Source organism: Haliotis rufescens, unplaced genomic scaffold (assembly GCF_023055435.1).
Source record: "Haliotis rufescens isolate VD_foot unplaced genomic scaffold, xgHalRufe1.0.p SCAF_13, whole genome shotgun sequence".
NCBI classification, from domain to species: Eukaryota; Metazoa; Mollusca; class Gastropoda; order Lepetellida; family Haliotidae; genus Haliotis; species Haliotis rufescens.
In genome coordinates this window covers 4338357-4450189 of record NW_025963813.1, presented here as the reverse complement: position 1 = coordinate 4450189, position 111833 = coordinate 4338357, and the positions used below count along the sequence as shown (strand labels likewise).

At 41.7% G+C, this 111833-nt stretch overlaps 2 protein-coding genes across 8 annotated transcripts; one reads left to right on the top strand and one right to left on the bottom strand.

The window, feature by feature from the left end:
* The first annotated feature begins 3431 nt into the window (after positions 1-3431).
* On the top strand, positions 3432-43924 carry LOC124152340 (polyamine-transporting ATPase 13A3-like). 2 transcript variants are annotated; one of them, XM_048394101.1, is made up of 32 exons: positions 3510-3620; positions 6743-6828; positions 11283-11450; positions 12589-12629; positions 13082-13151; positions 13432-13517; positions 14901-14975; positions 15765-15834; positions 16090-16224; positions 16764-16830; positions 18266-18397; positions 19234-19407; positions 19933-20078; positions 20283-20483; positions 21009-21070; positions 21830-21974; positions 29039-29125; positions 29590-29746; positions 30118-30238; positions 34645-34769; positions 35039-35110; positions 35771-35931; positions 36398-36499; positions 37471-37550; positions 38499-38651; positions 39569-39665; positions 40343-40415; positions 40820-40970; positions 41154-41299; positions 41900-41988; positions 42421-42504; positions 42916-43924. In XM_048394101.1, exons 2-32 carry the CDS (start codon positions 6757-6759, stop codon positions 43435-43437), a joined length of 3864 nt encoding a protein of 1287 aa, XP_048250058.1. In that variant the 5' UTR covers positions 3510-3620; positions 6743-6756; the 3' UTR covers positions 43438-43924. The 2 variants fall into 2 exon arrangements, with proteins under 2 accessions (XP_048250060.1, XP_048250058.1); XM_048394103.1 differs by lacking the exons at positions 3510-3620; positions 35039-35110 and adding an exon at positions 3432-3509 and having other exon boundaries at positions 42916-43918.
* A 10281-nt stretch (positions 43925-54205) lies between these two features.
* LOC124152338 (polyamine-transporting ATPase 13A3-like) lies at positions 54206-102009 on the bottom strand. 6 transcript variants are annotated; one of them, XM_048394095.1, is made up of 31 exons: positions 101870-102009; positions 92080-92165; positions 83461-83628; positions 82531-82592; positions 77450-77522; positions 76428-76513; positions 75396-75470; positions 74779-74848; positions 73094-73228; positions 72245-72311; positions 71517-71648; positions 70733-70909; positions 69573-69718; positions 68403-68603; positions 67669-67730; positions 65500-65644; positions 64768-64878; positions 64482-64638; positions 63355-63475; positions 62764-63032; positions 62298-62470; positions 61822-61932; positions 61612-61691; positions 60318-60470; positions 60133-60229; positions 59961-60033; positions 59610-59760; positions 58170-58315; positions 57880-57968; positions 57673-57756; positions 54206-57404 (listed from the first exon to the last, which is right to left on the bottom strand). In XM_048394095.1, the coding sequence occupies exons 1-31, from the start codon at positions 101886-101888 to the stop codon at positions 56952-56954; spliced, it is 3972 nt and encodes a 1323-aa protein (XP_048250052.1). In that variant the 5' UTR covers positions 101889-102009; the 3' UTR covers positions 54206-56951. The 6 variants fall into 6 exon arrangements, with proteins under 6 accessions (XP_048250052.1, XP_048250053.1, XP_046381197.1 ...); XM_048394096.1 differs by having other exon boundaries at positions 62836-63032; positions 101870-102008; XM_046525241.2 differs by having other exon boundaries at positions 62908-63032; positions 101870-102006.
* Positions 102010-111833: the final 9824 nt, after the last annotated feature.

The window sequence follows — 111833 nt, the reverse complement described above, 5'->3', positions numbered from 1 at the left end:
GCCATCTTCATCCAGGCAGTACAGATGAACACTAGACAACAGCATAGAATATATAACTCCTCTCCTGCAACACCACCACCCAATATTACCTCCTTTCATCTATCCAATTCTCTAAAATCATGTCGGTCAGTTACAGTGTTGCGGTCGAGGCAGACATCCGCACATCAGACTCTCAAACACCACAACGCTCACACCACAACGAAACCAAAGTTACATACCATAATGGGGACCAAAATCCAACACCGATGGAATCCCACAACACATCCATCCGCACCAAGGAATCTCTTACCCCCGCAAGTTAATGACAAAACACCACACCAAAACAGACAAAACACCACACCAAAACAGACAAAACACCACACCAAAACAGACAAAACAAACCCCAACATTCACGCAGGCAAACATCACCAAACAAAACAAAAATTCCCTTTTCAAATATTAAATTCAAAACAAAGGGTTTCAGGTAATCTTCTCCATCAAAGAGGCATTTAATTCCACCAAATCCATTCGACAAATGCGAATATGCTTGTCGTAATAGGCGACTAACGGGATCGGGCTCGCTGACTTGGTTGATGCATGTCACCGTATCCTAATTGCGTGGATCGATGCTCATGATGTCAATCACAGGATTGTCTGGTCCAGACTCGATTATTTACAGACCGCCGTCATATAGCTGGAATATAAACAACAAACACTCGACAAATCTTTAAACACAATGTTTGATGTGACCGGCCAAATTGGCAAAAATACACCCGTGGTGTAATTCATGTAAACACCACGACGACCTCCCACTATTTTCCAGGGAGGCAATCGCAGACCGCGACATTTTTCACAGCCATGAATTGTAAGTACCTCACGCATAAACTGAACACGAAAAATCCCATCCTACCCCCACGTAACGCCTCGAAACACCCCGAAACACCCCAATAACCCAACATCTCATACGGCGTAAACCCGTAAAGCAATGCTCTAAATGTCTAAAATACCACCGCATAGCCTCCTTGTGTAAATCTACTGTAAGTAAATGTAACAAATGCACTCAACCAAACTGCACCATGCACCCCCTGGTGCATACACTGTAAAACAACACACACCTCACTTGCAAACCACTTACACAAAGACATCAACACAGCTAAACTCCAAACTATAAAAAAACATGCACCGCTTACAACAAAACCACCACATGCAAAAGCTCAAGGAAAACCACAAGACAGGTTCCAGTTACAAATTCGGTATGGCAGGTTTTCTTCTCTGAGTTCTCAAACATCAACAACACGGTTACGCAAAACAGCCCTTAACAAGAAAACCTGCATACACCCACAAGCAAACGTCACCTAGCTCCAGTACAAAAACATTCCAAATGGTGGCTCACAAACTAAAACTAACTACACTCTCCTTCCCAATGTTCAACAACCAATTATTCCAAATCTTACAATAAAACCCACACAAACAAATAAGGAAAACCAAAAAAAATAACTCTAAATCTTGCATTACCTCCCCATTTTATATAATGGCGGGACTGCATATTCTACAATGGAACGCACATGGCTCGATCTGACCATCTGCACCCCGGACCTCGCCCAATGCACTCAGTGGGAGGTACATGAAGATCCTTGGGGCAGCGATCATTTCCCTTTTCAAATTACGATTGGAGACATTAGCAACCCAAGTAATTCACAAGAAATCAAATTCTTTTACAAGGCTGTCTGGGAAAACTTAAAAAAATCACACTAAAATAACCTCAAAATAAACCACCCTTATACAATGGAGGAACTGCTTCTTGTACTTAATAATTGCAAAAGGGAACAGTCTCCGGGCTTGATCTCACCTCTTACCAAATAATCAAACAACGTCCCCCAAAACTTCTAAGAACCTTATTAAAGCTATGTAATTTAGATTAACGAAACGGCCAGGTTCCTTCATCACGGAACCAGGCCTTGGTCATCCTAATATCAGAGCCAAATTAACCGGCTGATGAAACAAACTTTTATCGACCAATCTCCCTTATCTCTCTTCTATGCAAAACAATGGAAGCCATGGTTAAAAACCGGCTCAGGCACTATCTAGGCAAAAATAAACTAATAAACCAGGAACAGAGCGGCTTCACCAGGTCGCTCTACACTGGACAACCTCACCAGCCTTGAGCAGGATATGAAAGCGGACCAGGTGTACCGCCACTATACAAAACGGGCTTATCCAAAAACGCTTAAAACTCAGGCCTCTGGACTAATAATTAATTACAACCATTACATTCCTCTCATACCCTAAAATAACCCTGGCACGCAACATGGTAGCATTCTAAGCCCCGCTCTTTTCAATATAATTGTACATGACCTCTTGAGGGAATCTCCCCCAAAGTAAAAACCTCAAAATGTACATATTATAAACACGCCAAAAAGCCACACAAAAGCATAAACATGTGGAAAAAACTACTCCAGCAGGCACTAAATGAAGTCCAAACATGGGCTCATTAATGTGTTTCTTTCTCTAAATGCCGAAAAAAACATTGGCTTAGTATTCAAACATAAAATAACCTGCGCCCAATTGCCTACTTAATTTACCAACAAAATAATCCCATCAAATTACAAACCAAATTCCTAGTACTTATCTTCGATGAGCATCTCACCTGGGATGTCCACACTAGAAATGTAATAAATAGGTGCACGAAGGACCAAAATACCCTCCGCTGCTTGGCAGGCTCAAATTGGGGGGCCTCAAAGGAGACCCTTTCATCCCTCTACACATCACATAAACCAAATATTGAAAAGCACACAACAACTCACTACCCAAGGAAAACAAGTAGAATTCCTTTGAATCCCTGCCCACGTCGGACTGTTTGGCTGGCCAAGCAGCCAAAGCGGCCCTAAAGCTACCAGAAATAAGCTTAAATTTTACACCTACCGATATCTAAAAGTGAAACAAAAATCTCTCAACAAAATATTTGCCAACAGTGGCAATCTAGTTACCAAAACGCAAGTTGTAAAACAGATACTTCAAAAACCACTCAAAAAACTAAAAATCTACCATAAATCTGAAATATAGACTGGGCAGGCGTGAAATACAAACAGGCCACACAACACTACACTCTTTCCTACGTAAAAGTAAGAAACCCCAAACGGGCAAATGCCCACACCGCGACCAAACAAAAACACCTGAACACGTCCTATAACACTATAAAAAATAAATCACACCCTCTCCTCCTCGAATTTTCGTGCAGCACTGTTTGGAAAACATACACTTCATTTTGAAGAACATTGTAATTTGAACACTGAAAAAAGAACTGTAAATCATATTTGGTATGATATCCCCCCCCCCCCCCCCCCCCCACCTTCAAGTTCTTTGATATGCATCATGTCGGAAAGCGCACGTAAATTGTTAGTGAGTTAGTTAGTTCTTGTTAGTTTTATGTTTAGCCAGTTCAGGTTTGACATGTTTGTTGTAAATGTAGGTCACGTCTGTTATCGCCACAGCTCCGTGTACATGTTACCGTGAGGCGTCCTCCACACCAGGTAGGTTGGGAGACATTTCTATTATGTAATACTTTTGTTTATCGCTGTCTATGTGAATCCAGCTCTATCAGGATGCAGTTCTGGATTTTATATTGTGAAGATCTGTTTTTGGTGAGAATTGGATTTGTTCCTCAGAGAAACATTGACGAGAACTCTTAGAACTCTTGTGATCGGGACAGGGTCATGGAGTCATTCGAACATATATCATAGAGAAAGATGTTTAATTTATATTATGGCCTACAACTGTCAATGATTGTCCACCGTGAAGATCCGGGTTAGAATCATCTTCAGCAACCAATGCTTGTTGTAAGAGGCGACTAACGGAATCGGGTGGTCAGGCTAACTGCCTCTGTTGATGCATGTCATCGTATCCAAATTGCGTAGATGCACATGATGTCAGTCACTGGATTGTCTGGCCCAGACTCGATTATTTACAAACCGCCGTCATTTAGCTGAAATATTGTTGCGTGTGGCGTTAAACAAGAAACAAACAAATAATTGTAATTGGTCTGGTTCAGCCATACCGTGACCCACAGTGTTTGAGAGTGTATATCCCAGCTCGGCCAGGGCGCGATACTGCTACTGTTTATATGGTTTGACAGGAATATATAAAAGCATATTAGCATTTCTGTCAGTGAACGAAATTTGACCTCTTCCATTAGTGGCCGTGAACATACAAATCTTGATGATGATGATGATGATGCACACTGAAGACACAATGGAGACAGCATGGACAACCCGAGGCGCGTTGTTGTAAATCATCAAATTAATGTCTGCAAACACAGACCTGTGAAGATCCGTGGTAGAATAGCAAGTCTTCAGTAACCCATGTTTGTCGTAAGAGGCGACTAACAGGATCGGGTGATCAGGCTCGCTGACTTGGTTGATGCATGTCATCGATCGATGGATCGATGTTCATGATGTCAATCACTAGATTGTCTGGTCCAGACTCGATTATATACAGACATTTATGATGATGAGACCACATTCATTGAAAACGAGTGAATTAGTGAGTGAGTTAGGTTTTGCGCCGCTTTTAGCAATATTCCAGCAATATCGCGGCAGGAGACACACACACCGTACCCATGTCGGGAATCGAACCCGGGTCTCCTCCCCAATCAAGCTGACATGTCATGGTATACCCCAGCTTCATACTCCAACTTGTCAAGAAATAATTAAACATTTATTGAAATATTTTTTAAACCAGTGTGCAGATAGCATTATCTCCAGAAAAGGAGATTTACGCAACATGAGTACAGATTTTACTTTATACACCCCAAAACGTTAAAAATAAAAAAGTCAACAATAATAACTTCACAAACTGCTTATTTAACCAATAACGCAAAACATGTAGACAACGATACGGAATCAGCACAATAATAAAACACAAGCCCTGTCCACTCTCAAGGAAACAGTAATCGTGGCCAAAGTTTTATTCGTTTTTAAATAATACCAAGCTTTGAAACAAAACACATTCCTGCTCAGCTCGAACAGCTAATCCAGACAAGGCACGGGGCGGTGACGTAGTCCGGTGGTGAATGCGTTCGCTCGTCACGCCGAAGGCTTGGGTTCGATTCCCGACATGGGTACAATGTGTGAAGCCCATTTCTGGTGTACCCCGACCTGATATTGAGGAATATTGCTAAAAGCGGTGCAATACTTACTCACTCACATACTCACGCCTTCTGCGCATCTCTTTAAACTGTACAGTTAACCAAGGCTAGACCGAGTGAGTAAAAGACATTTAGCGCCGCTCTGGACAGGATTTTATTTATATAACGCATAATGTGGGAGAATATTTCAATGGTCTTAGACGTTTACTACTTTGGTAACAAGCACGGTTATGATGCAAACATACCAAGAAGTATAATCAGAGCGAATTTGGGATTCGCAACCACTGCAGTCGGATTCTGGCACGACCAAGGGAGGCAACTGCAGACATGTATGAAGTTGTACTTTTAATCTCTATACAAATATGTGCTTGTGTCCAAATCTTGGGTTCTGAACAGTCGATTCTTGTTTTGTCGAAATCAGGAGAAGTTGGCTGAGACGTTGTAGCGAACAATACAGAAGCTGTTTAATATAAGTTGTCTTATGTCTACCCCTACTTCAGCAACACTCCAGCTGTAACCTTGCATCATTGCAGCCTGTTGTAAACATGAGTTTGATCCCCGCCGCTGTGGTGTGATGGTATCAGGTCTGCCGGGTCCGACATTGTGACCACCCGATTCCCCATTTAGGGAAGTCTTTGCGAAATGCATGGGATACACGGGACGTAAACTCTCCGTCGTTCACAGATAATTGCACTGACATGGGGACGTGCATGCACGTGTTTGTGTTTAGCTGCTTGTACTAGTCTGGACTAATGCCGGTTTTCTACTGCTAGCTACCATGTCGGTGTTTAACATGGGTATCCCACTCAGACACAGTATACTGACTCTGAGCCGACCAAGCCTCGTTTTATCACCTTAATCCCGAGTGACAGACAGTGTAACAACAAGTTACATCTTTGAACGTCTTTTTGGTATGACGCGGCCGGAGATCGAACCCCGGATCTTCCGCTCTCCGGTCAGATGCTCTACCCACTGGACCAAGAAGGCGGTGTGTAGTGGCAATAGGGACTCCGGCAATGACTGTGCTCAGTTCAGTAAAGATGGAAACCGAATAGACTCTTTCACCACCACGTTAACCAGCAGCTCATCCGGAGGTTGTGTGTGTGTCCTGGTGGTCCAGTTGTGTTTCGGGTTCATTAGGCCTTCCAGAAACCTTTGATCGAGGGCTCTATCATAGATTCGCCCTCATTATGTTTCTAGGTTTGTCGGTAGAATGCCCGTGCTCGTTTCACCAAAGTTGTGAACGCGTAGGTCCTGCATCACTTTTCCTCCCACATCATATTGACTCGCCATGGTATAAATGACACACTGTTCAAAACGGCGTAAAACCCAACTCACTCACTCACTCTTTAGCCAGTCAATACACCCACTCCATGAATGGACATTATTTAACTGTTCGGTTATGGCAATACTATGGGGTTTTTTAAATGTGTCTTTTGTGTTTCCCTTCACCCCATCCACCCCCACCCCCACCCTCACCCCCACCCCTATGCCCCACCCCTTCTTTTCCCGTAGACGTTAGTGTTTTCCATCCATCTTCTTTTGCCTTCCGTGACTTTCGTAAACAAATATATGTTTGTGGTTCGTTTTTATTGTCCTGCCTCCGTTTCGTCGTTTCAGGGTCGGCGTTGACGATGGCACAGACGGGGCCGCCGCCTATGAAGGCTGGGAGACTCTATGTCAACCCCGAGGAGGAGGATCAGATGGTAACACATTCATGTCAAGAGCACTTCAATGTTAATGTCAAGGACTCTTCAATGTTAATCTTTGGTTGAAAAAATAATTTATCCACGTTTATAATCTGTTTTATGTTCAGTTAGACGTGGGGGTGGGGTTGGGGATGTCAAACCGGTTCTTTTCGTTTCGCGCAAGTTTCAAAGGGAACTCTGATGCCTGTTGTCATTTCCGAGTGACTAATCACTAAGCTTGTGAAATGTTATTGCGCACATCCCAAGAAAACTTGCAATTTATAGATACAGTTTATCCTGTATTTGGAATAAACACTCAGGTGAGAAACCTACTGTGGTTTGAAATTTGAGGTCGCCAAACTACAGAATCGACGCCTCCTATTTTTTAACTTGGAAACGAGCGCTTTCGCGCTCAGTCAATCAATTAGAAAATTGAATAGATACCCCATTTTAACCAATCTGACTCAAGCATTCTTCAATGCCAAGATTCGTTACATACAAAGTTTATTCCTTTATACAACATATGTACCATCCCAAAACACACTAGCATGATAACTTAATACACTGCTTGTCAAAAGCAAGTATACACTTTCATTGAAAGTGCACACTTTACTCTGCTCATTACTGTGTTCTGTACAATTGCGACCCTTGAGATGACATATGCACGTTACCTGAGATTGATTTTGATGCATGTAATATCTTTCGTTTGCCACCATCAAACGTGTGTGTATTTTCTTTTGACTGTTTGTTCAGATAGCATAGTGTATCCTGTATTATGGAGGGCGTTATATGTTTACCATCTCAGAGTGGCCTACTTTTGCCGTAACATGCCAACAACACCAGCACTCTGTTAAAAATAAGTAGCTGCAGTTTATTGCCGAACCCCACAGTGCACAAGTGTTGTCCCAAGAAGACGCCAGTTATTTATATCTTACACTCAGCTCACCACAGTGGTAGAAGGTTTATCTCGACCAACATGGTGGGAATCCATTTTGAACAGGATTCACCAGAAACTATCATATTACACAACAGAACCTTGCGGCGACCGTCACCCTTGTTGATTGATATCGAACTGCATTTTACCGTATTTCTATTAAAATTAGTTTTTTTCTCAAATCGACCGTGATGTACGAACTATATATTTGCGGAGATTGATCGGTATGCGGTTTACAGTAAATCTTTCAATATCACTACGCCATTGCTGCCCGAGGTATTATATAGGTAACGGAATAAGCCGAGTGCAGCCGGAGGCTTGCTCACATTGTTCAATACGTTATCTTTGGCTGTGCCCCTTCCTTACGTGAGGTCAGAGACAGTGGTGACATGCTCGTAATCCACCTAACCTTGTTTTCAGCGAGATGTAGTCATATGTTTAATGTGTCTCAGTCTATGAGTTTCACACACAACAGGATTCTGTTGACACGAAATGTTAATGATCGTCCTAAGGAAACTGTATTTTACCGCATTTTATATTAACAATAACATTTGTCTCAAATCGGCCGTGATGTTGTACGAACTAATATTCGCGGAAGGATCGATTGGTATGCGGTTTACAGGAAATCCAGCAATACCACAACGACATTGCCGCGTTAAACCCAGATCACTCACTCTCTTATATGAAGGATATTGGTCACATGTTGTCAAATCCTGTCAAAGAAATTGTCAAAGAATATATTTTTACCAATTCAAAGCGTATTCTTCATGAAAACTGGTTGCAAATTCTCTTAAACCATCGACAATTTGGTAACGACACCACTTTGTTCAAGGAAACCATGCTATTATCCCATGACGTTATACGTTTGATAATTGTCGTTTGCATTTATTTCACAATACAAGTGAATAACAAAGTTATTTCACGAACAAATCAGTCGTTCTAAATCCGAGTTACATTTTATTCATCGCAATTAGTGTGTTCTGATAGTAGTTAATTCCTCTGCAAACAGAAATTTTATTTCATTACCGCTTTAATCTTGGCATGGGCGAAATATGTGAAGCCCATTTCTGGTGTCCCCCGCCATGATATTGCTGGAATATTGCTAAAAGCGGCGTAAAACAATACTCAATCACTCACTCACTCTTTAATCTTGGAGAATTTCTGCAAACCAGTCCCAGGCTCAGTGACAGACAGCGTAGGAACTGCCCAAATAAGGAAGTGAAGCTTCAGGAAGTAAGTGTCCCTTCCTCCTATGATGACACCTACCATGCTTGTTGGCAATACAATTTTACTGAATCATGTCAACGAAAACATTTTTAGGAATGTTCATACTCAACAACAAAAGTTCCTGTGACACCAATATTTTAATGTATTTTTCAAACAAGTAAAGTTTGGATTTTAATATTGTCGTACATGTATGGAATCAAGTCACAAAAACGCAACTGCTACAGAAAGCATGTATTCCATGCAAAAGTTGACTTTTATGCAAGCCCCATACATTTCACTACCCAGGAATGGGTATAAAAACATGTGCGTTAACGGGATTCCATGTGCATTGTTTAGCATCGTGCTTACAACAACCACACAGAAAAACAACAAAATTACGCAATTATTCAACATTACGAAATGACACGCCTGACCGAAAATAAGCGTATGCGAGCCATTGGTATGCTTGAAGCAGGATCGAGTCAACGTGATGTTGCAAGACAATTTAACGTCCACAGAAACACCATTTGGTGTTTATGGCAACGTTAGCAACAGACGAACTCAGTCAGAGACCATCCTCGGAATGGCAGGCCACGCGTAACCAATAATCGACAAGACAACTGGATTCGAACAACACACCTATGAAATCGATTCCAGCCAGCAACAGTGACTGCAAAAAGCATCCCTGGCCTTCGACAAATATCTTCACAAACCGTACGTCGTCGCCTGCAGGGATTGTCGCCAGAAGACCCGCCAGACGTCCCATTTTGACAGGAAACCACCGTCAAGCACCGTCAAGCACGTCTACAGCGTCTACGCTTGACGGCCAGTTCTATTCACTGACGAGTCTCGTTTTCACCTCAGCCACAGCGATGGACGGATTCGAGTGTACCGACGTTGAGAAGAACGTTACGTCGTCATGGCCCAGGCATTACCTTTCAACATGACAACGCCCGGCCTCATATTGCTCGACTTGTTCGGGATTCTCTTCAACGCAATAACGTAAACGTCATCCCCTGGCCGGCTCGCTCCCCTGATCTTCACCAATCGAGCGCATGTGGAATGAGACGGATCGGCGCCTTCGACGTCAACCACGTGTTCCAGAGACCCTCCAGGAACTTCGAAACATGCTCCAGCAGATATGGACAGATATCCCACAGGACTTTGTGCGACGCCTGGTCCATTCCATGAGACGAAGATGTGTTGCTTGCATCACAACCAAAGGTGGACATACACGCTACTGATTTATAAATTGACATTTTGGCATGTTCATGTTTTTTATGAAGTCAGTATGGCAAATTAAACCATTAGAACACTCACATGAGTCTTTTATCTGTTGCAAACCGAAATTGTTTCAGATTTGGTAAAAAACATAACTTTGCATGAAATCTTATTCAATGTCACAGGAACTTTTGTTGTTCAGTATATAAAGAAAACAAAAACTTGCAATTTGAATGTACATAGGACGTTCTAAGTCCTTTTTATGAGAATAAAATATGTTTAAACTAAACCTAAGGTTTTTTTCAGTCCTTGATTTGCAGACTTTGGAACATGCTTCTGCAGACACAAACTATTGATATCGGCCCAGCACAGGACGCCCTTGGCCAACAACACAATGTTCGATTAATCTGAAACCGGGCTTTAAGAAATCGAGACCAAACAGCCAATCACTTGCACCAGGCCACCGGAATTCAAGTCACTGACCAGACAATAAGAAATTGTCTGCATACAGCTAAAATGCCCGCTTGGCGACCACGGTTTGCACCACTGTTAACACATCGACACATTCCAGCCAGACGCCAATAGTGTTCAGAGCGTGAAAGCTGGAAATCGCCGTAATGTTTTTAGATGAGTCCAGATTCATTCTTGGCATTTTGCACAGGCACAGACGTGTCTGGAGGCGCCCTAACGCACGTCATGCGAACCTCAAGTAAGGTAACATGGCAGATTCAGGGGGGGTTGTGTAATGCTGTGGGTCGGGATCACAGAAGCCGCTGGACGGGTCACTTGACAGTGCCGTCGAGATAACATACTGGCGCCAATAGTTGTTTTGCTTGTGCCCACCGTGCATGTCTCGTAACTGATTACCTCCAGCAGCACAACATCACCAGAATGCAATGACCAGCCATGAGTCATGACCTTTTCCCACGAGAGCAAGTCTGTGACATCATCGGGGGACTCGTACGCCGACGTCAAAGGCCTCATGGTAAAGCCGTTCGCTTGTCTCGTCGACGGTCAAGGTTAGGGAACAATGTGTGTCGTACATGTTGGGTACCTCCGACCCTCAGTTCTTTCTGTGGTGTAAAATTAACTCACTCATTCACTGTTACAGGAAATCTCCGGGTTTAGGCCCCAAACACTGAAAACAGCTGTCGTGTGGTTCTTCATCATCATCACGGTCGGGCTGCTGCGACTCTTCTTCTACTGGCTGCCACATCTGTTTATAAAGGCCACCCACTCCAGATGCTCACTGGCCGAGGCTACAACAGTGTTACTGAAGGTAAGGCCACCCACTCCAGGTGCTCACTGGCCGAGGCTACAACAGTGTTACTGAAGGTAAGGCCACCCACTCCAGGTGCTCACTGGCCGAGGCTACAACAGTGTTACTGAAGGTAAGGCCACCCACTCCAGGTGCTTACTGGCCGAGGCTACAACAGTGTTACTGAAGGTAAGGCCAACCACTCCAGGTGCTCACTGGCCGAGGCTACAACAGTGTTACTGAAGGTAAGGCCACCCACTCCAGGTGCTCACTGGCTGAGGCTACAACAGTGTTACTGAAGGTAAGGCCACCCACTCCAGGTGCTCACTGGCCAAGGCTACAACAGTGTTACTGAAGGTAAGGCCACCCACTCCAGGTGCTCACTGGCTGAGGCTACAACAGTGTTACTGAAGGTAAGGTCACCCATTACAGGTTCTCACTGGCCGAGGCTACAACAGTGTTACTGAAGGTAAGGCCACCCACTCCAGGTGCTCACTGGCCGAGGCTACAACAGTGTCACTGAAGGTAAGGCCACCCACTCCAGGTGCTCACTGGCTGAGGCTACAACAGTGTTACTGAAGGTAAGGCCACCCACTCCAGGTGCTCACTGGCTGAGGCTACAACAGTGTTACTGAAGGTAAGGTCACCCATTACAGGTTCTCACTGGCCGAGGCTATAACAGTGTTACTGAAGGTAAGGTCAGCCATTACAGGTGCTCACTGACCGTGGCTACAACAGTGTTACTGAAGGTAAGGCCACCCACTCCAGGTGCTCACTGGCCGAGGCTACAACAGTGTCACTGAAGGTAAGGCCACCCACTCCAGGTGCTCACTGGCTGAGGCTACAACAGTGTTACTGAAGGTAAGGCCACCCACTCCAGGTGCTCACTGGCTGAGGCTACAACAGTGTTACTGAAGGTAAGGCCACCCACTCCAGATGCTCACTGGCCGAGGCTACAACAGTGTTACTGAAGGTAAGGCCACCCACTCCAGATGCTCACTGACCGTGGCTACAACAGTGTTACTGAAGGCAAAGCAAATCCCCTAGACAGCTTTTGGACAGATATCGTTACTTAGTGTATGTACATCTTGTGAAGGTTACGTTTAGTAATATATAATTGAGGCGTTGTAAAGTCTTTAATTTTGTCCTTTTCTTTCAGGACCAGTGGAAGCAATGGTTCAACTCCACAGTGAAAACCCAGTGAGTGTCACAGCTTACAATGGTCATACATGATTCAAAACCACAATATCATGTTCTCAGATCACACATTCGAATTAATAGCACTTAAAATAACGTCTTAAAAATCCACATTTTTTGTTTGTATTGTATATTTGGCCCGGAACGTGCATTTCATTACCCCAGTCGCCAAAGAGCGAGATGCACGTGCCAAACGCACAGGGACATATTTCACGTGCATCACCCAGGGGCGACTCACGCAGCGTCCCAGTCAGTTTCTGAATATCTTTTTTAAATACGGATATCATAACACTGTTGTAGAAACATTGTAGGTGCTCCCACATTGGTATGGCAATACAGCTTCAATTCACGTCTCTTGTCGACCTCAGCATACGGCAAATGCGTCAAATGAATGATCCGTAATTCTTTCAAACGTGTTCAAATGTGTGAATGAAGTCATGTACACTATCCACCAGAGAGCAGACTGTGCCATTCAAGAACTCACAGACCGTGCACCAATCACAAACCTCCAACGAATCTGCCAAGGTGAGATGTGACTACTTGTGATTTATCCAGAGTGTTATAACGAATTCTATGGACCGATTTAGCATCAACTATAGCCTCGAAAAGACAAAAACATTTGAAAATGCAACACGAATTTCCTTTTCGTAATACGATCTATATGTACGATATCGTATGGTCCCAAACTTGAGCCAATATATACAACTCAATTGAAGTTAAAGAACATATGAAGTTTTCATAGGACTACGGTTCTTTATGAGTTCTACTTTGGGCGCCCACTGTGACTTTCCTGTTTCCCTTTCAGCAGAGAGATGGTCTGATACGGTACTTTATTTGTAAGAAAATCAAGTACATATGGGACAAAGAAATGAAAGAATTTACCCGACTGAGGTGAGATGTTTTTCACATTGACTCTATATCGAAAACTACATCGAATAAAACCTTGGAGCAATGGAATGTATAGCATCATAATCAACCTTTTCTTTATTCAATGTTATTCTGAAAAAAACATCATGTCTGTGGTTGCCGGAGGATGTGTACTATGTACGCAGCCACAGGGTCGTGCCCTGGCTGAGCTAGCGTTGTTTCCTTTTCATACACGACCCGTGAAGATCCGGGTTACAATTGGTCTTCAGCAACTAATGCTTGTCGTCAGCGGCGATTAACGGGCTCGAGTGGTTGTGCAGGCTGACTTGTTTGATGCATGTCATCGTATCCCAACTGCATAGATCGATGTTTTATGATGTCAATTACTGGATTGTCTGTTCCAGACACGATTATTTACAGACCGAAATCATGTAGCCGGAATATTGCTGAGTGTGGCGTTAAACACGTTTATTCAATGTCTTTTGTGTCAAAACAGTATTTCTGTTTTGGCCTACCCATACTCTCAAAACTGTCGGTCATGGTATGGCTAAACCAAACCAAATACTATTATATCTTCTGATCTTACGTCCCGAATCTCACGGTGCAGATTGTGTTGTCAGGATCCGCTTGTCGTGGGTTCGATTCCCAGATTATGACCCTTGGTCTGTCAGCTCCATACCCGTTTGTTCTCAATTTGAGCGGCCGCGTCATACCAAAAGACGTTAAAAGATGGTATTTGTTGTTACCCTGTCTGGCGCTCGGCATTAAAGGGCTAAAACAAGGACTGGTCGGCTCGGAGTCAGTATACTGTGTCTGAGTGGGGTATCCATGTTAAACTGCGGCATGATATCTCAGTGTGCTAGCACTATAAATCGGCATCAGTCCGGACTAGTACAAGCAGCCACACACACACATACACGTGCATGCACGTCGCTATATAAGCGCAATAATTTTGGACGCGACGTTAAACCCAATTTCACCTCACCTCACCTCACCTCACCTCACCACAATTTGAGGGGTATATATATGATCTGATGTTCAAAGCAGTGTTAGTAAATCATTCATTCAGTTTTCATAGCTTGTTTGAATTGTTTGCCTAAATCCAACTCATGCCTGTCACTCATACAGCGCCTGTCCGTGGGGATCCGGGTTAGAATTGGTCCCCAGCAACCTACTTGTGTCATAAGAGGCGACTAATGGATCGGTGATTTGGATGATTGCGTGTCATCGTACCCGACGGCGTGGGACGTGCTCACTTTATCAATCACCGGTTTGTCTGGGGCAGATTCGAGGAGTTACAGGCCGCTGTCGTGTGGCTGGAATATTGCTCAATACAGCGTTAATTAACAAACAAACAAACAAACCCGCACTAGCTGCTATAAGCTTGACTCGCTCCTCTTGTTACAGGGGGTTTGACAAGGACAGGGCTTGTTCGTTCTTCTATCATCAAACAGGCCTGGCGTATGATGAGCAAAAAAAGAGGTATGCTAATTTCAAACATGAAACCTCAAAATCGTTTTATATCAGATCTAACTGTCATTCATTATAATCTCGATATGATCTAAGTCTATCCATTCGAAAATCTCCAACACATATTTTTGCCCATCAATCTGTGCTCCACACGACACTACGACGCTTGCAGTAATTGTTATGTGTACATACTGAAGCAGAGGAGTATCGCCACATGTATTCTGCAGATAGGTTTGTGACCAAAAGACCATCATTGCCAGCGAAACGGGTGGCCAAGTAGTTTGAGACGCCGCAATTTTCTGTGCAGAGTTGCGTTCCTTTAGCACGCCAGAAAGGTGACGAATGATCGTGGGTTGGACTCCCGGTTCGCCCCGATTATATTTTTAGGTTTGTCAGCACCATGCCCAACTGCCACGCCGTGATATAACTTGAATACTGTTCAAAGTGGCTTTAAACCAAACTCACTCACTCATTGTCAATTTCCCAACCGAATCCACGTATCCGTATGACGCTTATATTTAAACTCAATTCTCCATGCTGATCCCTGCCCTTCGGCGTAACGATGGAACCTTGAGCCACACCTCCCTACACTGCAACAAGAACATTGGGCAATGTGTTCCTTGAAAATGAATGAAAAATTGCTGGAAAAAAGTATCAAGTATCATCTTTGAACGTATTTTGGGATGACGCGGTCGGGGATCGAATCATTTATCTTGCGCTCTATCCAGTGCGTTGTTGTTTGTTATGATACACTAAGTACTTTCGCCTTTATGTTGAACGAATGTGTGTGGGGGTTTTCAGACAAGTTCTATATGGGATCAACTCTATTCGAGTCCACGTGGCACCGATTATCAAGATCTTGTTCAAAGAGGTAAGTCAGCGTCCATGGTGACAAGACCACGTCGGTTATTTCATTATCCAAACCACATCTTCCTCGACATCGTTACTGTCAGTATTATCGGAACCAGCAACACTAGGAGCAGTATCGCCGTCATCATTTCATTATCAGCATCTTCATCTCCGTCTCTATCACCAGTAACACCAGCGACGTTGTCACTGCCATCATTACCGTTGTCGTCGTGTCATTAGTATCCTAATCTACAACCTCTACCCTCCACCGACACAGGTGTTGTCCCCCTTCTACGTGTTCCAAGTGTTCAGTGTCTCTGTGTGGTTCGCTGACGATTACACCATCTACGCTAGCTGCATTGTCTTCATCTCCAGCCTCTCTATCATCATCACCATCTACCAGACGAGGAAGGTAAGCACTCTTCACGTCGTTATCATCGTCGTCAACATCTTCATCGTCGTCGTCGTCGAGGCGCTAAAGGTAAACATGGAGTTTGAAGCGCCCGTTTAAAATCACGGCAAAAAAACGACCTGGGTAGTATAGTGTGTCCTGGTAACCCCGATGTTCTTGTTATTGAGCACTGGTTCGTCTGCTCGAAGACTGGTTAAACTGTTTGGCGTGGTGTAGCTGTACCATTGCTACCTAGGACATGATCGCGGGTTCGAATCCCTGCTCGCCCTGATTACGTTTCTAGGTGTGTCAGTCTCACATACCTGTACTCTGGCCTACAACAAAGTGGAAAACGTATGAGACCTCCATCACTTCCGGCTTTCCTCCCACAATAAGCTGACACGTCGTTATATTATTCAAACACTGTTGAAAGCGGCGTTAAGCCAAACTCACTTACTCACTTACTATTGGGTTGCAGGGGCTGGGGATGGGGCAGAGCCAAGTGCTGGAATATTGCTAAAAGCGGTGTAAAACTATATTCACTCACTGTTGTGTTCCAGATGCAGAGGGCGCTCCGCAGTACCATCACTTCCTCCACCATCGTCACCGTGTGTCGTGGCGGGGACGGTAAGTACAATCAGCGCTACCTATCGTCAGCTCCGGACATTATCAGTTCAAAGACATGTCTGACATCAGGTCCTTGTACCAAACTTCGATATCAATATGTTTATGCCAAGGGACTAGATTAGAATGTCAGGAAAATTCACATTGAGAACTGAACATTCTAACCTCTGTTATAAGTGACTTAGATATGGATACACCACCTGAAATTCTGTATCTACCTATCTATCTACAAAAAATGACTGTACGTTCTCACGTTTATCATTTGTACTGGGCTTACTTGTTTAGTTTATACTTGACCGCCTCCGTGGTCTAGTGGTAGAGCGTCCGCCCGGAGAGCGGAAGGTCCGGGGCTAGATCCCCGGCCGCGTCATACCAAAAGACGTGAAAAGACGGTACTTGTTGTTACCCTGTCTGGCGCTCAGGATTAAGGGGCTAAAACAAGGACTGGTCGTCTCGGAGTCAGTATACTGTGTCTGAGTAGGGTATTCATGTTAAACTGCGGCATGGTATCTCAGTGTGCAAGCACTATAAATCGGCATCCGTCCGGACAAGTACAAGCAGCCACACAAACACACGTACATGCACGTCGCTATATAAGTGCAATAATCTTGGACGTGACGTTAAACCCCATTTCACCTCACCTTTAGTTTAAACTTTGATCACACTCTCCCATAGATGAAAAAGTATGCTTGTTGACATTTAATACATCAAATTATATAAAAATATGAGAAATAAAGATACGTATTTTGCTTAATACTTCATTGAATATAGTCTACTCCAAACAAGTTCAAGGACATCCGTTTGTTCATATGACGAGTTATCACAGGTTTCTTTGCATTGGTTTGGTAGAGGTATATTATTCATAAGCACGAAGTCAGCATTACCTTAATACAGGATCTTTCATATTCAACGATAGTTTGGGTATCATTTCGTTTCTAATCAAAATATAATCATTTAGAACTTTTGAAAAATAAATCACGATTTTAGGCACTATCCCCATGCCTTAAGTTTGCATATAGAATGTTAAGGTGAGGTGAAATGGGGTTTAACGTCGCGTCCAGGGCTATTGCACGTATATAGGGACGCGCATGGACGTGTTTCGGTGTGACTGCTCCTATTATAGTGCTATCCCACTGAGATACTATGCCGCAATTTAACATAAATTCCCCACTCCGAGCCGAGCAGTCCTTGTTTCAGCCCCTTAACGACGAGCACCAGGCAGGGTAACAACAAGTATCATATTTTAACGCCTTTTGGTACGACGCGGTCGGGGATCGAACCCCGGACCTTCCCCTCTCCGGGCGGACGCTGGACCACTAGACACTACAGACTATAAATGAGAATGAGAATAAATGTAGCCATGTAGATTTATATCTTTTTAAAATTATTATTATTCGAGAAAAGGGTTCAATAATATTAGATCAAACTGTTGTTTCAGTGTACGATGACATATCATCAGATGACCTCGTGCCCGGTGACGTCATAGAGGTGCCCCGGCACGGCTGCATGATGCAGTGTGACGCCGTCCTCGTCAGCGGCAACTGCATCGTCAATGAGAGCATGCTGACAGGTAGTATACAGAAACTGCTGTAAGACAGTAACAGTACTGTTACATGTTACAGGCCACAGTGTCACAGGTGCAAAGATAAGGGGCACATTGTTACAGCTTCCAGAGAAGTGTTCCAGCTTCCAGAGTAGGGGACACAGTGTAACATGTAACATCGTAGAGGCATTGTTACATGTAACATAGTTAGGGGCACAGTGTAACATGTAACAGGTTAAGGGACAGTGTTACAGCTTCCGGAGTAGGGGACACAGTGTTACAGCTTCCAGAGCAGGGGACACAGTGTTACATGTAACAGGGTAAAGGACAGTGCTACATGTAACAGGGTAGAGGACACAGTGTTACAGCTTCCAGAGTTGGGGACGGTGTTTAAGCTACTAGAGTAGGGGACACAGTGTTACATGTAACACGGTGGGGGACACGTTGTTACAGGTTACAGTGTTTCGGGACACAGTGTCAGGTTACGGGGTACAGTGGGTTTGGTGGAACGGTTTTTCCAGAGTATTTCAGTTATGTCACGGCGTGTCAGTTTGATGTGGGTGCAAAGACATGTAGGAAGTAGACATCTAACACTTTGATGAAACCCACGAGCACGGGAGTGGCGCTGACAAACCAAGAAGTATAGTTGAGCCGAATATGGGATTCGAACAACCTCGCTAGTATGAATCTTTGTGCGAATCCTTTACCCCGATTACCCACTGTCCAGATGAATATTTTTTATACGGTCTGTACTAGTTCTGTAATATTCTGTGATTCGTTAATACGGAAATGTGTCGGTCACATGATTTCATCGGGTACGATATTGTCCTCTCAGCCCCCATGTTTCTGTGATTTGTGCCCAGGCGAGAGTGTGCCCGTGACCAAGACGCCCCTCCCCAACCCCCTGCACGCCTCAAGCCAGGAAGCCATGTTTGACATCAAGAAGCACTCCCGACATATCCTCTTCTGTGGTACTCACGTCATCCAGACTCGCTACTACGGCAGCCATAAAGTCAACGCCGTCGTCCTCAGAAGCGGTAAGAATAGAACCAAATACTTGTGAATAGGGCAAGAAACGATGTTACAAAGGCGTATCTTTATATGAAATGAGGGGACACGGGTGGCCCAGTCGTCTGAGGCGCCGCGATTCGCTGTGCAGAGTTGCGTCCCATGAGCACGCAAGAAACCTATGATTGTGGGTTCGAATCCCGGTTCGCCCCGATTATGTTTATAGGTTTGTCAGCACCATACCCGGGCTCGTTGGTTTCACTGAAATGATAAACGTGTAACACCTGCATCACTTCGGGCTGACACGCCGTGATATAACTGGAATAATGCTTAAAAAGGTGGTGTTAAAACCCAACACACATGGTCACGGAAAGTTAGATCATATCCGTTTCTGTACGCATATTCGGTCATTGTGTTTCCTACTCAATTTACGTTTTTTTCAAACATCCCAGCTTTTGGTCCTGTGCTGCATGCCTGTTAGACATGAACTTTTACAATTGAGTTACGCAAGACTTGCTTTAAAAAAATGCACGAGTTCTGTCCCTGTGTTTAAGGCTTCCTAACAGCGAAGGGCGAGTTGGTTCGCTCTATCATGTTCCCAAAGCCAGTGGACTTCAAGTTCAACAGAGACACCTATTGGTTCATCGGTATCCTTGCCTTCCTCGCATCACTTGGCGTCATATATACAGTAATATTGATGGTGAGTGTAATTATTTTTTTTGGTAATTTCTTTATGAAAACCCATTTCAACCATGTCCAGCGAAAAAACATGTATTCGTATTAAGTATTTTTAATATATATGTTACCTGTGGACACAGAATTGGGGCACCTTAGACCACTTGACCACCCGTGCTACCCAATCCTCACAAAACGGTCATGTGAAAGTGTGTGTGTGTTGTCGTAGGTGAGGAACGGCGACACCGTGAGCAACATCATCAAAATGACGCTAGTTCTCGTGACGATAACGGTTCCCCCAGCCCTTCCTGCAGCCCTCGGCGTTGGCATCGTATTCGCCCAGCAGCGGCTGAAGAAGGCCGGCATCTTCTGCATCAGCCCTCGTGGCATCAACATCTGCGGCACCGTCAACGTTGTCTGCTTCGACAAGGTCAGTGTTTATTGAACAGCGTGCTTGGTATTGATCCTTCATTTTAATATATGCATATCAATATTCAAAATTGCAGTTCACATGTTATTGTCCCATCCTGCGGTGCATTTTGTGATTTTACTCCGCTCGAATATATTTTCCTGTTGTAATAAAACAATATAAAAGTCAAGGATGGGCCCTTCATTTAATATCCATGTATGCTGGGTCTGAGTGGGGTATCCATGTAAAATTGGATGGCATAGAACCTCGATGGGTGAGCACTATAAAAACCGACTTCAGAACAAAACACACTCATGCATATCGCTATATAAATGCAATAATCTCGAACGCGACCTTAACCCCATTTCACATGTGAGTGCGTGAGAGTGATTAAACAAAATTTCAGCAATATCGTGGAAGAGACACCAGAAATCGGCTACACTTACGTTGGGACTCGAACCCGGGACTACGGCGTGTCGAACGAACGCTTTACCCATTTGGCTAGTCTGGGATACTTGCCACTGTTATTTTGATGTTTGTTTTCAGACTGGGACCTTGACGGAGGGCGGGATGAAAATGATGGCCGTGGCACCTTCCCCTAAAGGAGTGTAAGCAGTGAATTGGACATCATCTGACGCCGTGGACCCACTGGGATTCCGGGCAAGAATAGGTCCCCATCACCCAATGTTTGTCACAAGAGACGACTGAAATGAGGATCGGATGGTTACAATATGTGACTGGTCCTACCCCAATCGGGGGGCACGGGTGGCCCAGACATCTAAGGCGCCGCAATTCGCTGTGCAGAGTTGCGTCCCTTGGGCACGCCAGAAACCTATGATTGCGGGTTCGAATCCTGGTTCGCCCCTATTATGTTTCTGGGCATAAGGGTCTAAAACAAGGACTGATCGGCTCGGAGTCAGTATACTGCGGCATGGTATCTCAGTGAGCTTGCACTATAAATCGGCATCAGTCCGCGCGCGCACGCACGCAGCACGCAGCACGCAGCACGCATTTTCCTTCTTACATGAACTTTTGGACTTCTGACATACCAAATATTTAATATTTAAGTGCGGCTAAAATGCGTGCGTTGGGGTGGTGGAGGTGGCTTCAAACCGTTGAAATCCTATTGAAAATGCCTGCTACAAAATTTTACATTGTTGCAAGGCGAATTTCGACGATAAGGATGTCAATCACTGGATTGTCAGGTCAAGACTTATTTACAGACCGCCGTCACATAGTTGGACAATTGCGGGGTGCGGGGTAGTACAACAAACAAGGTAACTGTCAGTACACATGTCCCCAATTTGCTTCTACTAATACAGCTTAAACTGCAGGAGTTTAATACCCACACGTGTCCCTTTCCACAGGTTCGAAGACGAAATCCGTAATATGAACAAGTTACACAATCAGCTGATCATCAGTGCCATGGCAACATGCCACTCCCTCACCATTATAGACGGTCACGTGACTGGGGACCCCCTGGATCTCATCATGTTTGAGGCTGTTGATTGGGTGAGTTCCTCCCACGGTGCCAACAGGTTTCTGCATTACCAGGAGACATCCTTGGGTTTGATGAAAGTGACTTGTTGGGGATTTTAGGAATGCTTCAAACAATTGCTGTTTTGTGACCCACGATTACTCCCCTTGTGTTGTATTGGCCATCCATATTGTGAGTGGCTGAGGGTTATCAAAACTTTTAACAGGATTTCAAATATACTATGTGTGCTTGAGAGCGTGCTGAGGGCGTGGTGACTTCCTCATCCATACACACCCGCACATACTCACACACCAACATCCACATACAACATCATCCACACACACCATCATCCACATACACCATCATCCACACACACCAACATCCACACACACCATCATCCACACACACACCATCATCCACACACACCATCATCCATACACACACCATCATCCACACACACCATCATCCACACACACCATCATCCACACACAATATCATCCACACACAACATCATCCACACACACATCATCCACACACACCATCATCCACACACACTCATCATCCACACACACCATCATCCACACACACTCATCATCCACACACACTCACACTCATCATCCACACACACTCATCATCCACACACACTCATCATCCACAAACACCATCATCCACACACACCATCATCCACACATCATCATCCACACACTCATCATCCACACACACCATCATCCACACACACTCATCCACACACACACACATCCACACACACACACATCCACACACACCATCATCCACACACTCATCCACACACACTCATCATTCACACACACCATCATCCACACACTCATCATCCACACACTCATCATCATCCACACACTCATCATCCACACACTCATCATCCACACACACTCATCATCCACACACACCATCATCCACACACCATCATCCACACACTCATCATCCACACACTCATCATCCACACACACCATCATCCACACACTCACCATCCACACACACCATCATCAACACACACCATCATCCACACACACACCATCATCCACACACACCATCATCCACACACACACATCATCCACACACTCACCATCATCCACACACACATCATCCATACACACCACCATCCACACACACTCATCATCATCCACACACACCATCATCCACACACTCATCATCCACACACACCATCATCCACACACTCATCATCCACACACACCATCATCCACACACACTCATCATCCACACACACCATCATCCACACACACTCATCCACACACACCATCATCCACACACACTCATCATCCACACACACCATCATCCACACACACATCATCCACACACACATCATCCACACACTCATCATCCACACACACCATCATCCACACACTCATCATCCACACACACCATCATCCACACACACTCATCATCCACACACACCATCATCCACACACACTCATCATCCACACACACCATCATCCACACACACCATCATCCACACACACCATCATCCACACACTCATCATCCACACACTCATCATCCACACACACCATCATCCACACACACTCATCATCCACACACACCATCATCCACACACACTCATCATCCACACACACCATCATCCACACACACCATCATCCACACACACTCATCATCCACACACACATCATCCACACACACCATCATCCACACACACCATCATCCACACACTCATCATCCACACACACAATCATCCACACACACATCATCCACAAACACGATCATCCACACACACCATCATCCACACTCATCCACACACACCATCATCCACACACACCATCATCCACATACACGATCATCCACACACACGATCATCCACACACACCACCATCCACACACCTATCCACACAAACACTCAACCACACACACGATCATCCACACACTCATCATCCACACACACCATTCCACACACACACACACACTCATCCACACACACTCCTCCACACACACTCATGCACACACACACACTCATCCACACACACACATCCAGAAACACGATCATCCACACACACACCATTCCACACACACACACACTCATCCACACACACCACCATCCACACACACCACCATCCACACACTCATCATCCACACACACACATCCACACACACCCATCCACACACACCATCATCCAAACACACACTCAGACATCATCCACACACTCACTCATCCAAACACACACTCATACACACAGACACTTATACACACACACACCTATCCACACACACACACTCATCCACACACACACTCATCCAGAAACATGATCATCCACACACACCATTCCACACACACACACACACTCATCCACACACACCGCCATCACACACACACACACACCCATCCACACACACCCATCCACACACACCATCATCCACACACTCATCATCCACACACACCATCATCCACACACACCATCATCCACACGCACACTCATCCACACACACACTCATCCACACACACCATCATCCACACTCATACATCATCCACACACACACTCATCGACACACACGCACACTCATCCACAAACACCTTCATCCACACTCATACATCATCCACACACACACTCATCCACACACACCATCATCCACACACACACTCATACATCATCCACACACTCACTCATCCACACACACACTCATCCACACAAAAACCCATCATCCACACACACACACCCATCATCCACACACACATACCATCATCCACACACACACACACTTATCCACACACACACACACTCATCCACACACACCATCATCCACACACACAGTCAGACATCATCCACACACTCACTGATCCACACACACCATCATCCACACACCCATCATCCACACACACACACCATCATCCACACACACACAGCCATCCACACACAAACTCATCCACACACACCATCATCCACACACACACTCATCCACACACACACACCATCATCCACACACACTCATCCACACGCACACAGCCATCCACACACACACACTCATCCACACACACACACTCATCCACGCACACACACTCATCCACGCACACACACTCATCCACACACACTCATCCACACACACACACCATCATCCACACACACCATCATCCACACACACCATCATCCACACACCCATCATCCACACACCATCATCCACACACACCATCATCCACACACACACACACCATCATCCACACACCCATCATCCACACACACACACACCATCATCCACACACCCATCATCCACACACACACCATTATCCACACACACTCATCCAGACACACACACTCATCCACACACACACACACACACCATCATCCACACACCAATCATCCACACACACACACCATCATCCACACACACTCATCCACACACACACACTCATCCACACACACACACTCATCCACACACACACTCATCCACACACACCATCATCCACACACACACACCATCATCCACACACCCATCATCCACACACACACACCATCATCCACACACACACACCATCATCCAGACACACACACCATCATCCACACACCCATCATCCACACAAACACACACCATCATCCACACACACTCATCCACACACCCATCATCCACACACACACACACCATCATCCACACACACACACCATCATCCACACACCCATCATCCACACAAACACACCCATCATCCACACACACACACCCATCATCCACACACACACACCATCATCCACACACACACACACACACCATCATCCACACACACAGCCATCCACACACACACTCATACATCATCCACATACACTCATCCACACACTGACTCTTCATCCACACACACACACACACACACACCATCATCCACACACAAACACACATACATCATCCCACAAACACTCATACTTCATCCACTCATCCACACACTCACTCATCCACACACACACTCATCCACACACACACTCATACATCATCCACACACTCACTCATCCACACTCATACATCATCCACACACACACTCATACATCATCCACTCATCCACACACACACTCATCCACACACACATCATCCACACACACACCATCATCCACACACACTCATCCACACACCCATCATCCACACACACACACACCATCATCCACACACCCATCATCCACACACACACACACACCATCATCCACACACACTCATCCACACACCCATCATCCACACACACACACACCATCATCCACACACCCATCATCCACACACACACACCATCATCCACACACCCATCATCCACACACACACATCCACACACACACACACCATCATCCACACACCCACACCATCATCCACACACACACACCATCATCCACACACACCATCATCCACACACACTCATCCACACACCCATCATCCACACACCCACACCATCATCCACACACACACACCATCATCCACACACCCATCATCCACACAAACACACACCATCATCCACACACACTCATCCACACACCCATCATCCACACACACACACACCATCATCCACACACACACACCATCATCCACACACCCATCATCCACACAAACACACCCATCATCCACACACACACACCCATCATCCACACACACACACCATCATCCACACACACACACACCATCATCCACACACACAGCCATCCACACACACACTCATACATCATCCACATACACTCATCCACACACTGACTCTTCATCCACACACACACACACACACACCATCATCCACACACAAACACACATACATCATCCCACAAACACTCATACTTCATCCACTCATCCACACACTCACTCATCCACACACACACTCATCCACACACACACTCATACATCATCCACACACTCACTCATCCACACTCATACATCATCCACACACACACTCATACATCATCCACTCATCCACACACACACTCATCCACACACACCATCATCCACACACCCATCATCCACACACACACCATCATCCACACACCCATCATCCACACACACACAGCCATCCACACACACACACACCATCATCCACACAAACACCATCATCCACACACCCATCATCCACACACACACAGCCATCCACACACACCATCATCCACACACACACACCATCATCCACACACCCATCATCCACACACACACCATCATCCACACACCCATCATCCACACACACACCATCATCCACACACCCATCATCCACACACACACAGCCATCCACACACACACACACCATCATCCACACAAACACCATCATCCACACACCCATCATCCACACACACACAGCCATCCACACACACACACTCATCCACACACCCATCATCCACACACACACACTCATCCACACACCCATCATCCACACACACACACACCATCATCCACACAAACACCATCATCCACACACCCATCATCCACACACACACAGCCATCCACACACACACACTCATCCACACACCATCATCCACACACACACACTCATCCACACACCCATCATCCACACACACACACACCATCATCCACACAAACACCATCATCCACACACCCATCATCAACACACACACAGCCATCCACACACACCATCATCCACACACACACACACAGCCATCCACACACACACTCATCCACACACACACTCATACATCAACATACACTCATCACCACACTGACTCTTCATCCACACACACACACACACAATCATCCACACACACTCATCCACACACACACTCATACATCAACATACACTCATCACCACACTGACTCTTCATCCACACACACACACACACCATCATCCACACACACTCATCCACACACACACTCATACATCAACATACACTCATCACCACACTGACTCTTCATCCACACACACACACAATCATCCACACACACTCATCCACACACACACTCATACATCAACATACACTCATCACCACACTGACTCTTCATCCACACACACACACCATCATCCACACACACTCATCCACACACACACTCATACATCAACATACACTCATCACCACACTGACTCTTCATCCACACACACACACCATCATCCACACACACTCATCCACACACACACTCATACATCAACATACACTCATCACCACACTGACTCTTCATCCACACACACACACACACACCATCATCCACACACACTCATCCACACACACACTCATACATCAACATACACTCATCACCACACTGACTCTTCATCCACACACACACACACACCATCATCCACACACACTCATCCACACACACACTCATACATCAACATACACTCATCACCACACTGACTCTTCATCCACACACACACACACACCATCATCCACACACACTCATCCACACACACACTCATACATCAACATACACTCATCACCACACTGACTCTTCATCCACACACACACACACACCATCATCCACACACACTCATCCACACACACACTCATACATCAACATACACTCATCACCACACTGACTCTTCATCCACACACACACACCATCATCCACACACAATCATCCACACACAATCATCCACACACTGACTCTTCATCCACACACACACACACACACACCATCATCCACACACACACTCATACATCATCCACATACACTCATCCACACACTGACTCTTCATCCACACACACACACACACCATCATCCACACACAAACACACATACATCATCCCACAAACACTCATACATCATCCACTCATCCACACACTCACTCATCCACACACACACTCATCCACACACTCACTCATCCACACTCATACATCATCCACACACACACTCATACATCATCCACTCATCCACACACTCACTCATCCACACACACACTCATCCACACACACTCATACATCATCCACATACACTCATCCACACACTGACTCTTCATCCACACACACACACACACACACCATCATCCACACACAAACATCATCCCACAAACACTCATCCACACACTCATCAACACACACACACACACACACACACCATCATCCACACACAAACATCATCCCACAAACACTCATCCACACACTCATCAACACACTCGCCCATCCACCTACTCACTCCATGTTGCAGGTGTTGGAGGAGCCGGGTGAGGAGGAGACAAGGGTCGACATGATGGCGCCGACTATTGTACATCCTCGCGTAAGGGGAGGTAATCAGGTAAGTTGGTTCAACGTTCAGTGTACATTCACCCATGATCCAAGACCGACCTGGGAGCACAGTCTTGAGGATAATAATCTTCATTTTCTTTTTTTTTATGTTTCCCTTCCTCGGGCGTTTCAAGTGTCAATTTTTAATCCATGTTGTTCACCTCACTAAAGCCAGAAATCTTCAAACAACAATATTTAACTAAGAGTGATGTTATTAGTCATGAAAAAAATATATCGAGGGAAATGTGAGTGTTTCTATAAAAAAAACTACCTTAAAACATGTTTCTGAACAATTGATATACTGATGGACAAAACTAAAAGTAAAGTGTGGGTGTTGGGTGTGCCATGACATTGCCCATACATATCCACTCGTTTTTGGCTTACTAATGGTAGGTTGTCTCAAGCACATATTACACTTTGTATCTGTATCTGTCCCCTTATTTCTTCCCATCAGTATATATTGAACTATTTCAGCCAATGGGAGAGGACATCGGTGTGGTGAGACAGTTCACCTTCTCCTCCAGCCTGCAGAGAATGTCGGTCATCACACGCAACCTGGGTGCCAACAATTTTGACCTGTTTGTGAAGGGAGCACCCGAGATGATCACAAGTCTATCCAAGGCTGAAACGGGTACAGGGGTGGGATAATTTTGTTTAATTAAAATTCGGAAAAATATAAATGCAAGAGTTTGTCATATAGATCTTCTGACAAATTCTTGTTAAAAGTTGTCTTAAAGATTAATTAATTTTGATATTTCCTGACATACTGACAAAGAAATTTATAGCGCATTTATCCATTTAGTTCTAGGTAAGCTGAAAACTATTCCATTTCGAAAACATTTATAGGATTAAATTTGATTCATTTTACTAAAACATGTCTACAATCATGAAATACTTTCTTTCTGTCGCACACTTAAGCTAACCTAGCACAAAGACAGTTGCGTGAAGAGACTAATCTGACAATATTTGCGCTAAGACAGCCTCGCCTGTATTTTGTTTCAGTACCAGCGAACTTCCATGATGTACTGATGGCGTACACACAGCATGGCTACCGGGTCATCGCTCTGGCCTGGAAGGCCCTGCCACAGAAACTCAACTATGCCAAACTCCAGAGAATAACACGGTAGTAACTTCAACCTATCATATAATTGCTTGTGACCCGCCCCTCTGAACTGCTAAGTATTTCAAATAATTAAAAACAAAAAAAACAATATCACTCAGGGTTATTTGTCAACAACCGTGGGCAGACCTGCCAAATTTCCAGCATATGGGTTGAAATTATCAAGATATTGAACTAATATGCTCTGACGTCATGATTAATTAATCGCAAGCCAAATCCAAACTTTACATCGTGAAAGACGATGTGCTGGTCGGTAGAAGTGCGGTTTGTGGTCAAAGGGAGGTAATCCTGGTTTACAAGAGTTAACTCCCTTGTCTTAACTCCTCACAGTGTCTCGGTCAAAACTTCACACACGGCGTGTGCTCTCAATCAAAGGGAGCTAACCGTGTACAACAAATCAACAGTTATGTCCCTTGTCATAAAGGGAGGTAATGCTGTTTGGCAAATTGTAAATGGTATTCACAGTTACTTCCCTTTGACCATCATCGGCGCGGCACCTCAAATCCAGTGCGTTGTATCAATGTTGTCTGTAGTTTACAGAATAAGCCTAGCACGTGAGTCCGAATGAAACTGAAAGCGTTAGCGGGGGCTCTGTGATCACACGCTTGTCCACTCAACATGTTTTCTTCTCACAACAAATACAAAGATGTGTGCGTGAAACTGTTGATTGAGTTGTCTCCCTTTGACCGTTAACGGAACAAAGCTCCTTCTCAGCGCGGCATCTTCATTTCTCTTCCGTTATCATCGCTGCAGCTCAGCTAAGTTAGGTACGTAAATTGAAACTCAACTTGCACGTTAGGATATTCTTCCTAAATGGATCTGGCAGAGAGAAAAAATAAACATCACAAAGGGCCACGTAGATCTAGTAGTCTGGGGTGGTTTTGTTTATGGTCAAAGGGAGGCAATCGTGTTTTTTACAGCAGTTAACTCCCTTGCCTTGACTCCACACAGTGTCTCGTTTAAAACTTCACACACGGCGTGTGTTCTCAATCAAAGGGAGCTAACCGCGTACAACAAATCAAGAGCTATGTCCCTTGTCCCGAAGGGAGGTAAGTCTGTTCGGGAAATGGTAAATAGGATTAAGAGTTACTTCCCTTTGACCATAAACGGCACAGAACCTCAAAATAAGTGAGTCGTATCAATATAGTTTGTTGGTTACGGAATAAGCCGAATTCGTGAGCCCGAATGTAACCGAAATCGTCAGTGGGTGGCCCCTGTAATCACACTCGTGATGGCATTGTTAACAACAAAACACACAGATGAGTGCGTAAAACCGTTGAATGAGTTGTCTCCCTTTGACCGTTAACGGAACAAGCCATTCGTGAACATCACGTGTTATTCCGGAACAAGTCGAAAAGCGACTCGTGCCCCCTCGTGGCCATTTTTGCGACTGGGTTAAAAAAATTGTCAACTCGTTGTGTATCCCGCATAATGCCGAATACATGTGTATTTTCTTCTGACGCACATTTCCCTAAGGTCTGAAAAGTTAAGGCATGTACCTTCGGCGATATAATTACGCAGAGATGTAGAATATTAAATTTCCTTTCTAATGGTGTAAATTCTACGGCAAATGTTAAACCGGTTTGAAAAAAAAGACACTGCTAAGTGTTGTCCGAGAATGTAATCTGTGTTGAAAAACAGCAAACTTCTCCGCTTTTTATCCTACACCGATAAAAGTACTGTGCGACGATTCTTTCATGAAGCAGCTTTTCGGAAACTGTGAGCGAACAAAATACTGCCTAATATCTGAACGACATAAATGTATATCAAATGGATTTATACATTTATGTATAACGTTATACATCCCATCCACAAAATAGCCTGCCGTAAATGACGAAAACTGATTTTTCTCGATGACGTCTAAAGAGAGGTTTCACACATGCACATGAAATGGGTTGTAACTCCGCTATTCTTAGCCCCAGGTTATTGTAACTCAGGTCACTGGGTGAGAAGTAGCTGTGGATAAGGATAATTTATATTCGTGGTGTTTTGTTCACGAAGAAACAAATTATTCCAACACAAATATCGATATTGAAAATGCATACGTTTAGGTTTTAAAAAAACAAACTATAAGAAATGATGAAATCATACTTCATATAAAAGGAAGTAATAGCGAAATGGATGGCCCTATCTAACCTACTAAATAGTCCTAAGATTCCAACATTTTCCCGATTGTGCAATTGTAATTTGTCTAATATTGCACCATTCCATTAAAAATGGAGCACTAGCCTTTTCATCAAATGTAATGAATTACTGAAAAAAATGACACCATTTTATTTGACGTCGTGACTGGTTTTATGTCTATGACAACGTCGGAGAAAGACGACCATGAGAATGATATAGACAGATGATAGATAAACCATTAGATAGTTTACAGTGTATCTTATTACAATATTGACTATTACACTCCAAAGGAATAAGTACATGTCGCAGTTTCATCTTCTGACACTTGACTAAAGGAAAGAAATATCGAATACCACACTATAAACATTTCTCATGTAAACAATGTTCAAACAAACAGTGGATTTTCAAAGGTTCATACATTTTGTGGCCTATATCTCCGTATATCATATTGAACATTGATAAATATCCATAGTGTAATTAATTGTGTGTAAAAATGTACAAAAAAAATATACAAAATCTACATTCTACAGCAGGATACAATGATCGTGTGTACTTTCTTTCAAGGGTCTGCACCTCAAAGAAATTACCAAATATGTACAACAAAGTTGACGTATGATATCACTAGAAACATAAATGTGACATCTAAGTAATCAGAATCATTCTGAAAATCTGTGTACTGTTATTTGATGTTATGTTTTTAACTGAAACCAAGAGAAATAGTCAGAGATTCCGATAAATACCGCTGTCGTTGTTCGTGATTTTCCGACAGTCATGGCGTCACGGTGGACAATTTCTGTTGAATTTACCAAATCATTGCAATGTATCTTTTTTTTAATTCCCTTATTCTTCCTTCGACTGTCTCCCCATGCATATTCTGAAAATATTGAGCCAGTGTATGCAACGAATAGACAAATGGATAGCTCAAAATAGGTGAAAATGCTGTAAAATATTAATTTTGCTTGTTTACATTTCCAACAAGTGCAGTTTTCCAACCTCTGCGTTCGTTTTCACACCTAATATTTATAGTGCATGGTTTCATCTAGACACTTTTTAAAGTGACAAAGACCATTTGTCATTTAATTCGAAACTGTATGAGGAACTCGAGGATGAATGTATCACAGCTGAGTTTGAAATATATACGTGATGTCATAGGCATCTCATTACCGGCATATATTATGTGAAACGTGATTATGTACAAACGCCTTCCTATATGTCGGAAGTTCACTTCGGCGTTCGTGTTTGCGTATTTCCAAAACATTCTATACGATTCTGGGGTTACCGGCGACGTTTTGGAATGATCCCTGGTGATTTGATAAAAGACAGATACCCGTGATCACTAGGTATCGCTAGATCTATTTCTCCGAGTAAACATCCGAAACTTAGATTTCGAAACATTCTGTAAATAACGCTGTGAATGGTGATTTAGTAATGTGTAGACGATGGCGACATTTACGATGTACCTAATTTTCAAAGGTCATTTTCAGTTATTTTGCTTTGCCTCATTCCAGCGGATGATATCACAGAACAGAGCATTTCCCACAGAATTCAAAACTGTGAACTGTATTTGTGTGCGTGATGTATGTTGAATTTTATGTGACTTCAAAGTGAGGGTTGAAGAGGAGGGACATATAGTCCCTCTGGCTTCCAGGGGGATAGTCCCCAAATTTATCGTATATATATATTCCAGATGCTATTGAGAACACATTGTAACTTATTAACAGCATTATACAGTATGATTGAATACATTTAACTGCATCTTGGGTATATGTTTAAATGCAAGCTCTATGTGAAATCAAAAAAATTTCCTGAGGGATTCTTTGACCAAAGTACTTGAAGTCATACGCGCATGCTGATAGGTTTGTGGTATTTTTGCACATAACATTCATCGATAGGGGGACATCGAGTCTTCTTGCAGGTTACGGAAAGGGGCGAGTGGTGGCGAATGGGAACAAGCTCCTTTCCAGCGTGTGACATCTTTGTTTGTCTTCCAATTTCATCACTGCCACTAAGGCTAAAGATGTATTTGTCGTATGAGGTTTTACATAAATCTTTCCGAGGTAGATCTGAGTATGTAGACACCGTTCAGACACCGTTCACCATTTATTCCGCAAGACGTTCCTTTCGGATGAAGATGGCAACCTCGCACTCGATAATATTTCTGATGGTTTAACACAAACTGCAATGGATTTTATACAAAGTAATGAACACTGAGTTCCAAATGCAGTAATACAGGGGACATGAGATCGCAGGCTGTTTCATCGCGGAGAGTTGTCTTCTCCTTGTAGGGAGCAGGTGGAGAAGGATCTCAACTTCCTGGGGCTGCTGGTGATGGAGAACTGCCTGAAGCCAGAGACCACCCCTGTCATCCAGACGCTCCGGGAGGCTGCTATCAGAAACATCATGGTCACAGGTAGATTCAGCCAGATGAACCCTGTCATCCAGACGCTCCAGGATGCAGCCATCAGAAACATCATGGTCACAGGTAGGTGCAGCCAGACCACCCCTGTCATCCAGACGCTCCAGGAGGCGGCCATCAGAAATGCACGGTAATGCACGGAACATGAGATCGCAGGCTGTTTCACCGCGGAGAGTTGTCTTCTCCTTGTAGGGAGCCGGTGGAGAAGGATCTCAACTTCCTGGGGCTCCTGGTGATGGAGAACTGCCTGAAGCCAGAGACAGGTAGGTGCAGCCAGATGAACCCTGTCATCCAGACGCTCCGGGAGGCGGCCATCAGAAACATCATGGTCACAGGTAGGTGCAGCCAGACCACCCCTGTCATCCAGACCACCCCTGTCATCCAGACCACCCCTGTCATCCAGACACTACTTTGGGCGCCATCAGAAACATCATGGTCACAGGTAGGTGCAGCCAAACCACCCCTATCATCCAGACCACCCTGTCATCCAGACCACCCCTGTCATCCAGACACTCCGGGAGGCGGCCATCAGAAACATCATGGTCACAGGTAGGTGCAGCCAGACCACCCCTGTCATCCAGACCACCCCTGTCATCCAGACCACCCCTGTCATCCAGACACTCCGGGAGGCGGCCATCAGAAACATCACGGTCACAGGTAGGTGCAGCCAGACCACCCCTGTCATCCAGACGCTACCGGAGCCCGCCATCAAAGCCTAGTGTGTCTTTGTACCCACATCCATACAGGAGAAAGTCCGATCAATAGTCCAATTTTTTCAAGTGTGGACAGATGCAGTGAGGTGAAAGATTATTGCACTCATCTGGCGACGTGGGGCAGATGCCAGGGCTTATTCTGACTTATATCACGCCTCTACTTTTAGACTTTGATAACAACAAAATATTTTTAATTCATTTATTTTTTTTAGATCAGAATAGTATTGAAACCGTTTGCACATATCATCTTTTTTAAAGAAATTACATTGGCGTTTTCTGCAGGTGACAACATGTTGACCGCCCTGAGTGTGGCCCGGGAGTGTTGTATGGTGGACCGCACAGACCGTATCGTCCTTGTCCAAGCCTACCCGCCGCAGGACGACAACACTAGTCCAGAAATTGAGTTTGTTTTCGCTGATGAGACGGAAAAGAAATACAGCAAGGTCATTTTGGAAACAGTATTGTAATTGATTCAAAATCTGAATTATTTTGCATGTACATGTATTTTACATCCACATTTCTTTAAGATTCCAGGTGCAATAGATAGCCTTGTGGGTAAAGCGTTCGCTGATCACGCTAAAGCACCCGTTCGATTCCATTGCATGGGTATAAAGTGTGACTAGGAGTAAGCTGTCCTAGGTTAGCACCACACCACACCACACCACACCACACCACACCACACCACACCACACCACAACACACCACAACACAACACAACACAACACAACACACTTTTCTCTTACCTTTCTCAAGCACCTGGTTACTAAGGTCTGTGTTTTCCTGTGTAGTGAGCGAGTGAGTTGGTTTTCATGGCTCTCATTCACATTGTCTCCCTTCCGCCGTGATGCAGCTGGAATATTGCTGACTACGGCGTTAAACAACATTCACTCACTTACTGTCCACTTACAGGATTCCATAGCCCTGCAGCTGGACAACGACAGGTTCCACTTCGCTTTGACGGGGAAGTCCTGGGCTGTCATCAGACAGCATTTCCCCGACCTCATGTCCAAGGTAGGACAAGTTTGTTTCTATTCCTCAGTTCTCCATCAGGGCGGACTGTCAATAGAGGCTGGTCCAGGAGCACCAGTGATTATACTGTCCGCATCCTCCCATGCCGCCAGGGTATGATGACAGGCAATCCAGCTAGTCACCGAGCCTGGTTCAATGTAGGCGCCTTGTACAGACAATCAAGGTTCACGCAGGCTTGAAAGGCCTTAACAATCACCAAACTAGCTTGAAAAGCCTTGAATGTGTACAGAATGGCATATAAATGTTTATAAAGTATTAAAATTCATGACTGTCTTAATTTAATTTGTTTTGTTGGTTGTGAAAAAAGATCTACTTGGAAAATAAGTGATTTTCATACTGTGTTTTAGGTCTTCGTACTGATATAGCATGCTGCATTTCAAAAGCATGTTGACAGACTAAACGACTTGAAAATGAGTGTTGAAAGCCTTGAAACGCTTTGAATTTTAGTCTTCCATAATTGTTTGCACTTTGACATGTGAATTAGGTACATTTCTGTCAGGAAAATCTATTTGACACATCCTTCCACAGTTTAAGAAATCAACACGTGGGCTTTGTAAACAGCGATCAACGAGCATGCAGATCATAAAACTCGAAAGTAGAGAATTTTAATTTTTTTCATTTGTGCATAGGCATTGTCTAATAACGATAAGACATTGGGATGAACAACTTCTTTATTACAATCAGGAGCTGCGTTTCGGTGAAGGTTCTTACACTGTCATCAAGCAAGTGATGTGCACAGTATGGTTGACAAGTATATATACACACAGGTAGGGGGCATAGTTATACAGTAGAGTAGATTGGGATGTAGTTATATGGGAGTGGAGAAGCCTGTTTTAGCCTGTCCATTCTCTGCACATCACTTGCCTGATAACAGTGAATCTCTTACTGGTTAACCTCTGAAGAAACTAAACGTTATAAACTGTTCATACTGTGAAAATCTATGGATTATTCAGATCGTTGTCAAGGGAACGGTCTTTGCACGCATGGGCCCAGAACAAAAGGCGCAGTTGGTGGAGAGCTTGCAGGCATTAGAGTGAGCGGTTTTTGTTGTTGTTTTTTTGGTTGTTTTTTTATCTTTGTTCCGTCTTTCTTTCTGTCTTTCTTGTTTAACGCTGCACTCAGCAATATTCCAGGTATATGACGGGGGCGTGTAAACTATCAAAGATTGCCCAGGTAAAACAATGATTGGTAATATCAGCAACAATCCACGCCATCAGGGTTCGGTGACAAGCAATCAACCAAGTCACCGTGCCTGACCATCCAATCCATATGTTCGCCTCTTACAACCTGCATAGGTTTGTGGGGACCATTTGTAACCTGGAATCCCTACGGGGCGAGCGTCTGTAATGTCTTTCCTTCAACTCAGTGCAGTGTTCAGTTGGGTCGATAGGGTAGCCTAGTGGGTAAAGTGTTCACTCATCACGCCAAAGGTCTGAGGTTGATTCCCCACATTGGTACAACGTGTAAAGCCAATTTCTGGTGTCCCCGCAATGATATTGCTGGAATAATGTAAAAAGAGGTTTAAAACCACTCACTCACTCACTCACTCACTCGACCCGTGAAGATACTGGGTAGAATAGGTCTTCAGCATCCCATGCTTGTCGTAAAAGGCGACTTAAATGCTTGTAGTAAGAGGTGACTAACGGGATTGGGTGGTCAGGCATGTCATCGATCCCAATTGCGTGGATTGATACTCATGATATCAATCACTGGATTGTCTGGTCCAGACTCGATTATTTACAGACCGCCGTCATATAGCTGGAATATTGCTGGGTGTGGCGTAAAACAACAACCAACCAACACTTAGCAGTTACTATGTAAGTGAGGGCAGTTATATTGCGTAGACGTAAAAAAAACTTTCGAAATATTCCAACTTATATTTAAGTGGTTAAAATATACTACTTTATAGGTGGATGTTATAAAGCTTACACATTAAAACATGTGAAGTATTCTACATATTTTAAAACCTATATTTTTCTAGTTACTTTGTGGGAATGTGCGGTGACGGGGCGAACGACTGTGGAGCACTGAAAACAGCCCATGCCGGCATCTCTCTGTCGGAGGCTGAGGCTTCCGTGGCCTCCCCTTTCACATCCAAGAAGCCCACCATTGAGTGTGTCCCAAATGTCATCAGGTGGGAAGCCTACATGCCACATGTTCTAATGCATCAATGATACGTGTGTCTGTGACGTTGGATCTATACTTCTTCAAATATACAATGTACCTATCCATGTTTGAGCATATTGTTTTGAAGGATCTGTTTGGGCACTCCTCACATTATGCCACTTGAGTATTTGTTTTCATGTCAGTGAGGTGTTGCATCAGTCTAGACTTTCAACTGCCAGTGTTACCACAAAACCATGTTCCTTGGTTATTTTGTTTGTGTGGTGTATATTCGGGTTTTCCACGGATCTGCGTGTGTCTTTAGTCCAGAATTGAAAGCAAACGGAGAAGTTGAAGTCTTAAGAACCAGTGGCAATTTGTTCCAAAATACTTCTGCAGAGGAAGAAAAGGATTTGTGTCCAAGCGATCTCTGGACTTTTTTTTACAGTCAATTGATACCTGAATGCTCAAATGTATTATGGGGGCACGGGTGGCCCAGTCGTCTAATGCGCCGCGATTCGCTGTGCAGAGTTGCGTCCCTTGGGCACGCCAGAAACCAATGAGTGTGGGTTCGAATCCCGGGTTAGCCCCGATTATGTTTCTAGGTTTGTCAGCACCATACCCGTGCTTGTGGGTTTCACCGAAGTGGTAAACGTCTGAGACCTGCATCACTTCGGGCTTTCCTCCCACATTAAGCTGACACGCCGCGATATAACTGTAATACTGTTAAAAGCGGCGTTAAACCCGACTCACTCACTCACTCAAATGTATTATTGATCCTAACTTGTTTTAATGCACAACTTATGCATGCATGATCTGTAATGCATGATTTAAACTGCATGCACTATTTCTGCTTGAATTCGCTTCATCCATTATCCCTGCACGACTGTAATGCACCAGTCACCCCTGCATGAATGTGCCACACCACATATTGCTGCATGGTTTCAGGCAGGGCCGAGCCGCACTGGTGACGTCCTTCGGGATCTTCAAGTTCATGGCGTGTTACAGTCTGACACAGTTCATCTCTGTCCTTCTTCTTTACTGGGTCAGCAAGTTGACAGTGTACTTTTCGGACATTGCTCATCCATTTATGTTAAGTTCATATATCCACCGAAGTGAAACTTGGCAGTGGTACTTGTACACTCGGCATAACGGGTAAAATATGGACTGGACTTCTCGGAGTCAGTATAAATTGTATGAGTGTTGCATTCTCACATGACGCAGACCACATTATTCGGTAAATTCATGAAAATCCAATCCAGTTGACAAGCAGGGGTTGCTGAAGACCTTATCTAACTCGGATTACCTTGACAGTAATTTTAGCCTCGTGGTTGAGGTGTTGACTTGTCCAGCCGAAGACCAGGGTTCGATTCCCCTCCCGTTATTTTGCTGGAATTATTGTTCATAAAATCATAATAATTTCATCTTTCTGGCAAAGTTCAGTTATTAACTAATACGTTAGTGTGAACACAATCATAAGAGGGCGGTCGGGTAGCCTAGTGGTTAAAGCGTTCGCTCGTCACGCCGAAGACCCGGGTTCGATTCCCGACATGGGTACAATGTGTGAAGCCGTGATATTGCTGGAACATTGCTAAAAGTGGCGTAAAATCAAACTCACTCACACTCACAATCATAAGAGGGAAAGTAATACACTTGATCAACGCTTTAAAATCTCAGCCTGGTAGTATACTGTAACTTTAATCTGTACTTCTCGTCCACCAGATCGGAGCGAATCTCACAGACCCCGAGTTCCTCTTCATCGACTTGTTCATCGTCACAACCCTCAGTATCACATGTAGGTGAATCATGATAATTGTCATCGTCACAACCCCCACTATCACATGTGGGTATCCATGGTATCACTTGTCGACACAACCATCAATATCATGCGTGGGTAACCATGGTAACTCTTGTTGGCACAACCATCTATATCACATGTAGGTTACGATGGTAACACAACCATCTATTTCATGTGTGGGTAACCATGGTAACACTGTCGAGAGCACAACCATCAATATGTGGGTAATCATGGCATAGCTAACAATGGCATGGTACCCAAGAAGTGGATGCGGGACGGAATTGGTCCCCACATACTGTTTTATTCTTGTAGGAGACAAACTGATTGTTGATCAGGCGGTTTCAATGGTTGACATAGCCCCGGGTATACTGTCACTCCTTTAATTGCGTCCTTTGTTTCAGTCGGTCGCACTGGTCCTTGTGAAGAACTGGTGAAGGAGCTCCCGCCATTCAGTCTGATAGCTGCTGCACCCATCATGTCCATACTGGCACAGATGGCGATACAACTCGCCACACAGGTGTACTGCTTCCTCCATGTTCTGAGACAACCCTGGTAGGTACCACCACCATCCTCGATTGTCCAGGGCAGTATATTCCATTCCATAAGGATACATACCCTGAACTTTTAATTTCCAGGCTCTGTCCTACTGATGTCATTGGTGCCAAGTATGAATCTGATACTTTATATACTAATCTGTTTGTCATCACTGTTGCATGTCTGTTGTCACTGTTGCAGGTTTGTACCCTACATAGACAACGAGGACGACTACTATGCGAGCTATGAGAACTCTGCTGTCTTTCTGATTTCCTCGTATCAATATATCACTCTAGCCATCGCCTTTTCCAAGGGAGCACCATTTAGGAAGCCTATGTTTTCAAACAGTAAGCGCCGCTTAGGAACGCAATATTAGGAAGGCATAACTGGTAAAATGAAGAATAGCTGGAATCTTCAGAACAGAAGACCGCTTTATTTTGCTGTGGCAGAGATAATGGCCTGTGAGATACACATGACAGTTTACCTGTGCATGATTGGATAGGAAAATGTGATAGTTTTCACAATTTACAGAATTCTTCCCAAATTTTGTTTTCTTACTTTGAAACAGATGTTAATATTTTTAATATATTTGAAATAATAACAAATGACAACATACCGGAATTCATTGACATTCTTTCATCAACAAGGGTGGGGGGAGGTTCCATCCTCGTGACTCAATTTGTAAGAGGTGGCATGAGTTCTGACGTACTGGCTGGAGAGAAGTCTGCATACATAAATAGTTTGGCTAGTTATTTTAACGCAATATAACCTGCATGTTTATACAATGGGCATAGCCCAAACCGCAATATTGCTGAAATATTGCTAAAAGCGAAACAAAACCATCCTTAGTCACTCACTCTACATGTTGAAGAACACCCATGAGGTGAATATTCAGTGTTACTCCGGATTCCTGAAGCTGAGATAAGAGTTATTATGATTGGTTCCAGACTTGTTCCTCATGAACCTCGCCATCTGTCTTGTCGGCTGCTTGTGGGTGACGATCCAGCCCCCACAGGGGCTAGCGGACATCATTGAGGTAGGTCCCGGGGTCAGGCTTTAGATAACTCTCACTTGTCGTGAGAAGCGACTAAGATGGTTAAGGAGACATGCTTGAACGCTGTCATCGTACTGGGTGTTTCTAATATTTTCAATCACTGGTTTGTCTCGTAATATACTGAATAAAATGTGACTTGGTTCCTCCTGACTCGGGATTTTATAACATGTGGGACTGTGCGATCTAATCTGATCTGGTTGAATACCGTTGTTGAAATGGATTTGGAACTCGAAAATATTTTGTAAACCTCCAGCTACCGGCATTGGCTCCCACAAGTATTTCCAGGCACACATACACAATAACCGCAACTCTGAAAATGTTTAATGTTTATGGCATATCTGTATATTTAGAGACAATGAATGTGCTAATTGCTGTTTTTTCTTGATTACATTGTTTGTGTCTCTGATGTTGTAGTTGCTGGTGTTCCCATCCATACCCTACGCCATGGTGCACGTCGGCATTGCCCTCTTCAACTGCCTGCTTTCTATCCTGGTTGAGGTGAGTAGTCGATGTGAGGGACAGAATTTTGTACAGTATTTCAGTAAAACAGAGCGTGTCAGCTTAATGTGTGAGGAAATCCTGAAGCGATGCAGGGCTTATACCTCTTTGGTCTGTTTGTTTGCTACACACAGCGATATTACATCTCTATGACGGCATCTATCCACGAAATCGGGATAAGATGGCATGCATCAACCAAGTGAGCCTGACCGCCCGATCCATTTGGTCACCCCTTATGACCAGCGTAGGTTGCTGGGAATCTGTTCCTACTCGGAATCCCCACTGGGTTCATAAAAAATAACATATACTCCTCAGCATGTGGCCTGCATTCCAACTTTGTCAGGTCAATCGATGAGATAAACAGTTTAGGTGACAACATAAGTGATATATCCTCTATTTCCTTTTGAACAGACCTACGCGGTGGACAACACTTCTCTCTGGGAAAGCTGTCAAAATTTCTTCAAAAACTATCTCCCTTCCGCGCAGACCAAATACGCTGCCATTGAAGAAGACATAGCAGGAAATCCCTCATGGCCGCCAGTCAGTCAGTCAGCCGTCAGTCTAGCAGAGGTCTTCCAGAGATTGGACAGTGCTCACCACGTCCCGAAAGATCTCAACACTGCTCCCGGGAAAGAGATTCTAGAGGATCTCATCGAAGACTCGGACGCAGAGACGCGGAGTATCAAATATCTCGGCCAAGTGACGCCCGACTCCGAGCGTATGAAATCGCTCAGCGGGGAGACCCCGGATCATACCAAGAATTCAACAGCTGGTTACACCCAGCGACAGTTATCGACAGAGGGTGGGCATCACAACATGGAGCAGTTTGAAACTCCGCTTCTGTCTGATGGCGCTGCAAATTCCAGTGGTGGGATAGATAATCAGGTGGTGACAAGTTTTGATGACAACGGCAGGTACACCACATCCTTGTGACCCGTCGTGACCTTGACCCCTGACATTTGCTCACATGGACCATAATCCTCAAAGTCAAACTTTTTTGCAGAAACACAGATCTATAACAAGACGTCACTGACATTATTATCTCATTGAACATTACTCAGAGCATAAACGTTGTAGTCAAGTTGTATGAATTACGGACGTATATACTAGAAGATGAACTTCACATGGTATTTCAGTGTCCCAAGTAAGCAGATTAGTAGATGATTTTATAAATAGCCTTAAACATTTCGAAATTGTGTATCCTTAATATATATAATAACTTAAATATGTTTCGTACATAAAAACAAACCAGGGTTATTCTAGATATCTGAACAGTATATATAAAATAGAATAATCAACCAACACTCACCTTTGTAGCTGATAATGGTTATAAATTAATATGCAACATCAGGAACTGTGATATTTTTTTATTCTGTTAAACTCCATGTGACATCATCTCCCTGTCCCCGACCTTGGTACACCATCCCCCTGTCCCCAACCACAGTACATCATCCCCCTGTCCCCGACCACAGTACATCATCCCCCTGTCCCCGACCTTGGTACACCATCCCCCTGTCCCCAACCACAGTACATCATCTCCCTGTCCCCAACCACTGTACACCATCCCCCTGTCCCCAACCACAGTACATCATCTCCCTGTCCCCGACCACAGTACATCATCTCCCTGTCCCCGACCACGGTACACCATCCCCCTGTCCCCGACCACGGTACACCATCTCCCTGTCCCCAACCACAGTACATCATCTCCCTGTCCCCAACCACTGCACATCATGACCCTGTCCCCAACCACTGTACACCATCCCCCTGTCCCCAACCACAGTACATCATCTCCCTGTCCCCGACCACAGTACATCATCTCCCTGTCCCCGACCACGGTACACCATCCCCCTGTCCCCGACCACAGTACATCATCCCCCTGTCCCCGACCTTGGTACACCATCCCCCTGTCCCCAACCACAGTACATCATCTCCCTGTCCCCAACCACTGTACACCATCCCCCTGTCCCCAACCACAGTACATCATCTCCCTGTCCCCGACCACAGTACATCATCTCCCTGTCCCCGACCACGGTACACCATCCCCCTGTCCCCGACCACGGTACACCATCTCCCTGTCCCCAACCACAGTACATCATCTCCCTGTCCCCAACCACTGCACATCATGACCCTGTCCCCAACCACTGTACACCATCCCCCTGTCCCCAACCACAGTACATCATCTCCCTGTCCCCGACCACAGTACATCATCCCCCTGTCCCCGACCACAGTACATCATCCCCCTGTCCCCGACCTTGGTACACCATCCCCCTGTCCCCAACCACAGTACATCATCTCCCTGTCCCCAACCACTGTACACCATCCCCCTGTCCCCAACCACAGTACATCATCTCCCTGTCCCCGACCACAGTACATCATCTCCCTGTCCCCGACCACGGTACACCATCCCCCTGTCCCCGACCACGGTACACCATCTCCCTGTCCCCAACCACAGTACATCATCTCCCTGTCCCCAACCACTGCACATCATGACCCTGTCCCCAACCACTGTACACCATCCCCCTGTCCCCAACCACAGTACATCATCTCCCTGTCCCCGACCACAGTACATCATCTCCCTGTCCCCGACCACGGTACACCATCCCCCTGTCCCCGACCACGGTACACCATCTCCCTGTCCCCAACCACAGTACATCATCTCCCTGTCCCCGACCACTGCACATCATGACCCTGTCCCCAACCACTGTACATCATTTCACTGTCCCCGTTCACGGTACATCATCTCCCTGTCCCCGACCACGGTGCATCATCTCCCTGTCCCCAACCACAGTACATCATCTCCCTGTCCCCGACCACGATACATCATGACCCTGTCCCCGACCACGGTACATCATCTCCCTGTCCCCAACCACAGTACATCATCTCCCTGTCCCCGACCACGATACATCATGACCCTGTCCCCGACCACAGTACATCATCTCCCTGTCCCCGACCACTGTACATCATCTCCCTGTCCCCGACCACTGTACATCATCTCCCTGTCCCCGACCACGGTACATCATCTCCCTGTCCCCGACCACGGTACATCATCTCCCTGTCCCCGACCACGGTACATCATCTCCCTGTCCACGACCACGGTACATCATCTCCCTGTCCACGACCACAGTACATCATCTCCCTGTCCCCGACCACAGTACATCATCTCCCTGTCCACGACCACAGTACATCATCTCCCAGTCCCCGACCACAGTACATCATCTCCCTGTCCCCGACCACGGTACATCATCTCCCTGTCCATGACCACAGTACATCATCTCCCTGTCCCCGACCACAGTACATCATCTCCCTGTCCCCGACCACAGTACATCATCTCCCTGTCCATGACCACAGTACATCATCTCCCAGTCCCCGACCACAGTACATCATCTCCCTGTCCCCGACCACGGTACATCATCTCCCTGTCCCCGACCACGGTACACCATCCCCCTGTCCCCGACCACGGTACACCATCTCCCTGTCCCCAACCACAGTACATCATCTCCCTGTCCACGACCACGGTACATCATCTCCCTGTCCCCGACCACAGTACATCATCTCCCAGTCCCCGACCACAGTACATCATCTCCCTGTCCCCGACCACGGTACATCATCTCCCTGTCCCCGACCACGGTACACCATCCCCCTGTCCCCGACCACGGTACACCATCTCCCTGTCCCCAACCACAGTACATCATCTCCCTGTCCCCGACCACAGTACATCATCTCCCTGTCCATGACCACAGTACATCATCTCCCTGTCCCCGACCACGGTACATCATCTCCCTGTCCCCGACCACGGTACATCATCTCCCTGTCCCCGACAACTGTACATCATCCCCCTGTCCCCGACCACTGAACATCATCCCCCTGTCCCCGACCACAGTACATCATCCCCCTGTCCACGACCACGGTACATCATCTCCCTGTCCACGACCACTGCACATCATGACCCTGTCCCCAACCACTGTATATCATCCCCCTGTCCCCGACCACTGTACATCATTTCACTGTCCCCGACCACTGCACATCATGACCCTGTCCCCAACCACTGTATATCATTTCACTGTCCACGACCACGGTACATCATCCCCCTGTCCACGACCACAGTACATCATCTCCCTGTCCCCGACCACTGCACATCATGACCCTGTCCCCAACCACTGTATATCATCCCCCTGTCCCCGACCACTGTACATCATTTCACTGTCCCCGATCACTGTACACCATCTCGCCGTCCCCGACCATAGTATCATCTCCCTATCCCCGACCACAGTACATCATTTCCCTGTCCCCAACCACAGTACATCATCTCCCTGTCCCCGACCACTGTACATCATCCCCCTGTCCCCGACCACGGTACATCATCTTTCTGTCCCCGACCACTGTACACCATCTCGCTGTGCCCGACGACGGCACATCATTTCCCTTCAACCGACTGCAGTATATTATATCCGTCCCCGACCACGGTACACCATCTCCCTGTCACCAACTACGGATACACCGATAAGATCTTCGGAAAAGGTCTTCAGGAACTCATGATTGTCGTTTGTGGCGACTAACGGGATCGGGTGGTCAGGCTCGCTGACTTGGATTATGCATGTCATCTTATTGCGTGCTCATGATATCAATCACTGGATTGCCTGGTCCAGACTCGAATATTTACATACCGCCGTCATATAGCTGGAATATTGCTAAGTTCAGCGTTAAACACCAACAAACAAACAAATCTTATCCCAATTGCGTGGATTGATGCTCGTAATGATAAAAACTGGATTGGCTGGTCCAGACTCAATTATTTACAGTGAGTGCAGCGTCGTACAACAAACGGTACATCCTATCTTAGTCCTCTCAACAATTATCTACTGGTAATCAACATATCCCGATTTTGTTTGTAAAATAGTTGTATTGTTGTCGAATGAGTTAATACAAATAAAAGGTAGATGGCAGTTATACCGAACTAAGTACCTTCAGCCTGAGAAATTTGATGAATGTTTGTAAATGTTAACTGTCATTAATGTTAAAATGAAAATATTAAACTATTTACTTGTCGTAAGTCTAAGCTAATGTTTGGGAGTTACGATCACCTCAGCCCTCCGATCGCTTTGTCCAACGGCACAATGATCTTCAAGGTGGTTAAATTGGGTCGAATAGCTGTGCTGTATGACTGCTGAATGTGGTCGTTAAAGCGTTCGCTCGTCACGCCGAAGACCCGGGTTCGATTCCCGACATGGTTACAATGTATGAAGCCCATTTCTGGTGTCCACCGCCGTGATATTGATGGAATTGCTGAAATCGGCGTAAAACCATACTCAGTCAGTCAGTCGTGTCCCAATGGCTTTTCAATCACTGGTTTGCCTGGTCCAGATCCGATTATTTACAGAACGCTGTGATTACTGACTTGAGCGATGAGCAAATAACATTCATTCAGTCATTTAAAGTTATATATAGAGACAACTGTGACATTACTGAACGTGCTGTTTAGAAATCGATATTTGTTAGATGTATTTGATGACAAATGAAACAGGATACACTTGAAATTTATTGAAAGGAATACATTATTTCCTCTAATATTTTACAATGTCAGTCAAACATAAATCTTTTAGCGTCATAAACTCGATTACCCCAGAACCGAAGCTCGCATCGCTTTATCTGTTAGAGGGGTTATATTCTCTTTGGCTGGAACTTGGGTCCAGATTGGCAATTTTATATCTGAAGGATAAACCCCAACCCGAGTTTATATATTTTCGATCAAAACCGAGAAGGTGTTTATCCAACTTAAAAACGGCATAAATGAAAAAAAAGTGATGTGTAAATACCAGAAACAATTATAAACATTGGAAAGCGTTACAGTGAAACAATAGAGGAAACGCGGTATAAGATGAAAATGCGATCTGTCACATGATCACGAGAAAGCGAAAGCGCACGTGCAGCATGCATACGACAAAATCATAAGTGACACGTCTGTTATTGGTGATGGAAGAATGTTTTTGGATATGGCAAGACGAACGTTCAATGAATGAAAGCCACCTTCGTAAATATTTTTTTGAAGTTCGTTGTGTTCGAGGCGAGAAAACAGGAAAATAGTGTCTACCCTTCATTCCCCTCAGCGTAAGAGAAACAGGATTATTTGCCGACTAATTCGCATAACCTCCTGGACGCCGTCATGACAGGTCCGCTTGAGGTCTTCGTGCTGTATCACGGAAAGTACCAGTTTCGCTAACTGTGAAAGTATCTTGTGGGTGGGACAGAGGAGTGGGAGATCGACACAGGATTATACTAAACTGGTGAGTTTTATGTAATATACTACACACAAAAAGTTAGTGATCTTGAAATAATGAATTGTGGAAAAGGACAGTATTCCTCGAAACTTTATCTGTTTTAAACACATCGAAAGGATTTACCCTTCCAAATGTACGAATACTTTTTTCATATCATGTGTTTACTGTGCCTAAAACCTCAGCACCTTTGTATTAACATTGCAATATCTGACTGAATTGTGAGTTAAACACCACTGGGCAATGACAACGTCTTTTTAAGTCCCTCTAATTGTCCTTGAAATGTAAATATCACAAAGAAAACGTGGGTCACCGGGACATGGAAGAATTAACAAGGACATATTATAATTTACTAATATCAAGACGAATAGTTCATCCTTTTATGAACCGGTATATTACTTTGTGCTTTAAACGTGGGTGTAGTTTGGTATCTTGTCGTTAAAATTACTCTTTTCTTGATCAGGGCTATGATTCTTCATGCATGGTCCATCAACATGGGCAAGGATATATATGTGATTGATGAATGTGCTCGGGTTAGCCCCGATGTATTGTCATCAACTTATAAATGGTAGATTAGAATAAATTACCTAAATAAGGACTGTATTTTTCAATACAAGAATATTTTGGCTTTGAATCTTGTGTAAAACACATTGATATAGTAAGATATAGAAATACTCTTATACATGTACAATGTTTTTGCTCTAGCCATTCACTTTTGTTAGAAGGGGGCACGGGTGGCCCAGTCGTCTAAGGCGCCGCAATTCGCTGTGCAGAGTTGCGTCCCTTGGGCACGCCAGAAACCTATGAACCTATCCCAGTTCGCCCCGATTATGTTTCTAGGTTTGTCAGCACCATACCCGTGCTCGTGGGTTTCACCGAAGTGGTAAACGTCTGAGACCTGCATCACTTCGGGCTTTCTTCCCACATTAAGCTGACACGCCGCGATATAACTGGAACACTGTTAAAAGCGGCGTTAAATCCAACTCACTCACTCACTCACTCGGGTTGGTCCAATATGAATTGTATACATAACCCCAGTCGCCAAAAGAGATTCACGTGCCTGATGCACAGTGAACATATTTTCCAGTTTCATAAAAGAATCCAATCAATGTGATATTAGCATACACATGTTCATTAACCTATTGACGCTTGTTGGCATATGTTTATGTTTGACACCCTAAATACCAAGGTGCCCCTTCAATAATTAGGCGAGTGTTTATTTGAAGCAAAAGATTTACCTGCACTGTCTAAAGCTAAAGTATGGGGACTTCCTCCCGTCCCTGACATTGAAACAGTCCATGATCGTTATTGTCTAAACGGTTCTCAATTTTAGTCTAAGGCGCCGCGATTCGCTGTGCAGAGCTGCGTCCCTTTGGCACGCCAGAAACCTATGATTGTGGGTTCGAATCCCGGTTCGCCCCGATTATGTTTCTAGTTTTGTCAGCACCATACCCGTACTCGTGGGTTTCACCGAAGTGATAAACGTCTGAGACCTGCATCACTTCGGGCTTTCCTTCCTCATTAAGCTGACACGCCGCGATATAAGTGTAATACTGTTAAAAGCGGCGTTAAACCCAACTCACTCACACTCTCATTTATAGTAACTCGCTGAATTGTAAACTGGGTTTCTATTAAGATTGTACACTATGTACAATGAAAAGATCATAAAGTGTTGGTTGAAAGGCAGTTGTCAATATTTAAGCGCAGAGACTGGTAAACAATGTTGAACCTCTAATGCTAAATTAAATGCCAGTTATTGTAGTAATGCAGGCTAAGTGTACAAATATCAAAAAGTATCTAGGATTTAACTAGCGTTCGATGGTGTTTGTCTGCAGCAAGCTATTTGGAATAATATAGTACTTGTTTCTATTTTAAGCAGCGATGTATTGTCATCAACTTATAAATGGTAGATTAGAATAAATTACCTAAATAAGGACTGTATTTTTCAATACAAGAATATTTTGGCTTTGAATCTTGTGTAAAACACATTGATATAGTAAGATTTAGAAATACTCTTATACATGTACAATGTTTTTGCTCTAGCCATTCACTTTTGTTAGAAGGGGGCCCGGGTGGCCCAGTCGTCTAAAGCGCCGCGATTCGCTGTGCAGAGTTGCGTCCCTTCGGACACGCCAGAAACCTATGATTGTGGGTTCGTATCCCGATTCGACCCGATTATGTTTCTAGGTTTGTCAGCACCATACCCGTGCTCGTGGGTTTCACCGAAGTGGTAAACGTCTGAGACCTGCATCACTTCGGGCTTTCCTCCCACATTAAGCTTACACGCCGCGATATAAGTGTAATACTGTTAAAAGCGGCGTTAAACCCAACTCACTCACTCACTCACTCACATTTGTTAGAAAGTGGAAGAATATATGATATACCAGGGAGTACCGGTATACGGCTGTGCCCATTTTGAATTGTACCACAAATGGAAACGGAATATAATGTTTGCTCATAATGCCCCTTCTATCTCAGAGACCTGTGAATATTACGGGGTAGAATAGGTCTTCAGCAACCCTTGCTTGCCGTAAAAGGTGACTATGCTTGTCGTAAAAGGTGACTAACGGGATCGGGTAGTCAGGCTCGCTGACTTGGTTGATGCATGTCATCGTATCCCAATTGCGTGGATCGATGCTCATGATTTCAATCACTGGATTGTCTTGTCCAGACTGGATTATTTACAGACTGTCGTCATATAGCTATGTAAGCGACAACAAACCATCCATCCAACCATCCTTCTATCTCAGACGGAGTATTATTCCGTTATATTATTGTGAATTCTCTTGCCATGAAAAGTAACTCCCCCCAACTAAAATATGTTGCAAAGTATATATTTCACCACATTTGTAGGGGACTTACTGGTCCTTATACCTATGTATAGGATAGCTACGGGTCAATCGCAAAGAACGAAGAGTGGTTTATTATAGACTTCAGTGTGAAAGACTGAGTTTTCCCGAAGTTGAGAAAAGTGATAATGTCATTGCAGTGAACATCACACTTGATATTTCTCTGCAGTGAACATAAAGCATTTTTTATAAATTGTATCCCTTTATCGTTAATGTCGAGCCCCGACACAAACTGTTGACTTGCTTTTCAGGTTAGTTCCACATTGACGAGGCAAAATAATGACAGATGGACAATTAAACGGGGACCATGTTATCTCTGCCATGTTGAGGACGTTATCTCCGCTATTTTGGGGATGACGTTAATTCCACTATGTTGGGGACCACGTTAGTTTGGGACAACGATATAGCTGCTATGTTGAGGACATAGAGATTACTACGAATTGCAAGATAAATGGTATCTGACACACATGTAGAAATCTGTTTCTTACACACCCTAATATAGCACCAAATTAGGATCGAATAGATGCTCATTTAGTTTGTTATCTCCGCTATGTCGAGAACGACGTTATCTCACCTATGTCGAGGATGACGTTAATTCCGCTTATAGGGACGACGTTATCTCCGCAATGGCGAGGACGACTCCACTATGACGAGGCGGACTCAACTATGACGAGGCGGACTCAACTATGACGAGGCGACGTTATTCCCGTCTTGTTGAGGGCGTCATCTCGGCTTGTTGGGGTTGACATAATATCTGCTATGTTGAGACGATGTAATCTCTGTTGGGGATGACTCCGATATGGCGAGGGCGACTCCGCTATGTTGAGGACAACATTATCTCCTTTATGTCGAGGACGGCGTTATCTCCAATATGTTAGGAACGACGTCATCTCCGCTATGTAAGGGACGATGTTATCTCCGCTATGTAAGGGACGATGTTATCTCCGCTATGTAAGGGACGATGTTATCTCCGCTATGTAAGGGACGATGTTATCTCCGCTATGTAAGGGACGATGTTATCTCCGCTATGTAAGGGACGACGTCATCTCCGCTATGTAAGGGACGACGTCATCTCCGCTATGTCAGGGACGACGTTATCTCCGCTATGTAAGGGACGATGTTATCTCCGCTATGTAAGGGACGACGTCATCTCCGCTATGTAAGGGACGACGTCATCTCCGCTATGTCAGGGACGATGTTATCTCCGCTATGTAAGGGACGACGTCATCTCCGCTATGTCAGGGACGATGTTATCTCCGCTATGTCAGGAACGACGTTATCTCCGCTTTGTCAGGGACGACGTTACTGTTGAGGACGCTATTTTGTGACAGCGTTACGCTATGTTTGGGACCACTAAACTAAATGTATGCGACGACGTTGAGGACGACTCCTTTATTTTAGGGACGGCATTATCTTCGCTATGTTTAGGACGACTGAACTGAACTTTGTAGGGGATGACGTTATGTCCGCTGTGTCGAGGACGACTCTATGTTGAGGCGACTTTATCTTTATCTCAGCTATGTTGGGGATGACATAATCTTGTTAAGGACGGTGTTGTGGGCAACATTGTATACGCTATGTTGGAGACGACCTTATCCTGCTATGTTGAGGGCGCGTAATCTCCGCAATGTTGGGGACAGCGTTATCTTCTCTTTGCCACATTATCTCTGCTATGATTTGGATGACTGAACTGAACTTTATTTCACTTCGCTGTGTTATTTTAAGGAAACAAAGTATAGCTAGCGGTATTTTAAATTCTTTGTGATCTGTGCTGTATTTAATATATTTCTAATTTCATATTTGATAGTTGCCCCCCTAGATTTTTCCTAGAAAACAGTTTCATTTGAATCAAGTTGGTGACAAGTGAAACTAGTGCAAATATTTGTGCAAATAACCGCGCTAAATTTAACATTTGAAACCTCACGCTGCGCGTCCGGTTCCAAATTCAATTTAGCGCGGTTGAATCTACAGGTAACCTAGCTCTACATTGAAAACAAAGTATGTTTATCTCCTAATTTAAAAGTCATTCTGCCATGAATTTGGAATTTACTCGATTCTGATTGGTCAATAAACAATAAACCCCCTCTGATTGAAACAGCTGGTTTGACGACCGCATCACTGCGGAAGCTAATATTCATAGAATAGTACTATTTTCAGTCACTGTCGGTAGGCATATTTAAATAATTATATCTACAATTACAGGTTACAAAATGCACAGATACAGTTACTACAATATTCAAAGGATGTGTGGCAATACATTTCATGCAGAAAACACGATAGAAATCAACAAAGGGAATGTATTTACGTTTTGGAGACAACATAGAGCTTGTAATTTTGGCGATATGAATCGTTATCAATCACTGGATTGTCAAGACCGCTGGAATATTGCTAAGTGGGGCCTAAACAACCGACAAAACTGGCAAATAAATCTAGATGTGGTTTTGTTTTCATGTTCATGTATTCCTGGTCATGTCTGGTGGATTTAATGGATCTGGTCCTCGGGATCAGTGTCATGGTACCCCAACAGTGTGGGCCGTTGCTGGAGTATTGAGGATTGGACATAAAACAAATCATATTTAATATATCTCATATTTTTATTTTTGCTGGTCAGTAGGTAACAGTAACAAAGTCAAGATCTGTTCACTAGTTAGAACACAATTCTGTGAGTGACAGGCAGAATTAGCTGTGAAGAGAACCTAAAACATGGAAGTTGATCTGTAAACATAATCAATTCTGTCATCTCTTGGAGAGGTATAAAATAGTAGTAAAGTATGCTTCAAATGAGAATTACTATTCACTATTTGCAGTAGATGGATTTCTTTAAAAAAATTATTAATAGTAATTTTAAGTCTCTTGTCATGAAACTTGTTACATGAGCTTGTTATTCAGGTAGTCAAATCCCCATCACCAATTACACGTCATTATTAATGACACTCAACATGGAGAGACATCGCAAATTGGCTAGCTCCTGAATATATTGTTACAGCTTGATAGACGTGAATTATTCAGATTACCATATTTCTGATGAGATACTTCAGAATCAGAAAGTAACAAGACAAACACTACAAACTAAAATAATCAATGCTGGTTGCAAACATTGGCTAGGCGGCTAATCATATATTATTCTAGATGGGTGGGGCCAAAGGCACACACAAATATATAAAAATCAGACCCAAATTGTTTCCTCCAAAATAATGAAGACAAACACTACTTCCAGAAAAAGAAAATGAGGTGTAAGTATTAGGATAATCAATAAACAATATCTGCTTATCTATTTGCGCACCACAGAAATATTACAATACAAATGTCATTTCAGTGGAAGCAAAATCTAGGCTCTGGAAGCACAAACACTGGAATTTCCAAGCTCGATTGAAGCACCTTCATATAAAAAACATGCACATCATGTAAATCAACAACAGACATTTTGCAAATCAACCAAAATCTGCACCTTGAAATCCATGTTTACAAACCGAATGTCTTGTTTGTAACTATGCATGTTTGTCCAGCAAGTGTAGATTCCAACATCTTTTACTTGTCAAGACATTATGATTGGTAAGTAATATTTTCAGGGATTAAAGGTTACCATAACTAAAAAAAAGGTCAAAGGTTCACTTTTAATTACCAATGACAATGTTAAAAAAAAATCTGCACTACAATCATCACATATGCTTTGGTACTAATGGTGATTATTGACATAAATCTCTGTATATATATATACATATATAGACTTGCAATAAAAGTGTTATGCTTCCGCATCTGTGAGCCATCAGCTGCATCAATATTATATAAAATAAATATGATCTTGGTAAATAAGTACAAGTAACTAATAAATATGTAATTGAAATGTAAAGAATGAATGATAAAACTCAGATTCAAATAAAGTGTAATAAAATAATCATAAAATGCTTTACTTGAGAATCAACAGTATTGTAATAATATGATATGAAACTGGAATATGTACCATACTGATATCTATATTACATAACTGTTGGAGATTTAATCCTCAGAATAAACCGACTTAATACAATAAAATACATTCAAGGTCACATTTGTGTATTAATTGGCAGTTCCAGCCTAAAACTTTACAGAAAATGGGCACCATGTATTTAACTGAAGATACCCTTTTCATATTCACATAATGTCTGCAGTTCTTAAATATATACCATTCCCCCACCCAAACAGATAATAGTTGGTCCCATAATTTGTCTTGTGACACCAATGTTGTTTCGGTGCTACCAATTTTCTATAACCCCAAACTATGCATTTTATGTAATAAGCACCATGTTGTGGAGCATTGTAGATGACATTTTGGATTTTTGTTTATGATCTAACGAGAATGGCAGAATCATAGGATTCATTCTGGTGACATTGGGACAGAAATAAAATATTAACTGGAGCATCGCTGAAAATTCTATGTAAATACGTCAATTATATGCTCAACCTTTGTGTTGATCCTAAGTATAAATAAATGTACATGATTATGCTGACAAATCAAGGTGAGATTGATCTTCGGACATATTTTGCAGACCACCCTATCCACCCCCGAAAACATGTTACCTGTAATTAATGACCATTCCCTAAATAATATTGTTATAAATTGAGTCAATTTGTCGTCATGATCAGAACGAAAAATATTATGCTTTCCATAACATCCTGGCTGGAAAGTTTATCTGTGGAAGAACCATGGCTGAGTACATTTCTTTTCAGGAAGACAATTTGTTGAATGTTAGCTGTCAACAATACAGTGGCATGTAACTAAAAGGGTGCCGAGTATCAACATACATCTTTTCAGGAAGACAATTTGTTGAGTAATAGATTGCAACAATACAGAGGATTGAAGTATCACAATTTGAAGCTTGATCATATATTGGATATCTCAGACTAAAATTTAACCTTGCTAAACAGTGGCACAATATAATAACAGTACCCAATACATGTACAAATGATATACCTCCCCATCGTTGTAGTCCATGGTGGTGAGATTACATTCATGAATGAATCAGAGCGCCTGTTAATAATAAAGGGACACCACTTTGTAAGCAACTCATGTAACAAATATTTACATATTCAAGAATTCATAATTGTGTTGAAAATCACAGATGAAACAATACCATTTTTAATGGTGTGATTGTTAACAAGTACAAAATATAATGTAAAAATCACCCTCAAAATTGGAAAAATTATGATGTAAGATGTACTTTTGACAGGACAGAGGTCTGCCATATTGGTAACTCCCTCTCTATTCTGTGACAAGTATGTGTCATGAATATCCAAGCAGTACTCCCCACAAAGTCATTTTATGAAACATACTCCCACGAATCTGTTGTCATAATGCAGTTATGAATTTGCCATTATCATCTAAACTGGTCTCTCCTTTTCGGAACCTGACATCCGAGTCAGATTTCAGAAGCGGTGTCTCAAACTGCTCCGTGTAATAACCCCCACCCTCTGCTGTAGCATTCTGGGTACGACCCAGTCCAGCGAGGGTCCCGCCGCTGAGAGATTGGATACTCTTTGCCTCCATGTCAGAGTCTTCAATGAGTTCATCCAGAACGTCCTTCCCGGTGCCCGTGTTGAGATCCTTCGGGACGTGGTGAGCACTGTCCAATCTCTGGAAGGCTAAGGCTAGATTGACTGTTGATGGACTGACTGGTGGCCATGATGGATTCTCAGCAATCTCTTGTTCAATGGCAGCATATTTGAACTGCGATGATGGAAGACAGTGTTTGACCTTTTCTCGACACTTCTCTCTCACTGAGGTGTTGTCGATCAAAAACATCTGCAGAAGAAAAACATTCTCTCATATTTATATACAGTATTTGTTGTCATATAATTGTGATGCCATAGTTTAATGTATAACAATAATTACATCATTTTCAACACTAGGTCATTCTGTCACACATCCCAATTTGAAGCATCGAAGAAAACTGCATACCATGGCACATTCTACTGACGGTATTCGAGCACCAGGCAAGTACTATTTAGTATGACACTTCAGGCATGTTAAAAATGACCAGAATGGGACACTTCGATAATGCTAAGCATACCTCTAGCATGACAGACAGGAGGAAGTTGATGATGGCTATGCCTAAGTACACCAGCGAGTAGGGCACGGACGGGAATGTCATCACCTGCAACAATCAATATTCAGTTGGTTGTCGTTGACCATCATGATATGAAATGCTGCCGAAGGAAGTGCTAGATGTACATGCAACATTTTGCGGCCTATAGTACAGCAAGTGTAAGAAGGTTACCTCCATGAGGTCAGCTAGCCCCTGGGGTGGGTAGACAGTGATCCAGACTGCACCAGCAGTACAGACAACCAAGTTGATCAGGAACAAATCTGAAACAAATACACATGGATATAGGGGAGTAACCTATAATTTGTAGGTACAGTGGATTGGGTTGGTCAGTTTGATTAATGATGATTAAAGCTTTTTAGTCCAAATTGCAAACATTTATATAAAATATATTGAAAACCTAAACAGCAACATATATGACGGATCCCCTGCCAAAGAAAACTGCTGAGAATGAAATTACTCACAGTTGGAGAAGATGGTCTTCCTGAAGGGCGCACCCTTTGAGAAGGCTACAGCCAGAGTGATATACTGGAAAGAGGATATGTAGAACACGGCCGAGTTTTCATAGCTCATGTAATCTTCGTCATCATGGTCGATAAACTTGTGAAACCTGAAACAGAACAAAATAAAAACAATTATGACAAACCTAGAAAGTAGTAGAGAGTTGGGCTGCAACAAATACACTATGAGGCGAATGCGATTCATATCATGAATATAGGGTAATGAATACGAATATTCATTCATGAATACAATAACAAGTCGATTTGTTATAGGTAGGAGAAAATAAGCTCAGCCAAATGCATGCATGCGCACCGGAACCTGAATTGGTGAAGTACTCTGTAGCAAGGTCTCTGAGGAAGTTATGGAAAAATTGCCGTGAAGTGAGGGCTAAGGGGGGGTGGGGGGGGTGGGTGTGTCCAATCCCGTTGCTCTGTATGCTCTGAGAATAACAGCTCTCATCCAAAATAAGATAGTTGTTCTCTCTGTGTGTATTTAATAAAGTGAGTGTGGCTCACTAATACCGCCTAGTGTAGTTTCAAATTAAATAGCAAGGATAGGGTTAGGGTTTGAAAAATTCATTAAAAAATGGAAAATTAATAAAAACAATGTTTTTCTTTAAATGCACCCTTCCACATGACACAGATTATATGTACTAAGTTTGAGATGAATCCACTGAATAGTTTAAATCATGCGGACAAAGTTTTCGGACGGGGGTATAATAAATGCACCTTAGTGCACCGAGGACGGAGGAAAGAGCCTGGTAAGAAATGAACAAATGTAATTGAAGTCTGCCGTAACTAATAGAAATTGGGTTTTCTGTGTCATGTGTTCAAAGGTTCATATGCATCACTGGTAGCGGCCAAATAAGAGCCATAGGTAATCTGCAACTTGTGGTAGAGTAGCTTTGGCTGCAGAAAATCCCTTGGAACTGGTCAAAACTTTTCCATTTATTTATTCCTTGTTGATCAGACAAAAGTAGACAGATTTCCCACCTCTAGTTGTACGAGCACTTTTTGAATGCCCGTGAAATGACTTTTAATTTGGTTTTCTGTATAGATTGCATATCTGTATGGCAATGTACCTTGTGTAAAAAAGGAAGGCTGCATGAATCTTGGCGTTTGTTGATTAGTAATAGGCTGACGGGGATTGCGTAAATTCATGACTGGGTTTATGTGGACGTAATTGTCTGTACGCAGGTTTTCTTCTGACCAGTACGGGTGCGTTTAGGCGAGCTGTTTTCTCTGTTCTCTTGGAACAGTACATGATAAAATTGATTGGTCTTTGTATATATATTAATGATCAGTGTCAAAATAAATATAAAAGTGTTGTCTTTCAAGAAATCTATGCATATCGTATGTTATGGATGAATCGTAACGGCCCTCATGCTGAGTATCTGCACCTACCACGGCTGTCGCTGTACGTCCAGGAAGCAGTAAACCTGGGCGGCAGTCTGTATGGCTGTCTGCAGGATGATAGATAGGATGGGGCCTGGGGCAAGGAGGGTGATGGGGGGAGGCTCCTTCACCAACTCAGCGTAAGCCTCTGTTCGCCCAACTGAAATGAATAAGTATGACAGTACAGAATGTTGAAACACAGCAAAATTGATGATTGCTAGCTTGAAATTGCTTTTGCAGTCTTTCATCACATACGATGTCTTCTCAGCAATATTCCAGCTATGCCGACCTTTTCGTGAGGGTTCATTTAATCACTGAATTGTCTGGTGTCAATCATCCTGTAAATACTGCAATACTCACATGTGACGCTGAGTGTGGTGAGGGTGAAGAGATCTATGAACAGGAACTCGGGGTCTGTCATATTGGCACCAATCTGAAATCATGTTATGTTATTAACGATCTAAATAAAGGGCAGCAGGCTGCAGATGCTTAGGTTTATTATTTTCTCTTTTAAGACACTGTTGCAACTTACCCAGTACAGAAGCAAGACTGTCACAAACTGGGTGAGACTGTAACAAGCCATATACTTGAAGATTCCAAAGGACGTCACCAGTGCAGCACGGCCTTCTCTGCAATACAGGCATACAAAGATCCAGGTTATTGTTTGATGAGTCTCAAGAATGGTGGATCGTTGTGCAGATGATGTAGCCTTCTCACCTGATGACAGTCGGAACACACTCAATGGTGGGCTTCTTTGATGTGAAGGGAGAGGCTACAGATGCTTCTGCTTCAGACAGTGAGATCCCCGTATGCGCTGTTTTCAAAGCTCCGCAGTCATTCGCCCCATCTCCGCACATTCCAACGTAGTAACTGAACATTATTTGGTATGTTTTAAATATGGCCCAATAATGATTTTTTTGTAAAATATAAATATTTTATAATACTTTTGACAGATAAAGTTCTCTAACGTTTGTCTACTATCATGTTTTCTTTATTCCCACCATTCGTTCCTCTTTTTTTCCATCACTTAGATGTTGAGCGCAACAGCCTGAATCTCTCATTCTACCATGACATTGATGAATGCTTGATTCCGATAGGTTAAATTTAAAAAAAAAAATATATCCTGGAGTAACAATAACATTTTATTATATCCCTTGCTTGTGCACAAATGGCAAAGATTTCTTATGCATATATTTTGGCATTAGAAGCGACAAGATGTCATTTAACACAAAAAGATGGAAATATATTTGTAAAGTTGCTTGACATGTTCGATGAGAACCCGTAGTCGAAATGTGTTCAAGAGTTTTAATTTCAATAAGATTGTAGTAAATAGTGAATAATTTAGTGAAGTGGAATATATATTTCAGACATTGTGACATATCATTCATTAAATCTGACAGGTACCGTGGGTTAATAAAATTTATACTATTTTGGCCGGTCTACCAGCCTGCGATGTCTGGCTACTCGTGGCTTCTTGGCCGTTTCTGGAAGAGTTAAACTGGCATTGACAAGCTTTGATGGATCCCAGCGAGTTAAGATCGGCGGTAATAAAAACAAGAGTCATCAGAAAGATGACATATCCCCCCGGCAGCTGTCTGTAAAGTAACGAGTTGAATGTTCTTTAAGAAGCATACATTGTTTACCCACTGAATGGTTTTCGAATTCTGGCCCGTTCCCCAATGGAGTCTAGGTCCAACTTCTTTCCATAAAAATTCGTAAATAAAATCAAAAGGCACCACTTTAGTATGTGCCTGATAGCTTTGCCAAGTTTTGATCAAATGCACTGAATGGTTTTCGAATTCTGCCCCGGAAAAGGAAATGATTACGGACGGACAGACAGACTGGCTCATCGCTCTATATCCCCCCGCATTATATGCCGGGTAAAAGGAGTAATAAGTATTTATATTTTTTTCAACATATGGACTTTTAAAGAGCGGCGCATCCGTAAACCAAGTAATAAAAGAAATGTCGCCTCATGGGCCACTAATTCTGCCATCTACTTTTTACTTACCCCAGAGTCTGCAGGCATTCCACTAATTGAGCCTTTTGGTCTGGTCCCATCCGGGCAAATATTGTTCCCCTCACAACAATCTGAAGAAAAAACACAGAACACTATCCTTCTGAACACCCAATCCCCACCTTACATATAAGCATGAGAAAATGCACATCTTAAAAATACTAAATGTTTCTAAAATAAAACATTCTCATGTTGGAGATTCACCTTTGCGAGCATGTCCGGGAAGAACTGCCTGATGACCGACCATGACCTGCCAGTCACAGCAAAGTGGAACCGCTGGTTGTCCATGTCAATCTGGATGTTGTACTGTCCGTCCTGCACGTAATGAATCTCAAATGTTCAAAATGCAACTTGAAATTCATAGCACGAAGAAATTCACAAACCCACAAAAAAGAACACATCCCAGAAACATGGGGGAAATCAGTAGAACGAAAACAAAGGCCACACCAATTTCATTTCCTGATGAGCTTTCTTTATCAATATAGCAAAACAAGAGCCTGAGTACCGGTGGTACAGCAACTCACCGTTATTCTGCTGAAACTACCAACAGTATGTTTTCCTTGATAACTTTGGATACATATGACATATCACAGTGCAAAATATACGAAAATGACAGAGGTGGGCCTGAAATAATAAAAGTAAAATGTTAGTTGAACAAAACACAAATTTTTCAAACTCACAACTGACATAACCTCCTCAACTTTCTTCTCCCTCTCATCTGCATAAACAAACTCCACTTGCGGTCCAGCCTTGCCGTCCTGTGGTGGGTATGCCTGCACCAAGATGATCCTGTCAGTGCGGTCCACCATGCAACATTCCCGGGCCACACTCAGCGCAGTCAACATGTTGTCACCTGTAGAACACACAAGCATAATAACTTGATGAATGTGGCAAAACTGGACTAATCCTGAAACCACCTTTATTGCTCCAAGTATATTTTCTTTGATGATGATGTTTCTGATGGCACCTCCCGGTGCATCTGGATGACAGGGTTCATCTGGCTTCACCTACCTGTGACCGTGATGGCCGCCTCCCGGAGTGTCTGGATGACAGGGGTGGTCTGGCTGCACCTACCTGTGACCATGATGTTTCTGATGGCCGCCTCCCGGAGTGTCTGGATGACAGTGGTCGTCTGGCTGCACCTACCTGTGACCATGATGTTTCTGATGGCCGCCTCCCGGAGTGTCTGGATGACAGGGGTGGTCTGGCTGCACCTACCTGTGACCATGATGTTTCTGATGGCCGCCTCCCGGAGTGTCTGGATGACAGGGGTGGTCTGGCTGCACCTACCTGTGACCATGATGTTTCTGATGGCCGCCTCCCGGAGCGTCTGGATGACAGGGGTACTCTCTGGCTTCAGGCAGTTCTCCATCACCAGCAGACCCAGGAAGTTGAGATCCTTCTCCACCTGCTCCCTACACGGGAGAGACAAATCTTGATTAAATTTCAAAATCAAATTCCAGGGGATACAAACTGAAAATGGATATATATCACAGAATTTCAGTGAGAAGGAAATATCATTACTGACATTTACTGACATTTTGGTGCAATGCTGCTTTAACAGTATTTCATCCATAATACAGTCAGAAAAAACTTTAGTGGATCAAGTACAACAATGGAACACTTTTTATGCCGCTGTCAACAATGGCTAAAAGCATTAGCAACAATCACCATCATTGGGCTGCTGTGACATACAATCACATGTTTCTCAGTAGTTGGCACCCGTGGGGGAATTACCTGCTGATTCGCTGTACCTTGACGTAGTTCAGTTTCTGTGGCAGGGGTTTCCAGGCCAGGGCTATGACTCTGTAGCCATGTTGGGTGTACGCCATCAGCACCTCCTGGAAGTCCGCAGGAACTGAAATAAAAAACAAGAAAGCTTGGGGGTCACTTTACCAATTTCGATGATGATAATCTGATCTGGGTCCACTTGCACAAAGCGATCTTAGCGCTAAGATGATCTTAACTCCCATACTTTAACATAGGCTTACAATAGTCTAAGCGCTAAGATCGCTTTGTGCAAGTGGGCCCTGGACAGTCCAAACTATTAATGATTAGTGATACATTATATACAGATATATAAGCCATTCACACCATGTCTGCATCGTTCTATAAGTGGCATTTGCAAGAAGATTTATTCCCAACAATTTCATTTGGGGTGAAATACAAAGGTCATGTTTTTCTAAGTAAGAATATTTAAAATTTATGAAAATATCTTGAATGTTAGAATCTGAACCCGAAACAAATAATTTCGTTTGTTACTGATTCAGCGTTGGCAGCTGGAGTGTGGGAGTCTTACAACACAAGGACCTATACTGCTCAGATGTTAGGTGGTGAAATGTGTTTAAACATTGTTCAACATTATTACCCCATGGCCAGACTTGTCCGATTTGATCAAGTGTAAACCAGACATTGAAAAATGTGCCAACCCGATATTTTCGTAAAAGCATTTGCAGGACATTACAACCTGAGACGGGGTATTATTACAAGGATTGACTGGTTATGTCACATTACAGACAAAGGAGAAAATTAATCTCACCTTGGACCCAACCAATTTGCTTGAAAAAGTATGTGACCTAGCAAAGTATGGGGACGAGAGTATTTCATGGGTAGGTAGCCAACAAAAATGGATTAGAACAATAAGTGAAAGCGTTTTTTCGAAACAAAACCCCACATTAACACGCAAATGAGATGCAGATTAATTATCTAAACAGTAGGTGAGTGAGTATGGTCTTATGCCACTTTTAGCAATATTCCAGCAATATCACGTCTTCGGCGTGGCGAGCGAATGCTTTAACCACTAGGCTACCCGACCACCCCATGACCGAATCAGAGTACAGAAGTTTTAGAATTGATTCAAGTACCTGTTTCAGCCTTAGATAGACTTGTGATCATCTCGGGCGCTCCCTTCACAAACAGGTCAAAGTTGTTGGCACCCAGGTTGCGTGTGATGACCGACATTCTCTGCAGGCTGGAGGAGAAGGTGAACTGTCTCACCACACCGATGTCCTCTCCCATTGGCTGAAATATGAATATATACTGATGGGAAGAAGTAAGGTAACAGCATTAATGTAGACTGGAGAAGACCTTGGACTCAAATTGTTGCTTCCATAAAGAAATGTTACAGTTTTCTAGTTTTGTTGTGCCCACCTGACTGTCGTCTCCTAGGATGGAGTTGAGATTGTTCCTGGTTCGGGGATGTACAATAGTTGGCACCATCATGTCGAACCTCGTCTCCTCCTCACCCGGCTCCTCCAACACCTGAAACATGGAGTGAGTGTTTGTTAAATGACACACTTGGGAGCCTGTCAATCGGCCAGAAAAACCAGTGATTGATATCATGAGCAAAATCCAACGTCATCAGTAAGTTTGGTTTAACACAGCTTAGAACTGCACAAGTACAGTTATAGTGCTGACAAACCTCGAAACATTATCGGTTGAACATAAAAGAAAGAAATCTTTGATGTGAGGCTCCCCCACTTAAATTCTTAATAAAATTAGAAATATCAAAATATTTTTTACATTTGTATACTTCTCCTCAGTGCATTTCACTGTTTACCTTACAACAACAAAGACAGTGCTCAGTGATGGTCTTTGGTGAAAAAAAGTTGTTTCTATTTTCTATAAAGAATGGGATACATGGACTCTCACGCACATTAACACTGAATAGCACTGAGTAAAAGTTTTTATGGGGACATTTATTTTATGCTCAGTGTGACTCAATTTGTACACTACCAAAATAGTCCCCACATCAACTGTATTTATCTGAAATATTTATTTTACAGCAATGGTTTTAAAATTACAGGCCTTTTCAAGGCAGACTGCCAAATTCAATGATTTTTCTCAAGTCAGAGCTTTGCCCAAACTCCTGCAGCCACCTACCCAGTCAACAGCCTCAAACATGATGAGATCCAGTGGGTCCCCTGTGACGATGCCATCGATGATTGTGAGAGAGTGGCACGTTGCCATGCCGTAGATGAGCAGGTTGTGTTTCAGCTTGGTCATGTCACTCACTTCTTCTTCGAATCTGAGAGAAGGAGCAATCAGCAATGTGACAATGATTGGGTGGTTGGTTTGTTGTTCAACGCCGCACTCACCAATATTCCAGCTATATGACAGCGGTCTGTAAATAATCGAGTCTGGACCAGACAATCCAGTGATTGATATCATAAGTATCAATCCATGCAATTGGGATCAATGACATGCATCAACCAAGTCAGCGAGCCTGACCACCCGATCCCGTTAGTCGCCTTTTACGACAAGCATGGGTTGCTGAAGACCTCTTCTTCCCCAGAATCTTCACGGGTCAATGTGAACATGAATCAGCCTGGGCCTTGTATACACAATTGTCTTAAGTTAATGATTAATGTATACTACTCAAAAGAAGATTCTTTAATATCACTATACATATTTTATTGTATGACATAACTATGTTCATATAAAAGAAGGAGGGGATGTCAAGGTTCATACGGATAAGGAACACCAAAATTCAAGGCTTTCAACCGTCATGTTTAATCAATCATACTATATTTTAGACGCAAGGTCTAAGAAGTACTATGTACATCACAAATATTTCAAGATATTTAATTTCACAACTAAGAAACAAAAAAAATGAAAATTTTAAGACTTTCATTCGTTATTTTGTAAGGTTTTTCAAGACTGTACGAACCTTCGGTAGTACATATTTTCACTCGTCCAAAAAAATGATCGGCTACAGATTTACCATCGAATGTAAAAAATTTAGTCCACATGGAAATGTCACTTGTCTTCCTGAAAAACTAGTCTCTGACCAGCATATTTGTGATTTGCTTAGATTTTTTAAGAGAATTAGTCCCCGGTCACATTTTAAGACTTAACAAGTCATCTATATCCTTCGCCCATTTTAACACGTTATGGTCCCAAACCAGGTAACTGACCCAACATTTCTCTTAGCCCATGTCAAAATAGCTGCAATGGAAATTCTAAAAATAAACATTTCTAAAACTCCTTAATATCAAATGGCACTAGTTCAGCATGCGCTTTATATATAGACATGCAATGTTTGGCAAGGAAATATTTAACAGTTTATTTGTTATACTCCATAAGTGAACCCACCCTATAATAGAACCTAAGTCCAACTTGTTGTCATGGAAACATAAACAATACAAATTTCTAAAAGTGCTAAATATCAAAAGGCACCAGTTCAGTATGTGCCTGGTAGATATGCAAAGTTTTGTAAGAAAGTATTTAACGGTTTTTGAGTTACGCTCTGGAAACGAACACCACCCCTGTAGAACCTAAGTCCAACTTATTGCCATGGAAATGTGAAAAATAAAAATTTCTAAAATTCCTAAATAGCAAGAGGCACCAGTATGTGTCTGGTAAACATGCAAAGTTTTTGTTGGAAAGTATTGAATGGGTTTTGAGTTATGATCCGGAAACGAACTCTACCCTATAGAACCTAAGTCCAACTTGTTGCCATGGAAACGTAAAACATAAAAATTTATAAAACTCCTAAATAGAAAAAGGCACCAGTTCAGTATGTGTCTGGTAAACATGCAAAGTTTTGTAAGAAATTATTTAACGGTTTTTGAGTTTTGCTCCGGAAACGAACAGCACCCTCATAGAACCTAAGTCCAACTTGTTGCCATGGAAACGTAAAAAATAAAAATTTATAACATTCCTAAATATATAAAAGGCACCAGTTCAGCATGAGTCTGATAGACATGCAAAGTTTCGTAGAGAAATATTTAATGGTTTCTGAGTTATGCTCCGGAAACGATTTCGGCACGCACGCACGCACGCACGCACGCAACCCTTTGTTGGGTCAGGGGATAAAAAATAAACCAATATTCATGAAGGAAAAGCTCTTTCGCTTGTCTTTCACAAATACCCACCCAACAACTTGTTTTCACTTATTTTATTTTACCCACATTACATCCAAATAACTTTGTACAAAATATTATATCTTGCAAAGGTTTAAACTTCTATTTTAAACAAGGATTGTGTTTCATATGAAAATATATCCAATTAACTAAAAATCATATGTTGAAATCTATAAACCTAACTGACCTGTTGTTGGGTGATGGTACCACGCTCTGCATCTTCATCCCATCTTCTGTCAGAGTACCAGTCTGTAATTGTGGCAACACAGGATTATTTTTTGTATTTGCTGTTGATTTCTTTCTTTTATTTGCATTGCAATATTCCACCAATATATTTGAGAACTGAAATACTCGAGTAAACCAGTAACTGATGGCTCTCCACTTGGCTGTGTTCAAAGTCTTGTGGTCTTTGTTAGAATTGGGGGCAGTGGGTAGCGTAGTGGTTAAAGCATTCGCTTGCCACACTGAAGGCCCGGGTTCGATTCCCAACATGGGTACAATGTGTAAAGCCCATTTCTGGAGTACTAGCCATGGGCTTGCTGGAATATTGCTAAAATCAGCATGACAGCAAACTCACACGTTTTAAGCGTTGAAACTCAGAGATTGAGGGCGTTTCTAGATACAAAAACTACAGCAACAAACTCACTCGTTTTAAGCATTGAAAGTCAAAGATGGACAGGGTTCCTCGATACAAGCACTACAGCAGCAATCCTCAAGGATCTCAGGACCCCCATTAATTGTTAACATTGGGCACATTATAGAGGTGAACCATCCATATGCTTCACACACGACATCACAGCTAATATCAGATTAATCATTACTGTAACATAACTAAATTTTGAGTGAAAACAAGTTGACCTGCGAAATGTTTGCTTCCTTGTGCTTATTGACAAATGTCTAACCTGCAAGACTGACACTAACCTTGTCAAAGCAGACAACATTGAGGGTCCCACAGATGTTGATGCCACGAGGGCTGATGCAGAAGATGTCTCCCTTCTTGAGTCTGTGCTGGGCAAAGACGATGCCGACAGTGAGGGCAGCCGGGAGAGCAGGGGGGACGGTGATGGTGATCAGATCTAGTGCTCGGAGAACAATATCCCCCGCTTTCTCCCCATCCTGGACCTGACAACAGTCAACAACAGTTTCAGGTTTTGTTTAAATGGTTGAGGTGAAATGGGGTTTAACGTCGCGTCCAAGATTATTGCACTTATATAGCGACGTGCATGCACATGTGTGTGTGTGTGGCTGCTTGTACTAGTCCGGACTGATGCCGATTTATAGTGCTAGCTCACTGAGATACCATGCCGCAGTTTAACATGAATACCCCACTCAGACACAGTATACTGACTCCGAGCCGACTGGTCCTTGTTTTAGCCCCTTAATGCCGAGCGCCAGACAGGGTAACAACAAGTACCAGCTTTTAACGTCTTTGGTATGACGCGGTTGGGGATCGAACCCCGAACCTTCCACTCTCCAGGCGGACGCTCTACCACTATACTACAGAGGCGGTTTTGTTTAATATAGTGCCATGGCACAGCAGCTCACTGGATATATAGTCAACAGTCTGAAAAGCAAACTGAATAAAAGTTGCAGTCACCACTGACATTCAAATATTTCCTGCAGAAATATTAACCACTAACACGGATACAATAAGTTGGCAGAGATACACATGTGATCGGGTAGTGTAAGTTTACCGTGCACGGGAGCAGGTCATTAACCCAGTTGTTGGTTGCTAACCATAGGGATGCTGGTGTGTGTTTGGGTGATTGTTTTTGTTTCAGAAGCTGGAAACATGGTTCAAGAACATTTCCACATATGATCGAAGGTAGGATAAGTTTAACAGGAAAACAATGTCATCACTATCCCCCTGCCATAGGACTAATATAAATTTTGTTTGTTCATATAGTAGTAAATATATACTATGAAAAAAAGAGTCCTATAAAGATTGAAGAAGAGATTGGCACTTGGGGTGCTTTGTCATCCTGTACCCCCCGTCCCACTTCATGGTGGGGGACAAAATGTTTTCATTTATTAGATTAACATGGTTAACATGGACAATCATGTTTCATAGTCAAGACAATCGTTTTTTACCATTAAGATAACGGTGTAGATGAAGCCCAGTGATGCTATAAAGGCCAGGACACCCACAAAATAGTATGTGTCACGGTTGAACTTGAAGTCCACTGGTTTGGGGTATAGGATAGCTCGGACAAGCTCACCCTTGGCAGTCATGAACCCTGAAACATAGACAGGCAGGTGATGACAACACTTGCATTGACAACAAAGTACTTACCATGCATCAGTTCTTGCTCCCATTGTCATGCTACTGCTACTCTTTAATTACAATGAAAATATCCTTTTCATGAGATTTACAGTGAGAGAGAGAGCTGACCTCTGTTAAGAGAATCAGGTTAATTTGTGAAGGAAAACGTAAACTCAGGCCTACCAATGTCTGCATTAGACAAGAAATCCACATCATAAAGCCTGTTTAAAATTTCCTAAAAATAATTGAATGTAAGATTTCACACAAATCAGGCAGCCAGATTTTGAACCGTCCAAATGCCCTGGCTGTGGTCTCTTTTGTAACAAATGGTGCAAGTAAAACATCTTGAATAAAGATTGCAGCATGTGGCAACTCAACTTCCTCTCAGGACAGTACGTAACATTTTAAAATTCCAAATATGAATAAAATGTCCATCTGTCCATCAATTTTTCTATATGTTAATGTTATAATTAACTTCACATATAACACATCATTCTTTACTTCACTCCTATATTGACTATTAAAGGATGTGAAAAAACTTTCAATCTACTACCAGCGGACATCCTTAAGAAACATGACTACAGATACTGACAGCGGAGCGATCATAATCAAGCAATTCAAACAAGCAGCCAAGGGATGCAGCTCTGCTCTGTTGATGATACAAGCATTCTAACATGTTTTTTAACTATATAACTATACTTATTTATTCATGTATAATATGCACTCGTGTGTTATATGCACCCTTAATTAGGGGCAATTAAATTTTGAAAATATATATCTGTTGTATATAAACATTTCAGGCTGTCAGCATAAACCACAAAATTTACGATCTTTCAACTCTGTTTTTTTCACCAAAATAATATTCTAATAAGAGCCCCCTATTTATAATTTTGCGGTATTACGTCGAACAGGGTATTCCTTTCAATATCACAGAACTCTACAGAAATATTTTAAAACATATTTTTACATCACTATTATTTATTCTTACCAGTTCTGACTACAACAGCCTTCACCTTCTGGTTTCCATAGAAACGAGTCTGGATCACATGTGTGCCACAAAACAAAACATGTCTTGAATGTTGTTTGATGTCAAACATGTTTTCTTTCTGATCTTTGGCAAGTTGTGGATTTGGAAGAGGTGTTTTAGTGATTGGTACGCTCTCGCCTGAAAAAAGAGGGTTTACTGTTAATACAAATAAGGCTGTAAATAGCAATGTCCTTCTGAAAGATATTCAAAGATATTTTAAGAGTAGTCATTATCACTGAGAGACTTGCGTCTTAGGCCAAAAAAAATATTAGTCTTGGTTCTCAGGCACCGCCCGCATCATCATAAATTCTGTGCACGTTTAGTTTTTATTTCAATTTGAAAAAACCCAAACCTTATACATTCAATATATTTTGGTTACATACTAGCTTGAACAACCAAAAAACAATACACTGCCCACCCACCCAGACATAAGTTTCGAAAGCCATTGCCTGAGAACCAATTCTTTAAAAAAAATTAAGCCTTAATGTCATTATGAACATTGTTTTAGTCAGCTTTATGTGGGGAGAAGTGTCAGAGGACATTTACCACAGGGTGAACCCCATGAGCACAGGCATGATGATGTCACACCAAATTCTTACTCAAAATACCCATCACTGGATTGTCTGGTCCAAAACTGATATTTACAGGCCGCCATCATTCAGCAGGAAAATTGCTGAGTGCAGCGATAAAACAAACAAGTTGAGTGGGACCGACTTGACCCAGTTATTGTGAGTAAACCCCTCACCTGTAAGCATGCTCTCATTGACGATACAGTTGCCACTGATGAGTACAGCATCACACTGCATAAAACAGCCACGTCGAGGAACCTCAATAACATCCCCTGGCACCAAGTCCTCTGATGAAATGTCATCGTATTCTGTAATGCAGGAAACATGAATGTCTAGTACTTTTTCAATGACATGTTAAAAAAATACATAGAGGTGGAAAAAAAATAAAAAATTCTAGCAAATAATTACTCTTTTGGCAAAATTTTGGGCAAAATAAAATTTATTCATTATTTTCATGTACAAATTATTTTTTAAAAACAACAACAAAAACAGGACCCCCATAATATCAAAAGGACAAATATATTTTAACTATATCACATCAGTTTGAACGATGAGGAGCTTGTGCTAAGCAAACAAGCATTTTGATTACAAAACAGACAATCAGCCAGGTCACACACGTTTCTGTCTATTCTGCCCCAGAATCCCAAATGGAAGACATCCATGGGTTGGGGAGACACAAAAGAAGTAACAGGAACCTAGTCTTTCATGGAATATCCAGGGGAATACATTCATGTGTACTGGGCACCTATTCTTCCCAGGAATATACACAGGAAGACACAGGTGTACTTGGGACCTATTCTCCACAGGGAGACATGCACTTATATCATCTGTCCAGGAATCTCCACATTAAAACATGTGGATACTAGGAAGCTTTTCATCCATGGATGGATCATGGATCACTCACCTTCATTACCACGACACACAGTGACAATGGTGGACCCTGAGATGGTGTTACGTAATGCTCGCTGCATCTGTGATGGTCATAAATGATAAAGTATGTATTCAAACAGTGATCAATCATCATTAATATACAAGTGCTAATAATGTTCATATTTTTTAGTTGCCTCATGTCAATCATGTAAAAGAACTGTTATAATGTTAAAAAATTAAGAACCTTTGTGAGTCAGTTTCATTTTATGCAGCTTTTAGCAATATTCTAGAAAAATCAGGGCAGGGGACACCAGAAAATGGCCTTCACACATTGTACCATGTGGGGAATCCAACCTGGGCATTGCTGAGTGCCACGTAAAACAACAAACCAACCAACCATCAGCGTGAGGAGAACATTTCAACCACTGGGCATTTTTGCACAATGCATATTATTACAGAAGACCTCAAGGGTACATTATTCATTTTATTTTCAAATCCATGTAACACAACTGTTTTCATCAAATATTCACTTGTTCATGACTAGTTACATTATACTTATCATTTTGTCAACAAACGCTTCAGATGAAAAATGATGCAATCTCAATATTTAACTTTAATCTGGCATAGAAAGGATACAAAATAGTCAGTCAATAAACTGTTCTAGTAAGGCTAGACATTTCAATTATTATTATATTTTGTGTGTGAAAATTCCTGATAGCAGGTGGACAAAACAATATAACAAACACACATACATCTTGTTGCTAAACCTAATGCATACATAATTCTTTGATGTGAACACATACATCTGCATTTTGAGGTGGGGGAAATTGTGCTTTTAAGATTTTTATTCTTTCAACCTATTCTAAAACATATGAATTCATACCTTTCTTGTCTGGTAGATGGTGACGATGATGGAGACAGCGGAGATGAAGACGATGCAGCTGGCGTACAGCTCGTAGGCATCAGCGTACCACACACACATACTGAACACTTGGAAGACATAGAATGGAGAAAGAACCTGGCAAAAAGCAAAAGCAAGACATTTTGTTGAACGCCACTTTGAACAGTATTTCAATGAACATTATTGGGAGGCAGCTTGACGTGGAGGAAAACTAAAGGGGATACATCTCTTACACGTTCACCACTTTGGTGACAAGCTGAGGCTGATGCCAGTATTTATAGTGCTAGCCATGCCGCAACTTAACATGTATACCCCACTAAGACACATTATATTGAACAGTTCCTTTAATGTCAAACACCAGACAGGGTAACAAAAACAAGAAAACAGAGTTATCACTATCCCCTACCATGAGGCACATTAGAAGTTTGTTTGTTCACATGGTTCATATAACCCCTATAACCCCTATAACGCCTAAAGAAGAGATAGGCATTGGGCCGCTTTTTGTCATTTGAAAAAATTATTAAATGTGAAATTAATGCACACAAAAGGCCCTTTCTCTGGAAAAAACTCAAGTCTTAATAAGTATCTCTTTGATAAGCTAACTTCAGTTGTTTCTGAGAAAACTTGCCGCCATTGCACAAATAACATGGATGGAAGGCCTTAATTCTGTAAAAAATTAATTGACGGGACCAATTTCCAAACTCAGTCTTAACAAATAACTCTTAGATAAGCATGCAAACCTTCATTCTTTTAGCCTCAGTAGTTTCGGAGAATACCTGTCCCCATTGCACACACTATGCGCAAAGTTTAAAAACATGGGGCAAGGGCCATAACTCTGTAAAAACATATTTGACAGGACCAATTTTCGAAAAAAGTTTTGACAAGTATCTCTTTGATAAGCATGCAAACTTTCCTTCACCTTACTTCAATAGTTTCTGCACACACTACACACAAAGTAAAATAACATGGGTCACAGGCCGTAACTCTGAAAACAAATAATTAACAGGACCAATTTGTGAACTCAGTCTTGACAAGTATCTCTTAGATAAGCATGCCAAGTGTCATTCATGTAACTTCAGTAGTTTTTGTGAAAACTTGTCCCTATTCATAAGTTGAAAATCACGGTGCAAGGGACATAACTCTGTGGAAATTGAATTTACGACATCCATTTTCAAACAAAGTTGAGATAATGACCAGTAACACAAGTGTGCAAAATTTCGTTTCCCTGACTTGAACAGTTTTAGAGCAAATTTGTCCCCTTTCAGAACCAGACGGAAGTTCCAGTATCCAATATAATTACCATCTAATAACATGTCTTGGTATGACAAGGCCAGGAGAGCGAAACACCGACCTTCCGCCCTATCCATTATACCACTTAGAAGGTCCCCGACCAAATGATCTTATCCCCAAGTGATTGTGTAATATAAACAATCATGTATCGTAGCTTCGTATAGTGTGCATCCCCCATCACCCATTTTGCTGAATACTTAACATACATTGTCCACAAGACCAGGCAGTTTGGGGATTGCCAATTAGATACTGATCCTAAAGGTTTCCTTAGTGGCCTTGTAATTCATCACAAATACACAATTTGTAACTGTTTAGGCAGTCACTAAATTGTCAATAACCTAACTTACATCAACTCATCAAACATAATTCTTACTCACCTCTCGGAAGAATATTTGGATTATAGGCGTCACATGAACTCGGATTGAATTGAGGCCATACAGGCCATGTCTGTCAAGAAACAAACAGGCACACATTATTTTACAATCTTCCATCAATAATGGATGTTATGTCATCACTAATCCTAATGATAAAGAAGGAGGGACATTTTCTTAAGAATACAGCACAGAAATCTCTTATTAATTAAGAAAACTTATTGAAGACAGTTCTTACATGTCTTTTAATTGAATAAAAAACTAATAACTTCACAGACTGTCAGAGTAATTAACACAAACAAATGTAAATGTGAAATCAGTGACATCATTCAGCACAAGAATGCAACACAAGCCCCGCCCATTCTATTGCCCCGCCCATTCTATTATCAGCCAATCAGGAAACAGTAGTCCATTAGTAGGGGTGCCACTGTCGTGGGTCAACAAGTGAGGCACAATCGTTGGAATGGAAAAGACCAGACTAAAGGACAGGTGGCCAGTGGATACTGGCATTGAGAGAGCACTGTAGAGTTGAGCTTATACAATCATGTTCTTCAAGACATTATCTTTCCCCGACCATTACTTTCAATCCCTAAATGTGACACATCAAGACAGTATCTACAAACCGTCTTTGTTGGTCCTCGTAGGAGAGCCCCTTCAACTGGTAGAAGTAGGAGCATGGGTTATCTTTCTCCAGACCCCTGCAGTAAACAAAGGAACTTTACACTGAACACAATCCTTGTATTACACTCAGGCCCATGGTCCCATAAATTTGTTCAGATATTTATCTAGGATTCTAACCTAAATGCCCTTTGCAGGCAAATTGGGAAACAATTGTCATATTCTTCAAAACTTGATTATTATTTTCCATGTTTTGTTTTTTTTAAATCCTCGGGAATTTCTGAAATGTTAACTTCACATTGGGTTTTTTAACTCATTTGCTCCCGACTTTGGGCCTCTGAACCAGTCGTCAAGATAAATCCCTTTTGAGTGTTTGTGTTTAACACTGCATTCAGCTATATACGGCAGCCTGTAATAATCAATTTTGGAACAGACAATCCAGTGATTGATATTACGACCAACTATCTACATGTTGGGTATTTGCTGTAAACTTTAATCTAACCAAAACACATACTTCCATCTAACCAGACACAAACATAGCTGTGTAGGCAATTAAGTCCAGGGTATATAGGATATTTGAATAGTTTTATGATACACTGGCTCATCAATCAAGTATGAAGCAATGGTTTGTTTGTTGTTTAATCCAGCAATCAGCAACATTCCAGTATATATCAGTGGTCTGTAATTGAGTGATTGATATCAGGGGCACTGATCTACACAATTGGGATACGATGAGATGCATCAGCCTAGTCAGTAGGATAACTGGTATACTGCAATACGCTTTTCAAACGATAAGTATTGCAATATTTGTTAAGTGTTCCAGTACATAGGACAAAAAATACATTACAATTTTCGTTATTACTTGTTTAGTCTAACCCAAAATCAACACAGAAATTTATTCAGTATATTGCAATACAATTTTTGTCCAAAACACAACTCTACTAGTCAGTAAGTCTGACCAGCAGATGCCGCTTATGACAAGCATGGGTTGCTGATTGAACCAGTGGTAGAATATGTCTTTCTGATGTTTGACTTACTTGAGTCGGATGAACTCATCACGTTCTGGGTCCCAGATGTATTTAACCTTCTTCGAGATGAAATAGCGAATCTTGTTCTCATCACGCTGAAAATACATGGAAGGTTATTCAATGTTTCTGCAATTCAATCTGGGCTAGACAGAATGAGTTAAGTCCACTGTCAATAGTTTTACTTGGGGCTGATAGAATATGACTACATTTGGGAAGAAAACATGCAGTCCTTCCAGTTTCACTAAAAAGATACTTCTACAATAACATACAATCCTAAAGTCCAGTATTCCAGACCATACGTGTTTGGAATGTCTACCTGTTTCTAAGGGGACATTACTACACAGTGGATGTGTTTGACCCTGCTAATGTGTCCTATATTACCAGAATATTGAATCTGACATTGCTTCAAACAATAGTGCCTCATGGAATCAATGATTTCTTAAAGCCTCACACTGGACCCCTGTTCTTATAATGTATTGTATCACAAATTAGTCATTTTCTAATCTTTCAATGGAGAAAAAAACAATGACAAAGACAAATCAATGAAGACATACTCATATCACCAGACAAAACCGCCATTTTCAGTCTAAGTCAAAGACATTGCCCTGGAATCTCGCAAAATAATTTTTTTAAACTACATGTATCAAAAGGCACCAGTTCACCACTAGACCTATCTATGTGCCAAGTTATCTCTACTGATTTTTGAGTTCTGCTCTGGAAATGAAACGTGACATTCCTATATCCCCCTTCCACTACATGGCGGGAATAATAATGATGAGCAGGTTAGCCAGTACAAGCAATTGTAAGTCCTTCAGAAACTCACAAATGTCCATGAAAATACAGACTGTTTGTTTGTTTGTTGTGACATCATGAGCATCAATGGATTCAATTGGGATACGATGACATGGCTCAAGCAAGTCAGCGAGCCTGACCACCCGATCCCGTTAGTCGCCTCTTACGACAAGCATAGTCGCCTTTAACAGCAAGCATGGGTTACACTGAAGACCTATTCTAGGGTCGAAAATACATACTGTAGCTTGTAGATTTGATTCCTGATGTGAGGTGTTGTATGATATAGCCTTGTCTGGTGCCTTTGGATCAGGTCTATAACAGAAGAATACAATCAACAGCAAGAGCAACATACTGTTGGTCAGCAGTGCTCAAAATTATGGGAGGTCCTGGGGTCCTTGGGTCCTGAGGTATTCAAATTCCATAAATCTTCATCTTTTGACATCAGGATTAAGACAAGGACCCTTTGGCTTGCCTGCTTATTTCTGAACACCAGTTAGGTGTGACAGTCACAAAAAGAATTAAGATTCGGGGGCTGACTCAGTGTTGGAAAGGTAACTTACGCTGCTGGTAAGTAGTGTAAAAAGGCAGCCCTGCGGGTTGCATAAGTAAATTTGAAATATATATGAAAATGACTTAGAACCCTGCGGGTTGATCTAAAATGATAAAATGGAAATATGTAGAAAGGGTGATACCCTGCGGGTTTGAGTGAAAATGAAAATACTTTGGGGGCCGCAAGCCATATGATAGTTTACAGAATGATTGGCTGCAAGCCCAAAACGAGGTGAAGAACCGAGAGCCCCCAAAGTGATAAGAAAGTATAAAATGAGTGATGAGTGAAGATGATAATGTTAAATATATACAAATGAGAATTAAATACTGAATCCAATGAGTTATAACATCGAAGTAATGTCACAGAACTAGCACTGATGAGTGTTAGTAGCACCGATAGGAATAACAGTTCAGTCATGTGGGTTGCACACCCTTTTGAAGGGATCTGTTTGGAAGCTTTAAGGTTAGGATGCACTTATGTTGTGTCTGTTCAAATTGCACATCACTCGCTGTTAGATGTACATCTGGATCAAACGACGAGGCACACGTAAATTCTCCACGACAGAGAAATCCAAAATAGGCAGTTATGCACATACATTGCATAGCCAGATTGTTGAAATATCCAAACACGCCTACTTGTAACAGAGCCACTAGTTTACATAAAACACTGTAAGTTATAGGCAAGAGCTACTTTGTAGATATTGATTGCATTTCTTGTAACCTCCTAATAAAAAGTCTGTAGTCTGTGTACAGCTCCTGAAGATACATCATCAAAAAGGGTCTTGATACCAGCTTGGAGGTACATGAACTCGATACCGGCCAGATAAATCCACGGTGTCATGTTTCAGTTTTAGCACTCCAAAAAAACAATTGGCTACGAAATATATAGTCTCACTTATTGGTGAGAGGGTGGACTGGATTCACAGGTTGCTGACCATGCTGAATTTCAACAGAAAAATTACATAGCACATGGAGCCTGTAGTGTATGCAGATTTAGTACCCTGACTGATAGCTGCTGCCACATGATGTCCGAGCTGGTGGGCACTGTTGAGGAAGTACATCTGCCTGCGGCACCACTCTGCGGATTTCACCATGTGGAACGGAGATAGAGAATCAGCAAGTTCGTTGTGTATTCCGGGAACATGTTGAGCTAACACAACAAAATTATTCTAGCTGCCGTCCAAGTCAGCGTTCTCATCAAAGCCATAATCTTCCTGCTTTGTTGATTGACCTTTAATAATTAACACGGTGGCCTGGTTGTCGCAATGAAATAGCACTCGTCTCTGTGTCCACTAATGTCCACAAGTTTAGCAGCAACCATGATCGGATACAGCTCCATGAATGCCCTGGATTCGTGCTCCAGGAATTGTTACGTCTGATGGCCATTCTCTGCAAACCAGGCCCTATTGAATATGTTGAAGTATCCACCATGGCCAACCGTTGCAGCAGCGTCAGTATATCGGTTCAAGTGTGAGGCAGATGTCACTTCAACGTCATGAAATACTGCTATGCCGTTCCACTGTGAGAGGAAAGGGTTCCACATGCGCAAGTCGATTCGAAGGTCTGAGACAGCTGAATATGATGATGCAGTTGGCTACTTTGGTTGATAAGTCAGTAAGGTAGGATACAAAGGATCTTCAGGGGGATCACACGACAAGCAAATTTTAAGGATAGGTGTTCCCTGCGGGTATGGAATTGGAAAATGGTGGCTGCGCCGGACCAGGGCCCTGCCGGCCTGCGAGAATAGGGATACCCTGCGGGTATAGGGGTGGAAAGGGAGCAGATTATTACGGAATTGAAGGAGAGGTGTACCCTGCGGGTATGGAATTGGAAACTGGTGGCTGCGCCAGACCAGGGCCTACCGGCCTGCGAGAATAGGGATACCCTGCGGGTATAGGGGTGTAAAGGGATCAGATTATTATGGAAGTACCCTGCCGGTATGGAATGGAAACTGGTGGCTGCGCCAGACCAGGGCCTACCGACCTGCGAGAATAGGGATACCCTGCGGGTATAGGGGTGTAAAGGGATCAGATTATTATGGAAGTACCCTGCCGGTAGTGAATGGAAACTGGTGGCTGCGCCAGACCAGGGCCTACCGGCCTGCGAGAATAGGGATACCCTGTAGGTATAGGGGTGTAAAGGGATCAGATTATTATGGAAGTACCCTGCCGGTATGGAATGGAAACTGGTGGCTGCGCTGGACCAGGACAGTGTCGGCCTGTGAGAATAGGGATACCCTGCGGGTATAGGGAGCAGAGTATTATGGAAGTACCCTGCGGGTATGGAATGGAAACTGGTGGCTGCGCCGGACCAGGGCCGTGTCAGCCTGTGAGAATGGGGATACCCTGCGGGTATAGGGAGCAGAGTATTATGGAAGTACCCTGCGGGTATGGAATGGAAACTGGTGGCTGCACTGGACCAGGGCCGTGTCAGCCTGTGAGAATGGGGATACCCTGCGGGTATAGGGGTGTAAAGGGATCAGATTATTATGGAAGTACCCTGCGGGTATGGAATGGAAACTGGTGGCTGCGCCGGACCAGGGCCGTGTCAGCCTGTGAGAATGGGGATACCCTGCGGGTATAGGGGTGGAAAGGGAGTAGATTATTATGGAATTGAAGGAGAGGTGTACCCTGCGGGTATGGAATTGGAAACTGTTGGCTGCGCCGAACCAGGACAGTGTCGGCCTGTGAGAATAGGGATACCTTGCGGGTATAGGGAGCAGATTATTATGGAAGTACCCTGCGGGTATGGAATGGAAACTGGTGGCTGCGCCGGACCAGGGCCGTGTCGGCCTGTGAGAATAGGGATACCCTGCGGGTATAGGGAGCAGATTATTATGGAAGTACCCTGCGGGTATGGAATGGAAACTGGTGGCTGCGCCGAACCAGGACAGTGTCGGCCTGTGAGAATAGGGATACCTTGCGGGTATAGGAAGCAGATTATTATGGAAGTACCCTGCGGGTATAGGAAGCAGATTATTATGGAAGTACCCTGCGGGTATGGAATGGAAACTGGTGGCTGCGCCGGACCAAGGCCATGTCGGCCTGTGAGAATAGGGATACCTTGCGGGTATAGGGAGCAGATTTTTATGGAAGTTCCCTGCGGGTATGGAATGGAAACTGGTGGCTGCGCCGGACCAGGGCCGTGTCGGCCTGTGAGAATAGGGATACCTTGCGGGTATAGGGAGCAGATTTTTATGGAAGTACCCTGCGGGTATGGAATTGGAAACTGGTGGCTGCGCCAGACCAGGGCCGTGCGGTGCCTTCCTCAGAAAAGGCTTTTCATCACATAAGTTGAAAGTCTGTCAAAATCTGACACTGTGTCTAAATTCCTGATTGGCAGAAGAAGCAAAGCTAGATTGACATATTACCTTGTATCTCATTTAAGAGTGGATGAAATGTGTGTATGTGTGGCCGTGAATCCGAGGGTACATCCCTGTTTAGCTGTTTGGGAAAATCTCTACTTGCTCCTGTGGCTTGTCTTGACTCCTCTCTGGGTTGTCGTTGTCACTGGTGGTGGTAAATGTACTTGTAGGAGGTTGTAATTGTTGTCCCAAGTTCATGACGATAGACTTCAGTTCAGCGATCTCTTGTAATGAAAACACTGTCACTGTGTTTTCTGTAACACTAGCAGAATTATCAGAGCAAAATCCTGTGAATTGTCTCCCTGTAGCGGCACATCACTGCCTTGATCTTGACTGACTGGAGCGGTTTGAGGGATCGTAGTGGTGGCGACCGTGCTGTTGGTGCCTGTCATCACCCTCATATTTCAATTAGGCTGCATTAATGTCCGTCTGGACCAGAAAGTGGGCACATTGACACCCATGTCTGGCAGCCGTTGTCGATTATCAGCAGCTGTCAAAAGGGAGAGCTTCTGTTACATTCCTGTGAGAGGAAACAGGGCTAGACGCTTCGCCACGATCATCGCCATTGTTGTTTTCATGCAGGTCAGAGGTCGTATCCTGGTTAACCCTTCGTGTTGATTGCGATCTGGCTTAAAATGTCGTCTGTCAGCCATTGTTACAATAGCAACAAACAGTTGTACTGCATACACAACAGGATGGCAAAGGATTGTGTAGATTTTTTTTTATGACTGTGATTCGTAACGACAGCTGAGAGAACAATGGAAACAGCTGAACGACATTGAGGCTCTTGTTGTTAATATAGAAAAACAAAATGACGTCACATCCGTAGTACTGCGCATGCCCGGGGAAAATATATTGCATTCTTGGATAGAAAATAGTAACTTGATACAGAGAAGAAATGTGATCGTTCACAGACGATTCTGATTGATTCTGAAAAACCTTACATAGGTGACAAATATATACATCTGTTGTGTAGACATCAATGTTAATAATAGGTGAAAGGATATGTTGATCACTGCACAAACAAAAATATAAAATTAACATTATAAAAAACATGACACTTGTTTCACGTTAGTGAAAAGAGTGAATTGTACCTTATCAGGTTTTTTTTGCATTTAAAGCATCATTGCACACTGACATAAAAGAACCCTAACCCTGAGATAGTAATGGGGACCCAAAGCACAAGTAAAGATGTGAAATTGTAAAATATCGCTTCCTAACCCTCAAACATACCAAAACCTATAGTTCAAAGCAACATGCCTGTTGCATTTCACGTTTTCATTTGGATATCATATCACATATACATATGATATATTATCTCCACATTATTATTTTTACATGATACAAATCCAAAATGTAGCCCTTTAAGGCCCATCATGTTTACCCGAATCCAGGTATACAACTTACTGTGCTCCATCTCTGGTAATCATGATGCAGATGTTTGACTTGAACCATTCCCTCCACTGATCCTGGAAATATATCAAGTGAGTGAGTTGACGGAGTTCAAATCTAAAGCTACCTTAGCATAGTTTCAGCCATATCACGGTGAGGCAATAGTTGTGATGAGCTCTGAAAACATTTTCAGCTTGTTTGAGGACAGCATGTTTACCACTTTAGTGCTTTCATATAAAAAAATAATAATCAGGAGGAATATAGGATTTAAACCCACAAGCAGCGGATCCAATACTATGCACTGCGCAACTGAAGAACGTTACAGACACTGTCAGTAACACTGTTGTAGCCTCGGCCAGTGAGCACCTGGACTGAATGGCCTTACCTTCAGTAACACTGTTGTAGCCTCAGTCAGTGAGCACCTGTAATGGCTGACCTTACCTTCAGTAACACTGTTGTAGCCTCGGCCAGTGAGCACCTGGAGTGGGTGGCCTTACCTTCAGTAACACTGTTGTAGCCTCAGCCAGTGAGCACCTAGAGTGGATGGCCTTACCTTCAGTAACATAGTTGTAGCCTCGGCCGGTGAGCACCTGGAGTGGGTGACCTTACCTTCAGTAACACTGTTGTAGCCTCAGCCAGTGAGCACCTGGAGTGGGATGCCTTACCTTCAGTAACACTGTTGTAGCCTCGGCCAGTGAGCACCTGGAGTGGGTGGCCTTACCTTCAGTAACACTGTTATAGCCTCGGCCAGTGAGAACCTGTAATGGGTGACCTTACCTTCAGTAACACTGTTGTAGCCTCGGCCAGTGAGCACCTGGAGTGGGTGGCCTTACCTTCAGTAACACTGTTGTAGCCTCGGCCAGTGAGCACCTGGAGTGGGTGGCCTTACCTTCAGTAACACTGTTGTAGCCTCGGCCAGTTAGCACCTGGAGTGGGTGGCCTTACCTTCAGTAACACTGTTGTAGCCTCGGCCAGTGAGCACCTGGAGTGGGTGGCCTTTATAAACAGATGTGGCAGCCAGTAGAAGAAGAGTCGCAGCAGCCCGACCGTGATGATGATGAAGAACCACACGACAGCTGTCTTCAGTGTATGGGGCCTAAACCCGGAGATTTCCTACAACAGTGAGTGAGTGAGTGAGTGAGTGAGTGAGTGAGTGAGTGAGTGAGTGAGTGAGTGAGCGAGCGAGCGGGCGAGCGAGCGAGCGAGCGAGTGAGTGAGTGAGTGAGTGAGTGAGTGAGTGGGTGAGTGGGTGGGTGAGTGGGAGTTGGGGGGATTGTTCTTACACACTGCAGTCTGTCAGTTATCTTACAAGATCAGAATACAATCTGGATTGGACAAACCAGGGTTTGACATGAGCTGAATCAAACCATTCTGTAACCAACTGATCCTAATATTAGTTGTCTTTTGCCATTACTGAATCATACCACAACAGGAGACACAAAGAAAGAGCTTCATACATTGTACCCAAGTGGGACTCAAACAAAGACTGATGAGATGTGCTTTGACCACTGGGCCACCATATTCTGTTCCAGAAATCACATCATTGTATATCTGGACTCTTACTTGTAATATTTTCTATTAATTTTATTCAAAAATTTATTCTATATTGATTACATAAATTTCTGAGAAATGGTGCCTCAACTCATCGTTATTTACAATAACCATGATACGATTACCGCTACAGATGATTTGAAACAAACCTGAGTTGTCAGGGAATGGGTACATATATCATAAATGCCATACTTTGACTTGTTAATAGACATATTTCAGGATTTTGACTATTATATGTAACGTTTTCACAATCGAAATACATGTACAGGAGGAGGTCCCTCGGGTGATACGTCAAACTGTTCAATATGTTCAAAATATTCGGCAAAAGCAATCAGCAGTACCAAAGTGCTACGCTCATGGTTCTCTTAATTTTAAATATATATACTGAAAGCTGCAACTAATATAATACAATATTAGAATATAAGGGTGTGCGGTATTACCGGTGCAATGGTATATTGTGGTGCAACACGTATTGCGATACGTTTGTAAATGTAGCAATATATTGGGGCAAATATAAATAAGTATATTTATGTGTTCCTAATCGATATAGAGATGGAAAATAATATCTTTCTGATACAACTTGATCTTTTTATCAAGTAGCGTGTACACATCACGACTATCAAGCTCCTCACAAGCTAGCCGCTTCTATACCAAGAGTCACGCTTGGAAGGAGCTTGATGGTATAATAATACTATGGTACAATAATACAGGGTATAACTCCAATAAACTTATGAAAATGTAAATTGTCAATATATTGCAATACAATATCCAGATCAATACACAGCCCTGTTAAAATATAGTATTCCTGATAAAATAATAACTTCAGATACAATTTCTTCCGCCCACTGCATCAAAAGTGTGTCATTGTGTAGTTCTTATAACTGAATCACCCAGAGATTGGGAAAAACCTGTGTACAGCTGATTGCTATTTCCAGCTTAGTTTATGAGAAAATACCCTTGGTAATCCTAATCTTGGCATATAAAACAAGTAGGAAATACAATTTAAATGGTAAATAATCATGTCTAGTGATGTTTTACCTCAATTTTCAAATCTTTATTGACCAAGACTGTTTTATATCTGTTCGTTCACCTGATTTGGCTGATGGAATACAATGTAGTTTTTTAGTGCACATAACACTCAATAAATCAGCATTAGAAATTGGCACTAGTCCTATAGTACTTTCCAAACTGCCCAGTAGTTAAGGTATCATAAGGACTAGTAGAAATTAGCCCTTTTTGAGGGTTTGGTTATGCGTTATCATTTTAAGGACCAGTAGACAAAGACTGTTAGTTCCTAATGCTGAAAATCTATTTTTTGTACCCCTTTTTAACACTATGAATCATAAACAACTACAATATTTTAGTCTGTTTTCAAACTCGGAACTGCAGCATGCAGCGAAGATCCTGTTAGTTAGGCCGAACATGTACTGTTGTGTTGGTTATCTATACCTCTGATGACTTCACCTTAGTTAAACCGCTGATTGTTTATAACACTCATCAATTATTTAGACCCCGAAGGTAGCGCTGTTGCGAGGGATCACTATATTAACTTGGGTTGCAATGAATACACTATGAGGCGAATTCAATTTGTGTCACAAATATAGGGTAACGAATGCGAATATTAATGCATGAATACAAAAACAAGTCAGCAGTTGATGTATTATTTGTCATATTCAATGAAACAAAAGCAATACAAATTATTTGACATGATTTGTTAATTATTAACATGTTATACATTTATATACTTCCCTTATCCAGGTACTAGTATCTGCTCAAATGCAACAATGACCAGTGACAACATTACTGTCAAATTAGATATTATAATATAAGAGTGTTGTCTTTGAAGAAATCTATGCATTGATGCATAAAAGATGTTCTTTTGGATATATTTAGATACGGGGTATGTAAATATTCGATTCTATTGGTCACGAATAAAAAATTCAATTCATGAATGGATACGGTTCAATTCACCGAATACACGAGTGAATCATAACAGCACTGATACATGTATAAACAATGACAAAAATTAACAGATCTTTATTTTCACAGTTTATAATCCTAGCCACTCGTCCCAGTTGTTTGATAAGCAATTCTTGCTTGACAACGGTATAAGGTTTTATACCAGAATGTCCCTACTTAAGTATAAAACAAGACAAAATGTAAGCAGAGCTCACACAACTCCAACATAAGTTCAAAACAAAACATATATTTTTGGAGAAAATACACATATCAAAATCTAACTTTGCACTGCATTTCTTCTGTTAGCATGGTTAGTATAGAACTGTTCCCTAAATTTGAAAAGAATCCATGAAGTAGTTTTCTAGTTATAGGTCGCACAAATGTTTCAGTTAAAAGCAATTTAAGTAAAACAATGAAAAATAGCTGATTTTCTTTTCAGAAAATCCAAATATTAAAAACAAACTTCGCACTGCACCTCTCCTATTGGTATAGAAACTGTACCCACAATTGGAAAAGAATCTATGAAGTAATAGGTCACAAAAAAAGGAGGGACAGACGAATGGAAGGAATTCCTGGGTATAACAAGGGTCATCAGGAAATGACATATACCCCTGGTCTGGTGCAATTCGGAAATGAATCTTGGCTACTTATACTCCACTTTTGGCTCATTGACACTGGATACCTTTTGTTCAGTGAAAAACAAAACAAGTCATCAGAAGATGACAAATGGCCCCGAACAAATCATCTGACTGTTACTTTAAGTCCTGTCTGACGTATACAGGAGCAGGGGTTGCAAATTTATAAAAATGTAACTTGACCAAAAGCAATAATGACCAACATTCTTACTTGCCCTATTTTAAATGTACAAAATCAAGCTTTTAAATTCAGTAAAATTTAACAACTACAGAACTGAGAATCAGAGATACCCAAAGGTCGCGTTGTAGCGAGGGATCACTGCAGTGTTTCCTGGCTATTGCGCCACTCAATATTGCGCTAACTCGGTTATAGCGCGGTAAAACATGGCTCTAAGTATTTACTTACATATTAAATTCTTAATATTTAGTTTTACACTGACACGATGTTCCCCCAGCAAAACTGTGTGTAAAGGGATCGGTAGATCACACAACTCACCATTATTTTACAGCAACCATGGTCAGATTTTCACCATTGATGCCTTGAAACAAACTTTAGTTGACAGGGAATGGATACATACATCATAACTGCCATACTTTGACTCTTTAAAAGTCCTATTTGTTGTAGTTTGACTTGTAGTTTTTTTCGCGATCGAGAGCGTGTGAGCCTCTATGGTGACTAGTGTATTCAAATAATTTATTTCATCAAAGCTAGGCCTAATAAAGCTTTAAAAGTCAGCACTAGACCAATCTCACATGACAAATTCCAAGAAATTTAGTCAACTGTCCGTCATTCCATTTCCAAGAAGCATGTGCCATATATGGTAGTGTTACTACCATGTATGAATGAAACTAGCCTGGTTATCATTGTTGTCCTGCTCGACATCGATGTGTATTTATCCCATTGGTTGACTTGTGTAACTGTATGCAAAAAAGATAGCCAGTTTGGGACACTAGCAAAATATTGGGAAGCACCTTTAGAATTCAGTACCACAATTTCTTGTGAAGACGATCTCTGCCGAAGGTCACATGTCTCAAAGACAAGCAACCAGTTTTTGTGATAATCTGTCAGCCCTACAGGCAACCGACTGAGCTACATCCACACTGTGAAGCTAAGTGCAAATTTACTGAGTCATGCCTACGACTTTACGGAACCAAACGAAAAGGGTCGAATAGGTGACGGACACTTAAGAGGGTTACGGGTAGGCATTGTGTGTCGTGACTTTAGTCTACGGACACTTCCGAATGATCCCGATGCCATTTGGCACACTCGTCTCATTCCGTAATCTACAACATACCGAGTGATGAGGAATGAGCCGATATGGTGCGAACTGAAAATGGCTCCAGGCTAGCATGGCTAGTGACGACACAACGGTGAGTTCGCTTTTGAATCAGTAATGAAAAAAAATGGTGCCTGTGAAAATGGCTTGTGTGAATGTTCCAGGAGCCAAAATATTTGACACAAAACCATTTCATCCTTTTTACTCAATGTTTTTGTATGAAGAATATTAGGAGCCGCTATAGAATCTATAAAAGCCACTAAACGGGTCTCTAACCCTAATGATCATAAAGGGGTGATTGATTGTAGAGGGGATCCAAGGGCTAAGGAAAGAGTTCGGGATAACCTACCCTAGCACTGGCAACATGTGGATGTGTTCAGTGCCAATATAATATCCCTAATAAACTGCATTCTTGTGCATAATAATGAAAGTTAATGAACAGGAAAATTAATATATATTTATATTAGTTCCCATTTATAACCATTTTAGCCACTTGAATTACGAGAAAAACGAAATAAAAAATACATAAAAAGTACATGTGCTTTCGTAAACTAGCGCTTGCTATAAAATGCGCAGCTGCAGGCTATATTTAGTAAGCAAATTTTCAAAACTCTCAACACCGCTGGGCGTTTTCAAAGACATTGCGTGTGAAGATAATAGATCACTGGGAGGAGCCGGCATTTATTCAAGACAGGTCATTGGACCCGGCATTTAATCAAGGCAGATGGTCATTGGACCAGGTGTTTATTCAAGGCAGATGGTCATGGGACCACATGTTTATTCAAGGCAGAAGGTCATTGGACCCAGTGTTTATTCAAGGCAGAAGGTCATTGGATCAGGTGTTTACAGCGTTAGAAATTGGCACTAAAGTACTCACGGAAATGAAAAAAAAACTGTTTTTTCGATCTCAGATTTTAAATAAATGCAGTTAACATGCAAAATATATAAATATTCAAACAACTCAATTGGTACTAATTGGGCCTTGGCACAAATACAGCGTATCAAAGGTTTTTATGTCTTTTTACACGTAAAAGTGTGTAAAAATATGAACAAAACAGACAATTGTGAAACTGAGCATAACCAGGTGAAAGTAGATCAAGGTGAATATCCATGACCTATGACACCTTGATGACAGGTGAAAACAGGTGCTTGAAACCCACGTGCATGTGATTTGTCAGTGGTTACTGATTTGTGAGTGGCATTGTTGGATAGTGAATCATCGTCAAAATATCAGAATGTAAAAGTAACATATTCCCTTCTCAAACAACAACTTACATGTCATTATTATTATTATGTACATAAACATAGCTGTTATTTTTATTGTTGTTTTGATAACTTTTTTCCAGGCTAATTTCCAAAATGCCTATAGCCTGTTTCTGCCATGTCAGTTTGGACTTAGTTTTATTTTTGTATGTTGAAAGTGCCTACAAATTACCTCCTGTAAAGTACATTTTGTATTGAGCACTGAGATACAATTAGCAAATCCAGACTAGTACTTTTCCAGTTGTTTTGTTATTTCGTATTTACATCTATGTAATGCTTTGTGTCGATTATTAAATCCAGCAAAACAGTTTTTTTTCATTTCCATCAGTACTTTAGTCCTGTAGTCCTTACCAAACTGCCCAATGCTTAAGGTATCCTAAGGACTAGTAGAAATTGGCCAATTTAAAGGGTTTTGCTGTATGTTATCATTATGAGGACTAGTGGACAAAAACTGTTAGTTTCTAACCCTGTGTTTATTCAAGACAGAGGGTCATTGGACCCGGCATTTATTCCAGACTGTAGATATTGGACCCGGCATTTATTCAAGACAGGTCATTGGACCCGGCGTTTAATCAAGGCAGAGGGTTTTTGGACCACGGGGTCTATTCAAGGCAGGCGTTTATTCAAGGATTTAGGGAACTGTATCTTTGAAACAGTGTAACCACTGCAGGTACGACCAAGGCAACTAACAGTAGTGAATTGTTTACTTCATTCTTTTGTTTAGGACATGCTCTCTGATTGGTTGATCAGAGTACCATGTAATCAATTGTGAAAAGTATTGCAAAAACTCATATGAGGTCAGACCATGCACACTGGCAGCTTGTTCTGGTCCAGACTAATGCTGATTGAATAGTGCTAGCCCACTGAGACATCATGCTGGGCAGGCAGGGTAACAATAAGTACCATCGTTTAACATTTTGGGGTATGACGGGGTTTGGGGATCGAACCATTGACCTTCTACACTCTCATGATTTAAGGTATTTGATCACCATGTATGTCATATGTTCTTTCTATTATTTTAATTGGGTCATGACAAGGAAACCTGTGATTTCAGGTGAGTAAGTCAGATTTGATACTGCTTCCAACAGTATTTCAGTCATGTCACTGTGACAGATCGATGACTCAGGAAAGCCGTAAATGTTGCAGGTCATTAGACATTTACCATTTTTGGTGAAACCCATGAGCAAAGGTATGACGCTGACATTGAAGCAAGAAACATAATCACTGAATTTCGGACTTCAACACACAACTAGAGTTCGGGGGGGGGGGGGGGGGCTGGGAACATACTCTCAAAATGTTGTTAGGTTTTACCCTAGAAAAAAAAATGTCTTGAAGGGCTGAATGAAAAATTGAGAATCTGTCCCAAATAATAATGTCCCACCCTCCACCCCTCTGAATATTAAACAGTTGGGCTCTTAGCATTGGTGACTAACATAAATTTGTTGCAAAACACTTTTCATATCTATTGGCAAGCAGGTCAGTGTACACTTGTAGTGCTGGACGCAACATCCTGAAACAGCTGTCGGAATAAACAGGTTATCACGTGTTGTGAACATTTCATGTCATCCAAGCACCAGATTACCCTTGCCAGTACCCTTGTTTTGCTTGTGTTCTGATAACAGCTATCAGTTCATGAATAAGCACAACTGATTGTTCAATCTTACCACACTCATGAAGACATGAACAATTCAATCACAGCCATGTCTCTATACAGAGCTCATTACAAGGATATTTATTCTTGTTTTGCAGGGTTAATTCTAGGCATGAGCATTAGCTTATTATCATTACAATGGGCCAAGTGTTAACTGTTTAGATGACATTTGTTGTAAATATGACAGATCATTTGAAAAACAAGAAAACAGCATTATCACCATCCCCTGATATGGGGCACGAAGTATTTTGTTTGTTCATATAGTAGTGAATAAAAACAATAAAAAAAAGAATCCTATAAAGCCTTCAGAAGAGATAGGAACTATGGGCACTTTGTGTCATCAGAAATAAAGACTAAATGTGACATTTCCTGCGGACTTGGGGCTTGATATCAGCCTCTGAGCAGGTCTAATTAAAGTCCTGCACCAGGTTTGTTTCTTTCTTTGTTGTTTAACACTATCCTCAACAATATTCCAGCCATTTTCCAGTGAAGCAAAAATCAGTGATTGATAGTGATTGATAAACGACAAGTTTAATTTATTTGTGACAAAAAACAAGACAAGGTTCTGGGACTAACCAGACGAAAAATATTGCAAGACATACACATACAATCTGAGATTGGATGCAAATAGTTTACAAAGCAAAGACGCAAAGAAGCATGGCTTTTTGAATCATTAAATTTATCAAAACTGTAGCTTGCTTGTTACATATTTGACATTTTGTTTTCAGGCAAGAAATAAACTAAAAGATCAGAGTGTCAATTGTGGATTTTCTTTTATCTGAAAACTTAAATACCCATCTAAAACAGGCTTAATACAACTGAACATCTGCAATGATATTAAAAAATCAATAATAAAACATGGAAATCAAGTGAAGCATGACATAGATCGCAGCCTTGTAGTCCCACATTCATGCCTTGGACACCCAAAATATACTTGTGAGTCTCCCAGACTTGACTGTAGACAGACCCAGGTAAATCGCTGATATTACTTCTGTTTTTAACACTGGGCTGCATTTAGTTTCATTGAATATGAATAAAAAAGTAAAGAATGAATTTTTCAAAATAGACATTTCTGTATCTTTTGATAAACTGGTTGTATGATAGATTGATCACATAATGCAGTGCAAACTTTTCACTCAACATGCTCAATTCTGTCAAAATCAGTTTCTTTGACATATCTGATTGAATCTGCAACATATTGAATGATCACCATGGCAACATTTCCTACCATTTGATCCTCCTCCCCCGGATTGATGTAAATTCGATCCGACTTCATCGGTGGTGGACCAGTCTGTCCCATCTTCAGCTTAGACCCTGAAAACAGAACATGTGAACAGTCAGGTCATGAAACATATCAGATCATGTAAACAGTCAAATCATGTAATTTATCAGATCATGTAGAGTCATATGTCAATCATGACATCAGGCCATGTAAACAATCAGACCATGTAAAACATTAGATCATGTAAACAGATCATGTAATACATCAGATCATGTAAACAATCAGACCATATAAAATATCAGACCATATAAAATATCAGATCATGTAATCAGACCATGTAATACATCAGATCATATAATATCAATTAAAAAAATCAAATCATGTAATATAGCAGATCATGTAAACAGTCATATCAATTAATATACCAAATCATGTAACATACAGATCATGTAGTGGTAATACATCAGATCATGTAACATACAGATCATGTAAACAGTCATATCAATTAATAGACCAAATCATGTAACATACAGATCATGTAATACATCAGACCATGTAGTGGTAATACATCAGATCATGTAATACATCAGATCATGTAGTGGTAATACATCAGATCATGTAACATACAGATCATGTAGTGGTAATACATCAGATCATGTAACATACAGATCATGTAGTGGTAAAATATCAGATCATGTAACATACAGATCATGTAGTGGTAATACATCAGATCATGTAACATACAGATCATGTAGTGGTAAAATATCAGATCATGTAACATACAGATCATGTAGTGGTAATACATCAGATCATGTAACATACAGATCATGTAGTGGTAATACATCAGATCATGTAACATACAGATCATGTAGTGGTAATACATCAGATCATGTAACATACAGATCATGTAGTGGTAATACATCAGATCATGTAACATACAGATCATGTAGTGGTAAAATATCAGATCATGTAACATACAGATCATGTAGTGGTAATACATCAGATCATGTAACATACAGATCATGTAGTGGTAATACATCAGATCATGTAACATACAGATCATGTAGTGGTAATACATCAGATCATGTAACATACAGATCATGTAATACATCAGATCATGTAGTGGTAATACATCAGATCATGTAACATACAGATCATGTAGTGGTAATACATCAGATCATGTAACATACAGATCATGTAGTGGTAATACATCAGATCATGTAACATACAGATCATGTAGTGGTAATACATCAGATCATGTAACATACAGATCATGTAATACATCAGATCATGTAGTGGTAATACATCAGATCATGTAGTGGTAATACATCAGATCATGTAACATACCAGATCATGTACAGAGCTCCAGATAAGCTGCGTATCTGCGTAAAATACGCATCAGAAATGCAGAAATACGCAGTAAAATAAAATTCAAGGGTATCAAATACACAACGAACATTACAAAGACCCTACAAAAATAAAACTTGTGCGTATCATCAAACTTTTGTGAAGTAACCCTGTGTATACGATTAGCAAATCAGCAACTTATTTTGAAATTATAAACGGACATTCCGTCAACCTTGCCAAACTCCACGATGACAGTTACATCATGATCATTTGCCATCACACTTTCTTGTGGAAGTATCGTGGTATTTTTGAGTACTATAAAGCTATCGAACCCACAGACACCAGTTTGCAGGGACTAGATGAATAGTGTTTTTAAATATTTAACTTAAATACCCACATGTGTAAAAACTAGTGGGTAACAGAAATTTGAATACCCAGATAGAATTACTGATACCCAATGATTTTAAAATGCATGCATAAAATACCCACAACACCAAAAGCTTGTCTGGAGCTCTGTTGTAATACATCAGATCATGTAATATACCAGATCATGTAATACATCAGATCATGTTACATATCAGATCATGTAATATACCAGATTATGTAACATACCAGATCATGTAACATACCAGATCATGTAATATACCAGATCATGTAATACATCAGATCATGTTACATATCAGATCATGTAATATACCAGATTATGTAATATACCAGATCATGTTACATATCAGATCATGTAATATACCAGATCATGTAATACATCAGATCATGTTACATATCAGATCATGTAATATACCAGATTATGTAATATACCAGATCATGTTACATATCAGATCATGTAATATACCAGATCATGTAATACATCAGATCATGTTACATATCAGATCATGTAACATACCAGATCATGTAATATACCAGATCATGTAATACATCAGATCATGTTACATATCAGATCATGTAATATACCAGATTATGTAACATACCAGATCATGTTACATATCAGATCATGTAATATACCAGATTATGTAACATACCAGATCATGTTACATATCAGATCATGTAATATACCAGATTATGTAACATACCAGATCATGTTACATATCAGATCATGTAATATACCAGATCATGTAATACATCAGATCATGTTACATATCAGATCATGTAATATACCAGATTATGTAACATACCAGATCATGTAACATACCAGATCATGTAATACATCAGATCATGTAATACATCAGATCATGTAACATACCAAATCATGTAACATACCAAATCATGTAACATACCAGATCATGTTATACATCAGATCATATAAACAGCCATATCATATAATAAACCAGATCTTGGCATATTTCAGATCATGTGGAATGATTCAACAAAAAATAATGTAGTCAGGTTTTAACATTTGGATCAGAATTGTTTTCAACCTATTGGTGAAGTTAATTTCAGTTTCATGGGTCAAATGGTTTATCCTGCAATGCAAACAAGAGGCCCATAGGGCCTGTATTGCTCACCTGGATATTTACGCAATCATGACAAAATATACATTTGCATTGTACATGTTTATAATTCTGCAAATATTTCATAATTTTGACTCAACATTTAAAAGGGGTGGATTGCAAATCTGACAGCATGAATGTGTACTTCTCTAGATACAAATGTAGCATAAAGATCTGAACCATTTCCATGTTATGATCAAGGATCTAAGTTTCCAGACGCAAGGCTGGACCCCAGGGTGAATCATATTGGCATTAATGTAGTGTTCTCTTCATAACAAACGAATGTATACAATGTAGCTGTTTATTATAGGGTGGGTATAATATCGGTTTGCAGACAAAAAGATGAAACATTACAATGTTGCAGCTGTTCTTCCAGAAAAAATATACAATTATCAAATCTTCGTACTGTACAAGTAAAAGTTCAACAGCAACTGGCAAAAAATATTATAATAGTCATGTTTCACAATAACCTTAAAGATGACCTTGTCCATTGATTGACATTGCACCAAAATAAGATGTGGCAGGATTTGTAAAGATGTATGACGTTCTCACAACACGAGCCAAACAAATACTACTCATCAATGTGGAAAAAGACCATTGTAGGACATCCATTAATGCCAATTATCTTTGCGCTATATTAAAAGAAAATATGAGACAACTTCTGTTGAATTTTTATCTCAGATTTTACCTTAAATTGATGTGGTAGGGTTTCTATTTCATGACTTTGACCTTTTTAGGATATGTGCCAAAGAATTCCCTAGACCCATTTGGAAGAAGTGACTTTTAGTCCATGGAAGAAAATCTCTAATGTCAACAATCCTTGTGTACTAGTCATTAGAAAATCATTGTTATCGGTGGTGGCAACAGTCAGAGTCCAGAGTGAGTGAGTGAGTATGGTTTTATGCCGCCTTTAGCAATATTCCAGCAATATCACGGCGGGGGACACCAGAAATGGGCTTGTCAGAGTCCAGATGCTTATGACTAAGAAAAGGTTGGTTGGTTGGTTGGTTTGTTTGTTGTTTTACGCCACATTCAGCAATATTCCAGCCATATGACGGCAGTCTGTAAATAATCAAGTCTGGACCAGAAAAGCCAGTGATTGATATCATGAGCATCGATCCACGCAATTGGGATTGATGACAGGCTTCAACCAAGTCAGCGAGCCTGACGACTAACAAAAGGTTCATGGCAACATTTCACAAAAGGTTCATTTTGTAAAGAGTTTTAAATGAAAATATGGCAGTAAACAAAACAGAAATAAAACACAAATTGTAACACGTAATAAGGTACACTAAGTTGAAAACTGTATAAACAACATACACCTATTTACCCACATTTTAACAAATTTGATTCGTTTGTTTTCTTAATGCTGACTACCTGATGTATTTGGTCGCCTTTAACTATGGTGTAGTGTCATCAACCTGTATATCCTTTTACGCTTGCCACACACCCATCTTTCTTACACTACACAATAGCAATGTTATGTAAATCCCCCAGGTCATGGATCAGGCCAAGGATGAAGGACAGTGACACATGATGCATCAGGAAAAGTACTTGCGTTTCAGGTAACATGGAACCAAGAGACCATGTAGAATCATGTTTTTATGTACCTTTTTGTTTAATGTGAGAGTGAGTGAGAGAGAGTGAAAACACTGCAATAACTTCCAGTTATATCACAGTGTGTCAGCTTTGGTGACAACCACGAGCACGGTTATGGTCCTGACAAACCTAGAAACAAAATCAGAACAAACCAGGAATCACTGTTTGTTGCTTATTGTCACACTCAGCAATATCTCAGCTAAATGACAGCGGCCTGTGAATAATCAAATGTGACCCACAAGTAAATATCCCAAATGGGCGTCCTCATTGATACAAAGCCATTTCATTTGAGGGTTTTGGATTACAGAAAGGGCTGGGGAGGACAATATTATGGTTCAGGGACTGTGAGATAGGCAAGGCTGGTTGTTAACTCGACGGCACATTCAGAAAATCTTGAGTGAGTGAGTGAATATGGTTTTACGCCACTTTTAGCAATATTTCAGCAATATCACGGCGGGGGACACCAGAAATGGGCTTCACACATTATACCCATGTCGGGAATCGAACCAGGGTCTTCGGCGTGACGAGCGAACGCTTTTACCACTAGGCTACCTGACCGCCCACAGAAAATCTTGAATACTTGGAATTGTAAACATGGTAAAGAGTTATATTTTTAGGGGCATCATGCTTTGAAAAATACAATCTCAATGGCTCAACATTTTTATTTGATTTTAGTGTTGTTATGTTGACTATTACTACAATAAGCTGAGCTTACTAGACCAAACAGAATCTGGCTTGGGTGATGTACCACCAGCAGATCACTGATCAATCCTGTTTGTGGAATTCAGCTTCTTTACACAACTATTCCATAATGACAATGTTAATACTGATAGTTTCATAAACATAACTGCAAATGATTCAGTGTTAGAAATTGGCACTAGTCCTGTAGTCCTTACCAAACTGCAATAGTGAAGGTATCCTAAGGACTAGTAGAAATTGGCCCATTTTAAGGTTTTACTATGTTATCATTATAAGGACTAGTGCACAAAAAATGTTAGTTTCTAACCCTGATAATGATAAGTAATATTGTTAAACTAGGATAACAAATATTTGTTTGCAGGGAAAACTATTAACATTTATTATTTAGGGGCCTTTAGGGACCAAAGAAATAAATATTAGGAGCCCAGGATATGATCAGTAGGAATCCATAGCTGTAGGGAAAAATAAATATATAAAAATTAAATAAATTATATCTACTATCTTGAGGCATTTGTATGGACTTGTTTCCTCTCTAAACAATGTGAACACCACAACACGCTTCACGCTGTTTACATTCCATATATTATGACAACATAATAGGTAGTCTTGTTTATCCATACTACCCATCTCACAATCTGATGTCTGGATTATTGAATGAAGAAGTACAACAGTACATACAAATATATATAAATTGGGCCCCAATATGTTTTGTAATATGTATCGCACTACATCTCAGAATTGTGATATTCTGCAATACTATTTATGTACCAAAACCCCTACACCAATACTTTAGTAAACACATTTAAATTGTAAACACATATTTTTGAGAAACAACCATTAATACACATACAGTTAAATAACCGGTCGTTATTGCAATATAAGGAAGCTTGTGATGCAATATTCACGAAAGATTATCAGTAAGATTTAAATGTAATGAAATGATACTATACTTTGCATATGTAAAAAATATATATAAAATTTACTACCGACATGGCTTTAGATTCTTGGCGACTGTCTTTAAAAATGTCCCACAGACAGATTGCCTACTTTCAAATTAGTAGAGGGTTTGCCCTTGCCTTCAAGTCCTCGGTCATAATGATCCTTTGTTCTTAAGGTGGTCATACAGTCCCTGCTGTTTTCCGTCATCACAGAATATTTTACACAAATGTCCAGTCAGGGCTTAAAGATACCTGTCTTGCAGAAAATCACATATTGTGCAGAATTGTTGTAGAATTCATCGAATACACTGCAGACGTACTAAACATGTTAACGGTGAAGTTAATTGTTATATCAACGAAACTGTACCGAAAAACTGGTCCGAAAATGTACGTATGTCTTTATGGTTACACTAATGTGACACCTTGACTATGACAGTGCCATGTAATGTGACACCGTGACAGTGCTATGTAATGTGACACCATGACAGTGCTATGTAATGTGACACCATGACAGTGCCATGTAATCTGACACCATGACACTGCTATGTAATGTGACACCATGACAGTGCTATGTAATGTGACACCATGACAGTGCTATGTAATGTGACACCATGACAGTGCCATGTAATCTGACACCATGACAGTGCTATGTAATGTGACACCATGACAGTGCTAGTAATGTGACACCATGACAGTGCTATGTAATGTGACACCATGACAGTGCTATGTAATGTGACACCATGACAGTGCTATGTGCCACATGTCTCAAAAACAAACAACCAGTTTTTGTATGTATCCGTCATACACAAACTCATGTCCAAAAACCTCGTCATGCCAAAGAGGCTAGGGACCTGAGCGGAAAGGGTCGAATAGGTGACGGACACTTATGAAGGTTACAGATAGACTTTAGTCTATGGACACTTAGGAGTGACCCCGATGCCATTTGGTATGTATACGAGTCCCATTCCGTATTCTACAAGGAAATATCAATAAACTGGTGCATTGTCAACTGAGTAACCATTGGACATGCAGCTTTTCAAAACTGACCATCCTTCAGCAGAATTGACCGTCTCTGACTGTCGGGCAGGCAGGTATTTCGAACAGTGATGCCGTGGTTTTTATGGGATATTGTGGATCCTCATAAGGAAGTAGGAGGGCAGAGGCATAGCTAATGACGCGACGGGGGTGAGTCAGCTTTCGAATCATACGAAGTGTCGGCCTTGTGAGTGAAAGTGATTGGAAGGAAATTCCGCGAGCTTCCTGTTGTAAAAACAATTTGACATGAAACTACTTTATCCCACTAATTTGACATTCTTGTGAGAAGAATAAATGCAACTGAAAATGTGAAAACATTAAAATAAACAAAAATACCCTGACAAGTGCATTTATTTGCAGGCTTCATGTCTTCAGATGCAATGCTTGAAAATGCATATAAAGTAGGGGGTACAACCCCAATTGATTTATTTCAATGGTAGATAAATAGTGTTCGGTCTGGCAATTTTTGGATGTGTGCTCTGTGAATAAATTAATACCTAATGAACTGCATTCCTGTGCATTATAATGAAAACTAACAAAGCGAAAATATGAAACATAAAATATGCATAATAGTTCCCGTTTACAATCCATTCTTCCACCTGAGTTAAGTTGAAACTGAAAAAAGTACATATTGAAAATAAAAATGCTTCATAAACTGGCGTCTGCTATAAAATGCACCGCTGCAGGCTATATAAAGTAAACACATATTGAAAACTCTCAAAATCGCATAGCGTGTAGTGATGATAGATCACTGAGAGCAGCTTATGTTCACTCTGTGACCCCTGACATCACAGGGCATTAATTCACTTGTGTATCTGGCAACACAATTTCACAAATCATGTCATAGGGGATTGTGATGTGTTTGAAATGGTTTTTGAAATGGTATTCTAAAGGTAGGCCATAACATCTGACAACACTGTAGGACAAGCACATACCTGACCGTAACACTGACCTATTGTCAATTTTGTTGTACCTTCTTGAGCAAGTCTGTAAGATGAGTGCAAACTCTACTGCACACAGTTGTTGACGCAAGGCTTTCTTATCCTATTACTGGGTAATTGGCATATATCTTTCAAAACAGTTTGGTATTTTCAAAACACTGATAAGTAGGAGCCATTCTATACTAAACTAAAAAAGTAAGGGATCATGACTACTTTTATGATATTGTGTCCTCAGTTTTTACAACAAAAAACATCCCCCAAAATATTTATGATCTTTAACGTTTTTTGGTCAGTCAAAGACATACATCTTTGGTTCAGTATATTTCGTGTCATCAAAATTTCCATTCATCTTTCTCCATGTCTCTTTTTGACAACCTGCAATGTCTTGTGTCTGTATGCAAACTAGGGCTGTTACGATTCACTCGCATATTCGGTGAATTGAACCGTATCCATTCATGAATTGAATTCGTTATTCGTGGCCACTAGAATCGAATATATTTATGAATATTCAAGCATGTGCACATACCCTGTACCTAAAAATATTCATAAGAACATGTTATTTGCCTAGATTTCTTCAAAGACAACACTCTTATAATAATTGGTTTAACAGTATTGTGGTCACTGGTCATTGTCACATTTGAGCAGATACTCGTACCTGGATAAGTCCAGTTTATAAATGTGTAATGTATTAATAATTAACAAACCATGTCTAATAATTAATGTTGTTAATGTTTCACTGAATATAACAAATAATACATTCACAGCTGACTTTTTATGTTATTCGTGAATTAATATTCGTTACCCTATTTTCGTGATACAAATCGTATACGCCTCATAGTGTATTCGTTGCAGCCATTATGCATACTGTAGGGTAAACAAAATTAAAGAGGGTCCATGAGAGCAGGCAGATATTTGGGATTTTCAGCAAGTTGCCAACCTAACAGGATGAACATATTGAGCCCTACAGGTTATCGTGGCCTACTCGTAAAAATTGAGAATGGATGCAAAAACTGTCTTGGTGATCGAAATTAGTTCTAAAAGTATTCTCTCTTTGAATATTGAGACCCCCTAAACTTTTAATTATCAACATTAGGGGTATGACAAGTACCCCTTCATTGCTATGTTTAATTTCGAATACTGTAAAGATCTACTGCCAGTCCCATTTGACACAAAAACGTATGTTGGAACGATTGAACCTAATCATGAAACTCTGGACCAAATTTGTCTTTTTCTGGGTTGTCCGGCTACCCAATAAGCTATTAAAGTAACAATGAGATGGTTAAGAGTTGTACTCCTCATTCTGTATCCTAGAATCCATGGATATATGCAAGCACAACACTCGCATGTCCCATGGACAGTCATGCATGGATTTTACCTTACATTTTGTCAGTCATTTTCTATGGTTCACGATATCATGACGTATGGACCCAAACCGTTTTTCATTGTATATATCTCGAAGTAACACATAAAAGGTGGAATGTTCGGCTGAATATTTCTCTGCCTATATCGGGGTCATGTTTATATGTATTGTATACACGCAGACACTCCCAACCGCATGGCCATATATAAGCAGTCACGCAGGGTTCATCTTGTTCAGGGTATCTCCGATATGTGACCAGACCTGTTTACACACAATGTGTTGAATCTTGACACCAGATGTGAAAACGATAGAACACATAGGGGATGTTTATTTCTTAATAAAGACAATGTGTAACATTGTAAGAAAACTTACCCATGTTTTCGTCTTTCATTCGTCGTAGAAATTACCTTGTTTGGATGCTAGCTCCGCGCCATAACTATGAACTATAAGATGACCTTCTCGCTTTTGTAACGTCATTGTTGATTGGTGGAGACGGCTGACACGTGATAGATACACATGTATTTCGTCTGCTAGCTGTGGGGCCCACTGTGTTAGTGGAGGCGCACCATGTAGAGTTACGTCACATCATTTCTGACGTGTGTTGTGCAATCATCAAGGAACAATTTAAGGAGTGTTTGTGGAATACTGATTAAAAGAGATGACCAGTTAGTTAGTCGCTCAAAGCAGAGACCATATACCGTTATATGGTCTCTGCTCAAAGGTTGCAGGGTGTTTGAAGGGGTGTATTTGTAAACATAGATCTAGGTCGAACTTCGCAGCACGGCCTCGCCGAGTTGGTAAGGTAATTTTCACAACAACAAAAATTAGGCTTACAGAATTTCGTCTTTAAACGTTCGATGGGCAACAATGCAGTTTACCGGGCGCAGCCCGAGCTCTACCATCCGCACAATTACCGCGCTTTAGTGCCACCGCTGTCTCGTTATACCGTTACCGTGCCTCACGCTCTGGTGACTCTCGCTTCACGATCCAACACCCGTTCTTGGTCTTAGGGAAACTTACACATCTTTACGATCAAACACCCGTTCTAGGTCTTCGCCCGGCAAAGTGCACTACTTATGGGATCGTGAAGCGAGAGTCACCAGAGCGTGAGGCACGAGACAGCGGTGGCACTATAGCGCGGTAATTGAGCGGATGGGAGAGCTCGGGCTGCGCCCGGTAAACTGCATTGTTGCCCATCGTACCGGGCGACATTCCGGATCGACTAGGAATCTCTGAACATCGATCACAACAGATTGATCCAAATTTAATGATGACAATGAGACAGATGTCATTCCATCGGAACATAATTTTAAGTTTTCGGACGGCCATGTTTATTTCGCTTACTCGCGCTATAGCGGGGGTGTACCATCACACAGATATTGTAAATACTCAGATGATGGCTTAATTGTTTTCAAGAGAAAATTGTCTTCTTAAATTGAATGAGATGTTTTAAAGTTGTTGATGTGGTTAGAGAGAAAACTACGTGTGATTTATAAGCGTCCGAAAAACCATAACACAGGGATATATGTTTTGCCTACCTATTTTTCGGTTCTTCAAAAGATCTCTAAAGGGGATTAATTTCTATGACCGCACGCTTAAAACTAGTTCGCCCAGTTCAATATTACAAAGAATAACTTATATGTTTTGTTTGTTGTTTAACGCTCCAGCTGTATGAGGGTTATCTGTAAATAATGAAGTCTGGACCGGACAATCCTGTGATTGACATCAGGAACATCGATCTACACAATTGGGTTACGATGACATGCATGATTAGTATCATCCATGCCAGCACAAGTTGCCGAAGACCAATTGTAACCCGGATCATCCTCGGAGGGACAAAACTGGTGTGTTAATACTGCTCTTTTAACGGTAAACTACGAACATAATATAAGACCAGCAGCAGCAGCGATATCACGTAGCGATAAAGTGAACTATATATGTAAATGCAACATTTCTTTCCTCCACACATCTTTTCGGTGTGCATTTGATTAGATTTTGCGTTTTTGATACTATTGGTTACATATTTTAAAACAAACATGCGGGCAAAGGCGCTTATTTCTGTCCGTGGAATAACATTTAGTTGATTTCTGCTATAACGCGACAATAGGGAATCAAAACAGTGGAAATAACATTTTCCCGTCAACTTACTGTACCAATTATCATGGTTATCGCCATCGTCTTTACCCATGTGATCATGCGCATTGTTTCAGTTATAAATATTACACTTTTTAGTAAATCAATTTGTTTATTCATCAAAATGAATAAGAAATGCTATAAACAATTTGTCTTCCAAACTGACAAAAACCAATATCCCCCCAATTCGATCAACACATGCAACAGATACTGTTAATAACTCGCCTTGTACCAAAACGTGGTGGCGCCTGATTAAAGCGTTTATAAAATCACGCAACGATAACAGCCAACCGTCCTGTCGCACTCACATCTTGTTTATCGAAAGTCTTTGAGAAATGTGTATTTAAATATGTATTCAACTTCCTAAGAGATAACGACCTACTAACAAATTTCGAATCAGGATTTATGTCAGGAGATTCCACATCAAATCAATTAACCTATTTGTATAATTTCATAGCTAAAGCTCTTGACGAAGGAAAAGAAGTTAGAGCAGTCTTCTGCGATATAAGTAAAGCCTTTGATAAGGTATGGCATAGAGGAATTATTAATAAACTAAAAACTCATGGTATTCAAGGCGAACTATTAAAATGGTTTGAAAGTTATTTAGAAAATAGAGTACAACAGGTAGCAATTAACGGGTACAAATCTGACAAGAAAGCTGTACTAGCTGGAGTACCTCAGGGCTCAGTCCTTGGACCACTTCTTTTTCTGATATACATTAACGATATTGTATGTGATATTGACAGTAACATTCGTCTCTTTGCAGATGACACTTCATTATATGTTATCATAGAAGATCCATCAGTTGCTGCTACCTGTCTTAACAATGATCTAGATATAATTTCACAATGGGCCCGTAAGTGGCAGGTTACATTTAACCCAAATAAGACCGAAACCATCCAATTCTCACGTAAAGCTAAACCGTCTCTAAAGCCGAACCTACTTATGGACGGAACAATCATAAAAGAAGTCAAAAGTCATAAACATTTAGGAGTGACACTCCAAAGCGACTGTACATGGAGTGATCACATTAATGATATTGTACAAAAAAATCGCCCTATGATCAGTTGTCTGAGGAGTTTTAAATACCGGTTATCACGTAAAACCTTGGATACTATGTATAAGTCCTATATCTAGCCAACATTTGACTATTGTTCGCATATTTGGGATATCGCGTATATTAGAAAGCCTACATCTTGATGCCCTGAGAACTATATGTGGTGCCGTTCGTGGCACAAGTCATAAGAAACTTTATAACGAAACTAAATCTCAATCCTTGCAAGATAGAAGATACTGCCAAAAATTAATTTTTTTCTTTAAAATGTATAACAACCAATTCCCAAACTATCTTTGTGATTTGATCCCAAACTTTGTCTCCGAAACTACAAACTATAATTTAAGAAACAGTTCTGAAATACAAGGAATTTATAGCCGTACTTCCTCTTACGCCAAATCCTTTTTACCAGACACAATACACTTATGGAATGCTCTACCAAAGTCCAAAGAGTCAAGTAGTCTGTCAGAATTTAAAAACCTAATTACGAAAACCGAAAATAAGACTTATTTTGACCTTAGCTATGGCACTCGATTCTGTCAAATCGTTCACTGCCGCCTCAGACTCGGTTGTAGCGACCTAAACGCCGATAAGTATTATAACAGACATTTAATTGACAGTCCGTGTTTCTCCTGTGGATATCAGAGCGAAAACGCCCTACATTATTTTTTTTACTTGCTGTAACTTTACTCAGATAAGACTTAATATGCACTTTTACACTACCGGTTATAACCTGGATACTATTATGAACGGAAACAATGAACTTGCTCACTCTGAGAACCAGAAATTAGTTGAATCCGTCCACGATTTCATCATCAAGACAAAACGTTTCAGCTCCTCACAAATTAATAATTAAATAAACCGGACAATAACCTCATGATTGACATTACTTTTGTTACAAACGACTTGTTAGACACACACAAGCTGTAACGTTCTATTTATGTTTTTGTATTTGATGTAATATGTACAGATGTCTATATCGATGACGTCACATCCTTCATTTCAATATGTAATATATGTTGTATTGGAGCGGTGTTTACATAAGCTGTAAAGCTTGTTCACCAATCCCAACTCATTTCAATGAATAAAAATATGTTTAAACCACACATGCTTTTCGACCTTGACAGTATATGTACTATGGATTTCGTATATACAGGTTATGCAGTTTTGGAAATATAGCTCAAATAGTTTTCAAAATTGTATTTTGGGGAAGAAATGACAGACAGATAGAAAGCAATGACAGAACAGAAAGTGCATAATCGTGTTGTTTGATATACATGTTCGCGTGAATTAGTCACGTGACACCGCCCGCGTGTTTTTTAAAAAGTTGTATTTGAGCAAGGTGATCATCGTGGTTCTTTTTAATATTTCCTCACAAGAGTCCGTTTTGTTCATCAATTTCGGTTAAATACTTCTCTCTTCTAATGAAAACGAGCAAAAGTAAAATGAGATGCGATCACATGTGCGCTATAACGGGGAGTTGGCGATAATTGGCCCTCGGCGATAACTGTTCGCAAGAGCCAGTCCATTTATTCCGTAAATACTAGTGTTGTACTATTAAGAATAGAACCATAATATACCCTGGATAATCGAGAACAATGCAGAATACATACACGGCTTCACAGTGCCGTAAATCCTTGAATAAGCACCAGTCCTTTATTTCTACAGGTCCTTAAACTCCTGCGTATATAAATATTTTCCGAGTGGTGTTTGCATCACGTTTCTCTGGATTTTGATGCAAAACTTATTAGGGGAAACAATCTTAATTTCTTAAATCCATAATAATGTTCATTTCAGCAACAGAGCAAACCCCACGTTTTCGTTTCCCCGGTGAAGCAAGAGCTCAGAAAAGACGGGCATTTTTTTAATGTTGTGTGCCGTATTTCCCAGATTAGACACCCGAGCCTATATTTGTTTCAGAAACTCTTTCCCCCGGCGTTCAATCGAAGAATTCCGTGCATAGACACTATCCGGCGTTTAACTGAGGAAAGTCGGTATATATGCGTCCTTTTGAATATGTTCAACGTGAGTAAGCGAGAATTTTAGGTATTTCAAACATAGGATGTCCTGAAACCTGTGCAGGAATATGTTTTATAACTTACTGAATTTGACCAAACAAATATAGTATAGGCATGAAAATATGATACTTATTTAGATAATTAGTATGAAGTTGTATCATTAATCCGTGTAATTAAGAGGGAATATATTACGAATTATAATAAGGATTGGTAATATTGCTGAATAAGTATATACAGTGCTCTTAGGTGAGGGCATAAGTGGGACTGGGGCCAACGAGAATATGAAGGGTGAAACGATACACCGATATTCCGATGCATAGCGATACTTGACCCACGATACGACATAAACGCGGGCCCATTTATCGATACGCCACGATATGGAACGCAAATCTCAAGTACAGCGTCTCCTCACTATTGTGCCTTTCAATAAACCGTTAACTTGGTTATAACGCATGGCTCCCCAAAACGTACTTACATTTTTGATAAGCTCAGGTTTTATACTGATAGATGTTTTTTTCCCATCTCAAAAAATATAATCAGCTGAACACCGCAAGCACATTACACCGGAAATACCAGTCAGCAAATCTTGTTATTAAAACGTGTTCATTGTATATCTGGACTTGTGTTTGTAATATATTTTATTAATTCTGTTCAAAATTTCATTCAATATTGTTTTCATTAAGTTTGGTGAAATCGTCTGTGAATAGAAACAGCAATCACGGTCAGATTACCGCTTTTGACGCATTGAAACGAACTTTAGTTGCTAAAAAATGGATACATATATTAAATATGCCATACTTTGACTCCCCAAAACGCACCATTTCAATGAATATGTGGGTATCATGCACCCATTTCTCGCGAAATCGAAAATGCACTAACTGTCACGAATTGTAGTGGGTGTAAAACTGTGGCCGATTCTTGGACCTACCACTCCTTGGTCAACAATGCCACGCCTAACTCAAATTCAGAGAAACGAGGCTATCGGACGCCTGGAAGCTGGAGAGTGTCCAAGATGTTGCCCGTCATTTCAACGTTAACATAATCATAAATTACCGTCTCCTGCATCGATACAATGCTACACAGACCACACATGACTTTCCTCGGAGCGGTCGTCCTTGGGTCACCACACCTCGACAAGATCGGCAGATTACCCGTCAACACCAGCGACATCCGTTCCTAACTGCAAGTGAAAGTGCTCGCCAGACCATAGGAACACATAATCGTCATATAATTAGCCGGGACACTGTGATCCGACGTCTCCGTTCCAACAACCTCAGATGTCGCCGACCAGCACGTCGTCCTGTTCTCGAACCACGGCATCGCCAAGCACGACTTCAGTGGGTACAGAGTCATCGCAATTGGCGTCATCGTGAGTGGAGGCATGTCATCGTCTCTGTGGAAAGGGATGCATGGGGTGGACCTAGCGTCATGATATGGGCAGGGATTGGACTTAATGCAAGACTTGGACCCATGTGCTTTCTGAATGTTGGTCAAGGTCGGGGACATGGCGTCACTGCTCAGCGGTATAACGACGAAGTGATCAGACTTCATTTTTTTTCCATTTTTTGCACAACATCAACAACATATTTTCCAGCAGGACAACGCTCGCCCCCATGTTGCCAGAGCTGCCATGGTCTTTCTGCAACAACACAACATCCTTGTTCTACCGTGGCCAGCCCTGATCTGAACCCCATCGGACACTTGTGGGATGAGGTTCAAAGGCGTCTGCACAATGTGCGCTCAGTCCCTACAACTGCGGATGAACTACGCACAGCTGCTCTGGATGTGTGCAGGAGTATCCCTAGGGCCTTCACAAATCGTCTGATCCACTCAATCTACAGGAGATGTGTGCATGGCAGTGAGCAATGCTAATGGTGGTCACACCAGGTATTGACTGACATTTTGGGTATTGACCCGAAACTCGGTAAGCCCTTAACATTTGAAAAAAACAATTATGTCATCTGCCTTTTAATCCATTAAACTGTCGTCAGTCAATTTTTTGTCAATCTTGCCCTATTATTATTTCTTGTCTTACTGTTGAAAATAAATAACATTTATACTGCATACTCGACTTGCGTTTCTTTTGCGTGTGAGTATATATATATATATAGTAAAAGCTGCAACTAAAGTAACACGATATTGGAATATATTATTCCTCTTAAAACAATAATTTCAGACACAATTTCTTCGACCATTGCATCAAAATTCTTTGAAGTTGTATCACTGATGGAGTACATTAATTATTTTCTGGTGTTTGAACTTTGAATTGTTTTGAAGGAAAGTTAGAGAAAGTTCTATTTTGAAGTTAACAACTTCAGTAGTCTTGTTATTATAAAATAATTTCGACTGTTCCAAAATCATGAAAGGTTCAATCTTGACATGATTTAAGTCTTGTTTTTTTTATCATTGCGTATCGTGACCTTCCTGTATCGTTGCAGCCCTAGAGAATATCACATATCATGATGAGAGTAATAAGGTTTGGAAATGGCATCAGAACTGTTAGAAATAGGCCACTTCTGGTCAGGTGCCCTGTCGGAATCCACATAACAGAGGGCCAGATAAGGGATTGGGGTCAGAGCGACGCGAGGGGTGGAATAGTCTATTTCAAGGGGGAAAGGTTACCGACCAATGGTAAATCAGAACGATGATAGTTGTAATGTGGGAACCCGGGTTTTGACGAAGAGCGAAACTCAAATTAGTCAGTCTGGTGTGCGCCCGCTTTCATCTTTTTGTCACTATCTTTCGAACCAGAAACCAATCTTAGGCACCAGCATTCCGTCTGAGACTGAAGCTTTGCGGGCGAAGTCTCTTAATCAAGTGGTAAATAGAGTGGGTTGGACAAGCAACATTAAAAGTATATAAAAACTGTTAATAAAGAACTTCTTCTTGTGATTGCTGGAGGAACTACGGTAAAGATCCAGGCACCCGCGGGTACTGATGCTGTACCTCTCGCACAACCTAAATTGTCAGTACAAGAGAACGAGGGTATACCGTAGTTCGGGTGATTTAGGAGCATTCATACTTGAAGTTCAATCTTCGTGATCACTTCATTGTATTTAAACTTTCAAGCCCCCAGCCTGCATGCGATTGAAATGGTTAGAAGTGCGCCTTAAATATACCCTCCCTCGTGAGTTGAATGGGCGAGGTCATCCATTGTGCTTGTGTGTGTGTGTGTGTGTGTGTTTTGGTGTGTTGGTGCCTTGATACCTTGTGTGTTCAATGCATGCCTTGCAGGTGTGATCCGCGTATGGGGTGGCTACACCAGATATTGACTTACAGTGTTGATATTTAACTGTGATATGGGAACAACGTTAATAAAGTCACGTACGTTTTGATCTGTCCATCTCATTCCTGACAGTTACCGTACTTATATTGCATCTATTTACCCCCACTTATTGTCCTTGAAGTCTTGTGCTGAAGCCGAAAAAGATTGCTTCTAACTCTAGCTAGAGCACACATTGAAAGCTTGGCGATGCGATATGTGTGAGTGGGACCGTATTTCAGTAATCTGTTATCTAAATGTGTGAAATCCCCACAAGAACGGGTATGGTGATGAAAACCCAAGAAGAATAACTATGGTGAGTTTCAACCAATGATTGTATGACCCAACCCTGCAGAGCGAACGTGCATTTTGAAAGGAAAAATAATTCAGCGACATGCTATTTCAAAACGCCAAAGTCATATTAATATTCGTATTTAATGAACGAAACACAACTGAAGAGAGGCAAATCATAAAAGCACCTACTAGGAGAAATTCAGCATTGGAGATAAAAAAGTAGATTTAAGAAGACTTGTGCAGGTCAACGACACACCACTGCCGCGACAAGCCTTTGGAATAAAAGTGTACCTATGTCACCATTCTTTTGTATTTCTAGAAAGAACGCAAGCACTATTTATATAAAATTAGAATTGTAATAGACGGCAATAGCTTCAAATTGCTGACTAGGCATAAATAAACTCTCACTAACTGCTGACTAACATTCATGTACAAATGTTGAAATGTTCTTAGTGTGTGCATCTTCCCGAGGCAAGAGAGTTAATTCAATTCTTTATTTCAGTATAAAGGCCATAGGCCCACGTACAAATACTCATTGAAAAATACAGTATGAGGCAGATGACAGAGGGTATTAAGTGACAGTATTTCGGATTGCAAGTGCTTCCAGTATATACTTAACACAATTAGTTACAATACTAGTGCGGTTACAAGATAATAGTGTAATATATTTAAATAAAGTAGGATTGGAAGAGAAATAAATAGGTATTTCTTAAACATCTGTAACATGGGCAGACAAGCATAAAATGAAACTCATCTTCAATTTCCTGTAAATTACAAAATCTGCACTGCCTATTACAGTACTCTATACCGCATCTTCTACCTAAATTTACCATCAATGGCAACTCGCCAACTCTTAACAAACAAAACATACGTCTATAATGACGGCTTGTGATTTCACAGAGATACTTTTCAACTGTTAGCAATGACTTATATTCCTTATACATTGATAATTTACGTATTTCACAAACTTTACAATACCAGTCCTGTTGGTTACAGTCTTTTAACCTTTGAATAAATGCATTAATAAAGAGGGTCTCATAACCAACTTCCTGCGAAATCCACACGTGGCCAAATCCATAACTGAATAATAATCTTTTGACACAAGTTACCCATGTATTGCGATTAACTTCATCTAAAGATTTCAGCATTAAATAACATTGCTTATGGTATCGACAACTGGGTAAAGATAACAATTTCAACCAATATTTAATACATCTCTTGTGATAATCAATAAATAATCCATATCTACCACATTCGCCAAGGGCAGCAATATTTGTAACATGACTTCCAATTCCAATAGTAAATTGACAGAATTTAATCTGAATTTTTTCAATTGCTGCAATTTTTTAATAGCCCCATATTTCTGAAGTGTATAATAATACAGGCTTAATTTGACTGTCAAACATTTTAAAAAGTATATGTACGGGTATGTTTTTCAAACAATGCTGTAATTTCTTAACAACGAACAGAGCCTTATTTGCCTTCTGAACAAGAGAGTTAACTGACTATAAAAGTTCAGTTTCCAGTTTTGAGTGTGTGTGACATGGATATACATATAATGTATATGTATATTGA

Coding starts and splice junctions, on each gene's coding strand:
- LOC124152340 (XM_048394101.1), top strand. CDS start 6,757: ATGGCACAGACGGGGCCGCCGCCTATGAAGGCTGGGAGACTCTATGTC. Junction 38,652..39,568: donor TGTGTCCCAAATGTCATCAG/GTGGGAAGCCTA, acceptor GCATGGTTTCAG/GCAGGGCCGAGCCGCACTGG. Junction 41,300..41,899: donor GAAGCCTATGTTTTCAAACA/GTAAGCGCCGCT, acceptor GATTGGTTCCAG/ACTTGTTCCTCATGAACCTC.
- LOC124152338 (XM_048394095.1), bottom strand. Junction 76,514..77,449: donor AATCAAATCTACAAGCTACA/GTATGTATTTTC, acceptor ATGTATTTTCAG/CGTGATGAGAACAAGATTCG. Junction 75,471..76,427: donor GATGAGTTCATCCGACTCAA/GTAAGTCAAACA, acceptor TGTTTACTGCAG/GGGTCTGGAGAAAGATAACC.